Here is a 121,896-nt window from a genome sequence, read left to right on the forward strand (position 1 = left end):
ATGAATTGGACTCTGGCCCGCCTATCTATAAAATGCTTCTTTTTTTTTTTTTTGCTCTCTCGTTTTAATTGCTACGTAGTTACCTCTCTCTGAAAATCTTGTTCTAATCTTTATAGCAGGAACAAGGAAACAGCACTGGGATGTGGTCACAAATGTTCTATAAATAGAGAACCTATTATAGTGGGAATTTGTTTTTTTAAGTGCTATAGAGGAGACGAATGTTGGAGAGCTAACAAGAGCTAAAAACCTGACTAATATATATATATATATACTTAATTTTTTGTATTTTTTCGCTTGGAAGTCTTTTTATCTTTCATGCTAGATTCCCATGAAGGATCTGGATCTTGGCGAGCTGCCCTCCTTCTGCTTCCTATCCCACTGAAAATTAACTGGGATGATTTTGTGGTTGTACTGTAAAATGCATCCCCTGACCAAGTGTGTAAGGTATATTAATAAAATGAATTAATAACAAATAAGTAGGTAAATACAGACAAGCTGGAAAATGTGCCAAATTTCACTTTTCCCGGCTGCTCGCGATGACCAGTCCGTGACTGCCTTATATTTAGCACATTTATTATATTAATAATAAAAACTATGGCACTTCCGGTGAAAAAGGTCGTCCTCTATGTTCAGTCTTTTTACAGTCCACGGCCACACCCCCGTGCTACAGCCCACGTCACAAATAACAAGACCAAAACTGGACAAATAGAAAATCGGTTTGATTTCCTGGCTTTCTGAAGTCACAATTTAGCAAAGTATCTACTGATGAAGTAGCTACACAAAAAAAAAACAAAAAAAAAAGGAAGAAAAAAAAATGACCGTCTGGTTTAAATTTTTCATTTTTGTATTTGCCTTTTTGGTATAAAAAAACTGAAGCGACACGGACCAATCTTACAGTATTTCTGATCTATATATCATTTCGGCTAAAACATTGGTGGAAGATTTCCATCCATTTGAGTCAAGTCTTATGGGGGGTCCCCAAGTTTTTTTGGGGTTGGTTAGTCTCGCAATATACACTTTATACAAAATATACAATATATTTGATCATAGTATGCATAAATATATATTATTTATTTAAAACGTTTGATAAAGAATTATATATATATAAATATATATATATATATATATATATATATATATATATATATATATATATATATATATATATATATATATATATATATATATATATATATATAATTCTTCTTTTAAATTACTTACTAAAGTAATATGGATTTAGAGGGTGACAAATCAGCAGACCCAAAAGGGCAACTATGGCAAATATACCAGGGCCCTACATATAAGGCACTTGAAGACCCGTAAAAGCAAGTGACTTCAAAATACATTGAAATGTCTCAAATTCAGTAGAAAATAATCAGATGGCTTCCAGACTCACTGGATGGTATCACTGTCAGATTCAACAGTGGCACAGGAATAATTATTTCATAATGTCTCCAAAAGCAGTGATAAAAGAGCAGTCAGTAACTTCAAAAGGATATCTATCTTCACAACTTTTTTATTACTTAAACAGCAGCAAAAGAATGGAAAAATACTATCAGGCTGTAATAGGTATGAACCCAGGTGCGGGAGCTTTACTCAAAGAGTGCAGGACAACTGGGCAAGATACAGTCTTTGGAATAGTTTATAAGTTTAGCATGTCCAGGATATTCTCAAAAGTCAACTCAGCATTCATCCATAACAGACATCAAAGTTATTTCAGGAACCAGTGGGTGAAGACATAAACCAAAACTCAGGACAGGTAAGTACTGGTAAGCATCAAATTTCTTCAGAAACAGGGATAACGAAAATCTCAAATGAGAAATGACCTCTCAAACAGAAATGCATACTTAGTATATATATATAAACTCAGTCTCTTTTCCCACAACTGAAATGGAGAACTGAACATAGCTATATATAATGTGTTACATAGAAACGTAGAAAACACGTATCTGCCCAGATAGCAACATTGTTTCGCCCCAGATCCGGCCCACATCTGGCACTTGTGGAATGCGGATCTGGCCCACATGCAGCGTGGAATGATGGCACTTGGGCGGCTCACTCCTGTTTGCCAGATCTGGGCCACAAGCAGGCCATAGCAATGCCACATGTCAGCCAAGAGCAAAGAAATAAACCAGAACTGGACCTTATCTGAGCCACAAAGTCTGTGTATATTAAATATGGAGTCATTTCAGCCTTAATAAGCCTGTTAACAAGCAGAATCGTTGAAGGAAAGAAGAGAACAGAAAAAGAGACGAGCAGACACACAAGAACTGACTTCAGCCACAGTCTAAGATGAAATCAACTGAAGAGAAAAGGAGACATTAAATGTGTGAAGAACTCAGCAGAGGAGGATTAAACGACCCCACAAACAGCATTACCAGCTTCACTTATTACTAACCAGACTGGCTTTATTTCTGTCAGACGTCTACAAAAGTTTTTATTGAGAATTAACAGAGGTTTAACTCTATGTGTTTCATTTGAAGTCACCATAACAGTGAGTAGTGTTTCCATTAGTTGGGCTCTTAACTCTTATTATATCTTTTGTCTTTTTTTTGCCGCTGTGACAGTGTGTTTGTCAAACACATTTGCATCAGCAAAAAAAGCTAAAGTGAAATGAGATCAGGTGATGATGGTGAACTGTTGATGGTTTTATAATCATCATGAGATAACCTGTTTCACTGATGTCTTTGGAATCTAACAATTGTGTTGTTCCATTAATATTTTCACATCACAAACCCTGTGTTACTGCAGCATGACATCTGCGCTCTTTAGATGTGGGGCGGGGCGTTTACATTTTAAAGAGACATGGCAACTAGCCTATAAACAAACTTAAAATAAATGATTGTAAATAATGAATTCACGAAATTTACTGTATCCATTGCATGCATTTAATCAGATTTGTCATTATTATTTTTACTAAAATAAAAATATCTGAGGGACCCCCCTAATTCTATTTTTTACTTCTAATGGGGGGTCCCTAATACCTTATGGGGGTCCCGGATCCCCCCAGCCCCCCCTCAATTCGAGCACTATACATAAAATATCCATTGTGATGTGGAACAGAATCTGTGGCCCAACAGATCGGGACGAGATGAGGTGTATCAAGACTGCACAGTCATTCCCCATATAGTGTGGCATAGTTCTGCTTGAGGGGTGTTTCCTTCCTGTTTATCTTTCTAATGTTATATCCCCATTATTTGTACTGTTCATGTGTTGTCATTTTTTTTCCTGTTCCGCAGTGACATTATACTGTAATTTGTTGACAGACCAACTATAAAAGAGTAAATGTGAATCCTGTCCAATCTCTTGCAATCAATAACCCAGATACAGATGTGTAACTTTGTACTGTTGAAATTGACATACGCCATACAGATAAAATGCAGCCTTTGTCATGATTTGATAAATGTACCAAAGCGACTGAGAAAATGTTTTAATAATGCAAAATCTTACCTTCAATGATTGCATCCTGACCAACTACTTGGACCATTTTCTCTCTTCTCCTTCTTTGTCTTACACAATCAGTCTTTTGTACTTCTTATCTGAGTGTTGTTTAGTCTCACCTGAAACAAATTTAAGTTCACTTATGACTATCACTTGATTGTTTGATTTTAGCACATTTACAACAATATTTGTCAACTTAGAGATATTTTAAATAGTTAAATCTAATATTAAATGTTACACCTAAATGTTAAATGTTAAATCTAAATGCTAAATCTAAATGTTAAATCTAAATGTTAAATCTAAATCTAAATCTAAATGTTAAATCTAAATCGAAATCGAAATGTTAAATCTAAATATTAAATCTAAATATTAAATCTAAATCTAAATGTTAAATCTAAATTTAAATCTAAATGTTAAATCTAAATTTAAAGTTTGGCATGCTATTTGGAGAAAACGTGCAAATCTTCTTTTGGAAAGTAATCTTGTATGAGCGATGCCGACAGCAACTTGTAAACAGAGCGTGCACGAGGAGAACCTCGCACGCACGCAGGTGTTTAACCGGCGTTCCCTCTCGGGAGCAGGGAGAGTGTTGCGCAATGCGCATGTGCATTTTTTCAAAAAGTGGAGAGGGCGGTTCTTATATAAAATCCGGAAAGATCCTCCGCTATACCTTTAATGAACCGTTATGTTTGTATTAACTTAGAATGAGTAATTTATATCTACATAACAACGGCCACCCCTTTTGTGACGTCATGTTTCTACCGTAGCCGACAGCGAACAAACAGTATGGAAAGCCAAAAGGGCCAAAACGTGTGAAACTGTCGTGTAAACACGTAATTACGTGTTAACACGCAAATTACGCGTAAACACGCAATTTACGTGTTAACACGTCATTACGTGTTAACGCGTAAATAACGTGTTAACACGTAAATTGCGTGTTAACACGTAAATTATTAGACATTAGCACCACCTACTGGTTTGGTGCTCTTGCTCAAACACACAGAACCTAATTAGATTAAGGTTGTAAAAAGCCGTTTTTAATGTGAAAATACATGTTGAACATTGCATTTTCAGAATATAGGATACAACTACATATAATAATTATTTTAAATGGGCCTATTTAGACCGTTAAGTTAACTATAACTAATCAAGCCCTGAAAGGCATGACCATTTTCACAATCACAATAGAAATTGTGTAAGGATAATTACACATTTCTCCAAACAGTATTTTCATGTACACTTATACCATATTTCTAAAGCATCTTTTTTATAATTTAACCTCTATGCATTTGTTAGAGAGCCCCTTCTGATAACACCATTAAGCCTTATGAATCTGAGATAGTGCATTGTTTTGCAGTGTTTTTCGAAGTTAATATATATATATAACAAAGTTATTTATATTACAACACACACACTACACTTTGCACATTATATTACATTACACACACAAACACATATATTTTACAAAGTTATTTATATTACAACACGCACACTACACTTTACAAATTATACTACATCACACCCCCCCCCCCCCCCCCCCCCTTATTTATATTATTTATATTATACACACATGCGTATGTCATAATAATAATCTAAGACGAGAGTGGCTTGAATTATTAATAATTGAAATGAGACAGAATTCCTGCCATAAAATTACATTTTACAATGGATATTCAAATGTGAAATCTGTGAATATAAGACCAACAATTATTAAAATAAACTGTAATATTACTACACAGAACAAGAGATTATGCTATATTCTCGCCAATGTTTGGATAGATTTGGAGATTACACTCGTGATCTATCTATTCAGTTTCCTGCAAGTTATACCCTTCCGTCGTTGGCTGATGATGGCTGATGAGGTATGCTCAGCGTTGTGCTTGCGTCACTCTATCATGAATAATTCAAATAAAATAAAGGTGTTGTGTCACGTTGACACTGCCTGTCGTAACTGTTTGTAATCATTCTCATGACTATTAATGTGATGATGCACACCTTCGTTGTATTGTATTTATTCATGAGATTGTGAACGAGCTCTTACCTAATGGATACGTTGAGCCTACGTCACCTGGCATCTTCAGTTTGGTGCACGCCCGTGATGCGCATCGTATAGTAAATACAGAGACGTGAAAACAAACAGCACAAAACATAGCTACTTTCGGTTTTAATAAACACTGTTAAACATATTACGGTGGGTTGTATACGTTGAAAATAGTTATTTTTTTACTTTATTTAAGTTTGTCATGAGTTGCTTAGCGATTAGCGCGACAGTCTGCCATTATATGCAATCAAAATACCGTTGCATTTGGAATCAATACGATTTGATGTTGTTTCAGAGTTATGAATTATTTATCTTCGACTTCGAATTATCCCCCCATGTCTATTAAGAGTTGGCTAAGTGAATGTCCGTAGCCTAACCCATTTCTCTTTTTTTTTTCCTCAGAGATGACATTTGGTAGCATAAATAATCGATATCAATTATGTAAAAAAATAATTTAAGTCCTTAAAATAAAAATATGAGCACAACTGGCACAACTAATCAAATGACAAAATTTAGAAATTGGATGCAGTTATTATAAACGTCATTATAAACTGAATAATAAATAAGTAAAGATAGATAGATGACAGACAGACCCTTACGAATATAGGCTAACAGTTTTACTATAGAAAAATAATAATAAATTGGTCTTCTGTGGTGGTCGACAGTGCGGTGAGAGTGAGAGTGCGCGCGCCGGGCTCTCTCTCTCTCTCTCTCTCTCTCTCTCTCTCTCTCTCTCTCTCTCTCTCTCTCTCTCTCTCTCTCCTCTCTCCCTCCCTCTCTCTCTCTCTCTCTCTCTCTCTCTCTCTCTCTCTCTCTCTCTCTCTCTCTCTCGGAGGTGTGGAGAATGTTGTCAAGGCTGGATCTGGATTTTCCCTTTGCCTGCAGAGATTAGGCCTATTGTCTGTGATGTGGACAAAGTCCTCCGGCTGGACCTGACATGAAGACTTGATACAGAAGCAGAAACAATCTCTCTCACTGACCTTGATTATGCAGTTGCGCAAATTTACAGGATTTGTTTGTTATTTGTGCTTGTGCAAGATAGCCATGCCAGCCAGTAAAGTTCCATGGTTTCCAATGTGCCAGCACGCAAATCACGTGTGTGGTGTGTGTAATGTAGTATAATTTGTAAAGTGTAGTGTGCGTGTTGTAATATAAATAACTTTGTAATATATGTGTTTGTGTGTGTAATGTAATACAATGCGTAAAGTGTAGTGTGTGTGTTGTAATATAAATAACTTTGTTATTTGTTATATATATATGTATATATATATTAACTTCGAAAAACACAGCAAAACAATGCACTATCTCAGATTCATAAGGCTTAATGGTGTTATCAGAAGGGGCTCTCTAACAAATGCATAGAGGTTAAATTATAAAAAGATGCTTTAGAAATATGGTATAAGTGTACATGAAAATACTGTTTGGAGAAATGTGTAATTATCCTTACACAATTTCTATTGTGATTGTGAAAATGGTCATGCCTTTCAGGGCTTGATTAGTTATAGTTAACTTAACTGTCTAAATAGGCCCATTTAAAATAATTATTATATGTAGTTGTATCCTATATTCTGAAAATACATTGTTCAACATGTATTTTCACATTAAAAACGGCTTTTTACAACCTTAATCTAATTAGGTTCTGTGTGTTTGAGCAAGAGCACCAAACCAGTAGGTGGTGCTAATGTCTAATAATTTATGGAACGCCGTTGGGGACAATACCTATTATATGCAACGCGTGAAATTTGGACGCATTAACACGCACAGTTTGTACGCGTCTTTTTGGTCCGTGTAAACGCGAACGTTTTGTACGTCTAAACGCGAAGTTTTTTGTCATGTTATTTAAAGACACGATCGTTTGTATCGCCTTAACGCAACATTTATGGCCGTGTATTTTTTTACGTGTTTCTAGACGAACGTTTTCGTCGTGTAAACATGACATTTTTGAACGTGTAATATTTCTGAGTCTTATTTGATGTGCGACATGGATGGGAGACGCCTGAAAAAAGTTTTTATTTTTTACTTCAAATATTAGGCATAAAAAATATTGAGTTGTGTTGTACTGACTCTTGCATTTCCCACAATATATGTGATGTTTAAATGTTGAATAAATATTTGTAAATTGTCATAGGATACTGGTGCTTTGTATTCTGAAGTTGAATGATTTATGGCATTTATTGGCACTATTATGTATAATTATTGACACCCCACCGTGGTCCTCACTAATTATTAAACCCTGGCTATGGCCGTATCCAGTGTTGTATGTTGTATATGTTAACATATGTTATACATATAGCCTGTTATAAGAGGATGCCAACTGAACGCAGTCTGTAAAAGTTCTTTGACAGTTTAATCAAAAATTCTAAGAGCCATCGTAGAGAGTCAAGTCAAGTCAAGTATATTTATATAGCGCTTTTCACAATACAGATTGCGTCAAAGCAGCTTCACAGCATAAACCAAAATAACACAACAAGGTTTTATTGATTGATAAAATTAAATTAAATATTCCCAAAATATCCCCAACTGAGCAAGCCAAAGGCAACAGTGGCAAGGAACCGAAAACTCCATCAGCAATCCACTTTTCCACGTTACCGGAGACAAAAAACCTGCATGAGTACAAACGGGATGAGATGCCACAGCATGACACAGCACTGACATCACAACCAACGTATAAATGCATCATTGACTCTAAAGTTTTACGCTTGCCTATGTACATGCCAACGTAAAATTACGATCTCATTCACGAACAAATGTTACGTGTGACGTTTGCATAGGTATTTGCTTACCTAACAGCACATCATCCCTCACGGAAAGAAATGTCGTCTGATGTTTATATATGTATACAGCAACGTGCCATCGCATCACAAATGCAAATGAAATCCTAAATAGAGCAACACTATTGGCTGTTGTGCGGTCTGACGCGACACCCGAACATATACTTCGTATTTACGCGTACAAACTGTGCGTGTTAATGCGTCCAAATTTCACGCGTTGCATATAATAAGTATTGTCCCCAACGGCGTTCCATAATAATTTACGTGTTAACACGCAATTTACGTGTTAACACGTTATTTACGCGTTAACACGTAATGACGTGTTAACACGTAAATTGCGTGTTTACGCGTAATTTGCGTGTTAACACGTAATTACGTGTTTACACGACAGTTTCACACGTTTTGGCCCTTTTGGCCTTCCATACAAACAGCGCTACAGAGCGCGTTTCGTCACTAACTCGATTGACAAACAGCAGGAAAAGACGCAGCAGCAGAGTTTCGTGAAAATGAATGTGACTGACCACAGTTATTCTATCGGACAAGAGCCGAAGGAGGGTAAATCTGATTCGAAAAAGAGAAAATATGACGAAGCAAGAAAAAGAAGGGAGAAAAAGAAGCAAAAATCACGGGTAAACATCGGTTTGGCTTTTCAGCGATGGAGGAGTCTTAAAAGCGAAAAAGGCTTTCAAAGCGACGCCAACAGGTTTTATCGTAGTTTTTGTCCAACTCCATTGACTTGTTTTGGATGTGCTGTGAGGTACGGTATTACTCCGCCACCAACTGGGCTGGAGTGTCTATTATTCAAGCTCTCAACGGAAGAATGTACAGGTGTGAGGCGTTTGGGAAAATAGGTCCACAGTTTTACAACGAATGGTAAAACACCTGTTGGAAAACATCTTTTGCAGCGATTTTTGTGTGAGCATATCAGTGAACACCCCTGACCACTCGGTGAGTTTCACGTCTTTGTAAACGAAAGTGTAATGCGTTTTTTGGAAGGATTGTTCCAGTGCACATATGCAGCCATTCTGGAAAGCGAAAGAAACCTAAAATTCTCGGGACAGCAGCATGGGTCCAAATTTTAATCTTAACCGTTCTATTTCATCAGAAACGATCTGTAAACAGGGCTTTAAGTGTAAAATACCGAACTTGTCCCTTAACATTTAGATTTAGATTTAGATTTAACATTTAGATTTAGATTTAGATTTAACATTTAGATTTAACATTTAAATTTAGATTTTACATTTAACATTTAGGTGTAACATAATATTTAGATTTAACTATTTAAAATATCTCTAAGTTGACAAATATTGTTGTAAATGTGCTAAAAAGTTACCAAAAATTCATACCAGTTTTTTAAACATTGTTTGAAGCTAAATGTGACAAAATGTTGTTATTTTCAGCGATAGCAATAAGTACTACTTTGGGTGTCTTGTTCATCATATTTATTTTCATATAAGCAGAACATCATGGTCATTAGCAACACAGCGCATGAGTGTGAATTACATGATATCCGCCTTTGATCTTATAGATGTCAAAGTGTCCTATATGCACTTTAAAATCTCATTCACAAATAACCGTAAAGTTCCAGTGGGATAAAAAAAAATGCATAAATAAGGCATAATGAAGGACATAGCCCACAGCTACTTACTGTTCTTCTTCTTCAGAGGCTGCAAGTGCTGCGTGAGGTCTGAGCGCTGAATCCTGAGTCATTGAGCAACACTTTCGTTTTTAGTTGATTCAAGCTTAATGTTCTTTCAGTTTCGTTTTGACTCTAATGCTCAAATAAACGTCTAAAAATCAGTTACAGCACAATAGGCTGCATATGCGTCTGTTTTATAAGGCTACTGCTAACATAATAATCGGTAGCAGAAAATACTAGACGCTGTGTGCATCCGTCCATGTTGTGCATGTCAAATATCAGTCATAATCAATAAACGTAATTTCTTATGTTTTTTTGTATCAATATTTATTTATTGATCCTTATTCATTTCATTTCAAATACAGTTTCTGAATGTTATTTACATATAAAAACACTTATGCTATTCATGATCAAGTAGCCTATCATATTTAATGGAAACTTATTTTTACCGTTAGTAACGTGAGGCAAAAGAATGAAGGATAAACTGAAATTCACAGCATTTCAACACAGCATCTGCTCACGTAGTTGAAGCAAGGCTGCTATTGGATCATCGAGGCTAAACGTCATATTATGCGACTATGTTGTAACTTCAGGAACCCAACTTCAGGAAGATAACATGTTCCTTCCTTATATACTTCATTGTGTAACTTAAAACATTGAACTTTAACTTATTAAATTAGCTTATTAAATCATAAAAGTTACATGTTTTAAGTTATATTTAGTAGCATGCTATAATCAGTTAGCCAACTGACTAAAAATGTCAGTTTTGTTAGCCAAAATGATACTGCTCTGTGAAAAATCATCCATGTGAGAGTTCAATGGTTATAGGCTACTTTTCTCAAGAGAATGCACTTGTAGCCTATACTTTTTTAGCAGATCTTTAGCAGTTTAATTCTTATGTTATTTAAATATAATGTAGTAGCGTATTTATAAATATAGCTGCGAGCAGCGATTACGGGCCCAAGCCGGTGGCACCGCAACCCCGGTGCCTTTAGTTACCTAAAGGCACCGGGGTGGCGGTACCGCCGGCTTTGGCCCTCCATCGCTGCTCGCAGCTATATTTATATATATATATATATATATATATATATATATATATATATATATATATTATACAAACATATATATATATATATATATATATATATATATATATATATATATATATATATATATATGTATATGTATTTATATATGTGTATATATATATATATATATATATATATATATATATATATATATATACCGTTCAAAAGTTTGGGGTCAGGAAGATTTTTAATGTTTTTAGGAGAAGTCTCTTCTGCTCACCAAGGCTGCATTTATTTGATTAAAAATACAAACAAAAACAGTAATATTGTGAAATATTATTCCAATTTAAAACAGCTGTTTTCTATTTTAAAATATTTTACACTGTAATTAATTTATGTGATCAAAGCTGAGTTTTCAGCATCATTACTCCCATCTTCAGTGTCACATGATCCTTCAGAAATCATTCTAATATGATGATTGATGGTCAATAAATATTAATTATTATTTTCAATGTTGAAAACAGTTGTGTACAGATTTTTTTTCAAAATGCGTTGATGAATGTAATGTTCAAAAGAACAGCATTTATTTCAAATATAATTTTTTTTTACATTTTAAATGTCTGTACTGTAACTTTTGATCAGTTTAACTCATTCTCGATTAATAAAAGTATTGATTTATTTTATTTCTTTCCCCCAAAAATAAAATTAAAATTATTACTGACCCCAAACTTTTAAAATAATAATGAATGTTTCTTGAGCATCAATCATCATATTAGAATAATTTCTGAAGGATCATGTGACAGTGACGACTGGAGTAATGATGCTGAAAACTCAGCTTTGATCACAGGAATAAATAACAGTTTAAAATATATTAAAATAGAAAGCAGCTGTTTTAAATTGGAATACTATTTTACAATATTACTGTTTTTGTTTGTATTTTTAATCAAATAAATGCAGCCTTGGTGAGCAGAAGAAACCTCGCTTAAAAATCTTACTGACCCCAAATTTTTGAACAGTAGTGTATATATATTATATAAAAATGTAATGGATAAGACACAGATAGTTTTACTTGCCTGACCTGATTAGAACAATGAAAAAACTTAAATGAAAAAATAACTTGGGAATCTCTAAAACGAGGGCGCGATTAAACAGTGGACACATAAAAACATACTCTGTCATTTTGTTCAGAACATCATTCAAACTGCAAAGTGTTAACTTATATTTTTGTACAGTAGCAATAAAACACAACATTGTGCTTTTTTTAAATACATTCAAGCAATCCTCCCCGAAAATGAAACTAAAATGCTCACGGCTGCACAGGCATTCATAATGGTGCGCATCCTCAGCGAGGAACGAGCAGAACAGAGTCAACGTTTTTTAGGTCATTCCTCCTTCCATAGGAATTTATTGAAAATGCTCGCTCTGCTCCGCACCATTATCAATGTCCGTGCGGACGAACATATTTTACTTTCGTTTTTAAGTTAGAGATTAAAAAGCCCCCAGCGGTGTCACACGTCAGTTAACCAGTGGTAAAATATTCTTACCGTCACATACCTAGTATATTTTTATATAGATATAATAGGCCTACCTGATTTTGAACACAAGAGGGCAGTATAGCACTATGTTTGACTTTATTTATTTATTGTTTAGACTAAACAACCATTCTGGCAGTTTTTAAACTTAAACTTCATTCTTAAATTGAAAAAAAAAGAATAAAATGAGTTAAGTTCTGGTATTTGTATACTTTTATATAGTAATAAATGGTTTATAATTAAATTTTTAGAATATATGAACCTTTTAGTGTTTCCTTTTTAGACAATACTTTAATCCCTCGCCATAGCAAAACCGTTTGAGATATTTATTATCCGTTCACAATTTAGCATCATTAATATATTTTTATCATGTTGAAAAAGTTTGGTGGGAATAAAATAAACCACTTAGTTAAAGGTGGCTAAAAATTCAGAGGCTGATTTTGCAAAAAAAATCCACATTCAGATCAAAATATCTGACTTTCTGATGGTCAGAGCTAATGACTTTAAATTAGAAAGTTGTCCGGGTCGATGAGATCAATATATGAACTGAGTTTTTTTTACTGTAGTTAAAACTAACCCCCCCACTTTTGTCAAAAGCATGTTGAAAGTGACACACTTCCTGCTGCTAGTTGGTGGCGCTATAACTTTGAATCACAATAGCTACATCCATCTGATCGGCCTCTTACCACGAACACACTGCTGAAGTTTCATCAAGATCAGTTAATGTATGCAGAAGTTATTCCACTTCGTGTTTCTCTTTTCTCGCCATAAATTCGATTCCTCGCCACGGCCAAACCGTTCGAGATATCAAAAATCCGTCTGCAATTTAGCATCCTCAAAGTCTTGACTACATGCACACCGAGTTTGGAGGGGACACAGTGAATTTTCTAGGAGGAGTATTTCACATTCCACAGCAAGCGTTTTCCAAACAACCCATAATAGCCGACTTCCTGTTGGGCTGGCGTAAAACTTGACGGGGGAAAAGTTGTTTGGCACAATGAGATCTATATGTGTACCGAGTTTCATAGTAATTCATGCAAGCGTGTTTGATCTATGGACCAAGTTTTCAGACCCAGTTCAAGGGGGCGCTGTTGAGCCCCCCTGCCACGCCCGGGTACCAGCTTCAGCCCGGCCCTGATGCCAGGGGGTTCTGACCTGTGTGCAAAGTTTCAAGAGTTTTTGAGCACGTTAAGGACCCCAAAAGCCCCTGAAACCTTGATTAACAATATAAAAGCAATAGTCAGATCCCCCCTCCCCTCACACACACAGAGACACAGAGAGAGGGAGAGAAAATTCTCCAGAAAATCCACATTCAAACCAAAATATCTCTCTTCCTCTTGGTCCGAGCTAGTTACTGTAAATTAGAAAGTTGTCCGTCTTGATGAGAACAATACACATACCAAGTTTTGTTGCTGTTGATAAAACTAACCCCCCCACTTTTGACTAAAGGTGGCGCTACTGAGCCATTCCACCACGCCCGTTTCTGAAACTTTGCACATGTCTACTGTATAATAAATGTGATGTGTCTGTCGAGTTTCATGCATTTTCAAGCATGTGAAGAGTCTCAAAAGAATCCGAAAAGAATATTAAAGTTTGATGCGTTGCCACGGCAACAGTATCTAAGATATCAATAATCCTTCCACAGGTCTACATCTGCCGGGTGTCTACATTATACACATAAAGTTTTAAGCAAATCGGGTAAAAATAAGAAAGTGATTTCAAAGCATTTTGAAAGTGACACACTTCCTGTTGCCAGTTGGTGGCGCTATAACTTTGACTCATAAAGGTCACATCCATGTGATCGGCCTCTTACAACGAATACACTGCTGAAGTTTCAGCAAGATCAGATAATGTATGCAGAAGTTATAACACACTTCCTGTGTCCCATTATTCGCCATAAATTTGTTTCCTCGCCACGGCCAAACCGTTCGAGATATCAAAAATCTGTTCGCAAGAATTCATCCTCAATGTCTTGACTTCATTCACACCGAGTTTGGCGGCGATCGGATGAATTCCCTAGGAGGAGTATTTCACATTCCATTGTATGCGTTTTCCAAACAACGTATAATAACCGACTTCCTGTTGGGCTTTTGTAAAACTCAGAGCACGAAAGTTGTGCGGCCCGATGAGATCTATATGTGTACTGAGTTTCATATTATTACATGCAAGCGTGTTTGATATGTGGACCAAGATTTCGGACCCCATTCCAGGGGGCGCTGTCGAGCCCCCCTGCCACGCCCAGGTACCAGCTTCAGTCCGGCCCTGATGGCCGCGGGTTCTGACCTGTGTGCAAAGTTTCAAGAGTTTTTGAGCATGTTAAGGGCCCCAAAAGTGGCAAAAAGGCACAAAAAAAAATAATGAAGAAAAAAAAAAAAAAAAAAAAAAAAAATCCTTACGAAAACAATAGGGCCTCCGCCCTTTCAGGGCTTGGGCCCTAATAAATGTCAGACAGCCCCTGCAAGTCTACTGGGGCCATCTAGTGGGCCCCTGCGAATAAGTCAAGAACCACTGTTTTAGCCGAACCATCATGGCTCTCCAGTTCGCTAGATATCAGTAGTGCACACACTCAGATTTAGAACCACCACAAATCAACACAAGAAAAAGAGTGGTTTGAGGAAAAATGGCACTCCTCAAGGAAGTGTCATTAGCCCAATACTATTTTCTATTATGATAGATGATGTATTTCAGAATGTGGGTAATGAGTTTGGTAAGGTATTATTTGCGGATTATGGAGCAATGTGGAAGAAAGGAAAAAATATTCAATATGTGCAAAAGAAAATGCAGGAAGCAATTAAAATAGTGGAAAACTGGTCATATGAATGGGGTTTCAAATTTTCAGTGGAAAAAACTAAAAGTATGGTGTTTACAAAAAGCAAGAAAGTAATGGAGAACTTAACATTATATGGAAAAGAGTTGGAGCAAGTAAATAATTTTAAATATTTAGGAGTTATATTTGATAAAAAGTTAGTATGGAAAGATAATATAAATAAAATAGAGGAAAGATGTAAAAAAGTAATAAATATAATGAGATGTGTGAGAGGATATGAATGGGGGGCTAGTACCCAGGCGTTGAAATACATGTACAGTGCAATGATAAGATCAGTGATAGATTATGGGAGTATAGTTTATAGTTCAGCATCTAAAACATTAATGAAAAGGATTGAAATCATACAAAGCCAAGCGTTAAGAGTGTGTTGTGGAGCAATAAAAACTACTCCTATTGTAGCAATACAGGTAGAAATGGGGGACATGCCAATACAGCTTAGAATAAAACAGTTAGCTTTAAATTATTGGGCAAGTATACAAGGGTGTGAAGACAATGAACATATAGCAAAAAGGGCACTGAGCCCATGTTGGGAAATTGAGAAAATAAAGAAGGAATATGGTAGTTGGAAAGTGCAAGAATGGGCAAAAGAGAGTAAAATCCAAGATAAAGTACAAATTAAAAAGTTTTTATATACAGTTAATCCAAAATGGATATTTTCAGAAGTGTGTGTTGATTATAGTATTTATGATAAAATAAGAGGTAGTGGAGGAAAAGGAAACTGGGATAAAATATAGATTAAAAATATATGAGTCGTTTTTGCATATATTCACAGATGGATCAAAGGACATAAAAGGGGGGAAAACGGGTTTTGCATTTGTAATACCACAAATAGGATTAGTATTTAGGGAAAGAACTCCAGATCATTTATCCGTTTATACAGTGGAGATGCTAGCCATATCATTTAGTCTTCAATGGATGGAACAAAATAGAATTAAAAAAGGAATTATATGTACGGATTCATTATCGGTATTAGTGTCAGTTAAATTAATGTCCACCAAAAGTCGAATAGATATATTATATGAAATTTATGAGACCATATTTAGATTAAGGAAATTGGGAACAGAAGTTAAATTTTGATGGGTACCAGCACATAGAGGAGTAGAAGGAAACGAAATGGCAGATTATTATGCAAAAAAGGCAATAAGAGAGGAAACAATAATAAATATTGCATATAGTGTTGCTGAAATGAAATCTATTATTAAAGCACATATAATGGAAGAGTGGCAAAGCATGTGGGAAAAAGAAGAGAAAGGAAGACATTTATTTCAAATACAAGGGAAAGTAGGAAAATGGAAAAATGTAAGAATGAATAGTAAAGAGCAAAGAATAATATCACGAATAAGAATGGGTCATACTAGGCTAAATAGTACTATGCATCTGATAGGGAAGCATCCCACAGGCTTGTGTGTATGTGGGGTAGAGAGAGAAACAGTGGAACATGTTTTTTTTATGTAATTGTATAAAATATGAGGAAAATAGAAGAAAACTCAGGGAGAAATTAAAAAACATAGGAGGGGGAGGGATAAATGTAAAGAATTTGTTAGATGGTGAAGAAAGGAAATATAAGTTGGTGATTGAGTATTTAAAACAAAGTGATTTATTGAATCGAATTTAGTTTTTTTTTTTTTTTTTTGTATTATGATCTTACTCCGACTCACACTCCAGCATAGTAGGTGGCGGAAATGCACCTAGACGTTAGATGCCACCCGCCAATAAACAGAAAGAAGAAGAAGAAGAAGTGGTTTGAGGACGGAGGTAGTCGGTGAGTGTTTCCGGTGCGCGGACGTCCAGTCGTAGTGATCTTTTTTTACAGTCTATGGTCTAGTGAACCATCCGCATTGTTGTTGGTTGTGAAATTGAGTATACGAGTTGAAGTAGCGAATATTTTGTTTTTCTAGTCACAGAATTGGGTGTTGTAGGGGCCTGTGCAGGGGCCTGTTCTTCGTACGTTGCTTAAAACATCCGAGATCAAATAAGATGATATCATCGTGCTAATCATGATCCGGCTAATTAGGTTCTTCGAACACAGCTGCCGTATATGATTAGTATAGCTGGATTGAGTTATCTGAGATAATTGCGCGTTCATGCGCTGGTTTAAAAGGGGATATGTATCGATGCGATGGTAGAAACATTGATCAGCAACGCTGCTATTGGCTGCTCAGCGTGGCCAAAGAGCGCGCTCAGTTTTTCTCCTCAGCAGAGCAAGAACTAATAGTCGAACTTTATTCGGAATTTTAATGTTTAATCAAAACGCCACGGAACACCTCAAAGTCTGCAAAAGCCAGGAGAGAGGGCTGGCAAAAAGTAGCAGACAATTTAAATCCGTTAGAAGTGGCCGTGTTAGATGTTTTTTATCATTTATTAGCCTATATTTTTGTGTTTTAATAATTGCATAATTACTTGTGCATTGTAATGTCAGTCACCATACTAGAACATGGGAACAAATAAAAGTGAAGTACAAAAATATTCTACATAATGGTAATTTTTAGTTATATTATAGTCTCTTTTATAAAAGGCACTGATAAATAAATGGTTGTGTTTATAAAAGCAACCAAGAAAAAGGCTGAGAAAAAAAAAAAGATCTTAGTAGCCTACACTGTAAAATAATTTTTGCTGCTTTAAATTAAGGCTGTATAGTCATTTCAACTGTTAAATCTTGAGTAATGATGAATTGCTTTGACTTGTGAAAGTGAAAACTGATAAACTTATGTTAATGTAAAAATATTTTGCCATGAGTTATTGATCACATTTTTCCCGAGTGTAGTTCATTGTAATGACATTGTGTTTTCCTCTTTTGTGCACTTTTACATAATACACACTTGTATCTGTTCCCAAGAAAGTGGTGGCTGAAATATGTGCAGTAAGTGGACATTTTCTAACTTTCCAAAGGAAAGAAAGTATAAGACTTTGTAATGTCCATTTGTTTCCATTGCACTGGACAGTGAATAAACCCTCTCAGATAACTGTCATATGGAGGAACTAGCCTACCTGAAAGTGCATAAATAACTTTACTTAATTTATACTTGTATGCTTTATGGCTGCAATATAAGTTGCAGGATTCCACATCTACAGAAAGGCCTACAGAAGAGTCTGCACAGACAGAGAGACATAGGCCTACAGGTGGGCAGTGAATAGCCAACTTTTCCTTTTTATTTGTTGCATGAGGCATGTGTCTAATATCTCTTGTTGCAGGCACTTGACCACTGGCTTTTCTTTACAAAGAACAATTGAAATAAAACTCAAGGAACTAAGCATATTTGTCTTTTATTAAACATTTAATGAAAAGGTTTTTTTTTTTTTTTTTTTTGTGTGTGGCAATGTTGTGTAATATGGCACATGCAACAATGTCACAGGCCCTGTCAGGTGTGCAACCCTCAGACTTTTCAGACACTGAAATCTTCCCTTTAGTTAGCCAAAGTTCATTTCATTGTGTGCCCTTGTCCTGGCTAGAGCTGCACTGTAACTGGTTTGGGTCAGGGAATGGGGTCATAAAACACCTGTCTGCAGGAACATGTCATAATCACCTATGAAAAAATGCAGTTCTGTTAGGATCAGCATAAGTGTATGTAATACAGTGAGCTTGATATTTAATTGTGGAACTTTCCTTACCACTTTCAAATAATGTGCATAAATGTGAATCTCTGAAAATTCTTAAGTCATGCACAGATCCTGGCCATTTTGCTTTCACATTTGTGATATGGGAGATTTTTAGTCAACTGCCTTTTTTTATTTGATATAATATTACTAATCTGGAATATTAAGAATCACAATAGTAACTGGGCTGCACATTTACATTGTGAATCCCCTTTCTGTTCACATAATCCCCTTCATTGAGGCCTTGATGGCAGTCTATGGTCTAGCCTATAGTCTATGTTACCAATCACGTTAGTGAAGCCTGAGTGACATACTGTAATCGGCATGATCCTCATAAAAAATGATGATAGCCTAAAAAATAAAAAATAAACTGCTTTTAAAAAAAACTGCTTTACAACATTGGGTCTTAAGTGGCTTGGAAATGCCACAAAAAAACCTAAAACTGTTTTTTTTTTTAAACCTAAAAGCGCCAGGTAAACTCCGAATGACACGACAGACAGCACTTTCCATCAAGTTCTCCGCATCTCCAATAGTGTAAAGGAAAGAGCCACTCGCAAATAATCTTAGGGCAATGCAAACAGTTTGTGCTGTAGTTAAAGCCCGACTCCGACAAGTCGAAAATAAATGTGCGTTTCCAACAAATTAATAATGTAAACGACAATCTCGTCACGAGTCACGAGAAAAAATATATATCTCAGAAAGTGCACTATCGCGCTGCACTGGAATTCCCGTATCAGCTCCGCTTATGAAGCCGCAGTCTAATCCTGTTAACATGAAATAAGCCTGCTCCCGAGCACGTTTAAGCTTGCACACCTGTTGCTATGACAGCAAGTCCAGGATGAGCGTCGAAGAACCAAACAATCCAAGATCATGCCAAATCGCCAACAATCAAATCCAGCTAACTGAGTTAGCGACGTACGAAGAACAGACCCCAGGACTATAAACCGACGGCCTGTATAGGTCCGGAACAGTAGTTCTGCGGGGTTCCTTACAAACTCAAACAGAATGGCAGGGAGGGAGACAGATGATAATAACAGTATGGAGTATAGTGGGGAAGAGGGAAATTACGTAGATGAGGGGGGAGGAAAAGGATGGAAAGAGGTGGTAAGACAGAGAGAGAACAGGGAAGCAAGTAGGTGTAAGAGAAAGAAAAATACAACTAGTTTAAGCGAAGCAGAAAGCGAGGGAGGAGAAAGTGAGCAGAAGAATTCAAGGGCAGGAATACTTAATGTAGTGTTAAGATTTGAGGGGGAGGGGGGAGTAAAGAAAATTGATCCATTGAAGTTAACAAAAATTATTCGAGGGCAAATTATGTAAATTATGCAAAAGTATTAGGAGATGGAAACTTGCTAATAGGGTGTAGTAGTGAAGAACAGGTGGTAAAAGCAAAGAACATGACTATCATTGGAAAAATCAAAGTGACTAAGGTTGTAAGAGTTGGAGAACAAAGAATCAATGGTAGTAAAGGGGTGATATCTGGAGTTCCTCTTAAAGGGGTGGTTGAGTATGATTTCACTTTTCTAACTTTAGTTAGTGTGTAATGTTGCTGTTTGAGTATAAACAACATCTGCAAAGTTTCAATACTCAAAGTTCAAAGCAAAGGAAGATATTTGATTTTAAAGAAAAGGACTACAGCTGGTAGGGACTACACGACATTTCTCCCGGGTTAGTGACATCACTAACCCTAGAATTTACATAAACCTCGCCCCCGGGAACACACAGTCCATGTTGAGAAGAGGAAAAGTTGTTGTATAAGAGTACATTTGTGAGTCAGCTCAAACTTTAGCATCCATCTTTTCACATGCAATAGAAAGTCACTCTGTGTGCATCTCACAACAGTTCCTATACGAGCGATTTATAGATTTATCATGACAGAATATCCTAATTGAAGATAGTTAACTTCACATCAGCAACATAAATTCATCAACTAACCATTCAGAGACGTCCTGTTGCATTCTACATGTTGTCACTTCTTCTTGAGTCTCTCCATCCTTATCTGACTCCGTTTAACATTAAAGGCAGAACAGTTTCTGTCATTTTAGTGTGTCTGTGTGAGGTAATAGCAGCAGCTCATTTGCATTTAAAGGGCCAGGCACAAAACGGTGCGTTTTTGCAAACCCTCAAAAAGTGACAACTTTAACTTGCTATATAAAAATATCTGTGGGGTATTTTGCGCTAAAACTTCACACACACTCTGGGGACATCATAGATATATTTTACATCTTGTGAAAAGGGCATTTTACCACCACTTTAATGTCAGTATGAGGGAGCTAATGGAGAACCTGAAAGTGAGGGAAGGATCAGTTAAGAGTGTGAAAAGAATGACAAGAGGAATAGAGAAAATTGAGACTGAAACTGTTTTGGTAGAGTTTGGAAAAAAGGAGATTCCAAAGGAGTTTTACTGTGGTTTTGTAAGGTATAGTGTAAGGGAATACATATCAAAACCTATGCAATGTTTCAACTGCCAGGAGTTTGGACATATAGCCAAAGTATGCAAAGGAAAGGGGAAATGTGCTAGATGTGGTGGGGATCATGAATATGGAAAATGTGGAGGGGGAGTGAATCCCAAATGTAGTAACTGTGGAGGTAATCACAGTGTGGCATATTGGGGATGTGAGGTGTTGAAGCAAGAGGTGGAGGTGCAACAAATTCGAGTAAAGGAAAAAGTATCATATGCTGAGGCAGTTAAGATGGCAGGAGAGAATAAGAAACGTAAGGAGGGAGGATGTAGCAAAGAGCAAGTGGTGAGGGAATGGAGTTATCCAGTTCTGGTTGAGGGAAATGAGACAGCAGTAACAAATAGGGAAAAAGCAGAGTTAATGGCAAAAACTTTTGTTACGGTACATAGCTCAAATAATTTGCAGGAAGAAAGTAGAAGAGGTAGAGAGAAAACAAAATCTGAAAATATGGAGGCTTTAGGTAGGAAAATTAGTATGGAGGATGGACAGAATGTTCCCTTTAGAATAGGAGAGTTAATAAGAGCACTAGACAAAGCAGGACAGACGGCGCCATGGGAAAGATGAAATATGTTATTGTATGATAAAACATTTAAGTGTAGAAAGTATGGAGAAATTATTGATGCTGTACAACAGAGTGTGGGTAGATGGAATAATACCAGGGAGTTGGAAGGAGGCTATAATAATTCCAATAAGGAAACCCGGAAAAGATAGCAGTAGACCTGGAAGCTATAGACCAATTGCCTTGACATCTCATACCTGTAAGATAATGGAACGTATGGTGAATGAGAGGTTAACATACTTCTTGGAGGAAAGAGAAATGGTGGCTTCATATCAAAGCGGTTTCAGGAAAGGAAGGAGTAGGCCTACTATAGATCCAGTGTTGGGGCTAGAAGATAAAATAAGGAAAGCTCAAGTAAATAAGGAGACAATGGTTGCAGTATTTTTCGACGTGGAAAAGGCATATCTTAATGGGTATTGGAGGAAGAATATTTAATTGTATTATGGACTTTTTGAATGAAAGAACTATTCAGGTGAAGATAGGAGCAGAGTTATCTAGTCAATATACTGTAGAGAACGGGACACCACAGGGGAGTGTAATAAGTCCAACTTTATTTTCCATTATGGTAAATGATATATTTGTAAACATTCCAAATGATATGGGGAGATCATTGTGTGCAGATGATGGAGCACTGTGGAAAAGAGGGAGAAATGTGGAATATGTAGTTAAGAAAATGCAAGATGGACTTAATCAAGTCGAAAAGTGGGGAACAAAATGGGGATTTAAGTTTTCAGTGGAAAAAACAAAAGTTATGTTCTTTACAAGAAAGAAAGTCAGAGAATGGTATTTGAAATTGTACGGAAATAATTTAGAGAGAGTTGAAAGGTTTCGTTTTTTGGGAGTGTATTTTGATGGGAGATTAACATGGAGGGAGCATATTAGATATGTAGTTGATAAGTGTAAAAAAGTTATAAATGTCATGAGGTGTATTGCAGGATTGGGGTGGGGGAGCGGAGGTAGCATCGATGAAATGCATATATATAGCCTTAATAAGATCAAGGTTAGACTACGGAAGTATTGTATATGGTTCAGCAGCTAAATCTGTGTTAGCAGACTTGGATGTAATACAAGCTCGGGCTTTAAGAGTGTGCGTAGGAGCGGTTAGAACCTCCCCAGTATGTGCTCTCCAAGTTGAAGCAGGTGAAATGCCATTGTGGTTGAGAAGGAAGCAGCTGGGGGCTAATTATAGGGTCAATTTAAGAGGAAATGGAGATAGCCATCCAGCAAAAAGGGTGCTTCAGACATGCTGGGAGAAGAAGACAACACAAAAAACAGGTTTTGGGTGGACAGGGGATCAAATGGCAAACCCCTGTTTATGATAAAGAGTTTGGCACAAATGTGGTGTGGCCCATTAGACCTGTCTGGGAATTAGAACCATGTGGAATTACTTAAGATTAAACGCAATAATAAGAATGATGATTTAACTGGTATATATAGGGAAAGTAAGTATAAGGAAAGTATTCAGATTTTCACAGATGGGTCAAAGGACATGCAAACAGATGCAACAGGATCTGCAGTTGTTGTTCCTAGATATCAGGTGGAATTTAGTAAAAGAACAACTGATTGTCTGAGTGTGTTTGCAGTTGAACTGTTTGCCATATTGATGGCGTTGGAATGGACAGAACATATTAGTGACAAGGAAATCTTAATATGTAGTGACTCTGTGGCAGCTCTTATAAGCATGAAGACAGGTAGAACTAGAAGTCATCTAGACCTGTTGTATGAAGTGTTATTGATGAACTCAAGAATAGTTAGGCAGGGGAAAAATGTCATATTTCTGTGGGTCCCTGCACACTCTGGAATTCAGGGAAATGAGAAAGCGGATAAGGTGGCAAAAGAAGCAGTTAAAAAGGAGATGTTGAAGTCAACATTAAATGATCAAAATCAGAGGGGAAAGGCATAGTGTGGAGAAGTATAAATCAACAATGGCAACAGAGCTGGGATAATGCAACAAAAGGGAGACATTTACATACAAATCAAAGCAAAGTAGGCCTATGTATATCAAGAAGTAGGGGAACAAAGAGGAAAGAGCAGGCGATAATAAGCAGGCTGAGAATTGGGCATAGCAATCTTAATAGCACACTTTTAAATACAGGAAAACATCCTACAGGAATGTGTGAACATTGTCAGGAAGCTGAAACAGAACATATTCTTACAACATGCAGGAAATTTACTCAGGAAAGACAAGAAATGATAACCCAGTTAAAAAAAATAGGACGGGTAGATAATACAGTTAAAAGTTTATTGGAGTATGGAGAGAGTGCGGAGGGTAGGAAATGGATATTTGATTTTTTGAGGATGACTGGATTAGATAGGCGGATTTAGTATGAATGAAAGCAAAGGATAAATAAAACCGAAAGGTGGCAGTAATGCAACTCAAAGGATGGCAGCTGCCGTAAAAATCCAAAGAAGAAGAAGAAGAAGAAAAGAGTGGTTCTCTTACTAAACTTCCGGGCATGGCGGAGAAGAAAATAGCCGGTATGTTTGCCTTCCTGTGTATCAGTTGTCTGATAATAGTGCATGGTAAAAAAAAAAAATTAATAGGCCTAAATAAATATAACGCAATACTTGTAAATCTCTTCCCAGCCCCGTGTTTTATTATTTGCAGCAGAACATGTAAACAGCCTAGCTATGCATCATCACACTATCAGCCCTATTCTGTAATCATGTAAATCCAGCTGTAGTGCACATTCAGATGATTTGTCCTCCTCAGTCCGATCGCAGGATCCCGGCCAGCGGCGCGTGCTGGACAGCGCCACGCGCCAGCGCCGTTTGACCCGCCAGCTCGAGGCGCTCGAGAAAGACAACTTCCAGGACGACCCTCACGCGAGCCTCCCGCAGCTCGTCAAGCGGCTGCCGCAGTTCGACGAGAGCAACGAATCGAGTCGGTGTTTTGCATCGTTCAATCCCCATCCATTTGCACGTATTAAATATATCGAGCTCTATCCGACTCGGTAACGTTGACGGTTGTGTTGTCTTTATTTTGATTTCAAGGCAAGCGGAGGAAGAAGACAAGGGGTGATCATTTCAAACAGAGGTTCCGCAAAAACTTCCAGACGCTTCTGGAGGAGGAGGTAAAGCAATCGCGTATTTCACTCATTAGCACTGCGTGCTGAGAAACTCAAAACACACCCCTCACTTCTTAATGTTGAATGTTACGGAACCCCAAAAGAAACCGCAAAAATTTTTTTAAAGACATTAACCTATTTGTAAGACCATTAAAGGGATGGTTCAATCCACAATTAAAACGTTATCATCATTTACTCACCCTCACGTCTTTCCAAACCAGTATGAATTTCTTTCATTGAACAAAAAATAAGATATTTTGAAGAATGTTGGTAACCAGACAGTTGATGGTTGTCAATGACTTCCAAAGTATTTTTTTCCTACAATGGAAGTGATTGGGTACTGGTTACCAACATTATTCAAAGTCTCTTATTTTGTGTTCAACAGAAGAAAGAAACTCCTACAGGTTTGAAACAACTTGAGGGTGAGTAATGATAATTTTCATTTTTGAGTGTACTATCCCTTTAAAATTGTAAATTACTCTTAAATCATGGTAGCATTTGAATAAAAGTTACTGTTATGACAGTACTGTAACAGGATGTAAAAATAAATCTTCAAAAGTGAAATTCCAGGGCATAATATAACAATGTCACAATGTAAACTTATGATTAATTCTAAATCTAGGCTGCTGCTACTTTTCTTTTCTTTTTGGAGTCCTGAAAATATTTCCGTGCCATTCACCCTCTTACACTTTTTTTTCTTCCAGGACTTGAGTGTTAGTGAGGGTCCAAACTATCTGACTGCATGTGCTGAGCCCTCTAAGTTTCCTCAGCGTCATTTCTGTGCAGTGTGCGGCTTCCCTTCAAACTACACCTGTGTGTCGTGTGGATCTCGCTACTGCTGTGTCCGATGTTTAGGAACACACCACGAGACCAGGTAACACACTCGCTCATGCATGTGTGGCTGGAAGGCAACACACTTCCTCAAAAGTGATACCAGATAATAGTAACACAACTTACACAAGAAGACAACTCAATTTTGTTACTGCAGACAGACACCAAAAGGAAAGATGACACAGACATATTAATAGTCATTTCACCCTTAACCCTCATGTGGTGTTCATGTCATTTTTGACTGGAGAAGATTTTCTTTTTCCTGAAAATACTAGTTAATGTTATCGCATTGAACTGAAACTTAGTGACTTTGTTCACAGAGACTATAACAACTTGTCCAATTTTTTTTTTTTTTTTTTTACTTTTTTTGTGTTGTTTTTTTCACCTTGTTACACCTATGGTGTTCCCGGTCAAAAATGACGAGCCTACACAAAATAGCTTATAAATCCCTCGTTATGCTATATTATCCCCAAAAATTGGATTCAATCTTTTTATCAACTTGTTTTCTTTCAATTAGGACTGGTTTTGTATTCAATTTTCAAACAGTTTAATTGTAGGAGTCATTTATCCGAGCTTATGCACCTCAGTTTTTGAGTGAAAAAAGCATTATTTGTTAATAATTTTGGCAATATTGAGAAAAATATGAAAATAAATTGCATTGTTGATCACACTAGTCTACTTTAATGTTTAACCAGGAAATTTCTTTTGAAATGCTTTTATTTTGTACAAAATGACACAGAGTCACACTTGTGGTGTTCCTAGTCAAAAATGACCAGCCTACACAAAATAGCTTATAAATCACTTGTTGTGCTATATTATCACCAAAAATTGGATTCAATCTTTTTATCAACTTGTTTTCTTTCAATTAGGACTGGTTTTGTATTTCATTTTCAAACGGTTTAATTGTAGGAGTCATTTATCCGAGCTCCTGGTCATTGAAAGTGAATGGGGGAGACTGAAAATTAGAGAAAAATTTAGTTGTCAGGAGCATGTTTATCATGTTCACATATGTATATGTGTGCTTGCAGACATAGAGCCATTGGACATGTGCATGCATGGATACATGTATGCCACACACACACACACACACACACACACACACACACAAACTATTTTCTGAAAGAAACATTCTTTTTCACAGTGATAAAATTTTTTAATCTAATATCCATTCATCAATCTGACATTACCACATTCGAACACACACTCACACAATTGCAAGTTACCTTAAAAATGCTTTTGTTAGTCATTTGCATGAGTTTACACAGAGACCTGGTGTTTGTCGTTTTGGTTAGTTCATAATTTGGAAAACTGAAAGAAGTGTTTGATTTGTGTTCTCTATATGACAGTGTTAATGTGTTCTTTCTTGTATGTCACAACCCAGATAGCAGACGGATGTGGGCCACTTCAGGCAATGATGCGGCACTGCTGGCCTACTTATGGCCCGGACCAAATGTGTCTGAGCCTGAAGTGGCCCACATGTAAAATGGCAAATATGGCCCAAATATGTTAAATCACATGTGGGCCTTTTTAGGCAAAGATGCGGCACTCATGGGAATGTGTAATCTGAATGTGAGCCTAAAGTGGCCCATATGATAAACAATGAATATGGCCCAAATATCACAAACCAAATGTGGGCCACCTATGGCAAAACCGTGGCACAATCGACAATGACTAATCTGGATGTAAACCAAAAATGGCCCACATATGTTTCAGCAAATGTGGCCCAGTTTTCTTAAAACATATCTGGGCCAGTTTTGGCAAAGATATGGCACAGTGGCACTGTCTCATCTGGATGTGAGCCAAAAGTGGCCCACATATAATGCTGCAAATGTGGCCCAGTTATCTTAAAACACATTTGGGCCAGTTTTGGCAAATATATGGCTCAGTGGCACTGTCTCATCTGGATGTGAGCCAAAAGTGGCCCACATATGATGCTTCAAATGTGGCCCAGTTATCTTAAACCATATCTGGGCCAGTTTTGGCAAAGATATGGCTCAGTGGCACTGTCTCATCTGGATGTGAGCCAAAAGTGGCCCACATATGCTGCTGCAAATGTGGCCCAGTTATTTTAAAACACATCTGGGCCAGTTTTGGCAAAGATATGGCTCAATGGCACTGTCTCATCTGGATGTGAGCCAAAAGTGGCCCATATATGATGCTGAAAATGTGGCCCAGTTATCTTAAAACATATCTGGGCCAGTTTTGGCAAAGATATGGCTCAGTGAGCACTGGCTCATCTGGGTGTGAGCCAAAAGTGGCCCACATTTGATGCTCCAAATGTGGCCCAGTTATCTTAAAACACATCTGGGCCAGTTTGGGCAAAGATATGGTTCAGTGAGCACTGGCTCATCTGGGTGTGAGCCAAAAGTGGCCCACATTTGATGCTCCAAATGTGGCCCAGTTATCTTAAAACACATCTGGGCCAGTTTTGGCAATGATATGGCTCAGTGAGCACTGGCTCATTTGGGTGTGAGCCAAAAGTGGCCTACATATGTTTCAGCAAATGTGGCCCAGTTATCTTAAAACACATCTGGGCCAGTTTTGGCAAAGATATGGCTCAGTGGCACTGTCTCATCTGGATGTGAGCCAAAAGTGGCCCACATATAATGCTGCAAATGTGGCCCAGTTATCTTAAAACACATCTGAGCCAGTTTTGGCAAAGATATGGCTCAGTGAGCACTGGCTCATCTGGGTGTGAGCCAAAAGTGGCCCACATATAGTGCTGCAAATGTGGCCCAGTTATCTTAAAACACATCTGGGCCAGTTTGGGCAAAGATATGGCTCAGTGAGCACTTGCTCATCTGGGTGTGAGCCAAAAGTGGCCCACATATAATGCTGCAAATGTGGCCCAGTTATCTTAAAACATATCTGGGCCAGTTTTGGCAAAGATATGGCTCAGTGAACACTGGCTCATCTGGGTGTGAGCCAAAAGTGGCCCACATTTGATCCTCCAAATGTGGCCCAGTTATCTTAAAACACATCTGGGCCAGTTTGGGCAAAGATATGGCTCAGTGAGCACTGGCTCATCTGGGTGTGAGCCAAAAGTGGCCCACATATAATGCTGCAAATGTGGCCCAGTTATCTTAAAACACATCTGGGCCAGTTTTGGCAATGATATGGCTCAGTGAGCACTTGCTCATCTGGGTGTGAGCCAAAAGTGGCCTACATTTGATCCTCCAAATGTGGCCCAGTTATCTTAAAACACATCTGGGCCAGTTTGGGCAATGATATGGTTTAGTGAACACTGGCTCATCTGGGTGTGAGCCAAAAGTGGCCCACATTTGATCCTCCAAATGTGGCCCAGTTATCTTAAAACACATCTGGGCCAGTTTGGGCAAAGATATGGCTCAGTGAGCACTGGCTCATCTGGGTGTGAGCCAAAAGTGGCCCACATATAATGCTGCAAATGTGGCCCAGTGATCTTAAAACACATCTGGGCCAGTTTGGGCAAAGATATGGCTCAGCGAGCACTGGCTCATCTGGGTGTGAGCCAAAAGTGGCCCAGATATAATACTGCAAATGTGGCCCAGTGATCTTAAAACACATCTGGGCCAGTTTTGGCGAAGATATGGCTCAGTGAGCACTTGCTCATCTGGGTGTGAGCCAAAAGTGGCCCACATATGATGATCTAAATGTGGCCCAGTTATCTTAAAACACATCTGGGCCAGTTTTGGCAAAGATATGGCTTAGTGAGCACTGGCTCATCTGGGTGTGAGCCAAAAGTGGCCCACATATGATGATCCAAATGTGGCCCAGTTATCTTAAAACATATCTGGGCCAGTTTGGGCATAGATATGGCTCAGTGAGCACTGGCTCATCTGGATTTGAGCCAAAAGTGGCCCACATATGATGCTCCAAATGTGGCCCAGTTATCTTAAAACACATCTGGGCCAGTTTTGGCAAAGATATGGCTTAGTGAGCACTGGCTCATCTGGGTGTGAGCCAAAAGTGGCCCACATATGATGATCCAAATGTGGCCCAGTTATCTTAAAACATATCTGGGCCAGTTTGGCAAAGATATGGCTCAGTGAGCACTGGCTCATCTGGATTTGAGCCAAAAGTGGCCCACATATGATGCTCCAAATGTGGCCCAGTTATCTTAAAACACATCTGGGCCAGTTTTGGCAAAGATATGGCTTAGTGAGCACTGGCTCATCTGGGTGTGAGCCAAAAGTGGCCCACATATGATGATCCAAATGTGGCCCAGTTATCTTAAAACATATCTGGGCCAGTTTGGCAAAGATATGGCTCAGTGAGCACTGGCTCATCTGGATTTGAGCCAAAAGTGGCCCACATATGATGCTCCAAATGTGGCCCAGTTATCTTAAAACATATCTGGGCCAGTTTGGGCTAAGATATGGTTCAGTAGCACTGGCTCATATGGATGTGAGCCAAAAGTGGCCCATATGATAAATAATGAATGTGGCCCATATATCACAAGCCAAATGTGGGCCACCTATGGCAAAAACGTGGCACAATCGACAATGACTGATCTGGATGTAAACCAAAAATGGCCCACATATGTTTCAGCAAATGTGGCCCAGTTTTCTTAAAACATATCTGGGCCAGATTTGGCAAAGATATGGCTCTGTGAGCACTAGCTCATCTGGGTGTGAGCCAAAAGTGGCCCACATATAATGCTGCAAATGTGACCCATTTATCTTAAAACATATCTGGTTCAGTTTTGGCAAAGATATGGCTCAGTGAGCACTATCTCATCTGGATGTGAGGCAAAAGTGGCCCACATATGACATGGCAAATATTGCCCAAATAATTAATTACATTTTGGGCCACGTTTGGGAAATATATACGGCATATCAACGTGGCAAATATTCTTTGTGTTTCCCAAAAATTAAAACCTACTTGGTAAGTCCATTTCTGGATTGGATGCAACACTTCTGAAAATGGCTAATTTAGCTTAAAAGGGACAAAGTTTGAAACTGTAATGGCCTGAACATTTTTTTTTTTAATTTAACAACATTTAACAATACTTTTTTGGTATGGATGGAGCAGACACTTATGCCCCGTCCACACTACTGCATTTTCGTTTAAAAACGGAGAATTAAAACGAATACGATCTCCGTCCACACCAGCGTTTTAGCTGCGTATTTTAGAATTGGTCTCCGTCCACATTAAAACGACTGAAAACGCGGATCACGTGACCATTCACCAACACTGGGCATGCGCGTGCCGGTGTAAACACAACTTCATTGATAAAATGATCCCACCATGCGCTGGTTCTTCCCGGGTTAACCCAAAACCGACGCTCCATGTACGGTCGATGCCGCCTCTGCACAAGGGAATTGTCACAGATCGCTCGAATAATAGCTTGCCTCCGGCGCATGTAGGCAGTTATATCATTGTAAAATGCAGGATTTACTTGGACAACAGCTGCTAGCAAAGATATACGCCATGACTGACGACACCCAATCATAGAGCCGAGCATGAGCATCTACTACGTCATCGTTTCTAAAGTCCTCCGTTTTGACCCGTCCACACTAAAACACACTCCGGAGATTCAAAACGAAAAACGGGTCGGCAGCGTTTCTAAACTTCTCCGTTTTGGGTCTCCGTTTTTGCCGTTTTAGTGTGGACGGGAGGTGCAAACGGAGCAAAAGGTCTCCGTTTTTAAACGAAAACGCAGTAGTGTGGACGGGGCCTTAGGCTGGATGTGAGGCTACATGTACTTACATCTATGACATATATGCTATTGCTAACATATGTATTGTAGGTAGAGTGTCTAGAAAAGTTCAAGTGTCTAGGTTCAAAGTTATGAAGACTTTTTATGGTTTTGGGATGTGCAAGAAGATACTTTAGTTGCTGTTTGTGCAAAGCTTGGGGCACAATGATTTTGCCAAGTACATGCTCCTGTATCAATATATTTTGTTGTAACATACATGTAACATGTAACATTTTGTAGCAATAACATTCCTGTCCATAAAAATTGTCCTAACCCTAACCCTAAACCTACAATCAGAGGGAAATGATAATAACATTGATCTAAAAGCATGGTTGTAAGCCTAAACTTGACATAACTGCAAACTTCAAATCTAATTGGTCGAATGCTGTTCCAGGATCAACAAAGATGTTGAGCCAGGAACATGTTGTAGCCTACTCGGTGTAACCTTGCTTATCTTGCTAGCAGTGTCATCTAACTTCTAGAGCAGACCTGGACAAACTTCCACTGGGGCCTCAAGATGACTTAAAATTATGACAAAACTATTATTTGGCTATTTTTATAACAAATGTACAGGATTTGTTGTGGAGAATATAAGGGGACATTGAGGTTGTGATTCACTGTTCCTAGGTGTGTCAAAGTGACCCCACAAAGGGTAATATTTTAAACTCCCTTAAAATACTTAAATATGTAAAATATTTTATATATATCTTCATCTTCATTTAATTGTATTTCATTTTATATATATATATATATATATATATATATATATATATATATATATATATATATAATATATATATCTTCATTTAATTGTATTTCATCACTTATAGTGTCAATTAGTATTATAATTTTTTAATATATATATATATATATATATATATATATATATATATATATATATATATATATATATATATAATATTTTATTCTAAATAAACCTTACATTTTTCTTACATTTCTGGCTAAATATAATTTACATTTATACAACTGTCATCTTTAGGCTATAAACAATCTTTATTAAATATTAAAAAATGATAATACTAATTGACACTATAAGTGATGAAATACAATTAAATGAAGATGACAAATCAGCAGAACCTGCTATGAGAAAATATTATTTTGATATTTTTTCTTGAATACTTTTTCAAAGCCCTGTATTCATGACAAAATGTTCCCACTTTTTTGCTGATTAGAGATCTATTATGTTTAAATATAATATTTACTGCATTTGCAGTTGTCTGTGAAGAAAAAAAATCTAACGGACGATGTTCCAGTTCACGGCCCTTTAAATTTAAACGATGCCGGAAAGCGCGAAAAAGGCGCTCAAAACCAAAACGTCAGAGGATTGTCAGGAGGACGGAGGACGGATACCGGTACTGCAAAAAGTCAAGGTAAGACATAATAGATAAATGTTTCTTTTTGTTAGCGATTGCTTCGTTATATCAAGTTGGAGTCTGCATGTTGTGTTATATAGAGTCGATGGAATCATTTCTATTCGAAGTTACATTATTTTGGCAGTTCAACTCTAAGCTAGATCGGTTGTCACGAATGCGAAATGAACAAGTATCGATTGCTCGGCGCGCCATTAACGTTACATTTAGATTTGCTCATGTTGCTCCCTATCACTCTCCCAACCTTTAGTCAGTTCTGCACGGTTAAAGTATTATCTCGTGTCTTATTTTGGCACAACAATGACAAGATAAATAAATATTATAGTGTAATTTGACATTCATGTTTATATACATTGGACATAATACTGCACTAGTTGTATTACTTTGTGACAGCAATGTTTCATTAACCCTAGGAATAATGCACAAATAAAAAAAAAACTACATGCTTTTTCTTACAATAAAAGCTTTTATGAGATGATTACAAAGTAACAATAATAGATGTTTTGGGTTCAGGTAGACTATTTAAAAGTTGGTTCAGGTATTAGGCTATTCCTCTATGTATTTCACATTTTTATTATACCCTAGTAGACTAATTATAAAATTAACGTTAGGTGGCTGCTTTATGTTTTTTTTTTTTTTTTTTTTTTTTTTTTGTCATTTACTGTTTTGAGTCAGGATGTTTTCACCTTAATAACATGTGTCAATGTGATTTGCTACAGAAAACTGCTGGTGGGAATAAAATAGCCTACAGTTTAAAACACATCTAGTGCATTTGCTGCCAAAAAGCCCCTTTTTTTGTTTCATCTGACCATAGAATACGGTCCCTTTTGAAGTTCCAGTCATGTCTGACAACTGAATATGCTGGAGTTTAATTTTAGCGGAGCGAGGAGGATTTTTCTTGAAACCCTCCCAAACAACATGTGGGATGTAGGGGTTGTTTAATTTTTTTTTTTTAGGCTTTCTGACCCCAAGACTCAACTAATCTCTGCAATTCTCCATCTGTGATCCTTGAAGAGTCTTTGGCCACTCAAACTCTCCTCCTCACCGTCCATTAAGACAATATAGACACACGTCCTCTTCCAGGCAGATTCGTAACATCATTAGTTGATTATAACTTCTTAATTATTGCCCTGATGGTCAAAATGGGGATTTTCAATTCTTTAGCTATTTTCTTAGAGGCACTTCTAGTCACCCTGGTGTGCTAAAAAAGATCAATATTAATGGGAATATACTTCTGAGATATTTTACTCGTAAACAAAATCTAGAGGTGCCAATAATTGTGGCCAATGTGTTTTGGAGATAAACATTTATTTCATAATGTGATTTCCATTTTTTGACGCAGTCCGATCTTCCTAGCAGGCATCAAACTTGTTCCTTTTGGACATCTGGAAGCAAAGAGTGTCCTTGGCCATGGCCAAAATGTTCTTTACATTGGCGCTGGCTAACTATGCATTAACTATGCGCTAATGCTTGTGTTACCTAATTGGTCCTAAGATTTTAAAAGTTGTGTAGTCCATCCTTGCATTTACAATGTTATATTTTTTTAGGAACTGTCAGAAACAACAGACTGACAGCTGCGGCCACCGATCAAGAGATCGAATCATTTATTAAAAAATGGCTTCATCTTGCAAGTGACCGAGACGGAGGGAGAAGAGAAAGAAAAACGGAGGAGGGTCCAAGACACCAGTAAGTCAGTTACATTGTGTTTTTGCTATTGTGTATAATACCATGGTCTGTCTGAATACTTTATTCTGATTGGCTGCAAGGTGTAGCCATTTGTAACACTTTACAAGTTAACATTAGTTAACTACTTTAGTTAACATGTGGCATGAACAATTCTTGTTCTATTTATTAGGGGTGGAACGGTACATGTATTCGTATTGAACCGAAACGGTACGGGCGTCATGGTTCGGTGCATGAATATACACGGAAAATACACGGTATTAAAAAAAAAAAAACTTGCGTGCAAATTAATTAATGTAATGCGGAACTACTGTTAGATACGCGGGTTCTTTAGGGACACCTAATCTGTAGCTCCGCCTTAGCTCTGAAGCTCTGTGTCTATAATGAACAGGCTGCGATGTCAAGATTGCAATGCTGGAATATGTTGTGTGCGTGCGTGTGTGAGAGAGAGATCGAGGTGTGGGCGCGATCGAACAGTGGAAACATAAAAACATACTCCATCATTTTGTTCATACAGGACATCATTCAAACTGCAAAGTGTTTACTTATATTTGTGTACACTCGCAATAAAACACAACATTGTGCTTTTGTCAAACTGTAAACTCTTGTCAAACTGTAACCTACAACTGTCACCCAACCAAAATCTCTCTCTCTCTCTCTCTCTCTCTCTCTCTCTCTCTCTCTCTCTCTCTCTCTCTCTCTCTCTCACACGCACACACACACTGTTTAAAAGCAAAAAATATTTATCCAACCCCATTTAAAAACAGTCTGTGGGTGCCATCTTTTGGACATTCATCATATTGCATTGGTTTTCATTTCTTGTCCTAAAAATAAACAGAGCAGTAATCTGTTTATTTTTAAGTTACACATTCTACATTGATTAAAAAAAGAAAATCAAATGTGTTTTTAATGGTAGTATTATTTTATACAGAAATAAATTATGTATAATTAACATGAGAATAAAGTTAGTGTTCATTAAAATTTTAAGGAAAACAAATATATTGATCTGAAATGTAGCAAATTTATTTTAAATTCATTCAGGTACAATTACAAAACACATCTCAAGTTCTTTTTGTCTTTTTATTAATTTAATTAATAAACTAATTATATAAAACTATTGTCAATGCACTACAAATAAACTGGTTCTATGCCTTTACTTTATTAATAAAACATTTTTAAAAAAATACAAGGCTTAAAGGAGAACTCCGGTAAATTTTAACATTGAGCTTTTTTTGTAAATTTGGAGTGCTGTCAGTACAGAGAACAACGACAAAAATCGGTGTTGCCTTCACCGTGTTATCCTCTTTAAAATTTGCACCCTGTTGACTTCAATGGGGCAAGTATTAAACCTGCTTTTAGCCTCTTAACATCCTTGATGTGTCATTACAAGTGCACAGAAAATGTGAGTGATTCCTTCAGAGTGAACGCGGTGAATCTGACTGCAGTAGATGAGAAAGATATGAATAAAAGTGATGTTAATTCAGCCAGAGCACATACCTGTATTTACATCCTGTTTTCGGTCGAAGTCCACAGTAGTCGATTGTCGAGTTCACACGCGTGATCATAGGTAACTAATAGGGCTGTCACTTTTGTGAAAAAATCCTGTTCGATTTTTGAGACATATGTGTTCATTGAATCGATTGTAAAATCGATTTTCCATGTCTAAAGTCATTTCCATTTTAAACGCCAAATATGGGCAAATCCACAGACAACTAACAGGCATTAGGACGAACGTAAAGAGGGCGCTTGAGACGCACACAAGTCAGCAATATTCCTGTTGATTTATTGGCGTGAAGTTTCGTGCACAATGACAAACAGGAGTGCTACATTCTCGAAAAGCAATAAGCACAGTGGACTGCCATAACATCAATGAAAAACATTACTGTCTTCAACATGGCTGTGTTTACGGTTAGAAAAGTCAAACAAATGTTGCCTACGTGGCGATTGTTGACCGTAGCCTGAATCTGTATCTGTATGCATGAGACTGTCTGAATACCGGCAGAATTCACATTTTTGTAGTAAAAATAGAAACATTATGCAGAAGTATAATGTGTGTTTGTCAGAGTTGCTGTGTGACGCGCGTTCGCTGCGGGCGTATCGTGACGAGCTGGACGCGTTCCGAGAAAAGACCGTTAAAATCGATTCCCTATTCGTTTTCGAAACTTGTGTTGGTTGGTCCGATCGATTGTGCAATCGATTTTCGAACGTAAAGTGACAGCCCTAGTAACTAAGCAACAGTGGAGAATAAATTCACTCTGAATAAAATCACTCACATGGCTGGTGCACTTGTAATGACACATCAAGGATGTTAAGAGGCTAAAAGCAGGTTTAAAACTTGCCCCATTGAAGTCAACAGGGTGCAAATTTTAAAGAGGATAACACGGTGTAGGCAACACCGATTTTTGTCGTTGTTCTCTGTACTGACAGCACTCCAAATTTACAAAAAAATGAGCTCAATGTTAAAATTGACCGGAGTTCTCCTTTAAGACACTTATTTTCCTTTGGTGGTACAGCCTACAGACATGCACAAGAAAAAAAAATTGCTCTCTACATTTTTGTTTTGCTTTTCCCTCCATTGTACAGAACTCGTACCGAACCGTGATGTCCGAACCGAGGTATGAACCGAACCATGACTTCTGTGTACCGTTCCACCCCTAGTATTTATTAATCGTAATTAATGCTAATTGTGATGCTTACTAATGCATTACTAAAATCAAAAGTTGTATTTGTTAACATTAGTTAATGCACTGTGAACTAACATGATCAAACAATGATTGACTGTAACTTTAAGAAAGCTTAATACATAATGTAGCCTAGTTAATGTTAGTTAATACTAGTTAATACATTAACTAATGTTAACAAATAAGACCTTACAGTGTTACCAAACCGTTTAATGCACTGGTAGTTCCAGTCCATTTATTCACCATTCAATATTAATGTGCTGCTTTGATTAAAGCACAGAGACAGACGTTTTTAAAGTTTTTAAAACTTGCAGCTTCACTATTAGTAAATAGACGGTGTATAGATGCAGGTAATTCCTGAACGCATCTCTCACTACAGTGCCTGCTTTTTTTGTTTTGTATTTATTTATTTTATTTTTTAATTATATTTTGTTTAGGGCTTTTTTATTTAATTTGGCTTCTAAGTAGTTGTGTGTGTGTTTGTTTTGTACTTCAACACTATTGTATTATCAGCGTTCTGTTACTGATTCAACAGTTTTTGTTTTTTTTCATTTGTGTATCCAATAAAGGCTTGCAAGATTGCCATGATGCAGATGGGCCCAGTCAAGGAGGTCAAATTCTATAATTTTGGATGGATCAATTTGCTAAATTTTTGTAGTGTGTTAACTTGTGTTGTCTGTTTTTTTTTTTTTTTTTTTTTTTGGATGACCAAGGCTACTGGAAACATGTTTTGTTTTTATTTAGTTTTTACTATGCTTTCTATGCATATATTGTGTTTATTTATTGTTGGTGTTTTTTTTGTTTAGATTGCTTTCCAGTTTTGAAAATGTGGGTTGGGTTGTTCTTTGGCAATATTAATAAATGATGCAAATGTTTTCAGAAATGTGTTTGAATCATCTGTTGTAACTTATCTTAACATAAAGAGGGACCATTTTTACATTTCTCTTTTCTGTATGTTGGATATTGTTGATGCAGAGTTCACTTAGTGTCAGTGATATTCAGTCACTGAGTTTCCCAAAGTTTTAATGGCACAGCATGCACACACAAAAACACACATTTAAGGCTTATTTAGTTAATTCTTGGCTAATATGTGGCTGAACAAATGGCCTGCTTGTGGCCCAGATCTGTTAAACAGGAGTGGACCACCCAAGTGCTATCATTTCAGGTATACATACAAGGTGTCGAATCTGGGCCCGAATTAAAATGAACTGTGGCTCAGATTTGTGCCAGTTCTGCTTCATTTGTTTTGTTTATGGCTGACATGTGGCATTGCTATGGCTTAATTGTGGCTCAAATCTGGCAAACAGGAGCGGACCGCCCAAGTGCCATCATTTTCATCTGGCCCACATACCGCGTGGAATGATGGTACATGGGTGGTCCGCTCTTGTTTGCCAGATTTGGGCCACAATTAAGCCATAGCAATGCCACATGTCAGCCATAAACAAAACAAATGAAGCAGAACTGGCCCATATCTGGCCCAGACACCAAAGTTGCTGTGGCCCAGATCCGGCCCACACTTGACACTTTCATCTGGCCCACATACCGCGTGGAATGATGGCACTTGGGCGGTCCGCTCCTGTTTGCCAGATGTGGGCCACAATTAAGCCAAAGCAATGCCGCATGTCAGCCGTAAACAAAACAAATGAAGCAGAACTGGCCCATATCTGGCCCAGACACCAAAGTTGCTGTGGCCCAGATCCGGCCCACACTTGACACTTTCATCTGGCCCACATACCGCGTGGAATGATGGCACTTGGGCGGTCCGCTCCTGTTTGCCAGATGTGGGCCACAATTAAGCCATAGCAATGCCGCATGTCAGCCGTAAACAAAACAAATGAAGCAGAACTGGCCCATATCTGGCCCAGATACCAAAGTTGCTGTGGCCCAGATCCGGCCCACACTTGACACTTTCATCTGGCCCACATACCGCGTGGAATGATGGCACTTGGGCGGTCCGCTCCTGTTTGCCAGATGTGGGCCACAATTAAGCCATAGCAATGCCGCATGTCAGCCGTAAACAAAACAAATGAAGCAGAACTGGCCCATATCTGGCCCAGACACCAAAGTTGCTGTGGCCCAGATCCGGCCCACACTTGACACTTTCATCTGGCCCACATACCGCGTGGAATGATGGCACTTGGGCGGTCCGCTCCTGTTTGCCAGATGTGGGCCACAATTAAGCCATAGCAATGCCGCATGTCAGCCGTAAACAAAACAAATGAAGCAGAACTGGCCCATATCTGGCCCAGACACCAAAGTTGCTGTGGCCCAGATCCGGCCCACACTTGACACTTTCATCTGGCCCACATACCGCGTGGAATGATGGCACTTGGGCGGTCCGCTCCTGTTTGCCAGATGTGGGCCACAATTAAGCCATAGCAATGCCGCATGTCAGCCGTAAACAAAACATATGAAGCAGAACTGGCCCATATCTGGCCCAGACACCAAAGTTGCTGTGGCCCAGATCTGGCCCACACTTGACACTTTCATCTGGCCCACATACCGCGTGGAATGATGGCACTTGGGCGGTCCGCTCCTGTTTGCCGGATCTGGGCCACAGCAACTTTGGTGTCTGGGCCAGATGTGGGCCAATTTGGCTTCATTTATTTTGTTTATGGCTGACATGCGGCATTGCTATGGCTTAATTGTGGCCCACATCTGGCAAACAGGAGCGGACCGCCCAAGTGCCATCATTCCACGCGGTATGTGGGCCAGATGAAAGTGTCAAGTGTGGGCCGGATCTGGGCCAGAGCAACTGTAGTGTCTGGGCCAGATATGGGCCAGTTCTGCTTCATTTGTTTTGTTTATGGCTGACATGCGGCATTGTTATGGCTTAATTGTGGCCCAAATTTGGCAAACAGGAGCGGACCGCCCAAGTGCCATCATTCCACGCGGTATGTGGGCCAGATGAAAGTGTCAAGTGTGGGCCGGATCTGGGCCACACCAATTTTGCTATCTGGGAATGGTTAGATTTGTCAAGGAACAGCACAAGTGTTACTGTGCACCCCTTTTCTCTGTGTTTTGTGATCTTCTACATGAACTTTTTAATGGCCGGTCATTTTTGACCAGGAACACCACAAGTGTGACACTGTGCCATTTTATACAAAATAAAATAATTTCAAAAGAAACTTCCTGGTTAAACATTAAAGTAGACTAGTGTGATCAACAGTGCAGTTTTTTAAAATATTTTTCTCAATATTGCCAAAATTATTAACAAATAATGCTTTTTTCACTCAAAAATTGAGGTGCATAAGCTCGGATAAATGACTCCTACAATTAAACTGTTTGAAAATTAAATATAAAACCAGTCCTAAATGAAAGAAAACAAGTTGATACAAAGATTGAATCCAAGATTGGGTGAAAATGTGGTTAAATGAGTGATTTATAAGCAATTTTTTAATAGGCCTGTCATTTTTGACCGGGAACACCACAAGTGTGACTATGCCATTTTTTACAAAATAAAAGTTTTTAAGTAGTAAGTGAGTAAGTAATGACAGGTCAAGATGAAACATAATGAAAGGTCAAGATGAAACACCAATATGGTAAACTGATAGGACTAGGCAAGATTAAATGTGTTGAATTGTGCTCTTGTCTTTTCAGGTGTCTAAAGTGGACGGTATGATTGGTTCATCTGTCCTGAACTCCTATCAAAAGCAAAGCAAGCTTATGGGTCATACTGCACTCTTACAAGCTTATGTTCCTCAAAAGCATCACAGCTATTTACCTGCACAATAAACATATTGAGGCATATATTACTAGCAGTCCTGGGTCTGGATGCTAAAATAACTGTACAACAAATAGGCTGTACTTCAATTGAAAGTCCATTTAATCAGATGAAATGCATAGAACATTTGCCAAACACACACACACAAAAAACAGCTGTTGAAGTTTTGTAACCAGAGTTAATTCTGTGGCAAGTAAGCTTTGGCTTGTTCTTAAATATATAAAGAATGACAGTGGAAACTGCAATTTAAGTGTTTTTGGAATACATCTCCCCAATTGGCAGAAAGAAAAGACATTATGGCTACAAAAGCTAAAACATGTTCTATGAAAAACAACATGCTTATTCAGGGATTTCTTTTATCATAATTAAAGTAACCTACAGCAGGTACAATGGTATTTGTATATGAAGTTTTGTAATTCAACGCAAAGTATTCTTCAAGCTTTTGTATGTAAATATATGTACATAACTGTTTATCTTATTGTTATAAAATGTTGTTGTCTGAAACAAATAAATGACTAGAAGTGGTAAAAATGTGCTGGTTTTATGATCCGTTTGGCATAAATTGATAGGTACTTTTAAGACTTTGTGATTATAAATGCCACTGACGAATTTAAGGTAAAAGCATCAAAATACATTTCAAAATCCTCCATGCATCCGATATTAAAATAATTCTTAACTGTAATAATTCCATACTATAACCGCCCCCAAATTCTCTTCATACATACAGTACTGTGCAAAAGTCTTAGGCATGTTAATATCCCCCCAATATTTTATATATGTTAATATGAAAGATATTTATATCTTTTGCTGTAGTGTTATATTAACATGCCTAAGATTTTTTTGCACGGTACTGTATATCTATGATGAGCACAAACATTAAACTAATATTACATTTCTAGTGTTTCAGCAGGAATAACTTCAAAACTATGCAAGTACTGTGATGAAGGTGAGCAATCATTTGATTTCTTTTCTGTGTGTTCTGTTAAGGCACATATACGGTTCAATATGAATAGAGCATTATTGTGATTTAGAGCCCAAATTGCATTAATTCACTTTGTGCTTGGAGCATAATTTTGGAGAAGTTCTAAAAAGCTAAAACATTCACATGGCATCTGTACAAAAACAAGTACATGTTCCTCTTTTTGTATCTGTCCCACATTATTTTCCAGACAGTTGTTTCATTAACTTTGTGTTTTCCATAATTTCTATATGTAGCGCAGCTCGTGTGTTTCTGCCAGTCCGCAGCTGGTCTTATGTCTGTGGAAAAGTTCAGACAGAGCCTTCATGTATAGACTGTGGTAATGATCCACCTGTTCCTGAGATGGACTGTCAACCTGTGGCACTGTAATGGGATGGCCCACTGGAAGACAAAAAGGAACATTGCAATCATACAACAGTTCACCGTTTCAGCAGCAGACAGATCGGTTAGTGTCGCAACCAGAAAAATAATTTGAGAAATCTTTCGAACTGACCCACGGTTGTGACAGGACGTCTGAATGGCAGAAGCAGCCAGCGCCCCCCAGTGAAGAGACAAGGAGCAAACCCCATAATCTGCTTAAAAAGAGCCTGCAGCCGTCGACCCACACTGCCCTCAGACAGAACCACCTGCGGGAACAGCTCGTTCTCACCAAAGGAGTACACAGGAACCAGGTCAGCCCTGAGTACACAGCAAAAAAATGATTGTGCAGTCAAGTCAAACGTGAAAGTGAAAAGTATGTATTAAGTTGGCAGTTGCTGCTTATAATATGTGTACATTTTATTTCACCTTTCAAGTTGCTATTGCTGAAATTTCCAGGGTTCCCACACTTTTTTTTTTACCAATTGATTTCCATGATTTCTCCATTACTGTTTCAATCAAATTCTATCTCCTGTCTTTCTAGTTAAAATGATTGCCATCCTCTGTTTAGAGCAGTGTTTCTCAACCTGGGGCAGGACCGACTAAGGGGAGTCAGCAAACTTTCAAAGCTTAAAATGAATAAAATAAGACTAATCAATAATAAGACTAATGTATGCAAATATATACTCAGCTAAATGTATGCTGTCATTGTACTTATTTTAGTTTGTTCCTTCAATAACTGTCATTTTTATTTAAGAAACAAGGTTCTTATGGTCTTGAGGGAAATTCACAAATATGATTTATAGACCTGGAAAAGTCATGGAATTTTTTATAATGAATAGAAATTTGTCTAGTTATGTCAAGCTCTAGAATATTTTATAGGGTATAAATTAGAATAGTTGAGTAGAGTAGATTAGTTGCTATTTAGACAAAATAAATACATTTTAAAAATGCAATTGCAAATTACCAAAGAGTCATATAAATTAATTGGTTATAAAACATATAATAAATATATAAAATTAAAGATTCTGAAATTATGTAATGCAATTATAATAATTTTAATACAACTGCCTCTCATAGTTTCTGTAAATAAAAAAGTTTGAAAATGAGCAGCTTTGTTATTACAGCAGAAGCACCAGACATCTTGGTGGTCTTTTATATCATATTTGACTATGGGCGGCCTTGAAGTCACACATTTTAGGAGCTATTGGAATCAGAAAGGTAACCACTGATTTAGAGAATTTGGGAGAGGGGTCAGAAATTAGATAATAGTTAAACGAAACTAGTTTTTCCCAAGGCCCTGGTTGAGAACCACTGGTTTAAACTAGGGCTTTTTATTTCAATAAACTGGTGCTCAATCTTCTTCTCTTTCTCACCCATGCTTAAGGGCCAGTCGTACAAAGCCTTTCCTGTGTTTCATGACTACAGTGTTTACTCCTGGAGACGAGGTAAGTGATTCCTCTGCCCCACCAATGATGATGACCACAGCGTTACCCACACCAGTACGGCTCAGCAAGTAATCCAAACTCTCCTTACTGACAGGCAACAGACCTGAAAATGAGAAATAGTTGGAGAAACTCTTTGCTTTCTTGTCTCTCTCATTGAGTTCTGCTGTAGCTATTTTTTTTTACTGACCTGCACACAAAACATATTCTCTGAAGAGAGGAAGGCGGAAAAGTCCAGCCAGGATTGCAAGCGTGGAGCGTATTCCAGGAAAGGTTTCCGCAAATCCGTTACGGTCTGTGCTGAAGCATGAGAATGCTCCCACACACATGATGCCATGAGGGTGACAACCCAAAACATAGTTCTTACTGGGATTTAATTCAGCAGTCTTTACCAGCTGAAGGAATAGCGAGTCAAAGAGGGAGAGAGAGAGAACAGCAAGGGTAGGAGACAAAGAAGATTCAAGAGGTGAGGCTGAAGAACAACTGATGTCTTTTTTCAGTAACTGGGTATAATGATTGTGTTATTTACCTTCACTGGAAAATAGTCTCGGAAGTGTCTCCATACTTCCCAGTTTCTCACAAACTTTGTTCTTCTGCCACCTAGTGGACATATAAATCATTAGCATTTTTTTTTTTCAATTCTATCAGACAATGAAGCTCTTTTATATTTAAAATTGAATTGATCTTAGGTCAACCTGTGAACTTAGTTGGAAAATTATAGGTCTGCAACAACTAATCGATAAAAATCGATAATGAAAATCATCAACAACGAATGTCATTATCGATTAGTCGCGTCTTTTTATGGACATAATGTGTCCAAAAATAGTGGAGGGAATGGAGTGAGCTGCTGCTGGAAAGGTATGTGATCCAAGCAGCCCAGAACATGAGAATTCTTGATTTTAGGCTTCTAGCTGATGCATTAGCGTAATGTTTAACTATGTTGGCCTGGTACAATATGAAATGTTTTTAAGGGCCCCTATTATGGATTTTTGAAAATGACCTTTCATGTAGTGTGTAACATAGCTCTAAGTGAATGAAAACATCCTGCAAAGTTTTAAATCTGAAAGTGCTCCATTATAAAGTTATTGTCTTTTAGTTATTGTCTCAGAGTCGACTCTGAGTCAATTAAATTTTCAAACGAGTCATAAGCCATTTCGTTGTGACATCAAGACGAAACATTAGAATATCGCCCGCCCACTTATTGCGCGCGCAGACACCAGGGAAAACTTAAACCTCAAACCGGCAGCTGATTCCTGTGGATACTGGAGAGCATCATGTCGAGAAGACGCTGTGCTCTACAATGTGAAGGTAAAGCCAGTTTTTAACATCTCATAATGTACCTCAAACTGAGTTAGTGTTCATCACTGAGAAATGTTGTGCTCGAGCTGTGCTTGCGATGGAGGTTCGGGTTGAATAACTAGTTCTACCAATGTTTCATCATCGGACTAGCGCTTGCATTGATATGGTAAAATCGACGTCATTGTTCGTTACTGTGTTTAGTTTTCGGTGTAGCCTTAGGACAGCTGACGTTGTTATGGCAATTGGCGGTTTTGTTTTCGACGCGCTGTACACGGTAGGCCAATCACAACAGACTAAGCTGTCTGGCCAATCAGAGCAGAGTAGCTCGCGGAAAGGAGGGATTTAGAGAGACTGATTCATTTGACGAGTCGTTTGAGAGTCATTGAAAATGTGATGATGTGCAAATGTATATTATGAGGAAATTAAACAGGTTTTTTTTGCCTTTGATGCATGTAAACATGTTTTAGGAGACTCCCCAACAACATTAGGAAACTTTAAAATAGCATAATAGGGGCACTTTAATCAGACAACAGATGAGCATCATAGCATAAGATAAAGAAAATATATAGAAAGAAAAAAGAAAAATTCAAGTAAATAATAAAGAAATAAAAGACTAGCAGGTTTCTCAGCAAGTTTAAGATCCTCTATCAAAGTACATAAGATCAAGGCATTCTTTTCCTTAATTTCCATTAATTTGAACAATAAGAAGTAATGACACATTTCCTCATGAAAAATGTAAAAGTTTGGAGTTTTCAGGAATCCCAAGAATAATAAATGTTAACTGCCAAGTCATGCGTTTCATCTTTCATCAGCGCAAAACTTTCATTTTACGGTTATATCCTTATCTGTAAGTATTACAAATTCTTTACTCTTTAAATTCTTTATTCTTTAGTCTTAAATTTCAAAGACTTTAATGAATCAGTGCGCGTCAAACAGAGGATTAGGTTTAAAAGTCAACATGTAATTCAAGTATTTTATGAGAGTGGTAACTGTAATGGGATAACAGCATGTAATTGAATATTTTCAGACTTTTCTTTACATTTACAGGATAAAGAAATCAAAGAAATAATCGTCCAACTAAGCGATTATCAAAATAATCGTTAGTTGCTGCCTATGAAAATTCTGTGATCATTTGCTCACCCTCATGTTGTTCCAAATCTGTCTGACTTTCTTTCTTCTGTGGAACTAAAGAATGTTGGTAACCAGACAGGTTTGGTGACCATTGACTTGGGGAAAAAAACATTAAGACATTTCCCAGAATGTCTTCTTTTGTTTTCCTCAGAAGAAAGTCATACAGGTTTTTAGGGCTGCACAATTAATCGCAATAAAACTGCACGCGATTTGGCAAAGGCTGCGATTATTTTATGTGCAGCTTGTTAGTGCAGCACGGCTGATCGGTAGTAAATGTTGCTCCATCTGAACGCCAGAGGGCGCTCTCACGCAGACACTCCAAATAAGCCCCGCAATAGCACACATCATTCCAGTAAATCCCTATCGCTGTAGCTGAATAAACAGAAGATTGAAACGCTTTGATTAAACATGACTAATAAACACACGACTGCCTTATTCTGTGTAAGAAGCTACATCATCTCATAGAAGGATGAGCTCAACTGTCATTATGAAGTGAGTTTGGAGTAAAAGCATGTTATTAAATGTTGTCTTTTGTTGGACAAGAGGTTCACAAATGCTTCTCATGTTTGGAAAGATTTTTCAAATGCACGTTATAAGTGACTCAAACTCACAGTGCTTTCAGATGGAGCAGCGTTTACAGAGCCATACATTCACGACAAGCTGCGCATAAAAAATTATCGCAGTAAGCCAAATTGGTTTAAGTGCGATTTCATGTAAATTGCGATTAATCGTGCAGCCCTATTTTGAACGACATGAGGGTAAGTAAATGATGACATAATTTTCATTTTTGGGTGACCTATCCCTTTAACAATCCACGTGTGTTTGTGTGTTGTAGTCATAGGTTGACCTCTCTCAGGTGTTTGCCAATCATAGATCTGCCAGGAGATGTAGAGAATGGGGATGAGCCACAGAGAGGTGAACATCAAGTAGATCATCAACAGGACACAGGACACTCCTGCATATACACACACATACAGCATTGGTAGTAATCTTACAATGTCAACACACAAGGCAATGAGAAGCATCATGGAAATCTCCATATAGCACCCAAAAGTAACTTGTTTTCTTAGTCTTTTGTCTGTGTGTGTGTGTGTACGTGCAACAGGTCTCACCTAAAAACAGAAATGAAATCACCAGTTGTAAAACACTGATATCCTCGATAAACTCCTTCCATTGAGACTTCGCCTCCTTCCCCTTTAAATCTGAAACTGACAAAGAAGGGATAAAACAGAGAGGAGAAAGAGGAAACATTATGAAATGTCTCACATTAAGGTTGTTCAGTGTTTTAACTGCTGAATCACATGTCTACTCCAGTTGAACTGTGTCATTTGAGCAGGATATTCACCAAAGCAAGTGGTAAAAACATTTTGTCAAATTTTAATACATTTGAGTTTAGGAAAATCTGTGTAACCGCAGGCGCTAGTACAGTATTTGAACCATTGACCTGAACCTGTGCAGGCAGCAAAGACCTCAGCCGTCAGATTCACTCACTGTAAATCTGTCACACAATGTGAAATACCTTCATTGGGCAATCTGGCAGTCACAGTTCAGTAGGCAGCAAGATCAGAAATGAACCTTAACTTAGCATTGAAATGCCACATATTTTAAATGTGGAGACACAAAAATGGCCTGTGAATGTCTTTGTTTAATTTCTGTTATCTAACATTTGATGCATTTCATTATATTCTATTACAGGCCTTTTGTAGTTATGGGTTTAGTGTCTCGGTAGACGCTAGTGGCATGTCGCTGTGACCTGTATCTGTAGTCGGATATTTGTCTTGGTTTCAAAGGTGAGTGATTTTGAATGTGTAGTTAATGAGAGTTTATTTAATGAACACTGAACTTCTACACTGAACATGAAGAAAATATTCACACTGAATCCAAAAACTGAAACCATGATTACATGAATAGTAGTAGGCTGTATAATCTAATAGAAGGACAGTTTAGTTCTTTCAAATGGATTCTAGCAGCTCTTTTGTTACACAGATCTTGATAATTATTCACAGCTACTAACTTGATGTTGATTTGAGTTTACAGCTAATAGCCATAATTGTTCAGATTGAAACATCCCCCCCCGTTCAGGTTTCTGAACAAGCCCTAGGCAGCAACATCATTGCAACTTTCAAGGCCCAGAAAGGTAGTAAAGATATCGTTAAAATAGTCCATGTGACTACAGTGGCGTAACCTTAATGTTACAAAGTGATGAGAATACTTTTATTGCAAAAAACAAACAAAAATAACAACTTTGTTTAACAATCTCTTCTCTTCCGTGTCAGTCTCCTGATACTACCTTTCTGGGCCTTGAAAGTTGCAATGACGTTGCTGCCTGTGGCTAGTTCAGAAATATCTCGGCTTTCATCAAAAATATCTTAATTTGTGTTCCAAAGATGAACAAAGGTCTTATGGGTTTGGAACGACTTGAGGGTGAGGAATTGATTAAATAAATTTCAATTTCATTTAACTATCCCTTTAATAATTCATTTCTGACAACAATTGGTAAGTGCAACTTGAAGTTCAGCAGTGAGCCGGGACCTTTTGTTGCACCTGGGATGTGTGCAAGAGCACAAAATTCGTTACTCATTCGAGAAGAAGACCCCATCACTTCGTTTTCTGACAACTGAGGTGAAGGTCCTAAATATTTGTTATCTAACATATCTAAAAATATGTTTTATTTGCAAAACCAAGATGTTTGTGAATCATTGTGGCATCATGTTGTTCCTAAATCAGCATATCACACAAATCTTGAGTTCTACATTTAAATTTAACATTTAGATTTAGACATTTACCTATAGGTGTTATCTTTATATTCAAGATGCAGACTTTGGATGTAGCCTACATGATAAACAATAGCCTATTTGTACAGGAAAAGAATGGAACAATATTACTTCAGAACTTGGTTAACTGTAAGTTGCCTTACCAGACACAGTGAAAAATTATTTTTAAAGAATAAATTAAAATGTACTGTTAAATTAAGTATGAATTATCATTATAAATTATAATATATAAATACTTGATGCATTTTAATAGTAAAAATTTCCAGAAATTCTTGTGATTCATTACATCTACTTGTGCACTTTGATTTTTTGATTCTGTCTTAATCAGTTATATACATTATAATGTTTTGTGACATTTTATGTTTAGTTTATGTCTGTATTAAGTTTGTGTTTGTACTGTTACCCTGATGGTATTTTGTGGGTAATGTACTATGCTGCCTATACAGTTAATTACATTGCCTATACAGTTAATTAGATAATTAAAAATAAAAATGCCAATCCTGATGGACTTTAATTCATCATGTGGCTTTCTATTTTGCAACCTGTCTTTATGGTGCTTATCAGCATCACAAAGCAGATTGTACAGATTGTCAACATATTGTTAATGTATATAGTTATCTCAAAATTCCTTTCATTAATGATTAAATAGTTGTATTTAATGAAAACGTGGCATTTGAAAACTTGTTTCAGTGTAATATGACAATAAGCACATATTTTTTAATTTGGACAATCTGACATTCTGACCCCGCATTATTACCTTTCAGCAATTCAAATCCGCGGTTGGATTTATTTTAAATTGGAAAATATATGGAGGCTGCTAGGTAAGTTAACGTTACTTACTTGCAACATTTAGTGTTATGACAGACTAACAAATTGATAATATTTAAACATTTGGGCCTAATGTTTAACCAGATTTACATAACGTATAAACTTTGCGGTTAAAGCTGCATTTTAAATAATTTTCAAATGTTATATCATTCTCCCGTCAAATCATTTTACAGTACTGACATTTGCGTGAGCCTACCGTTATCTGTGCCCATTAAGTGGTCAATTTTAGTGATCCCTGTAGCAAACGATTCCTCTTCCTCACCTTCTCTGACTGAAGCCTCGCGTTTCTCTTGTTCGCACTTTGATCGGTTCAATTGGTCAAACAGATAACTAGCGATACGCTTTCTAATCGCGTCATTGTAAATGTATGTGGGCAGTATCCGGACTAGCTATCTAAGTTAGTGTTTATCTCCTCCAGCCACATATGAATCCGCGTCCGCATGACTGAATGCCGTTTAAATCACCATTTGCTTTAACATGAATCGATCTTAAACAGTGAAGAAAGCATTTTGATTATTTGCTGTCACACCTAGGCAACGAAAACGCCACAAGCGCCTACTCTTATGCCCGAATAATAGCCTACATGGGGTCGTAAGATTTCTCACGACCCGGTACGGCCAGCGTCGCGATTTGGTTGAACGAACGAACTATCCCCGCGCGCGTGGCCGCGTCAGACAGCTGTAGGAGGAGCGACTCGACTGTGTGTGTGCGCGCGCTCTACCGCTGCATTTGATGTTGCTTAGTTCCTTAGTATTGCTTAGTGCTTGCGACTTGTTGCTTCATGAAGAGCTCATAGGAAATGTATTGTAATCTCTCTTTTGTAACGAGTCCAACCCTGTTTTTCTCTCTCTTTATATTACTATTAATATTTAATTACCTTATAGATCAATATTTTTGCTATGTAGCTATCAATATCTTTCATCAGTATCTTTCATTTATTTAATATCTTTCATTTATCTAGTGTCATGTTCCATTCAGGGGTGAAAAAAAGAATAGCCTAATTAAATACAATAACTCATATTTTTTTTTTCCTGGCTTTAGAGACAGATTGAGACTGATGAGATTTTCCCAAAGTAACTGAATTAAAATTTGTGAAGCAACCTGTCCAATCCCAATTGTATTAATGTACATGTGTGAAACATTAAGAACCCAGTCTCTCTAGCTACTTACTTGTGTGCTTAACGAGATACTAGGAAATAGCTATTCATAAAGCACTTAAAATGTAAAATCATGACAATTTTCTTGTGGTTGCAGAGTGATCATCAGGCTGTAGCTGGTTCAAAAGTTGTCATCTGTGCCCATGAAGCAAAGATTTGCAGCATCGGGTCGCGTATACTTCTGGGTTTGTATGGACAAGCCAAGCATCTGTCTTTGACAATAGTTGAAGTGCTCAATTCTTTTAACTATATTCACCCCTCTGGTTGGTGTCAATCAAAGGTTGGCAATGTTATTATAACCTTTATTTTACCAGGAAAGAAGCACATTGAGATTAAGAATCTCTTTTACAAGAGCGTCCTGGCCAAGACTGACAGACACAGCACGTTTGAGTTTAACAAACATCCAACAATACATACACATATACACACACAAGCAAATCCAATCAAATTTCAATATCACTACATAGCTAGCTAAAACATCTACAGCCCGATGTTTCCTTCTCCAAATCATTTAAAAATACTTTAAAAGTGTCCAACGAAACCAGTTTCTTCAGTTTCAATGTATATTTAGGCCTGAATTTAGGATATAGATAATTGGATTAGACATAATTTGTATCTTTCCATTGAACATTTAAATATAAACCAACATTTAGATTACATCTGAACATTGATATAGGTTACATTTAATATCTGACTCAGTCTGTCTTGATAACAAATTGTTTAGACCAATTTTGTGCATGCCAGTTTAACTGATTCGGCAAAAAGATCTGACTCAAAAGTTGTTCACTAATTAGTTATTGCTGCTATAGATTTGCCTTTTAACATTGTGGCAAGGGGGGCATGGTTCAGCAAAGTCTGTAACGGGAGAGAGAGAAAGGAGACGAGCAGTGCATAAGTAGGTCAAGTGCAAATGACGAACACCTGTGGCATGGAGAGACCGGATATAAGCCACTCTGGAAAGAGAACGGGAGAGAGAGAAGGACTGAGGACTCGAACAAGATCGCTGGGCAAAGAGTATTGTGAAATTACCTGCTGGAAAGAGGGACAGAGCCTGTTTGTGAACTACTGTCAGTGCTGTAGCGAGTCTACGATGAATGCGCTGTGGGCGCGGCTTTTGTTTGTTGTTATTTTGAAGTTATCCTAATAAAAACGTACGAGTCACAGTCACGCCGACCCCGTCTTCTTCCTTCCAACCTTGAACCTCATCACACTGGTGCCGAAACCCAGGAAGGAAGAAGATCGCCGCAGCCATCATGCAGTCTCTGTCGGGATCGCCATTTGCGGATGTCATCTAATCACTCGCGAGTCTGCATCAGGAACACCATCAAGCCCTGCTGGACTATGAAGATCTGAAATGCACCATCCTGCAGCGGGTTGGCCGGAGCCCAGAACAACATCGGCAGAGGTTCAGATCGCTGGACCTCGGAGAAACCGGCCGACCCTTCATGATGGCGCAACAGCTCCGGGACTCCTGCTGCAGATGGCTGAGTGGGCCGGTGGCAGAGCCTACAGCTGGTCCCAGAGCATCGCCCAGGGGGGTGGGGCTGACAACCAGCAACACCGCTGCAACTCCCATTCCTCCGCTCTCTCCACGGTAATTTCTTGACCCGCTTCCCGCCACTAGGGCGGCGGGGAGGCCTGGGCCGGCCTGTTGGCGTTGCGGGGACCCGGGTCATTTTATCGATCGGTGTCCAGTGATGGAGGTGGGTACACTGATCCGGGTCCCGGACGCTCCGCAGGCCGCCCCCGATCAAGCTGGCCTGTACCAGATACCTGTGAGTATTAAGGGAGGGTATTCAGGATGTAACCAAAGCTCCATTCATCAAAACCTGATTCAACCAGAGGCATTGGATAAGAGCAGCATGGTTAAAGGATGGTGCGTGCATGGGGAGGTGGTGAACTACCCCTTAATGTCGGTGGCTATTCAATTTCGGGGTCAAAAGCATAATATAGACGTTGCGGTTAACCCGCACCTCCGACATCCGCTAATTTTAGGAACAAATTGGCCAGATTTTAGTGTATTATTGGAGTATTTATATGCGGATTTCTCTTTGAAGAAGGGGGAGCGGGGAAGGGGGGCGGTCGCTCAGCTAGGAGAAGCTGAGCCGGGACCAATGGGAGATGAGCGAGGGGAACGGAGCGCTCTTGAAAGGAGAATCCTTACAGAGCGCGATGATTTTCCCCTGGAACAGTCCCAGGACGAAACGCTCAAAAATGCTTTTGAACAGGTCCGTACTATCGAGAAGTTGTATCGAGTGATCCAAGACACTCAGTCAGAACAAGATACAACTCAATTGTTGATAACAAAAAGCTGTCGGGAAATGCTTTTTCAGGCGGCTCATTGTAATCCGATGGCCGAGCATTTGGGACAATCAGCAACACTTAATCATCTAATGACCTGATTTTTCTGGCCGGGTATTCACAAGAACGTGCGCAGGTGGTGCACGTCTTGTCGGGAACGTCAGCTGGTGAATCCACCGGCCAATCCAAAAGCACCATTGTGCCCACTTCCTCTCATGCAGATCCCCTTTGAACGAATTGGCATGGACCTCATCGGCCCATTAGAACTATCTGCATGGGGGCATTGCTTTGCATTAGTCCTGGTGGATTATGCAACGTGATACCCAGAGGCAGTGCCACTACGCAATATTTCCGCAGAAAGCAGAGCGGGCGCGCTGTTTCAGTTAATCTCCCGGGTGGGAATCCCGAAAGAGATTCTCACTGATCAAGGCACGGCGTTCATGTCACAGACTTTTCGCAAACTTTACAAATAATTGTGTATTAAATCTATTCGCACCAGCGTTTATCACCCACAAACAGACAGTCTGGTGGAAAGATTTAATCGCACATTAAAAACCATGATTCGGAAGTTCGTTCAGAAAGACGCCAAAAATTGGGGTTGCCAAAAAGTGGCTGGAACCCCTCTTGTTCGCTGTGCGCGAGGTCCCCCAAGCCTCCACAGGGCTTTCCCCTTTCGAGCTTCTCTATGGGCGTCAACCCCGCGGGGTGTTAGATGTCCTTAGAGAGACTTGGGAGGAGGGAACTTCGAACAGTAAGAACGAAATTCAATATGTACTGGACCTGAGAACAAAACTCCACACTTTGGGGCAGCTCTCTATGGAGAATTTGTTACAGGCTCAGGACAAACAGAGCCGGCTATACAACAAGGGAACTAGACTACTTGAATTTGCACCGGGAGATAAAGTGCTTGTATTGCTCCCAACTTCTAGCTCTAAATTACTCGCGAAGTGGCAAGGACCCTTTGAGGTCACACGGTGAGTCGGGGATCTCAATGATGAGGTAATACGAACAGACAGGAACGGGGCAAATCAGATTTACCATCTCAACCTCCTTAAACAGTGGAGGGAGGCGGAGTCAGTGATGCTGGTAACGGTGGTGAGCGGAGAGGAGGATCTCTGGCCAGAAGCGAACACAAAAAGGCAATCTCTCACGCTGACCCCAGGAGGAGATCACCTCTCACCCTCCCAGCTCACTGATGTGGCCAATTTACAAGCAGAATTTGCCGATGTGTTCTTGTTCCTGCCTGGTCGAATGGACCTTATCCAGCACCACATTAAGACTGAGCCGGGCGTGGTAGTACGCAGCCGGCCATAACGCTTGCCTGAACACAAAAAAAGGTCGTTCAGAGCGAATTAGAGCTAGACATGGGAGTAATAGAGGAATCCAGCAGTGATTGGGCGAGCCCAACAGCTCGGTTCGGTTCTGCGTGGATTATCGCAAGGTGAACGATGTATCAACATTCGATGCATATCCAATGCCGCGCGGGATGACGAATTGTTTGATCGGCTGGGTACTGCTCAATTTTATTCGATGCTGGATTTAAAGAAAGGGTATTGGCAGATCCCCTTGTCTCCTATATCCAAAGAAAAGACAGCTTTCACAATGCCTTTTGGATTACACCAATCTGTTACACTTCCTTTTGGGTTGTTCAAGACTCTGGCCACCTTTCAGCGTCTCATGGACAAAATTCTCCGACCGTATGCTGCATATGCCGCTGCCTATCTGGATGACATTATCATCTATAGCAATGACTGCCAGCGTCATATACGGCACATGCGGGCTATCCTGAGTTCGCTGAGAGGGGCTGGACTAACAGCCAACCCGAAAAAGTGTGCGGTTGGGCTTGTGGAAGTTAGGTATCTGGGCTTTCACTTGGGTCACGGACTGGTGCGTCCCCAAATTGATAAGACGGCAGCAGTTGCAACCTGTCCGAGACCAAGACCAAAAAGGAGGTGAGGCAGTTCCTGGGGCTGGCGGGATATTATAGAAGGTTTGTACCTAATTATTTGGACCTCACCAGCCCGCTGACTGACCTCACTAAAAAGGAAGCACCAGGTCCGGTCCAGTGGACGGAGCAGTACCAGCAGGCTTTCACCCAGATAAAGGCTGCAGGCCGGATGGCTCCCTGACCTGAGTTGGGCGGTGGGGGTATGTGGCAAGGGGGGCGTGGTTCAGCAAAGTCTGTAACAGGAGAGAGAGAAAGGAGACAAGTAAGTATAGGTCAAGTGCAAATGATGAACACCTGTGTCTTGTTGCAGTAATTGGCATCGAGAGACCGGATATGAGCCCTCTTCTTCCTTCCAACCTTGAACCTCATCACAAACATATCATGAAATAAAAATTGAAAAGTCACCACAAAATCAAAATGGACAATCCTTGATTTTTATGGAATATTGCAGTATTTATTATAAAGTATTTATCCAATGCACATCATAATTTTTGTTTAAAATTCATGTGCCTTGTAATCTTTGATCTCAATATGTTTCCCCTTCCTCTTGCAGAAACATCTCTTCTATTTTCTGATGATGTGTTTACTGGCATGAGGGAGGGATCAACCTGTCACTCACATGACATCACAGCTGTAGCCAGTCACAACCATCAAATCAATTCCCAATGGTCAAAATCAAGTTTTGCCCTACTTTTTTCATGTTCAAGAAGCCATTTCACTTGGATGTGCGTCACAACAGGGAAGAAAAGACTTATCACAACTTCCGTTTCATGCTGCCTTTAAATTGAGCAGTCATCTGAGGTATGACCCATTACATATCCACTACAAAAATATTTCCAACCAAGTGAATTTACAAGTGTACTGTTGTCTTGTCTGTTGTCCTATTGTCTATATCCATCTTATCATATTCATATATACACATCAGGTATATTTCTAGTTATTTATTGACTATACTGTATATCATACTTTTTCATGATTTACACCTGTGTTTTCACAACTCACCATCTGTTCAGTCAGTGAGCTGCAGGGCCTCACCAGATTAGGACCGAGTGTAACCCCTCCGGTACTTACACCGCTCCGAGCTGGAGTGAGGTTTTCCCGGACAGCTGTACTTGCTGGCCTCCGTTACTCAAGAAAATTTCTAGTCTTTTTGTTTGAACCCAGTCATAGATTATGAGAAACAATCTAGATTACCAAACATGACACCAATAGTGTTCACAAAGCTTTACTCATTACTCAGCAGCACATGCTTTTTTCAGTGCAAGTTCTTATGTGCAAAAGCAAAGTGTGATTCATTACTGATCAATGGTTAGGCCTATATTGCTATCCGACTATTCCTGTGATGCAGTCTCATGCCGTTTGCGCATGAGCTGCGCTAATTAAATGTGTGATGACACGATGACTGTCTGCCATCCTGAAGTGTGAGTACTTCACTGTTATTTTTATCTTTTGTTTTCATGTCTTCAAGTCCTACTTTTCACATTTCTCCTTCATCGCTTATCTCTTGCTCAAATCACAATGTTTTCTCACTAGCCATGGATATAGCACACAAAGGAGAGGTGCATCTAATAATAAAGTGATGGAAGTGTGGGGATGGAGTGAGAGAAAAAAGAATGCCTATGGAAAATTTATGGAAAAATAGGACTGTCATCAATAATGAGTTGTTCTTGCTGTTGATGGATGGTCTGATGGCTAGGTGATTCTGTGGATGAGTGCTGTAACGTACCTGAACATGTTCAGGTGAATTAGGTGATTGCCCAGCTAACAAATTTATGTTCTAAAAACGTTGTGGGAACAATGATTTGCAATTTTTCTAAAATGTTACAATGTCATTGTCCGGTTTTCTTGTTGTATTTAAAATGATACGATAATGTTACAACATTATCCTGACCTTATTTTTTTTACTTTTAACATTCTTAAAACATTTAGCCTATTTGTAATAGTCCAAAAAGGATAACATTACAAACAAATACAAATTACATTATAAGGATGTTCAGAAAATGTTGTTTCAGAATGTTTTCTCTTAACGTTATGAGAACGTCCATCAAGTAAACATAATTATAAAAACGTTCCGAAATACGTTGGTCAGAACGTTTCTTACAACATCATGAGAACGCATGTTATAGCCTAATGTAAGAACGTTCTATAAATGGTATTTAAATAACGTTTTATATTAGGCTAACATTTACATTTAACCTTTGCAAAACATTAGTGAAAGTTGAAACGTTCCCTGTTACCTGGATTTTATGATCTGACAGTATCTGCGATAGGCTATACCAAAATGCTTAGGTGCTAAATTCATATAGGATAAACACAAGTGTATAGTGAAAAGAAAGATATCTTTCTTTTCACTATACACTTGTGTTTATCCTATATGAATTTAGCACCTAAGAATTTTGTATAAACAATAATGAAATATTAAGCAATTACTTAAATGTTGTCGCGCTGACAGACTATACGTCTGCACACAGCGAACGTGGACACAATTGTAAATACGTTCGTCGAATCAGCTGTCAGAAAGGTGGAGGCAAGGGCAGGCATAAACGTAACAACGGCATAACAACAGTCGGTGGAATTTATATTTATTATGGTGAGGGCAGAAAATGTCGACCCTTCGCAAAAACAGCAGCATGATACAACGTCATTTTTGGAGAACGAGGCGCGCATCAGAACGGAGTCAGTAGCTCGGCATCTGCTTCTCCGTTGACCGACGAGCACTAAAACAGGATTATTAATATCAGCGCGAAGTGCGCCGCCACCGCCGACATATCTGTTTATCTGTGTATGGACTCTGCATTCATTAACGTGAAGTCGTCTCGGGGTTATAGTGAGGCACTACCAGACTGTATTTGTGAATGGTTCTATGGGCCTGCTTTGAACGGATGTTTTGTTTTTTCTCTCTAACGTCGCAGTGAACTGCACCATGGATAGCGAAGCGCTTTCTCATCGTGCTCCGCGCGGAGGGTGAATGGGGATGAGGATGTTGTTTACAAAAAGCAGCCAGCCGTCAGCGCACTGATGGTCGGACTCCCCGAATATATACATTTTTTTTCATCTAATCTTTTATGACACGTCTGGAAATTACTGTCACCTCCGTCTTTCCTCTATAAAGAGGGCAATGTCATCGTCAGCAGACCGGCGTGGATTTGTTGTTGTCTGATTTTACTACTTGTCCTCTGCAATTCGACTTCACGCCATTTATGTAAGTCAGTCTATTTTGCACCATTTTTTCTCTGTACATTGAAAGCGGATGTTTAAATCATACACATTTTGACGAAATTCGACCTCAATTGGTATTGACTTGTGTGTGGAAATATAATTACAAACATGTAGGAAAGGCTAGCATGCGATCTCCCACAGAGGAATTGACCAACCACCTATTAGGCTACCGTGTTTGTCAATATAGCCTATAAATATTTTTTTCGTTGACTACCTAATCCATGCGTTGTAGTATTTCTCAAGACAAAAAGCTTGTCCATGAAAACAGTTGTCAGTAAAATCAGCCGTGTATTTTGTTCGCTATTGCGACTGTTCGTAATTTTTAAAACGAAAAATATGTCATGGTTGACTTGTGCTTGCACCGTCGATATTTCCTTCACAAAACCCGACAGAGTCCCTAAACAGTGTAAAAAGAGTAAGGTGTAAAGGTAGCGGGTTTGTGATCATTTGAGCGTATAAAAGTGACGCGTCTGGAGGAGCGTCTTCAGGTAGAGTCAGAGTGCGCGCGAGAGTTTTAGAGTTCGCTACGTAGGGAACGAACCGTTAACGGATGATTTATGAGATATTATACCAATTCTGTCATTATTTAAAAGCATACACGATGCATTTGTCTTTTTTTCTTTTTCTTTTTTCTATTTTTGTCATTCATAGACTTTGGTGACGAGTCGTGTAACCTGGTCTGTTGTACCGGCGAGTGTCTCTAGAAATATTCGCCTCACGTAACGTCTGCATAAACCGCGCGTGAAGGTGGCATCGGAATGCCAATGGCACGTGCGACAAACTACAACTGCAGCCAATTTTATTACAGTCGTGACTCGTGATGTGATAGTAGATGGGAGGCGTGGCTGCGCGTGAGCGTGTATGTCTGTGGCTTGAACCTGGTCGTCTCCGCATCTTGTGTATTCCTGGTAAAGATTAATAGCACTAAGTTAGAATGACCAGCGGAGACATTATTCGCGCATTAAAAGCAAGAGAGGTGGGGTGAGCGAGGGGAAAGCCAGTTAGGCGAGGAGGTGTAGACTGGAGTACACTGCAGACATGAGGAGACCAGCCCCACCTTGTCTGGGGGTTGTGGAAACGCTCACACAGAGCTTTTTTCGGGGGCCATTATCATATTATGAGACATTTTTACAATACAGGATAAAAATAATTAGATTATTTGACCTTCAACCAATCCTCCTCAATTAATCAAATAGTTGTAGCAATGTGTATTTCCCTTTTGGGAGTGATGCATCTAAATTAGTGATGGGTGTGTTCTCAAATTGGAGTTGGATATCAGTGTGTACATATATATATATATATATATATATATATATATATATATATATATATATATATATATAGCCTATATATATATATATATATATATATAGAGAGAGAGAGAGAGAGAGAGAGAGGTAGGTGTCTACAACCTGTTTCAGATCAAACTCCCTTTGTTGGAATAGAAATACACTCAGTGTATAAAATTAAGTGTTGCATTATAATATAATTACATATTTTATCAATGTATCTACATTCTTTATGACGCTTACATTGCATAGCTATTAGTCATATATATGCAGAAACATTTGCTTGCACGTGCATTTTAATTGAATACATTTCAATGTGGGAGGGGCAATGAAACATTTAGCTGAATTAACTATTAGAAAATTAACTTAATATTACAATAAACAAATAGCCTACATTTTATTATAATTGTATTATATTAAATGTAAAATATTACATTCATCTATTAATTGTAATAATATATTTCTCAAAAATTAGCCCCTTTGCAGTACCACCACATATCCTCTGGACTAAAATCTAGCAACTTAATTCAAATTCACAGCACAATAAGAGTGACTTCTAGTGGCTGGTAAGAGAATACCAACTGTCTCTCTATCTTTGCACTGACTCCATCTCTCAGCTCCCATTAATTTGTTTTTGAAACTTGATGAAACAGCATATGACAACAGCATGTGGGATAGAGAGAGAGACATGAGAAAAGAGCAGAAAGGGTGAATAAGCATAATAAGATAATGAGCAGATAGTTTAAAAGACTGTAATTTGAAAATAAGAGAATGGTAGTGCAATTGTGAACAAGGTAGAGAGAACATGAAATGATCTTAAGAGACTTGAGGATTTATCAGGATAGAAACCAAGGAGAATACATGTGAGTGTGTTGGACAGAAGGAGAGACTGTACAGTATGTTTGTGTGGCTCTGATTAGACTTTGACAGATGTTCCCCATGTAAAGCTCATTTTTCGGGTTGGGCTTTAGTCCTGTCTGTCTTTCTTTCTGGATGATCCAGGCTCAGGCTTTACGCTGTAGATATCCTGAAAGGACCGAATTGAATTTTAATGGCATGTTTGCATCTGAGCACCAGCATGATGTCTGTTTTAGGCTTAAATCAAATGAGATATTGGAAGGGTGGGTGAAGAAGTAGTGATGAATAAAGATGAATGTTCGCTAATGTGAAGCAAGACAGAATTATTAAGGGAAAGCTGGGTTTGGTGTACATTAAAATGAACCCTTCAGGCACTGAGGCTTACTGTATGCTTGGCAGAGTAGCAATCCATGTATTTCACAGTAATGTTCTGTTAGTGAAGTGCTGTAGCATACTAATGTAAAATATAACTTGGTTAGGAAAGCGTAACACTTTAATGTAGCATTGTAAAGTAGTGCTCTCAGACAGAATGGTAGTTTTAAGGATTTTTTCTGACAGCAACTATATGTGGATTTTCATATGTACGCACTATACACATCCAGCTACTATTAGGGGCCATTCACACTGAACATGTTTTTCCATTCAACTGCGCTACTTTTCCATTGTTTTTCAATGTAAACAAATGCTAGATGGACATCTTTAACTGTAGCACTCGCGTCTTTTGCAGCGCCTCGCGGATGACATGGCATTTGTAAATGTGCCACTAAAGAAGTTCAGCTTTTTTTCATTTATCTGACCTGCGTCTTGCGTTTTTAACAGCAAAAACGCATTCTATGTGAACCGGCCCTTAGTCTGTCTTTGAAAGTATTGTAGATAAAAAGAGGAGCACTGGATCTGGTGACTGCAGAACATGTTTTGCTCAGGACTCCAGGCAGAAAATAAAAAAGAATGGAAGAGAAAGAACATGGAGGAGAGGCCAGCGTCATTGGGGACCCTCACAAGCAACATCAATGTTTCAGATTCAATAGAGCATAGCTTGTATACAGACTGAGGGAACAAGAGGGGGCATTAAATTTTCATGGTTTTAGTTAGATTTGTGGACCTGGTTTCTACTGAAGGAATTTAAAAGCAACAGAAGAATTACCACCACACAAGTTGTGTGTTCTAGGTACAAAATAGCTACTGCTACTTAAAAAGTCACATATTTCACACTGTCTTCCACTTGGTTGCACAATATGTCATATCTGTTGCAGTGTAACACAGAAACACTTTCAGGTCAGAGAGTCCAATGCTTTTAGCAAGGAAGACAGAGGTTTTTGGAATAGTTGTGTATGTATGCATTAATGTGTTCTGCACTAAATAATTGGGGGATTTGCTTTACTGGAGGAGTATCATGTGGCTGGATCTGGCATCTGTCAGAAGTAGTGTTGCTGTGAACCGGGGGAGTCCGACACAACTGGGGCAGAGCAGGTTACCACTTTGCTTTATTTATGGTAGTGATTCCTATTCAGGGGTGCATGTAACTCAGGGGTACTTAAAAATTATGGTTTTGCCTTGTTAAACCTATATCAGAAAAAAAAAATTGTATATTAATCTATAATTTAAGTGTTTCAGAAAAATAATAGCATGTGTAATGTGTGCAAGATCTAAACATTTGTGTGTAAGATATACTTTGAATATTTGTTCCTAAATATTAAAATATTTGTTGCTTAAAAATGTAAAAAGTTAATATGTATTTTGCACTTTGTATACACACATATATACACTTACTGGCCATTTTATTAGGTACACCTTGCTAGTATTGGGTTGGACCCCCTTTTGCCTGAATTCTTCATGGCATAGATTCAACAAGGTGCTGGAAACTTTCCTCAGAGATTCTGGTCCATATTGATAGCAGCACACAGTCGCTGCAGGTTTGTCGGCTGCACATCCATGATTAGAATATTCTGTTCCACCGCATCACAAATTTGCTCTATTTGATTGAGATCTAGTGACTGTGGAGGCCATTTGAGTATAGTGAACTCATTGTCATGTTCAAGAAACTAATTTGAGATTTGAGCTTTGTGACATGGCGCATTATCCTGCTGGAAGTTGCCATCAGACGATGGGTACAGTGTGGTCATAAAGGGATAGACATGCATGGTCAGCAACAATACTCAGGTAGGCTGTGGCATTTAAGCAATTGGTACTAAGGGGCCTGAAGTGTGCCATGAAAATACCCCCCACACCATTACACCACCACTTGCCTGAACCATTGATACAAGGCAGGATGGATCCATGCTTTCATGATGTTTATGCCAAATTCTGACCCAACCATCTGAATGTCGCAGCATAAAACAAGACTCATCAGGCCAGGCAGCATTTTTCCAATCTTCTATTGTCCAATTTTGGTGAGCCTAGCAGTAAAAATATTGTTGCTTCTCTCATCACAGCACCCACGTCCTTGTCCTCATCTTACCTCTGTACACACATGCACACACAGACGAGCAGTCTTTTGTTCACTTATATACTCAGCACATGAAACAGATGTGTAAGAATACACATGCACTTACACCATATATAAAGCAATACTCAAAACAAAGTCTTCCCTAGGGATGAGCATGTGAAGGGGTTCATTACTCCACCGTCTGCCCCTACTTTAGCATGTGTGAGTGTTACTGTGTGTTTTTGTACACACACACACACACACACACACACACACACACACACACACACACACACACACACACACACACACACACACACACACACACACACACACACACACACACACACACGCTCCTTCCCAAAACACATCAATCACACACATTAATCGTTGTTTAAAAGCCAAATCTTTCTTTTTGTGTAGAAAGCCCCATTAATGTGATATTTAAGGTTTTCTGGTATGGTACACGCAAACACACACAGATGTTACTATGTAAGATTGTTTCCTTTTTCCATTGTCTTGTCTTCACAATTCGGCTTTTGCAGGATGTGTGAGTGTGTTTGCTTCACGTGTTTGCATAAGTGCGTTTGCATATGTATCAACATGCATGTGTATGTAGCGTGTCACCTTGATTGCTGCAGATTACAGTGAGAATCATGAAGCCAAGGGCAAACTAGGAGAAAAAGAGAGAGAACAAGGGAAAGAGTGAAGCGAGGAGGAGGGGGAGAGGAGGTCAGTGAGTGCTTCCGTGAATAAAGTGAGAGTGAGTGAAAATTGGATGCAGAAAACAGGAGAAGAACAGAGTGAAACAGCAGTTGAAGGGAGGAGTGAATCGGGACAAGGAAATATATTTAGTCAGCTTGCAGAATAAGGCAAATACTGGTAGTCCCTGGTGATGGTGCACTTTGTTTCGACAAAACACACTTGGACACGTTCAGATGAGTGCTGCGTGTAAGGAAGCGGTTGCTCCTCCACAGTTCCTCACTAATTGGCAATCTGCTGCAGTGCTCAGTGTGTGTTTGCTTGTGTGTATGGGTGTTTTCCAGACGGTGCAATCAGACACAGCTACCCTCTCTATGGAGCGTTACTCTGCTGGACAGACGGACTGCATTTTGTGTGCCATGGTATTTGGTTTTAGCCTCCTGGAGATGCAGAATAGTTCCTTGCGTTTTATGTGTGAGATAGCAATTTGGATAGAGAGATGGAGAGAAAACAGGATATTTTTAGTCCAGACTCCATTAAATATTCATCGGAGTATGTTGTTGGTCTTTGGGGAGGGTACTGTATGTGTATTTGTGTGCGGGTCAAGTTGTGCCTAAATTGTGGGGATCAAATGTCCCCACAATTATAGTAAAAAGTGAAGTCACTTGCGTTGTGGAGAGCTGCCAACATTTCCCATGAGGACAATGGCTTAATAAACATAAATGTATGACTTATTGAAAATCTAATAATACACAAATCTAAGGTGTTGCATTAACTGACATACTAGGGCTGCATTTAAGTCCACTTTTTTATGCCCTTCCTTCGCTAACTTCCCTCTGTTTTGTTCACTCGAATGTCTGCACGAGTGCCCATGGAACCCTTGCAATGGGTTTAAATGGAACACCCTAAGCCCTTGATCACTGAATCTGCTATGAAGCCATGCTGTTTAATCTCAGTATAACTCTTCTAAACTGCATGATTGACCTAACTTAACTTACAGGTGTAAACTACTTTTCCCTCCATCGTTTGAATCGTGTAAGGTTTGTAGGTAAATTAAGTTGTTGTGACGTCACAGTCATGTTGCATTGTGGTCTATGGATCTGCCTGAAGTGTACATTCGAGTAGACTTGCTACCTCTGTCAAAATTGAGGGGTCAAGGGGCTAAACAAGTAAACTTTCCTCGTCCACTTTACAAAGTTGAAGGCAGTTCAAAATGGTGGTGGGGATTCCCCCAAGGGGAAGTGCTTAGGGAAGTTTGTGAGTGCATGTCTAAAAGTGGAGTTAAATCCAGCCTAGAGCAGGGTTTCCCATGTGGGGATAAGCGAACTCCTGAGGGTTCATGAAGGATCTGCCACAGGTTTCAGGGTGAAGCATCCTAGGATAGAATTCAGGGCGTATCCCATAATGCCTCTCATAAACAAAATCCAAATGTCAGTGTATGGAGATATAGGGGGCAAGAAGAGAAAGGGAGGGGAGAGATGATTTATTAGCATAGCATGTTAGCATTATACACAAGGACATGATCAAAGCAGGTTAGTGTGTCACCATGAACAAACAGAGCGTACACATGCACAGAAGGCCACAGCACCAAGCCAATGACTGAGAAGGGTCTGTTTACAGTACTATAAGCAATGCCCCTACGAGTTACACCTATTACTACTAGTTACGCCTTATGCACAGAAAAACACATGGATGTCATTTACGGAGGCTGAATTATATTGATTTCAGATATTACGAAGAATGAAATAATAGCTATTAGTGAAAAATGCAATCAATTATACAATCAAATGCATATTATGTGGTAATTAGTTACAAAACCTAAACCTGACCCTATTCGTACCCCTTTAATAAAATTTAAAATTACTATACCAAGTATAAATGTTTGACTTTTACAGAAAAATACAGTACAATGCTATAGTAAAAAAATGTTAATTGGTTAACTGTTAGTGACTTTACTATATACAGTGAAAAACTGTAAATAGTTTTTTCAGTAAAAATTACATGTAATGTGATGTAAACGTCAAATTTATGGGTTTTGCAAGTAAAAACTATGATTTACCATATAACTTATGGGTCCTGCGGTAGGCTAAATTATTTACGACAGTGGTAATGGACAATTCCGCTTCCAACCTGTAGGGGGAACGAAGAGGAATAGTGCTTTAAGTTAGTATGTGGTGTTGTAGTGTTGAGCACTGTTTATCTCGATTATACTATCTGAATAGGGTTTATCTGTAGTCCCACAAAACACACACTAATGCACACAGGTGCTGCGCTGTATATGTACCACCTGATTTCCCTGTGGGTGACACTCCCAGCATGTGTGTGTCCTTGCTTGCATCTATCATTTATCTTGCTTTTGACTCCATCCCATGACAGTTATGTCTGGTTGAGTTGCTGAGTGTGTTTTAATAACAGGTTGAGTGTGTTTGATAAAGCGATGCGAGCATGCACACACGCAGACTGGAGTCCTACAGTGTGAGCATTGAGATGGAGACAGACAGAGAGGGATGTGGACGGCAGTAGACAGTGTTGCTAGGAGACCGCACACAGTGACTGGTGTGAGAGACATGGTTTCACATCCCTCCCCCATCCCTACAACACACTTCCTTTTCTCTCTGCCTGTTTTTTCATTTTTTCATTCTCGTTTCTTGTGTTCATTGTCTCCATGTTCCCCTCCATTCATCTTTCCGCACTTGTCCTCCTGTCTGTCTGCTCTGATCTATCTATCTATCTGTTCATATCTGTCTTGCTTCTCTCTCTCTCTCTCTTTCTCTTTCTCTCTCTCTCGAGGTTCCTTTCGTCTTTCTAAACACTTCCTGCCAGACTCTTTAACCTTCCCCAACCTCTCAAATGTGGTCTCCTCCCTCCTTCCTCTTTTTCTCCACCTTTCTATCTACTCCCCTCGTTTCTCTCTATATATCGAATTCATCTCTGTCTGTGTCTTTCATTCACACTGTCGCACGAGAGCGCTCTGATCTTCTGAAGTGACAGGAGAGCAGTCGCCAAAGCGACAGCTGGCCGGTCACCATGACAACAGCCAGGTGCAGTGTATAGGGACAGCACAATAAATGAGGGATGGGTTATGTGACTTCAGTTCACACACACATGCACGCAAAGATTTTGGGAAGATCTGCAAAATCTGCCGTTCAAATAAAAGATTAAATTACACACATACACATTTGTCTGTTTTTTGTATTACTTTGTGTATTGTCATGTGGTTGGTTGTTTATGCAGTGGATGTATTGCTGTGTGTGTGTGTGTGTGTGTGTGTGTGTGTGTAAATGCCATCTGCTCCTGAGGTTTAATGATCTGTATTACTGACCTTATGACCCACACATCTATATAAACGCGTGTGTATGTCTTAACTGGATGTTGCACCTGTAATGAGCTGATTGAAACAATGTTATGTGCTTAAGTATGTGTGTGTACAACATTTATATACAGTGCATATAAATATATCACTCATTTAAGTAAATTTGTAACATTGATCATATAGCAGACACATCATGTGGCAGACACATGTCATGACACAATATTTTTCTTCCATTTAAGCCCAAGATGCTCTATGGATCATTCTCAAATCATGATGGAGAACATGATCATCAGCTTTTACACAAACTGCTTGAGTGCTGCTGTCATAAAAAAAAAGAAATGATGATTTTTCAATCTTATCTTATCATTTCAATCTTTATCTGTTTAACTTATTATTAAATTGTTATGCTGATTGGAGAAGCCGGCATATGTCATGAGAGTGAAGTCTGTAATTTCACCTGAATATCAAGTTAGGACATTTAAATATTTTTGACAAGGTAAAAAAAAAGCATGCATGGATGAATAACATAAATCGATAACATACATTAAAAAATATATAAATAGATATAGATACTGTAGGGTGAATTTTAATTTCATGCAGACTAAAAATATATGTAAATAAAAATACCAAATGGAAGGATTTTCATTAGTGTTCATTTGATGCTTGATGTATATACTAAAGTTAAATTTTTTTAAAGTTATAAAATATAAATGAATACATGCAGATGGGATTGGCCTCTATAACATGTCTAACTAATTATGTTGTCATAACATAAAATATGCTTTCATAAATCAGTAAATGTGTCTTAAGTGATGCTCAATTCAGTATTTATACTGAAGCCCACCTTTGTGATCAGTATGTTTTATCAGTTACAGTATTAGACTCGCTTTCTGTGCACTTTCAAAATTGTATCTGAGTATTTGTAAGTCTCTGTTTTTGGTAAAGTAACAGTATCTGTGATTTCTCAGGCTCTGTGTGATTTATAGTGTTATATTATATGTTGTGGAGATTGTATTTACCTCTGATTATTGTAGCATCAGTTCTGTTGTTGGATTTGGAGGGAAAAACTTTGAGGGGAGCATGTTCGTGTAATCCTGCCAGGAAAAACAATATCCACACTTCCTCAACTCTTCTGATATCTGTCTGTCTTACCATAGTTATAGCCTAGGGGAGCCTTCATTGATTCCCATTTTCAAGTGTCTCTATTAGACAGCAGAACAAACCTGCCTAACTCCCTCCACAGCTCTCATGTGTGTTACACGAACATGCATACTAATCAATACGTGATATGATTATGTATGACAGTTCCTGTGTTGGGTACACTGCCAGAAGCTGGTTTCTGGTTATACATCTCGTTTGCAGCAGGTCATAACAGCAAAAGTGTGTTCTACTAAGTATTAAAGATGCTAGCCTTGAAGGGGTTGAATAATTTTGAGACTGCAGAAGTCTCAAAAGTTGCATTTTCAGTTGAATTTGAGGAACCACTTGAAACATTTGTTGTGTTAGGCTATTTTACTTACTTTTGTAATTTTGTTCATTGCAAACAGCTGAAAGTCTGTATATTTTGTCATTAAACCTGATTTGCAATGGGGGTTGAATAATTTCGATTACAACTGTATGTTGTTAGTCGATGATTTCTACCTAAAGGGACACATTAATAAAGCACAGAAATCATGTTAACAAGTACGGGCAGATGGGAATATATTATGCCTCCTGAAATGGATGGATTGATTTTCTTCAGAATGGTCTAGACTGAGCTTAAGGTTCTGAGGTTACAGATGCAGATGAGATGTGGACCATAATATAAAGAATTGAGTCATCAGCATAGCAGTGAGTAGAAAAACTGTCTATTGAGCAATCTGGTTTAGAAGCAGAAAAGGAGTCAAAACGTTAATCTCTGTGTTATTCAGGTTGTGAGCATGTAGATTGAACCGAGTGAGCCTCTCCAGCTGACTTGGTAGTTAATGTTATTCAGGTAAAACCTAAAACAGTGGTAAGAAATATCAGTCTGGTGATCATAAGTGTGTTATTCACAGTTTTAAAATCTCCATAAGAATTAGAATATGCTCTCATCTGAGACAGTCATCATCAGCGGGGTGGATGACTGGACCATGCAGTGGGTAGTGTCAGTGTTGGTGGAGTTGCAAATGATGACCACTTTCAAAATGTTTCACTCTGCCTCTGTGTTTGTTTCAGCAGTGAATGTGGAGGCATTAGGACGCGGAGGAGGATGGAGAAAGATGAGAAGGTGGAAAACGGGCATACGTTAGAGACTAAACTGTACATTCATGTGTTTGCTGATTTGTGGTGACAGAATTTTTTGGGGGAGGAATATGGTGATAGGTGTGCTATGTATACTGAGGTCTTCTGAGGAAATTATTCAGGGGTTGACACATGTTATACATAAACAACATCATTTGAAAAAGCTAGATGCCCTTTTTCACAGTGCCTTTCATTTTATTACCAGTTGTGGCTATCAAACACAGCATTACACTTTATATGCACTACCTTCTGACTTTTTTGGCATACAGTGCTATGCATAAGTTTAGACACCCATGCTAAAGTTTACTAAAAAGAGGAATAAAAAATCATCTTATGGAAATTGAACTTAATGCCTTAATTAAAAAAAATTAGGACAAATCCAACCTTTAAGGACACCAATTTTCTTTGTGACTGAATAATGTATCGTAAATAAATAAATGTTCTTCCTTAAAATACAGGGTGCATAAGTCTGGACACCCCTGTGTTAAATTCCCATAGAGGCAGGCAGATTTTTATTTTTAAAGGTTACTTTATGGATCCAGGATACTATGCATCCTGATAAAGTTCCCTTGGCCTCTGGAATTAAAATAGCCCCACATCATCACATAGCCTTCACCATACCTAGAGATTGGCATGGAGTACTTTCCATAAGATCATCTCTCAATGCAAATCAAACCAGCTATTAGGCTAACTGAAATAAAACCATGCCAATCTCTAGGTATGGTGAAGGCTATGTGATGATGTGGGGCTATTTTAATTCCAAAGGCCAAGGGAACTTTATCAGGATGCATAGTATCCTGGATCCATGAAGTAACTGGTCTTTAAAAATAAAAATCTGCCTGCCTCTATGGGAATTTAACACAGGGGTGTCCAAACTTATGCACCCTGTATTTTAAGGAAGAACATTTATTTATTTACGATACATTATTCATTCACAAAGAAAATTGGTGTCCTTAAAGGTTGGATTTTTCCTAATTTTTTTAATTAAGGCATTAAGTTCAATTTCCAAAAGATGATTTTTTATTCCTCTTTTTAGTCAACTTTAGCATGGGTGTCTAAACTTATGCATTGCACTGTATTTGGACAGAAGTAGGAAATAAAGACTTAAAGGTACAATATGTAAGATATTTGCATTAAAATATCCACACACACACACAAAAAACACTAGAACAATGTTGTATATTTGGTGACCTGTATACTAACATTATTCCAAATGTTTACAACAATGTGTAAATCTGTAAAGCTGTATCTTTATTTTTTTTTGAATAAGCGACCTCTAGCAGTGAAACTTACATGCTGTGCCTTACATTTTCTATTTGTGTAATTGTAGATCTATATTTTGTTGTTTTGAACCAGGTCAAATATGTTACTACCAGGGCCACAGTAAGCAATTATTGGGCCTGGTAAAAAAAACTTCGCTTTCCACCCCCCTCCGCAATCCAGTCTAGGCGATGGATGGATGGATGGATGGATGGATGGATGGGGGCCTTAAGCACATTTTCGCGCAAATTCATCTAAAAGCGCCAAATTTGGCACAGATGTAGCTCAGGTCATACCGAAATGATATAGGGTGCCGGAGCCAGCGACCCTCGGGGTCAAGATGGCGGCCAAATCCAATATGGCCGCTGCCCGAAAAGGGTTCTGGCTTTAACTTTTGAACCACATGAGTTACAAATACAAACTTGATATGCTTTTCAGCTTAATTGATCATGAGAAACACATAGGAATGTTTATATTTATGACCCAGTATATCTGGATCCCTTGATCCTCCAATTCCAATATGGCCGCTGTCCAAAAAAGCAGTTTGGGCTGTAGTATGGGGCCTTACACCCCATTGTTCGCGCAAATTCATCTACAAGCACCAAATTTGGCACAGATGTAGCTGAGGGGATATTGAAATGATTTAGCCAGGGCGCCCGAGCCAATGGTCCCTGAGACCAAGATGGCGGCCAAATCCAATATGGCCACCGCCTGAAAGGGATTCGACTATAGCTTTTGAGCCAGATGAGATACAAATACAAACTTGATATCTATTTTACCTTCTTTGACCATGGGAAACCCATAGGAATACTTACATTTATGATTGGGTATATCAGGACCCCCCAAATTCCCTAAATTCAATATGGCCGCTGTCCGAAAAACGGTTTTGGCTACAAATTTTGAACTAAATGAAAACTTAATGTCTATTTAATTTTTTTACCATGACAAACACACGGGAATACTTACATTTCTGATTGCCTATGTTTATACCCCATATCATATTATATGTGAGGGGAAGGATACAGATTACCTTCACAAGGCAGTAACAGATCATGTTGCTTCTAATCTGAAGTCCTGGGCAGAAACCGGTAAAAACTTTAAGCTTCTTGGAAGACTGCTTACCCAAGCATCCGATGTGCACGCAGCAGACGTTTACTATCACACCAAATGCTATGTTAAATTGCATGATACAGCAAGGCGGCAATCTCAGGACACTTTCAGGGTGTCAGAGGGGGAAGCATCTTCCAATGAGTGGGGGACAAAGTTTGACCATCTAACCATTGCACAAATAGTTGCCCTACTTGAGCATTCAAATAATCCTTTTACAATTTCCTATTTACGACAACTCTACAGGGACCTTATGGAAGACCGTGGGCATTCATGTCTTTATTATGAGCCCCACACAACACGGTTTAAGAAATACCTCCTCAGCCATCTCCCTGACTGGACAGAGTACCGGAAAGGCAAGGAAACATATATCGCAAGCAAGGAGCAAGTGTCTGAGAGAGTAGTTACCGCTCACGATTCCATCCAGATAAACAAAGATGAAGCATTGCTGTTAATGAGGGGTGCCTTGATCTTACACAAATATTGCTTACAGCCAGGCTACATATTTGATGGCTCTTTCCCATCCAACTGTCTAACAACGTCTGTTGCTGAACCCTTACGAGTGTTCAATGACATCATACTTAAGGGACCAGCGCTCCTCAAACCCAGTGCAGCAAATATAGAGGATGCCAAGCTGAAACGGAGAACGAAAATAGCATGCCTCATCACCCAATGTCAGAAGTACAATGCATATATCGGCAATAGACACCTCTCCAAGACTGATGCAATTCGCCATAGCAAGGACCGAGAGATGCCATTTCCACTTAATTGTGGCCTCAAATTGCATAGAAGTGGACGCCGGAAAGGGGACATCGATGAAGCACATGCACAAGGGCTCTCGCTGTCATATAAACGAATCATGGAAATGAAACAGTCACTGGCACATGCAGTATGTAAACGACACAATGAAGACAGCATTGTTCTTCCTACTAATCTTCGTCAGCATGTCTTTACCACTTAGAGTCCTGGCGTTTTAAGCCAAAATGGGGGTCAACTGTGAACAAATTGCATCAGAATCATACTCAACTGATTTTGTATCCTCAATATGTCCTGAGTAAGGAAAAAAAAGCCCTGAAGAATCCCATTAGGGGAAAGTTCCGAAAAAGACCCAAATATATCCTATTCATACGCCTATTCATTCTTTTTTTCACATGAATAGGGTAAATATTTTAACCTTTAGATATCACCATGAAAATTACTGAGTTGATTACTTACATCAAGACAAACAAAAAATGTATTACAAGTTTTTTTATATTGCTTGTTAACATGGACAAACGGTGCATAATCTAATTACAGATGTGCTAATTTGCATAAATACCACAACAGATCTAAACATTAGGTATAGCCAGGTGAAAATGTCTTGTTGAATCTTGTTGACATATAACAGTAAAATACTTAATATTAAGGTCTGAATGGAACCCATTTAGACTACCCATGAACATTAATACATAGAGGCAGGAAGAAGTACTTTAGAAACCAGCCTTTATTAATTATTATTGCAGAGATGGGGTTTGGGGCTGGGTCTGTGGGACTGTTTCTGGGGATTCACTTTTTATTTTGCCTACCTTTTGTCTTCTGCATTCTCCTTACCATTGTCTCCTGTTCTTCCCTCAGACTCGTCCCCCAGAAACAGTCCCACGGACCCAGCCCCTTAAAAATTAATAAAGGCTGGTTTCTAAAGTACTTCTTCCTGCCTCTATGTATTAATGCTCATGGGTAGCCTAAATGGGTTCCATTCAGACCTTAATATTAAGTATTTTACTGTTATATGTCAACAAGATTCAACAAGACATTTTCACCTGGCTATACCCAATGTTTAGATCTGTTGTGGTATTTATGCAAATTAGCTCATCTGTAATTAGATTATGCACCGTTTGTCCATGTTAACAAACAATTTAAAAAAACTTGTAATACATTTTTTGTTTGTTTGTCTTGATGCAAGTAATCAACTCAGTAATTTTCATGGTGATATCTAAAGGTTAAAAATTTTACCCTATTCATGTGAGAAAAATAATGAATAGGCGTATGAATAGGATATATTTGGGTCTTTTTCTGAACTTTCCACTAATGGGATTCTTCTGGGCTTTTTTTTCCTTACTCAGGACATATGGAGGATACAAAATCAGTTGAGTTTGATTCTGTTGCAATTTGTTCACCCTTTTTTCCTAAAACGCCTGGACTATTATGATGTTGACAACCTTGATGGCCAGAGCAAAGGAAACTTCTCACAGGACGAGTTCCATGGAACTGCACTGAGTGCTACAAATCACCTCTCTCGTGATAATCTGGGAATTAAATACACTCAAACTTCCAGACTCATATACACTTGTGAAGCCAGCAGAACTCAATAAAGGAAAAGTGTAGTTGTGCTTGATGGTGCTGTAATGGTCCAAATGGTCCGGCCAACTACTGAAAAAACATTCCATGACTACGTTAACACCAATACTGCTGGGTTTGTGAGGTCACACATGAGCTATGAATCTGTCACGTGATTGGATATTGTGTTTGATACATATCCAGAGGAGAACCTCAAAACACAAACTCACCAACGCAGAGGAACCGGATCAAGAACTAAAGTAGATGGGAGAACTCCAATTCCAAAACCTAACTGGAACAGTGACATCCTGAAAAATGCTGTACTAAAGAAAGATGCTGTACTCTCCAACAGACCAGGGTATGACATGTCTGCCCTTCAGCCTTGTAATCATCCAGAAGCAGATACACGAATAATCCTGCATCTTGCACATGCTGGGGCCAATGGCCATAAAAAGGCATTTGTCCGGACTGTCGACAGCGATGTTGTCATCCTTGCCATCCGCTTCTTCAACACACTCGGCCTCACAGAGCTCTGGATCGGCTTTGCAGGTGGAAAAAACTATAGGGACATTCCTGCTCATGAAATCAGCAAGGATCTTGGTCCCCAGAAGTCACTAGCCTTACCACTCTTCCACGCTTTAACAGACTGTGACACAACCTCAGCCTTCCTGGGCCATGGGAAAAAGAGTGCATGGGCAGCTTGGGAGGCAACACCAGATCTCACAGAATCCCTGGTTACCCTCACCTTGGAGCCTGAACAGATCAACAATGACGTCCTTATTTATCAACAATGATAATAATTTTGTCTTGTTCTTTCTTATATGATTACACTTTGAAATGTATTCACCTTTGGTACACTGAAAACCATTTCACTTTTATAAGGAAATTAGTCAACATTGAGAATAACCTTCAAAGTTGTGGTAAAAAAAAGGATTTTCAACCACAGTCTTGAAAAGAATACAGGTTCCAGACTTACACAAGCATAAATATAAATATAAACTTCCTGTGGTCAATAAACATAAAATAGACACCACATCCTCATTTGTAGCGCATTTGGTTCAAAATTTGTAGTTTTTCGGACAGCGGCCATATTGAATTTAGGGAATTTTGGGGGGTCCTGATATACCCAATCATAAATGTAAGTATTCCTATGGGTTTCCCATGGTCAAAGAAGGTAAAATAGATATCAAGTTTGTATTTGTATCTCATTTGGCTCAAAAGCTATAGCCGAATCCCTTTCAGGCGGTGCCCATATTGGATTTGGCCGCCATCTTGGTTTCAGGGACCATTGGCTCGGGCGCCCTGGCTAAATCATTTCAGTATCCCCTCAGCTACATCTGTGCCAAATTTGGTGCTTGTAGATGAATTTGCGCGAACAATGGGGTGTAAGGCCCCATAATACAGCCCAAACTGCTTTTTTGGACAGCGGCCATATTGGAATTGGAGGATCAAGGGATCCATATATATTGGGTCATAAATATAAACATTCCTATGTGTTTCTCATGATCAATTAAGCTGAAAAACATATCAAGTTTGTATTTGTAACTCATGTGGTTCAAAAGTTAAAGCCAGAACCCTTTTCGGCCGCCATCTTGACCCCGAGGGTCGCTGGCTCTGGCGCCCTAGCTAAATCATTTCGGTATGACCTGAGCTACATCTGTGCCAAATTTGGCGCTTTTAGATGAATTTGCACGAAATTACCTATTTATGTGCTTAAGGCCCCCAACTATAAAGGAAGATGAGAACTTCTGGTGCCTGCTAAAAAAATTAAATAAAAATAATGGATGGATAGATAATTGATCCATGTGTTGTTCAGTTGGTGAGCATTTAGACTGAACAGAGTGAGCCTCTCCAGCTGACTTGTAATAGTTCCCATTATTCAGGTAGAACATTAAAAAAACAATGTTCCGGAATCAAGACAAAAGGTCCAGTTTTATCGCCTTTTCAACAGCCCTGGTTACTACTACTAGTACTTGCTTCTCTTAAATTTTCTTCTCTGATGCATGTTGTGGTCTTCTGTTGAGTCCTATAAAGATCCATGAAGTGGTTTTGAGAGCAGCAGAACAATGCTTACATGGAGCAGAGAGCATTAAGTGTTTATTAAAAGGTGGAGTTCGGGTTAGGTGAGGACTTATTTTAGAGGAAGTCCATGAAGGTGAGCACTTTCCAAACTTGCATCCATTCTTTGCTTCCTTAACAGATTTATGCAGATAATTTTCTTGTCTTTTACTTGAGTCCCACAGATTTAGTCTCTATTTTTGTACAGTTCTTTGTGTTTGTAGAGAACACAATAAAGTAGACATCTGAAACAGCTGAAAGGTAACTGAAAAAAAGAGATCTGTCCTTGTATTCTTTTTATTCAATTGAAGCATCACCATACTGATGTGGCTGAACTGTTAAAGCCACATATAGAAATATAAAACCCAGGGGACTCATGTATAAAACTTTCCACAGATTACATCCTAAAAGTGTACGTATACACAAAAGCTAGATTTTGCATATGCACAGAAGTTTTCAGATTTATAAATCCATGCATACACCAGAACCTGCACAAAATTCCCTTTATAAAACTCAAACTCAAAATCAGCTGAAGATATATTTATATATATATATATATATATATATATATATATATGGAGCTTATATCACCTAGTTTTACTATGCATGACGTCATCTGCATATGTAATTCCATATGCATATTCCTATCCACGTGATACCATGTTTTACGGTACAAGACATTAAGAAAATATGAAATTTGGACTATAAATGACATTTTCACCTTACATTGCTAAACATCATTCGGTACTCTTGTCTTGTTTATTCAAACTTTTTTATGGAAAGCATGTCATTGACAAAACATTTTAAAAAGAAAACGTGCAGTCTTACCGTTTCCTTCAAATTATATCCTTCAAATGCACTTCAGAATCTGGTCTAACATATTCGGATGCAAGGAAGGTCTTTAGGATTGCTAGAAACTTCCAGGAGCAGGATTGGACATCCCTGTTAATGAAACCAGAAGCTTGCCTCACTCTTAATACAGCTAAATTGTTGGCATAGGAATGATGAAATCAGCTGTTTATCTAACATTTTTAATGGCAGGATTGTATGAAAATGTACCGAATATGTAGCCTGGCTCCGCCCTCCTATGCGCTTCCGCTCAATTTTCATTTTCCTTCAGTACTCCGTCTGGGTTTGCGGTATATTCTTGGGTTTTCTTTGGCCAAATTTTTACCGGTCCAATTAGCAAACAGAGGGACTGGCTGAGAACGATGATGTTGAGGTCGTGCGCTAGTTTGAGTTGTAGGGTTACGTCACGACCAAACGTTAGCGATTGGTTACGGCAGATCCAGAGTGGCTCTGGGCAGATCCAATAGTTTTAAACTTCAACAGAGTACCCGCCTTCAAAGAAGTTAATGCTGGTCAATGGAGAGTGGCCAGACTCTCTGTACAAATGAAATGTACGAGAGTCTGGTAGGACAAGGCTACCGAATATGTACATGCATGGTATGAATATGTCAGGATCTCCATCCATCGGTCCATTTCTCAGTCAAGTGTCAGTAAATGTGTCTCAGTTGATGCAGATAAACTGCCATGTATAAAAGTTTGAGTCAGTATAAGCTGTATTCATCTATGACACTGTATTGCTCCATATTCGTCTCTAGCTCCCCTCTACTGTAAGATCTGACCCAGTTTACTATGAAGTTTAACTTGCAGGCATGGGTTTAATGAGTAATTATATAAATTCATTTATTTTTCATTCATAGCTTCCTTGAGTTAGGCAAAGACTGGAAATAAAACTGCCTTTGTGATCCAAATAAATTACATCTGCTTGCGTGATTGCATGTGTGTTTGGTCATGTTTGACTTTATGAACTGGTTAGTGATGCATGACTGCATAAGTGGGTGCCTGGATGCTCATGAGTCATGAACTATTATTGTGTATGTGTGTGTATTAAGTGTGTTTGTTGTCTTTAGGACACTAAAACTGTGTGAAAACATTGGAGTCCAGCTATATTCCTGTTACATAGCAATACTGCTGATGCGCTGGACGTACACGTATCTGCACATTCAGCAACATACTCAGCTAACCCACTCACCTTCTTCTCGTCATTGCTCTCTATCTCTTTCTCAGTCCCTATCTCTCCTCCTCTCCCGCGCTTTCCCTTTTTCACTGTCCTGGAAAAACACTGGAAAAGCACAGCAGTTGACAGCTGTATTCTTTTTAGCCAATCAGAGCTCTCTCTCGTACTACCCGGCACTCAAACTCAGAGCACTCTGTACAATATCTGCCCCACAACAAGCAGCTCGAACACACTCATTCTCTCTCTCTTCTTCTCAAGCTAGCTTGCTCTCTCTACTGCCAGAATGCCTGTGTACTACATGTGACAGGCTGCATTACAGACCACAGATTTACACAGGCACAGCCGGGGCAGCCCTGGGGCCTGCAGCCAACTGAGCCTCTCATTCTTACTCAGATCATCTTCCTCTGATCTTACTCAGATCATCTTCCTCTAAAGGCCCCACATGCCCTTTACAGTCCGCTGTGATAAAGATGAAGATGAAAGTTCAGTGGTGATGACAAAGAAGTGGTGACAAAAACACTATTTGTGTGGTCATCAACACAGGGGTTTTTCAGATTTTCAGTCGTGCCATTCTCTCTGTATTTAGAATCCTTACAACGCGCTGGATGCTTCACTGGAAATCGAAAAGTAACTCACTCCCGCTAAATGTTTACTCTTTGAATTCTTGCACCCGGGAACAATACAAGTCGACACCATTACGACTAAAATTTTTCTAAGAAGTATTTCCTACTAAAGCAAGGTGGTATTTGACTCTTGTCAAGCGTATCCATAGCGAACTGGTGGGTATGGCCTTGGATGGCAACATGCGCAGTGCATTATGGGTGTTGAAGTTTTCCTACCGATTTAGCAAAAGGGATGACAAGTCTTTTCTTCTCTGTTTTCTCTAGTCAGGTAGCACGGATTTCAAAATTGCTTCACAATTCTACTGTATAGGCAGCCATGTTTTATTGAAAGCCCATTTTGCCAGAGGTACCCCTTTAACCAAGTGTCTGCATTTCCCTCTTTTACAGGTAACTGGGACGGGGGAAAGCTTTAAAATACCTTCCCCTGCTCCTGATTGGTTCTCTATACCATGAGCTCTGGCTCCGCCCAGGATGTGGCGGTGGAGAATTTCCTGCGTGACATAGAGAGGCGGGGCCAGTGGCTGCACTGCGCTGTTATTGGCTGTGAGGAGGAGCATCCACGTGGCAACATGAACCTGTTGTACCGCAAAAGTCGACTGGACTGGAGACATAGAGATCAGGAGGGCAAGAAAAGGTAAAAGTGAGAGACAATAATCAGAAAGAAAGAAATCTGTGAGCCTGCTGTAGGAGAATAAAGGAATATGTGAGGAGAGAGAAAGATAGAGGGAGTTACAGAGATTCTTTGCAGTGCTTAAATGAAAGGTAAAGAAGGGGGTGAGAGGAAGATTAGTAAAATGCTTACTTGATAAAGAAGGTGAGAAAAAGGTGAAATGGAAGGAGCGTATAGAATGAAAAAGATTATCAAGGAGAAGAGAGAGAGAGAACGAAATGGAGGAATATGACACGATTAAGAGAAGTCTTAACTCTGAAATAGAGACATTTGTCTTTCATATTTTATGCAAAGTATCCAAATCTTCATTTCGTCTGAGAGACAGGATGGAGAGAGCAGGATATATTCAACACAATCTGCCCCTCTGGTGTCTCAGTGGATCAGCAGCTGGAAATTTTGAAAACAGACTTTTTGTTTAATTATCTTACAAATAAATATAATTAACCGTATCAATTTATTCAGAATTTTTTTTTTTTTTTTTTTTTTTTTTTTTGGCTTTTAACTAGTTAACTTTAAATTATAAAAAGTTGTTTTTGTGTGTTTTTTTATTATTATTATTATTATTAATAGTTTATATGTATCAAAAGGTGAATCATGCACTGATATTACAATTCTGGCCAATAATTATTTTTATCTTACGGATAATAACCAAGAAATTGTTGGTATTAAATATCTGTATTTTATCTAAATAAATTAAAATAAAAGACTAAAAAATAAAATCACTTGTAAATGTGACAAGTGAATTTAGGCATCACAACATAATGCATGAAAAATGGATGTTCATTTTGAGATTTATACACAAGATTACATTTAACAGCATTATTAAATGTATTAGTGTTTGTAAAGATTAACTTTAAGTTAGCATTAGATGATCACAAAGATAAACAATAAAATATACAATATATACGACCGAGACTGATAACCTAAAACTGATATTAACTGGTAGTAATATCATGCATCCCACAAAATAAAAACACTCCTTTTTGTTTTGTAAATGTGTGTACCTACTTAACCATATTTTGGGGACAAATTTGTACCCAGAAGTGAGTTAAATCAGACAAAATCTCCTTTTGGGGGCAAAAAAAGAAAAGAAAAGAAAAAAACTGAAAACTTTGTAAATAAAGTTTATTGTAAAAAGTCATAAAGGAAAAATTGTTAGGTTTTAGTAAGTTTAACTATTTAAATACTAGTAGTGAACTAATCAGAAAAGAAGTCTATGGAATATTGCCAATCAGTAAACGTGTGTGTGTGTGTGTCGTGTCAGCTGTGATTTCCTGTCCTAAATCCACATTTCTTCTTTAAGACACATTCAGTTTCATATGTAAGTCTGTATATTACCATATTCTGCAATGCTTTGTTTACATCTTCAACTGTGTTCTTTTGAGTGCTTTGTTCCATCTTTAATTCCTTTTAGCTGGGCCGGATTGATTGCAGCCTTAGCGCCTCTTTGAGTTCCTCTCTCTCCATCTCTGTGTTTCTGGATGAAGAGGAGAATGCATTTAGATGATTGTCTCTGACACCTGTGCAAATGGACATCAAAGCGCTTTTCATCCGCTCTGTGTTCTACATTCATGACACACGCAGAACCCACAACACATCCTGAGCTTAGACAAACACGCCTGCTTTTATTATAAACTGCTCACACATGCAGACAGACATGTGCTGTCACATCAAACATGCTTTGATACATGCACAGTATCTTCAAGTAGTGATCTCGATCTTCTTCCAGCTCTTTCTCTCCCCTTTACAGACGTAAAGAGATACACAAGAGGTCACCCACGCATGCTCGCTTTCTGTCTGGAGGATCTGTCCACTTCCTCTCTCGTCCTCCCACTCAATCCCTCCATCCTCCTCCTCTCTGCTGCTGAATGCAGATGATTCTCATTCATTTATCCATCTCTTCCTGTTCCCCCTCTGCTTTTCTCGCATCTTGCTGTCAGTCTTTGCATTTGAGGGGCAGCAAATGAATGAATGAATCAAGTGAATCATTTAGGATGTTAGTAAACTGATTCTGCACTCTAATGCAAAGAGAAAGCCATGTAAGAGCCACATGTTGTGCAGCCTTAAGCAAAACAACAGAAATAGAGCAGACATAAATCGCTTCAGTTCCCCGTACCTTTGAGCTTTCACTCTGCCATGTGAAGCATCGCGTCGAATAAAAGCGAACAACCCACAATCCTCAGCTATGAGAGAAAACCTCATGTGACTGTCAGTCTGTTCGCTCTCATATCAGATTTTAACGTTCCGATTTCTTTGGCACAAATGTGTTACGAACCATAGCATTTACTTTGTACAGTGATTATCATAAAACTTTAGTATACACTACCGTTCAAAAGTTTGTGGTCAGTAATTTTGAAAAAAATCATTTAATACTTTTATTCAGCAAAGACGCATTCAATTGAAAAAAGTGACAGTAACGTTGTTACAAAAGATTTCAAATAAATGCTGTTCTTTTGAACTTTCTATTCCTCAAAGAATCCTGAAAGCCAAATCAGCATTTTAAAATGATTTCTGAAGGATCATGTGACACTGAAGACTGGAGTAATGATGTTGAAAATTCTGCTTTGCCGTCACAGGAATAAATTACATTTTTAAATATATTCAAATAGAAAATGGTTATAAATTGTAGTAATATTTCACAGTATAACTGTTTTTAATGTATTTTTGATCAAATAAATGCAGCCTTGGTGAGCATAAGAGATCTCTTTCGAAAACATTTTTAAAATCTTACCGACCCCAAACTTTTGAACGGTAGTGTACAATATTTTGTTTCAGTCACCAATTTGTTGTGGTCAAGCGACATTCCTGGAGTGCTGATATTTAGCACTGGGACGTTTCACTCATTGTATCACCAACCAGAACTGACACATATGTAGTTGATACACCGATCAAGTGTGGAATACTGGCTTTTTGAGTTTGAGTTTGGAAAACATCCAAAATTAAACATCACACAATGAGAGAAAATAATTCAGTCCAGTGGTTTGTTCTGAATATATTGCTGTGGTGTGTGCAGCTGAAACTGTGTGTCTTTCATGGATTTTATGATGGGATGATTAAACCCATTCTGGTCTTTTTGTCCAGATTATACCTGGAAGTCTCCATTGCCAACTCATATGCCGTGTCCCCTGCCTGCACATCATATCCTGTGGTGCTGTTCTTTTCTGTTCGTGTGTGTCACACTCTACTAGCTCAGCATCTTCTCTGCCTTCTGCCTGACAACAGAGACTCACACACACATGAACACACACACACACACACACACACTGCAGAACAGTGTATTGATGAGTCGCTTCCATCTGGACTTTGTGCACATCAACCTTCATAAAGGTCAGAGCAGGGGGACACGGTGGACTCTGGACAATGTTTACACATCTTAAAAGTTGACAGGAGGAAGTACATGAATTTCTAATATAACAGTTGAGCATAGGAAGAAAAAATATGATCACAAAAGAGATTTCTTTAATAGCTGTAATTATTTGAGATTACTTTCCTTGTTTAGGTTTTTTTTTTTTTTTTTTTTTTCATCATTTCAATATGAAATCAAACATTTCTCATCAAATGCTTGAAAAGACCAAATTGTCTACAGTATGTTTTAATTCTATCCACATTATTTATATTGCTCTATATTTTTGCTGTAAGAATTGTCTAATTTCTGTTCTCATGTTTCATTCAAAGAACATCTAGAAAACACTTGATACTTAGCTTAAACTCCATTAAGTCTTGAGATATAAAAAGAGCAATATCAGTTTCCTCTGGGTGGTTCTGTTACAAGGAAAAACATCTCTATCTCTAAATATCTCCAAATAGTCTAACTCACCCCATCACCAGAAAACAGCATTAGTGATTCATTTCTCTTTAAGTGTGTGTGTGTGTGTGTGTGTGTGTGTGTGTGTGTGTGTATACATGCATGCACATATGCCACTGTGTGCTCTGTGTTTGTGTGTTTAGAGAAAAAAAATCAGCAAACAATAAACAAATGACCGGCTAGTTGCCTTGGAAACAGGGAGAGCATACTAGTAGATTCAGGAGAATAAGAGAAGATGCAGAGAGAGGGATGAAAGGAAAGACAGGGCCCGTGGACAAAGTCTTTTTTGTGTTGGGGAAGAGAGCAAAAGATCAGCTGATTAAACAATGCTTGCAAACATGTCAGGAGGAAATATTAAAGGAATAGGGCAACCATTTTTATATGAACTATCCCTAAGAAATCAGGATATAAAATCGCAATGAAACAGAGTCCTGCATACAGTACACGTCACCAGAGAGAAGTGTGTTGTTAAACCGGAAGGTCCTGTTGAGACTTCTTTTTTTAAAAATAAATAGATAAAATAATCATATACATGGATAGATTGTTCACATCTATAACATGAATTTAGAAAATAAATAGGGTGATTTTAAGCTGACTTTAAGAGAATTGAAGAGAGAGAAGATGAAGCAAAACAATGAAAGAATAAGAAAGACAGAAGGGGACCTGAGGACAATGAAGGAGAAGAGAAGGATGGGAGGGTAAAGGAGGCTGTCACAGGTCTCTCTGGGTGTCTCACAGGCTGGCATGAACTGTTTCCTCTCTCATCATTCATCCTGAGCGTGTGTGTGTGTGGACCAAGTGTCCTCACAAGGATAGTAAAACCTGAAATTGCCTACATTGTGGGAACCACAAAAAATGCATAATGAACATATTAAATATTATTTTAATGAAAATCTAAACATATGTCTGTGAGGGTTTAGTTTAGGTTTACAATACAGAAATCATTAAGTCAATTGAAAATTTCTGTTATGACACAGAGTGTACATATTATTTGTATTGGTCTGTTTGACTGTGCAGTAGTAAGGGGGATGTATTAACTCCGGAAATGAGGAAAGGATGAGAGTGAATAACGGGGGCTGTAGAGACAAAAATGAAATTGACTGTGAGCTATTAATAGAGCCTTTATCAGTTGAAATGAGGAGAGAGGGAGATAAAAGAGGAGAAAGTGGGATGCCTACAGCACAATGAGAAACAAATTTATTATTCTTATCTCATAAAGAATCTCTCCACAAAGAAACTATTCCTTTTTTCTCTCATTCCCTGATCTTTCTTTCTCTATTCCCGTCTCCCATAGCTCCAACTATAAAGATGCCTCCTCTGCAACAGTCGGGAAGGTTCGGGATCTGGCGTCATTTCGGCGTCATTTCCGAATGGGATTTATGACGATGCCAGCGTCCCAGGACCTGTCGCCTCACTCTTGTGCTGCTGCCATGGCACCACGCTCTCAGTCCTGTCATGCTGTGGGCACCGGTGAGGGAGAGGAGTTTGAGAATGGATATTATCCAGACTCAGACCCTCAAAACCAGTCGAATTCATCCCGCTGCCCCCCAACCAAGCCTAAACGCCACCCCAATACTCGTCTCAGCTCTACGGGCCAGCAGGAGCACCCTTCCCGTGGGGTCCACGCACCACCTGACACTCCACCACCTCCACCTCCCAATCACCCACCCAAACACCCAGAGAAGCGGAATGGTAAGTGAGCAAATCAATAGTATATTCATGCTAAAATTAGGGATGTGATTCGATTAAAAAAATATATATAATCTTGACCAGCGATGATTCTTGAGTAGAGGAAGTTCTCATAAATTGCTGTAACTCTGATGATTCGGATATCAATAAGGAGCCGTCTGACATGTAACATAACCTTGCATCTAAATTTGTGAATTATTTGAAAATATTTGTTGCCGGGAATCTTGAACTGGGAAACTCCCATGTCTAGTTCTTAATTATAAATGCTAATGACTCATGACTATTAAACCATCCATTGTTTCCTGACAGTATATTGTTAGTCATTCATATATATTTTCGATTGAACTATTATGGAATTGATTTGAATCAAAGATAACTTAAATTATTATCTGTACAGAAATGTGGGCCTTTGTTCGGCTTTCTAATTTTCTCGATTAGAATACTTAAAAAATGATGATAATGAGTGTTATTTTTCTGGCTCAAGAAATTATTTTATTCATAAGATAAAATCTATGAAAGCAGCTTCTTTTGTATTTCAGTATCATTTTGATTCATTGTTAGAAAAAGAAAAGATGCAATTTTAATTAGTATAAAATCATGTACAATAAGACCAGGAACATGTATTAATAAATGTAAAATGAGTCACAAATTTGATTTAATGAAACCAGAAAGCTGTACCCACCTGGCATGTGGTCTCTGTAAAAATGTCCTCTCTCTCTTACCCTTTGTGTCACTCTTTTTTCCCCCTTTTTTCTCTGCTTTTCTCTGTTAAACAGCAATGAAAAAATCGGATTCAGGTGAAATGTCAGGACGAAAGGTCCCTCCGTTGAAGCCCAAACGGAGTCCAAGCACACAGCTCTCCTTTGACCCCCCGCCCCCTCGGGTCCCTCCCCCAACCACACCCCTTCCCTTCCAGAGCTCTGAGCCCTCTCCACGGGGCGAGGGTGGAGATGATGAGCCGGTTTACATTGAGATGGTGGGCCAGGTCTTCACCCGAGAGACTCACAACGCCCCGACTCCTCACCCACTCACGCCCTCCGCCACCACGCCTGATTCTGACTCAGACCAAGGAGAGGCCATTTACGAAGAGATGAAGTATCCCTTACCAGACGACAAAACTCGAGAAGCCCACCGCCGCTTGCCACTCAAACATGAGCGTATGAAGTCCTCTAAAGCATACCACTCCTCCATCATCTCGTCCTCCACCTCTTCCTCGCTTCCACGCCCCTCTTCCTCTTCTCCAGCCTGCACCTCTTCCAAGCCTAAAGCTACCGTCTCAATCTCTCACTCCTCTCCTCTGCCTTCGTCCTGCTCCTCTGCATCCTCTACTCCCGTACCTCAAGCCCTCTCCTCATCACCACACCCTCCCCGTGCTCCCACACCCTTCTTGCTGCCAGGGTCCAAGCCTGAACATGAGCCCAGCTCCAGTAAGATCCCAGCACCCTTCCCTAACTTGCTTCAACACAAGCCTCCTCTCCTAGCTTTTCCCCAGCCGGCCGCTGCCTCCAGTGGGATAGGGGCTCAACATAAGACCAGCTCGGCCAAGATCAGCGTGCAATCAGCCTCCAGCCTGCCAGCATCTACCAGCACCTCCTCCAGCACAAGCTTCACCAGCACTTCCAAAGATTCCACTGGAGTTGAGAAAGAACGAGAGAAGGAGAGGAGGGAAGGACAGCTGGGACCCACACCGGGACTCAGAGCCCGCAGTCATTCCACTCCTCTTCCTCCTTCATCAAAGTCCTCCTCTCCATATTCCCACCATCATCATCATCACCACCCTCACCACAGGCCTTCCCACTATCACCATTACCGCAAGCCTGAGAAAGAGATGTCGTTAGTGGGCAAGGGGTCAGGACAGTCCTCCACCCAGACGCAAACGCAGCCTAAGGAGGGAAAGTCTGTCAGCTTCCTGCTCAAGTCCGAAAAATCTGAGAGGGAAAGGGACCGAGAGAGGGATCGTGATCGAGAGAGAGATCGAGAGAGAGATCGTGATCGAGAGAGAGACCTGAGCAGCACACCATCTTCCAGTCATTCTGAGACCCCCTCCTCAAACACATACACACACACTTCTCAAACAGGCACTAACACCACGCCAACGCCGAGTCAACCGTCATCGTCCACAGCAGCCACGCCACCTTCCTCCTCTTCTTCCTCCGCTCAGCGCCCTCCATCTCGCTCTCACATGCACCGGTCACACACCCCGCACTTGTCCCATGGCCTTCCTGCTTACAAACCTCCCCCCTCTGACAGCCCCCTGCTCTGGACCTACCCCTCGGTTGGCTTCCGCCGACCGCCTGCCTATGATAGCTTGCGCGGGGGCTTGCAGTTGCCATCCTTGCACACAGACCCCACTAAAACTGGATCTGCAGCCCAGGCATTGCAGGCCAAGGCCGGGTTCATTCCCTGGGAGAGTGCAGCTGCCTTGGGGCTCACAGAAGAACAGGCTTACTGGCCCATGCAACGAAAATTATCATTCAGTCATGGGAGCCGAGACACTGAGAGTGAGTAATGGTTGTAGGGAGGGTGGAATGAGTATGAGGGATGATTATTGAGGGGGTTCTCTTTCTATTGTACTATTGTAGATGTTTAATTGTGTTTTTCTCTCTAATGTTCTGTAGAGGAAGATGGAGGTGTGTGGAATGGCAGTGCAGATGCTCTATTGAGGAGAGAGAGGGATGACCTAGCAGCCATGCGGTGTGGCGGACACTCTGGAATACCTGTGCGGGCAACAGGGAGACACAGCGAGAGCTTGGCTGGGGCGGATGGACCACCAGGGTTGAGAGGACTGATACGAGCGGGCCTGCCCTTACCCTGCCAAACCTTCCCAGCATGCCGCAATGGAGGTGAGATCCAATTGAAATGACATTAGCACAGGCTTTCTGCCATGACCTCAGTAGTTAAACTCTGGATATAGATCAAGCATGTTTAGGTTAGAGATAAAACATTTGTCGACTTAGCTCATAAACAACTGATTGAAAAGTTTTAGTTGCTTTATAAGATGTAATTTGATGTTAACTCATATGGCTGCTAGGATCAGTGTGCATTGATTTGTTTGAAAAGCATCAGATTTCATTAAAGAATAATAAGATAATGTCATTGAAAATAAAGTTTTAAACCATAATGAAAAAATCCGAAAAATCCTGTTACACAATTAGCTAAGCAGAACAAATATTCCTAGCTAACTAGCTACAGTACCTGTTACAGTTATTGGATATTATTGGATATTTAAGAATTGATAACTGTATGCCACCAGTGGCTTAGCGGACGGGCACGCACTGCAGGGGGCTATGTATTGACAATAGCCAGAGATATTGTCAAAATCATCAGCTATCGGCCTTATCAAGAGGATTTGGCATTTCCACTTACTGTATTAAATTATTATTATTATTACTACTACTACTTTTATTATTAAATTAATATTACAATTAATTTGCCCCACAATTATTTTATAGTGCATCACCCTATAACCAACGCGCCGTGAGGAAAATAAAAGCTTAGCAAGATTAGCTTACTCCTCATTTCAAAAACAACTTGTTTGATATAAATACTTCTCTTCTCATTTTTTCACTACTTATGGGCCACAAGAGAAATATTAAGAAAATAAATTAAGACCATTATATACCATTATCAACATGTTGAAGTAGATTCAGCTCTCATCTCGTCATTATTAAATAAATGAGTAATTAAACAAGTACACTAAATCACCCTCCCCCCCCACCCCCTCGGACCTTGGACTTGTGCCGTGAATTTACCACAAATGCTGCGCCACTGTTTTCCATGATACATTCCTGAGTGAATTGACTAAACACTTGAGTCATGCAGTATTCATGTGCATTGCACATTATACATTTAATTCACAGTCTAACTTAGCCAAGCAATACATGCATTACACTGTGCAATGCACTTTTAAATTAAGTCAGTGTCATTTTTACAATGCAAACACACCTGCTTTCAATGCAAATGAGGTTCATTTGGAATGCAACGCATTTACAGACGTCAGCGCCATTTGCTTGCTGCAATTAATGTTGTGCTATTAGTGGAAAGTAGTGTGGAAAGCAGGCTGAATTTCATTATTATCTGTAGAAACAGTTTGTGTACTGCTTCTATTCATCAAGGCAGCAATAATTCATCAAATTATGATAACGAAGGATAAGAGTGTTATAAACGAGCACATATCCAGATGGAACTTTTAAAGAATGATTTAGGTGGCTGGATTGCAGTGGTGGTGTGTTGCTGTACAGTCCCAGCATGCACGACAAGCATGCCAGATCATGGTGTACTGCATCCCATCCTCCACAACCTTATGGAACTGCAACATGCAAATTTCATCAGCCTTAATTTTTCTCAACGTTAGCTCTATTGCGTTATTTGCATAATTCCTTTATATGAACAATGCTATCAGCGAGCATAATTCCCCCTCCATGCTCTTGAATGCTGTCATGTACATTTTAAACATATTAATTCTGCTTTCTAAAAGATGGCAATAGGAACTGATTCATGTAAGGTTAAAACTATGCGACTATTTCCATTATTAATAGTGCAAGTTAAGAATCAAGGATATGTAAACTTTTGAAGGGGGTTATTTTTATAAATTCAGCTTTTTTTGTCTTGTGGACTATTTGCAAGTCTTTTATGTAAAATGTCTTATTCAGGACAGTACTAAATAGAAAAATAACATGAATTTTGTATAATCAGATTCTGCAAGGTGTTTGTAAACTTTTGAGCACGACAGTATTTTAGATTCGACTTCTTGAGACTTAACCTTGCAAAACAATAACTTGACTGTGTCTGATCTTTTATAGAGTTGGGTCGCCTTGGCAGGTCTTCCTCCACTTCAGGAGTGAGACAAGCAGGGGGTGACGTTCAAAGGCAGAGCAGCCTGCCGGCCAGAGAAGCACTCAACCAGGTGACACACGCCAGCACTATTAAAGCTGTCACTAACTCCACATAAACACACACTCAGAGAGTTATTATATACCTGCAGTGTTATAGTTTTCTTCAGCCCTGTTTAAACACACTCATCTGGGTAAAACTGCGATCACATTAGGTTTTGAGTATGAAACTTTGGACCTGCAGCCATTTGTTCTGCACAACTTCAAAGAAGGTATTTTGAAGAATGTTTTAAGTGGTTTTGTTCATACAATGAAAATCAGTGGGGTCCAGAACAACACTTTTGTGTTCCACAGAATAAAGAAACAACTATGTTTACATGCACAACTTTTGTTTCAATCGGACTGAATTCATTCCGATTGATGAATCTAAATGTAGTGTTTACATGAACGCTAAACATGTAATTGGGTTGATGTGTGCGTTTATGCACGAATATAGAGTTTCCCGCTGTTTGCGTATAATAACCATTCTCCTACATTGGTTCTTTATTTGTTTTCAACAGCAGACTTAATATTTATCCATTTCTGGTCATAATTTGGAGTAAATGAGCATATGAACTGTTGTGCTGTGCTGCTTATAATTATTACGTGCACAAAACCAGTCGTCTGTGGATGAGAATCCGAAACATGGACTGGTGGGACGTTGTCCTGCTCCACTTCACAGACGCAGTAAAAGGAGAATTTTAGAATGACGGGACACTCCTTTATATGACACTTTATTCAACAGGAAGAACAGCTCGTTCGGCGCGCCATACGTCATTACGCTATTTCAACGTCATTGCACATGCGCAGTCCTTTCAGTTTTGGTTTTCAATCCCATCAAGTGTTTACATGTCCTCCCGATCGTATTAGAAAAGGAATAAACCACTGTTTACCAATGAGTAAACAATGACAGAATTTTAATTTAGGGGTGAACTATTCCTTTAACTAATGTTAGTTTACATATCTTGAAATGCTAAATATTTATTTGTATTTGTATATTAATATGTAGAAATAAACATAAGCCAAAATAAAAAAATGAAGTTGTGATCATGTCATCAGAGAAGAGATGATGTTGCCAGGGGGAGGGGAAATTCATCTTTTTGATCAAAGATTAAGAGGCCACATGACCTGCCAACAAATAAATATATGCACTGATGAAACAATATTCCATAAAAAAAGAGTTGTCAGTTTTGATTTCATAGTGACCTTAATAAATGCTGTAAAATAAAAGAATCGTAGAATGTAGCAACAGTGTAAAGTACAAGAAGATTTACCATATTTAACTCCACAGCGGTTCTCCCAAAAATTGGAAAAAAAGTTTGCATATTCTGTCTGGGCCTGATTATAGTACTGTAGATGCTGTTGCAATGACCTTTAGTTCACCTCGTACACCAACCCGACACTCCGAGAAAGAGCTTATTTGCATATTGTGTTTTTCAGTGCAGGGTCTTCAGGAAATTCTTTGAATTCACACCGGCTTGTTCAGCCTCAGTCGGTGTAGATACTGCAGTAATTAATTAAATTCAGTTCAACTGGTTAACATGCTTAAGTGTAATTGAAACCAAGCTTGACAGTTACGGCAGGTGATCTGAAACTAATTTCATTCCATTTTGTGCCCCTGTGGCTGCTATTCCAGACAGTCATTAGGTAAATCGCGGAGCCCATTGAGTCACCAGCATCCCCACCCAAACATGTCTGTATCTGCACTGCACTCCGCTGCAGGGTCAATGAGTGCAGAGAAAAAGGGGGATGAATACAGAGCGGGAGCGAGGCAGAGAAATGCAGCAGAGGGAAAGACAGACAGAGGGAAAGGGGGAGAAAAATGCAGCATAGAATAGAAAAACGTGGCGACAGAATGAAAGAGAGGGGACAGACACAGCACACGGGTGGAGAAAACAGGTGCAGCAGTAAGAAAGACTGTTTTTTATCAGTCTGTGACAGGCAGACAAACACTCTGTGAATGATCAAACTCAAACCTAGTCCCGCTGCCGGTGTCTCTCCGTGTCGGTCGGTGACAGGCTTTGATTCTGCCGTCTGACTGTCTCTGTCAGCGGTTTGTTAAAGAGCCATTTTTGGAGTTTAGCATGTTGAACGTGTGAAAAGTTACAAGGAGAATCCAGGGAGACTGCGCACATGCAAAGCAGCTTATGTTTTTTATGTGTTAACAAACAGGGATATCCCAAGTCCTATAGTTCTAGCGGTGTGTGTGTGTGTGTGTTGTATTATAGACAGACTGGTGTGCAACACATGCAGGAAAGAATCTTTCATTTTCAATCTTGTTGAATGTTAGCGGCTGTACAGAAGCCTCTTCTTTTCCCCTGGTGTGCTGTTGTCTCTTGGCAAAAGTTCACATGCTGACACAGTCATAGTGTGTGTGTGTACACCACAGAGATTGACTCGGTGAGCTGATATGACCTTCCCACTCAGAGAAGGGGGATGGGACGGATGCTGTGAGTTGGCGCTATGCCGCTATCTGGTGGCGTTCTTTGATATAGCACAAAGCACACACCCAGAGTCCACAAAATACACATGTTAAGTGGAAAATGTGAATAAAACTAGCCAGTTAGGTTAAGGTTGAATCGTAATATCTATAGTCTGACGTGAGCGATTCCTGATGTGACTGCCATCATAACCATTTTAATCTTAAAAAAAAGTACTATAACAATTTATTTTCTCCAGGAAATCCACAAATATATATATATATATATAAATATATATATATAAATTAGGGCTGTCAAACGATTAATCGCATCCAAAATAAAAGTTTGTGTTTACATAATATATGTGTGTGTATGGAGTATAATTATTTTCTATATATAAATACACACACATGCATATATATTTAAGAAAAATGTGTTATTTATATATAAAATATTTATATATAATATAAATTATATATAATATAAATATATATACACAGTATATACATGCAAATATTTCTTAAATATATACATGCATGTGTGTGTATTTATATATAGAAAATAATTATACTCCATACACACACATATATTATGTAAACACAAGCTTTTATTTTGGATGCGATTAATCGCGATTAATCGTTTGACAGCCCTAATATAAATACAATTTACAATACCAAATCTCTTTCAAGGCAAGTATTAATATCTGTGGCCTCCCCTCAAATCATCTGTCACTGACAGGTGTACTTGCACTACCAACTGTTTTTCTCCCCTTTATTCCTCAACCTTGGCCAAAAATTCATAATGAAAATGCATCAAGCAGCAAAACAGAAACTTTTCACTGTTGTATGATATATTTGATGATGATATAACAAAAAGAGAGAAGCATTGTGATAAATACATATTTGTACCCTATAAAACATATTATAAAATAATAAAAAGCTGGAAATGGTGAAATATCTACTATAGTATAATCAAATATTTGCAATTTATTTGTTGTTTGTGAAACGATTTATTCAATCTAAATATATGACTAAATTTTAATCACCCCTCAATGTTGTTATCATTAGCTAAAACTATTTTCGGTTGTAATAAACTTCATATTGAAAAAGCTGAAATAAAATATATTATAACTATCAGATGAAAACAAAAATTAGAAAAAGTTGAAGTCAAAGTACTAAAATTATTGAACTACAACAGAAATAAAAAATAAGTAAATAGTAAAAAATTATGAAATAATTGAAATGAAATAATTAAAGCTCATTTAAAATATTAATAAATGCTATAATAGTTTATAAAAACTGATCACCCTCAATGCACCTCTCGCTTTTGGCAGCCAGATGGTGTAGTTATGGCGTCTACCACTTGACATGCAAACCAGCCAAACCTTTATATCTTTATATCATAGCTACATTTCATCTGCTCTGAACTATGCAAACTAAATTCATTTCAACAATGTTTCTCTCCCTTTCACCTCTCAACCATCTGTACCGTCTGCAGCTCCACTCTCTCTCGCAGGTTCAGTGTCAGGCTCCCTGCAGTCCGTCTGTGAGCCGGCAGCAGCAGTACCAGCAGCAGGTCCAGCTCCAGTTCCAGCAGCTGGCACAGCTCGCCGCGCAGGCCCAGGCTCACATCGGCACCTCCGCGGCCCCGGCCCAGCGAGACGGCAAGCTCCTGGAGGTGATCGAGAGAAAGCGCTGCCTGTGTAAGGAGATTAAGGCTCATCGCCGGCCGGATAAGAGCTTATGTAAGCAGGACAGTATGCCTATTTTACCCAGCTGGAGGAGAACGCCGGAGCCCCGCAAGACTGGAACGCCGCCCTGCCAGAGGACGCAGGCTGTGGTGTGGGACACGGCTATCTGACCAAGGTAGAGAGAGGAGAAAGGGTAGGGAATATGAAAGTCATGACTGATAGAGACAGGGGAAGTGGAAATCCTTTCTTTCTTTTTTTTTCTTTTTGGTGTAAAAAGACAAAATGGGAATTTCGCGAGAAATGAGAGAAGTGGCCTTTGAGTGAAGAGATTAAAATAAAAGTGGAAAAACAAAGTGAGAGCATTTTGCCAAGAGAGAATAGCATGATTTAGATTAAATCTCTCTGTAGAAGCAGGAGAAAACGTGTTCACACAGTGTTTATGTGCCATATAGATGCAGCAGCCAACACACACACACATTGGAGTCTGAACTCTCTCTGAGCTGCTGCAAATATAACCTGTGCTGCTGAGTTTACAACCCTTTTTGAAACGCACTGGAAACCTTTGGAGCATCGCAACGTTCGTACTCAATATATAATCCATCAGCGAGGAGAATAGACATGCTTTTTCCTCCAAGGATCGAAGAAATTATCAAAACTTGATGCGTTAAGAGTGAAGAGACGCTGAAAGATAATAGTGGGGCTTTTCCTCATATCATAAACTCTCTGTGACTTTGGACTTGTGTGTTTTTACTGACCAGATGTACTCGGATATGCTGCTGTTTCCTGGGCATCCACTAGACTGATGTTTTTTTACATTCCAGAAGAGTGTGAGAGAGTGTGTGTGTGTGTGTGTGTGTGTGTGTGTGTGTGTGTGTGTGTGTGTGTGTGTGTGTGTGTGTGTGTGTGTGTGTGTGTGTGTGTGTGTGTGTGTGTGTGTGTGTGTGTGTGTGTGTGTGTGTGTGTGTCATGTTGAACTTTGTAGATGTATCTTTGCATCAGAGGTGTGTGAGGTTGGATGTAGAACAGAGACGAGAGGAAATTCAGACACACAGAGAACAAAATTTAAAAGAATACAGGGAAACGTCAATAAAACAAAATTCGACATACTGACAGAAAAAAGTCAAACTCTTGCTTACACATTCAGACACGATGATGGAAGTGATGATGAAGGTCTGTGTGGTACCGTCGTAGATTGTAGAAGAGATCCATTTTAAGTCTACTGCCTATTGATTGAGTGCCAATTTGCTGAGTGCAGTGATACGCGTGTCTCTGAATCTTGAGAGAATAAGAAAAGCTGGTCAGCAGAAGTTACGTGACTTTTGTAGCAATATTTGTTAAAGCAGGAAACTGATCATTTGCCCCAGTCCAATACAAAATCATGATGGAGAAAAAAAAGATAACCAATAACACTTAGGTCAGATCCGCATTGCATTATTTTGCAAGGGCAAATCAACTGTTGAAATTCACTTGATGAAACTAGCGACCAGTAAGATCACCGGATGAGCTTCATTACAAAAACCATCATAGGAAAGAGAGTGAGGACCAATGCACAGGCTGCTTTAACACAAGGTGTCATTGTATTCACCTAAAAACTACCATATTTATGCATCTGTTTACATTTAATCTGTATCTGAGCATATGCAGAGCTAACATCCAACTGTATTTTTCAGTCCCTTTGGCAGAATAGTCTCATGTGTCAATCAACTGGGGTTTGATAAGATAGAGTGACATATATAAAAGGTCTTTGTCAGTTGTATCTTAAGTACAGTAAGATTGAGCAATCCAGTCACCCTGTCTCTTAGAGAATAAAACAACAAAAACACAACTTTCCACACTGTCCAGTGCTCATGCACACATGCATATACACACGAACGCACACACTCGCAGCGCCTTATTGGGAAAAATGAACGTGCAGGGGCGCTCCTCAGACCGACGTTGGAACTTTCCGCACAAAACAAAGCGACCCACATGATATCGAGATTAAACAAGAAAAAAATACACAAGTGTTAAAATCTGTAAAATAAACATGTACAACTGTATTGATTATGTAGCAATTATTTCCACTTTCATACTTGTAATCAATAAATATATTGTAGCATATAATGTATAAAAGTACAAGGTGTTTAATTGTTTTATAAAGAAATTTAGTAGTTTTATCTGTGGCTACCTGTCTACACTGTACTGAATGGAGCGCTGAAAGGCGAACCCTCTCTACTATAAAGGCACAGTCTCAGACACTCACACACACACACCAATGTTTTTACAGCTAGTGTCATGCAAGTCCCTTTAAGCAACTTAAGTCTGATCTCATTCATACCCCACCCGGCTCGTTGGAATATCAGTTGGATATTTTTAAAGTACTTCTGCTGCTATATTGAATTTCTACTTTTGCTTACATATCCCTCACTGCTGTTGTTTCATTTCTCTTGTTCGTTCTTTTGAGTGCTCTATGATTTTTGTTTTGTTTTGGTTTTGTTTTTTGGGGGAGAACATGCAATGGAGTTTTGGGGAGGTGGATCCTTTTGTAACTGTTGGCAATTGAACGTTTCTCAGTTGTTGTTGTTGTGGTTGTATTTAAAAGTTGTTGTTATTTTTTTGAATAGTTAACAGCACCAACCTGTACAGTTCTCACCCTGGCAACACTACTGTAAATGTGATGGCAATGTTGCAGTGATGTTGCCAAGGGTTTGACATGCTGTCACCACGACACCGGGGTTTCACTGCACCATGTCTTTATCAAACAGTACGGAGGACCACAGTAGAGGAGGGCTGGTGCAATGCATGCTGGGAATTCTTGACAGATTCCCTTAAAGATTCAGTTCAAGGTTGGGCTGCGTCCCAGTCTTTATAAATTGTGCCCAGTTTGTACTTCAGATATACTAAATAATCACCTAGTGGCAATTTATTAAGATGAAAAGGGTAACTTAAGTATTATTGGGTAAACTAGTTTACAGAAACTGTCGGCTTTGCGTGTCTACATAAACGGTGGCCATATTATGAGTGCCATAATATATTGGTATGGTAAGATACGGTGTACCTTGGAAATCACTGTAGTGCTATATTTGCATTGATATCGTCATGAAATAAATTTTATATGATGAACATAGCATCACGTGTGCGAGTAACAGTGTGTGTGTGTGTGTGTGTGTGTGTGTGTGTGTGTGTGTGTGTGTGTGTGAGTGAGAGAGAGAGAGAGAGAGAGAGTAAAAGAAACTGTTGAAACCCACATGGCTTTAATGTCTTCTTGTCGTGTAGTCTACTCATGATACGATCAATTGGATATCTGCTATCACAGTCTGATGTGCTAATGTTTTTATTCATTCATTCACTCTCTCTTCATCCTGACCTTCTAGGCTTGTTGTTTCAGCATCCAGTTTCACTGTGGCCAGTTGTTCCTTACTCAAGTGTCAGCATCATGAATACAAGGTGCTGTACCAACAACAGTCTGTTGCAGAAATGTGTGGACTTGCTGTTCACTGATGCCCTGTATCAAAGATGCAGCTCTCATACAACGGTCTCCTGTATAAGATATTGTTGGCCCTGATCTGTCATCTGTCTCCTGAACTTCATTACATACGTTGTTTGACTTTTTTTGATATAACAGATGTATCAAGAGTGCAAGATTTAGACTTCTGAAGCTGGATTTCTGAAGTATTGGATTTATACGTAATGATTTGCTGTCCAAAGCATCGGAAATATTAAGTAGCCAATATACTTAGATAAAAAGAATGCTTGGCCACTTCCCAGTACTTTTTTTGTTTCCCTGCATTAGGAAAAATGGTACTGCTTAATTCTGCACTGTAAAATTGGGATGTTTGTAGAACTAAAAAAAAAAAAAAAAAATGAAACCAAGAGTTTGAATGTTTGGTCACACTTTAGATTAGGGTTCAATTCTCACTATTAACTATGACTTTTGTCTTAATAAACTCCTAATAACTGCTTATTAATAGTTAGTAAGGTAGTTGTTAAGTTTAGGTATTGGGTAATGCTAATAAGCAACTAGTTATTAGTGAGAATTGGACCCTAATTTTTAATTACATATTATTAATTCTTTATATAATTCATTATTTTAAAATAAATCTCTTACTGAACATAAAATGTCAAATTGCCATTAATCTGCTATCATTTTAAAAATGAATTCTTGACATCAAGACAAGGTTTTGAACATGATGAAATCAATGGCAATGTAAATAAAACTTGCAAGTAGCCAAGCAATGTAACCCTTGCTGAATTCGGAACCGCATGCTAATATACCACTCTTACTACTTTTACAATATCTTTCTATGACAGAAATAGTTGGGGTAGTATGCGTTTCCGAATTCACACATAGGCTATTTAAGTATTAATGCCCCAGTGCATGCTGGGAATATGGCAAATAAGATTTAAACAAAAAATATTTTTTTTAATGTAGCGCTGTCTGAACTAAAAGAATTAATTAATCCAGTTGTATCTATCTGTAATGCCAATTGACAGTCAGAGTAGTATCTACGTTAATCAAATAAATCTTTAGTTATTTATTTTCAGTACCATTTACTTAATCTAAGATTATGTTTTTACAGTGCATCTGATAATCTGAGGCCTTTGGGAGTCTTTGCACATCCTGAGAGGAGTTTTTCCTGACTTCACCTGAGACTTCCCATTGCAGGGCACACGACGAGTGTCTCCTTGGCAATGGCCACATGAGATACGGACAGCTGAAAGATGCCCCCACAAGTCTCTGCCATCACAGCCTTTACAATTTGTCACTTTGTTGAGGGGGCGGGGCTAAGTGCGCCGCATAGCGTTGCTATTGGCCAAGACGTGACTTGAGTTTTGCCCAGGGATGGCAATTTTTCTTTTTTTTTTCCTTCTTCTTTTTTCAGGCAGAGCTTGTCCTACTGCAGTATAGGCACATTAGTGCTGCACTGCTCTCTCTCTCTCTCTCTCTCTCTCTCTCTCTCTCTCTCTCTCTCTCTCTCTCGCTCTCTCTCTCTCTGCGGAATGCGCACTGCACTTTTGGGTGGGCAGAACACCGGGCGTCACAGAGGGAGCGAGATCTACTCACACTCAGTTCTCGCTTGAGTGCTCAGGTTTCGGCAGAGTGCCTTGAGAATCGCTTGTACCCTGTTTTTCAAATAAAAACGCTTTCCATTGAGACCTAAAAGCTCGTTTTAACCATTTCTCTACACTATTCAAGGGTTGAATAGCTCTTTATTACTCTCAAAGAGAGTGTTAGCCTCGAGGCGTTGACTCTGTGAGTGCACATATATTTCGGCAAGGAAAATGGCAAAAGATGATAAGGAGAGCGGGTGGAAAGAGTTCTTCTGGAACCCGAGGACGCGCGAGTTCTGCGGGAGGACCGCGAGCAGTTGGGGTAAGTCTTACACAGCATTGACAGGATTACACTCATGCATGTATGATAATTAGTTCCACATAATTTTGCATTATAATATGTAACTGAGCTGCAAACTTTAGCTCAGTGAGTCTCACTGTTTGTGTGGAGAAGTTCACTGAACAGACACGTCGCTGTCCGAGGTGCTGAAACTCCAGTTGCTTTGCCGGGCTGTAATGCGTCACATGCGTTTCCTCTCCTCGGCGTGTTTATGCAGTTGCAAAACGTAATACGTTAGAATTGGTGTGTGTTTATGCTTGCCAAATTAACGAAATTTGTATGTACGGAACGGATAGATGTTACTGTACTCAATGATTATTGTCTTATTCTGGACTTTGCGGTCAGAAGTGTTGAATGCGCGGCATCAGCCAATGAACAGCGCGGAGAAATGTGATGCGTCGAGTTACTGCAAAACTCCACAATGCGCTTCTGGCAGAATGTCTAAAGCTGGGATGGGCTACTTCGGTCCTGGAGGTCTACTGTCCTGCAGAGTTTAGCTTCAGCCCTAATCAAACACACCTGAACAAGCTAATCAAGGTCTTCGGGATTACTAGAAAGCTACAGACAGATGTGTTTTTATCAGGGTTGGAGCTAAACTCTGCAGGACACTGGCCCTCCAGGACCGAAGTTGCCCATCCCTGCTCTAAAGGCTTGCACACATCAGTATTTCCTGAACCACATTCTGTAAAGAATGGTCATTTTAACTGCAGAAGAATGTCAAAATTCTGCAGTAGTTAAATACCTTACTATGTGCCGTTGTTTACAGAAGTACAAAGTATTATTTATTGTAAAATGTTTTGTGAAAGATTACAACCTACTTAACGAGGCAGTTCAAATATAGTGAAAATACTGTATAAGTGATGTTTTTGTTAAAATTATGAATCACTTTAATTGGAAAAGGGGCATTTCCTGCTCAAACAGAAGGTTAGTTTCTTTCTTTGTAGCAGTCATGTAGATTGGAGGGCTTTATGTTGTATTTTATCATGTTTATTGCATTATTTTACTGTTTTACCAAACAGTTGTTAGAGAGGCCAGTTTTGATTAATTTTAGCCCTTAGTGTGCAACCTTTATCAATATGTGTTGATCATAAGGCTGGTATAAACCTAATTTAATGACAGTTAGGAACTGTAACATATACAGTCACCAAATGCCAACCCTTCATTTTGATAACATCATCAGCCAGTATTTTTTTTTTTTTTTTTTTTTTTTTGGTGGTTAGGCAGTTTTACAATGTTCATTCTGCCATCTGGTTTAAACCTGGTTAAACTTTCCAAACATATCCAAATCTAAATAGAAGTGAACCATAAAACACCTTTAGCCCACTGCATGCTGCTGCAAATTGTCTTTTGCAGTGACATTGGGATGATTTAATCTAGCCAAGGGCCATCTTGAGTGTGTGCGTGGGGGTTTGTGAATTAGTGTAAGATGTAATCCTTTACTAATAGGCTCATTGGTTGCCTTGGTGAGGCTATCATGTGGAGACGCAGCCTATTCAAGGGCCGTAGATTAATTCTGGAACTGAATGTATCTTTTAATCAGGATGTGATGGCATTAATTGCCATCCAAAATTGCCCGCCGGGAATCTATAACTCAGCTGTCAATGCTGTGGGATTGTGTGTGTGTGTGTGTGTGTGTGTGAGAGAGAGAGAGAGAGAGAGAGAGAGAGAGAGAGAGAGAGAGAGAGAGAGAGAGAGAGAGAGAGAGAGAGTGCACTTGAGTTGGAGAAATGCTAGATCACTGCCCTCAAGACTTCCATGTATGCCAGCAGATTTTGCTCTAGGGAGCTGAGTGTGTAACACTTCACCGAGTGTGTGTTTGAGTGTGTGTGTGTGTGTGTGATGCTCTGAGGACTAACTGCCCAGTTAAGCCAGTGTGCTCTCTAAGACTCCTTAATTAGTCTATTTTTGTCTGTGCCCAAACCAGAGTGAACCTGGGTATGCTTAGATTCTTTAACAAAGTACATCCTCATTACTGGAGCTTAATCATGACCTATGGAGGACGGTGGAAGCTGCAGCTACATTCATACAGCTGTGTCTTCTATTGAAACATATCCAAAGTTTCTTTCAGGATTCATGGGGCACAGAGGGGTCAATACATCCGATAAAAGCACTTAAACCTGATCTTACTGCAGCCCTCTGGAGGGTCATAAACAGCCTGTGCCCCATCTTGTTGTAAAACATCACTCTTGCAAAGGCTGTAAGTGAATCTCTAAACCACTGCACTGTCTGATATTCTAGATCAGGGGTTCCCAAAAAAAATTATCAGCCAAACCCCTTTGACATAAAATGTTTACTTGAAGTAAATCATTTAGACTTTAAGTTAATATTTCAATAATTAACAATACATTTGTATGAGTATGGCTCTCTGATGACGGTTAACAGTAAGTAAAAAATAAAAAATCATATTTTTTAGTAAGTATTTAATTTTGATTGAGATGAAATTATGTAATTTTACCTGCATATTATCCTTAATTGCATGGTGAACACATATGAGGTCTTCTGAAAGTAGCGCCAGTTTCAGTTTAGTTTCCGAAGAAGTACAGTACAGTACAGCGTTGCTGTGGATGACTGCAATGTTCAAATCAAGTATTCCAGAGAGCTATGTAATAAGCTATTTGCTGCAGTTACCCTGAGGAGCTTTTTTCTTTTCTTTTTTTTAACCTGATCTAACCCTTATCTTTGTTTGTGTAACTTAATTGATTCTGTGATTTATAAGTATTTTTGCCTTAAATAAAATCTGTTAATTTAGTTACAATGTGAAGCACATTGTAATGTTATCATTTAGTTACTATATTAACTATTTGCAATTAATCGCATCCAAAATAAAAGTTTGTGTTTACATAATATATGTGTGTGTACTGTGTATAATTATTTTGTATATATAAATACACACACATGCATGTATATATTTAAGAAATATTTGCATACATATACTGTATATATATTTATATAGTTTATATTATATATAAATCTAATTTTTTATATATATAAATAACACATTTTTCTTAAATATATACATGCATGTGTGTGTATTTATATATACAAATTTAATTATACACAGTACACACACATATATTATTAAAAACAAACTTTTATTTTGGATGCGATTAATCGCGATTAATCTTTTGACAGCCCTAATAGTAATGCCTCCATTACAAAGTTCTTGTTGCCAGAACAGGAAATTGATATTCACTTGATATTCCCTTTGTCTACATCACAGCTGTGTGTTCCTCTGAAGCTGTGTTTGATAGTATGGTGGCCTGGTAGGTTTGATGAATCAGAAAGGATGTGTGCATAGATCTAAAGAGACTGTTTGTATGGGTTTGTGTCTGTATTAATGAACAGATCACAGCGGCACATTTTGCTCCTGTCTTTCAGGTTGCATTCAAATTAGAGGGTTGAAATAGGGAGGGTGACTTTCATCATGATGAGAGACAGATAAAGAAACAGAAGAGCACCGATAGTGTATCACTCTCACCCGGTGCAGAATTCGCCACACACACACACACACACACACACACACACACAGATCGTGAGGAGGGCCAGCAGAGCTAATGAGGATGTACCACATTTTAACCCTATAACCAAGTTCAGCAGGTAATGTTTGATAATGCAGGTACTTGGTGTCCTGATAGAGCTGTTATTTTAAGGCTCTCCTGCTGTGAGATTAAGTAGTGCTTAATGATTCGATCATTTGGGCATTGTAAGTCTCTCTGCATTAGGCAACGTTCTCACCTTATCTTTGCTCGCTTTTTCTCTTACGCATCCATTGCGTCCTTTTTCACTCTCTCCAGGCATATTAACACACAACTCCTGTGTAATCCTAGCCTGAAGAGTAACCTCACATTGCACTGCTGTTATTGATCAGTGAAAGCCTGTCTGTGCGGGGAGCTCCTGGATGCAGAGGAGCGGGGGGGGGCAGAGATCCGGTATCCCTCCTCCCTCGGCCCGGGGCAACCTGATCGACGGTCCCCAGGGGCCTCGCTGCCTGAAGCTCAGGTGTCCCGTAGCTTAATGAGCTCTCCTCAGGCGTACACACTCCTGCAAACATCCCTCATATCCCCTCTATGGAATGATAGAGCCTGATCTGTTCAAAATAGCAACCATAAATTATGTAATGTGAATATGTTTTGAAGTACATTCTTAGTACAGAGGCAAATGGAGGAGCTACTTTTTATCAGAGTATTCAGGTAATTAACATAAAATGTTAGGCAGTCCAAATGTCCTACAAGATATACTACATGTACACTGCTGTTCAGAAGTTTGGGATTAGTACATTTTTAAAAATGAAATAATACTTTTATTTACCAAGGATGCAATTGAGCAAAACATTTCCAGTTCAAATAAATGTTGTTCTTTTGAACATTCTATTAATAATAATAATAATAATAAAGTCAGTTTCCGCAAAAATTCAGCAGCACAGCTGATGTTTCTTGAGCAGCAAATCAGCATATTATTTTACAATGTATTTTATTCCTGTGATGTCAAAGCTGAATTTCCAGCATCATTACTCCAGTCTTCAGTGTCACATGATCCTTCAGAAATCATTCTAAACTAAAATAGAAAACTGTTATTTTTAATTGTAATGATATTTCACAATATTACTGTTTTAATGTATTTTATTGCAGTCTTGGTGAGTAGAAAATACTTGCGAGTAGAATGGTAGTGTATATAATTATTACTATAATTATTACTACTATTATTACAAGTCTATTGCAAAAAGGTGTTTAAAATAGTGAACATCATACATGTTCCCATACACATAACAGCATACAGTATATATGCATTTTAAACTTTTGACATTAACTGTCAGCTATGTCAATTACCCTTATGATAAATATTACCGTTATATCATGGCTCATAAACAATACTTATTTATGCAAAATGGCTCCGTCTGTCATTAACATCAGCAAAAACTCCTGGCTCTTTTATAACCATATATGGTGCCAGATTATTTTACAAAATTACAGTACAGAGTACAGACATTAAATTCCTCATGAATAAACAACCATTGGCATCATTTAGCCATTCATCTAAGTGGTACTGCCAAATATCAACCCATAATGCCAGTGGTGCAGTCTGTAAAGATACCTATTTAGCGCAGTTGTGTGGACAATCATCTTTATGATTAAGAGTGCTTGCATGACTGTCTGTAGAGACATAGGCTACTCTGGAGTTCTTAAACCATACAGTATATTCCCTGAAAATCCCCCTTGTGATTTAATCTGCCCTCTTCTCCTCCTTCTGTCACCATCCCTCCCCTTTTCACCCCTCTTAACACACATCTGCCCTGCAGTAATTCAAGTTTGTCAGAGGCATTGACCAGAAAGGATTACAAGAATTCCTGTATGGGACGTTTGTGTGTAAAAGTATGAATGTGTGTGAGACAGAACTGCTGTGAATGTGTATTAATGTACTGTATAAATATATGAATGAGGAGAGGAGATCGGGATGCTCTGGTGAGAAGTTAAGAGGATTAGGCCTACTAGTCTTATTTCTTTTCTCAGTTACATCAGCAGAAGGAGGGAGAGGAAGCAAGAAAAAGTGCAAAAGATGGTTATGGTCATATAATATTCTGTATATCTTATAACAAACACTCTGTTCACAAATATGTTTTTATAAAAGAGTGTAGAGTGTATGAGAAGTTACAATAAGGGAAAACAAGTTTTATCCTATAACATTTCATTGAGTCTTTGGGTCAAGACACAGTAAATGTATAGCTCTGATGTAATTTCTGTCAAGAATAAATAGGGATTGTTTGCAAAACATACTTTTGCAAACTACTCCTAGACTGATGGCCCAATCTGAAAAAATCTTTGGAGTCCCTATGCAAATATTAGTTAATTAAAGGCTTAGTTCAACTAAAAAAATTAAATTATCCCATAATTTACTCATCAAGCCATCCTTTGCATATATGACTTTCTTCCTCAAGCCAAAAACAATCTGAGTTAAATTAAAAATATCCTGGCTCTTCCAAGCTTTATAATGGGAGTGAATGGTAACTGCGATTGCCGGACGAAGCCAGTGATTATAGTTTATAAATGTATAAATATTGATATTTTTCTTATAAAAACGCATCGCTTCACTTCAGAAGGCCTTTCGTAACACCCTGGAGCTGTAGGGATTACTTTTATGATGTATGGATGCGCTTTTTTTGGGCTTTAAAATCTGTTACCATTCACTCCCATTACAAAGCTCGGAAGAGCCAGGATATTTTTAATATAACTCTGATTGTGTTTGGCTGAAAGAAGAAAGTCATATACGCATAGGATGGCTTGAGGGTGAGTAAATTATGGGTTCATTTTCATTTTTGGGTGAACTAACCATTTAACAGTAACATTTATCACTCATTAATATTAACCTTTCATCCAGCATGGCTGCCACATACTGTACCAAAATAAATGTATTGGCTTTGGCCACTTTTACTGTAAATGCTGTAACTCTTAAAAGAACGAGATATGTAAACAAACTTTGGTATATTAATATAAGAGCTCAAATTAAGGACGCATGGCAAATTTGGAGGGACTTGGCCACTTGGCAGCACTATCACAGTGAAAACCTTAAAAATGGCTCTCACTATACAGGACTGTTGTTCAATCTATATTTTGTATGTAGTATACTTGTTCCATCAGTGAGGACAGTCATATATAAAAATAGCCGCCATCAGCTAATCAGTATCGCCTGCAGCTATAGACAGGTTAAAATGATCTGCTCAAAACACATATAAAGTGGGAGACATGTAAAATTGGCTTGTGCTGATTGGACAGTAGGTGGCATCAAAAATGCCTTCTCCATATGGCTCCTTGAAATGTATGGGGCATTTACATTGTCATTGTGCTATCTGTCTGTCAAAAATGCTTAATGCCATGCAAAATATGGGTTCATGGTGCCTAAACTCCAATAAGTCCTGTATGCAGCTGTATTTATTTGTCAATTTAAATGAATCAGCATTATTTATTATTATTATTATTTGTAGTAGTAGTAATTATTATTAATAATTAATATTCTTAATGTTATTCACCCATAAGTTTGACCAGTGACACATATTTTGCATGTACTGTATGGGGAATTTCCAAGAACTTGAGTGCAGGATGTGTTCGTTTTGAGTTTGTATTTGAATGTGTGTGTCCATATAGGTCTGATCCTGCTGTTTTATCTGGCATTCTACATTTTCCTGGCTGGATTATTTACTCTCACCATGTACGCAATGCTGCAGACACTCGATGACCACAAACCAACGTACCAAGATAGACTTTCAACTCCAGGTGATACACACAGACTTGTTCCTATACATGTGGAAACCTTTTATAATATGTTTTTAAATTAAGCAAATTATAACCACTGCACACGAATGTTACCATTAAGTGGTCTATTCATTAGCCTTTTTTATGTATAATAAATGCAAAATAAATGCAAACATATTTCGGTCACAGTGATTGTGTTCGTGACATGTTCGTGGATCAACATATTTTTTGATCCTGGAACAACATTTCTGTCTGAAAATGTAGCTATTATATCGTTACCCCTAACTTAACCCTACCCATAAGTTATCCCTAAAATCAGAGGGAAATGATAGGTAAATAACACTGATGTAGAAGCACCTATAGTTGTAAGCCTAAACTTGACATAAACTGTAAACTTGTCCCTCAAATCTGTCTGGTTGATTGGAATGTTGTTCCAGGATCAACAAAGATGTTGATCCAGAAACATGTTGTACTTGGTGAAATCACGGTGACCCAAACATACACACACTCATAGACTACATCTGTGAACATCGCCTCTTATTGGTTCTCTGTTGTTTTGTAGGGATGATGATCAGACCTAGAGGAGAGCAGTTGGAGATCGATTACACAGTGGAGTACACAGAGACCTGGGAAAGATATGTCCAGGCCCTCAATAACTTCCTCTCTCGTGAGTACAGTGAGGTGTTCGAACAATAATATATGTGGGCCTATTACAGAGAAACTGCTGCAGTTATTTTACTAATATAATTACGCATGTAATTTAGCAAGACATTCACAGAAGGTCATGTCCTTTTGCTTCTTTTATGCAGCCTACAATGACTCAGTCCAGGCCCAGAAGAATTACGAGTGTAAACCAGATCAGTACTTCATCCAGGAGGACAGCGGCAGTTTGAAAAACTTCCCCAAGCGTTCCTGCCAGTTCAACCGCTCCATATTGGAGGATTGCTCTGGAATCACAGATCGCTATTATGGTTACAACGAGGGCAAGCCCTGCGTCATCATCAAGCTCAACCGTGTAAGACGTCGAGCTTGGAATGGAATGGAGTGAAATCTTTGTGTCAGAAACATTTACAATAATATCCAAAAAGTTGTACCAGTAATGGACAATGGTCAAATTACAGTTTATGGTAACACTTTAGTTTAGGGTCCAATTCTCACTATTAACTACACTTTTAAGAAAAATGGTTCTAAACAGTACCAAATTAGGGTTCTTCGGGTTATAACAATAGCAGAACCCTTTTTGGTGCTAAATAGAATGGTGCTTTTTATAAGGTTCCATAAAGAACATGCTTTTAAAGTGCTATATAGGACCTTAATGGTGGTATAAATAATTCATTAATATTAGTATATTAGTATCTTCATATTATTAATATTACTATTATTTTTTATAAATTATTTATTAATATTGTTTTTGAAGTCCTCTATCTGCTTGGTCTTATATCTTGTTGCCTCTTTTTAGGTTTTACATAAAAAACAGCATGTTGTGTCAATTAGGTAGCTACTTTTATTTTTTATTGACATGGCAGGTTGTAGCAAAAATGACAGTGCTCTAACAACAGTTGATAGCTGAATACATTAATAAATAACAATTGACATTGAACACGATATAGATGTAGACCAAGTTACAGTGAAATATCCTCAAAATCCTTATGATGTCTTTACGTCCTTCATTATGTGTGTGTATTCTGAGTGGCAGTTTCTCTCTGCAGATGATGAGGTTTGATTTGGACAGCATCTGAAATACACAATTGAGTTTAGAGTTATGTCTCTTCCATTTGATTATGTAAAAATAATTATGTTCATGAAGGCCAAAATTAGCAAAAATGGATAGTATGAGCCCTTTACCATGTTAAAAGGAAAAAGTGATTTAAAGTCATGGGATGGCTTTAATGTGTGACTGGGTATGTTTAGGCATAAAGTCATAATAATAAAATAAAAAAACAATTTGGATCATAAATTCCATATCTCTGTTACTTTGTGGAGAAGAGAAGATGAGTAACATTATCCTTAACTGAACAGAGCTGCTAACACTTACATGTTCTGTTAAACTAAAAAGAGACAAAGACATGATTGTTAGGAAATGATTGTTACCATTTATAATTTATAGACATTTTAAGAAAGAAATCATTTACCTGTTGAGAGTATGTTGACAGTCTGTGTAGTTGTATAGCTGAGCTCCAGAAAATCAGTATGAGGAGGCTTTGACAGTTACAAATTTGAAAAACAAAAAGGCGGGAATAAAGAACCCTAAACTCTAACATAAAGAACCATTTCAACATATAAAGACAACATCTTCAGGATGATACGGTTCTAAATAGAACTGTTACTATGTGTAAAGAACCTTTAAAGAACCATATTTTTTTTAGAGTGTAGTTGCTTATTAGCATGCATATTACTAGGATATTTGCTGTTTATTAGTACTTATAAAGCACATATTAATGCCTTATTCTGCATGATCATATTCTACATTCCTTAATCTTACCCAATACCTAAACTTAACAACTACCTTAATAACTATTAATAAGCAGTAATTAGGAGTTTACTGAGGCAAACATTATAGTTAATAGTTAGTTAGTGAGAATTGGGCCCTAATCTAAAGTGTTACCCAGTTGCAAACATATTGTACCGCTCAATCCTTCAATTGGCAAATCAGAGACAAGTATTCCTTCAGACTCTCCCACCTGACTGTTTATAATAGTTCATCAGAGTTATTTTAGATTCGTAACGAGGCCCAATTTGACCTTTTGGTTCTTATCAGTGAGTCACTTTCTTTTTCTCTCTCATTTCAATCTTTTTTGCAGGTGATCAATATGTTACCTTCTCAAAGCAAGATTCCTCCTTACGTCACATGTAATGCTAAGGTAAGAGCGCTCTGTCTCAGTCTCCCACTCTCTTCTTATCCTTCAGTCTATTAGAAAGGGATTGATTTCAGATTAAAGTTACATGAGCCATTCAACAAGGCCACCAGATTAAATTAGCCAGTAATCAGAACTGCGGCCAGCTTCGGAGAAAAGCTGCCACGACAGACTATGTGCTGCTTTCTCACATGCAAATAAACGAGAAGATACAAACTGAAATGAGAGCAAGTTAAGAAACATTGGTGTGTTTCCCATTCATTGTAAGTCAGAATGCATTCAGCATTTATTAGTTGGTGCAAGATTCAGTCTCTTTGCACTGTTTTCAAATTCCATGAAACTGAGAGGTGGGCGTGTTTAAGCCATTACCTCATTTGCATAATTACTTTAGATGTTTAGTTTTAGAAAATGAAATAGTTTGAGTTAACAACACCGTTGCTTGTTTGTATTCACATACTGTAGGTTAGTTTAAGTTGTTGTTACCCCACTGTAATGCCACACATTATCAGGTAGCAAACTTTGATCTGTATTGCATTAGAGCAGATGTTTATCATGCTCTTTCCCGGAGCTTTCTCAATAGTGTGTGCCATTGGAATCCGAATCAATTATGTTTGTGTTGGTTCTGGCTGTCGACCAGTGGTTTAATCTAATGGTGCCATTCAGGCTCATGCAGATATGTTCCTTTTTTCATTTTAACACATCTTGCCCTTTTGTCATCATGGACACATCATTCCTCCTCCTGTGTTCTGTATTGTTGTCATTTAATTGTTGCTTTCATTGTTTGTTCAATGAGTGTTGTTTTACACCATTGCTCATCATCTTCGTTTATGTTTCATGTGGATGATTTGTTTTGTTTTTTCTGTCTCATCTGTTCTCCCCATCCATTCTTGTCAGAAATACAAACTTGGGAAAGACGAGTGGGTAAGAATAATAGACAGAATAAAGAATAATCATTTTAACAGAGTATTTTACTAGCTGTATTTTACAGCTTCGATATTCTGCAAGGAGAGAAAAATTGGAAGCCAGACTTTATATTTTTCTCAAACTGACCAATCTTTATTTAAGTTTAAAATCTATGTTTTAGCAGCAAAAGATAAAATGATTATTCATACAGTCAGATCATATGCTAGATAATTCCAGCATAAGATCATATCAAGGGGTAATTAGTTTTTCTGTTCATTTGTTTAATCTAGTAATAGTAGTTTTGGAATTAGAACAGGATCATACCCTCAGATCAAATGCTGAGCTGAGATGAACTGAATGTATCCCTCCCTCTGTAGACGGATGACTCAGACAAAATTGGTGAACTGAAGTACTTTCCCCCCAATGGCACCTTGAATCTTATGTACTTTCCATACTATGGCAAGAAATCCCAGGTACAATGCACACACACACACACACACTTGGAGAATACACCTGTAAGCACACAGACACACATCTTGCATGTACTTAAAGTCAGCATGAACTTAAAATTCACCCTATCTGTTTTGATATATGTATGTTTCATTATTATTATTATTATTAATATTATTATTATTATTGACCATTTTAAATCAAAATGCAAAAACTGAAATTTCCGGTGAAATGTCATACATCTCTCGTATGCTGGAATTCTCCAATCAATTAGTCCACTTAAACCCCGCCCCTTTCTTACAATCAATCTAGAGATCGCATTCAGATCTTCCTCCGTCCAATAATCAGTTGATGGAAAGAATTGTCCCCATCCTACATGTTTTTTTTTTCTCGATAACCCGTTTACTCAGATGTACATGATTAAATGGAAGAAAAGACTCAGGCTGCATCTGAAATCGCATACTTCTCTACTATATAGCGAAAAACAGTATGTGACAAAAGAAGTATGTCTGAATTCATAGCACTCATAAAAGAGTAGGCAAAAAGTAGCCGTAGGAACCCATAGGAATGACCTACTTCTTCTGGCGAGATTCTGAAGTGTGCATACGATGTACACTTTACTATCCCATGAAGCCACAGGAGAGGATTTATGAATGGCAATGAAGCAACGCAACTCACACCGGAAGGTCACATGATAATGACAACATGGCGAATGTAGTATGTCCAAATTCATACTACACACATTCATACTATATATAACATACTTTTTAGTGGTTGTGAAGTAATTATTCAAAATAAGTACCTACTCAGGAGAGTATGCGCTTTCGGACGCAGCCTTCAAGTGCAATCAGTGGCTGAATCAGAAATCGCCCCCTATACCCTCAAATAGGGCGTTATTTGAGGGGACAGCCAGTTGTAGTGGTGTCCGAAACCATAGTGGATGTTATTGAGTGCACTTATTCAATCCCACATTGCACTGCAATAACGAGTGTTCAACCGATGTACGCTCAACGTTTGTCCGAATTCGCTCACTCCTTTTCATTCAAGTGAACAGTGTTAGTGGACTAATGTAAGAAATAGTGAATGAGGGTTTAGGGGGCGATTTCGGATTCAGCCAGTATTTTATGTTGTGCTGACATGGTATTCATCTGATACTGACACCTAGTGATGTGGATGTAGCATCACAGGAAGAAAAGTTGATTTCATTTGAGAAATGTGCTATGCACAGCAAATGAAAGTGTCCAATAACAGGAGGCAACTGAGATAAAGCGAGTTGTATTCAGCTGGTCATGTGATCTCAACATCTCAATACAGCTTTTATTAGGCCACCTTTAATAAATCAGCCACATCTCACTCTTCTTCTGCTGCAGGTAAACTACTCTCAGCCTCTGGTGGCCATTAAGTTCCTCAACATCACCATGAATGAGGATGTCAACGTGGAGTGCAGAATCAACGCTGACGGCATTGGTGTGGGCAGTGAGCGAGACAAGTTTGCTGGGCGCATTTCCTTCAAACTGAGGATCAACTCCAGATTTTAAATAGATGAAATTATGTTCCTTTATTTTACACACACACACACACACACACACACACACACACACACACACACACACACACACACACACACAGAGAAGGCACAATATGCACAGAAGGCACAGCTAGACATAAGCCAGGCACAGCAATCCTCTGCACAGACAGATCAGAGAATAATACTTCAACATTTCAAAGAAATATATATTTTTTTCATTTGAGACTGTAGTGAGGTTGTAGAGAGTTATCAAGGTTGTGGTTTTGTGTGTATTAATGTGTGTACATCTGTGTGTGCGTGTGTTTGCATGTGTGAGTTGAGATATTACAGTATTTATTTTCTGAAACAAAAGTTAAACCGCATGCTCAGCTATGAGAGCTATTTATTAAATAATATATTATTCTATAAAACAATAGTAAGAATAAAGGGACATCATTTTTTAAAAGGAGAAAAAGTCAGAACTTAAAAAAATGCTGTTTTTCTTCCATTATTAGCTGTAATAATTTAGCAGAAAATAATTATGATTTCAAAGCAGTTGTCTATGACTTAATGTGAGAGATCTCATGTTTGGATCTCATGCTCTTGAGTGCTAGCAAAGAAAGGTTTTTTTTTTTTTTTTTTTTTTTTTGCATGCATGCATGCATGTATCAGTTGTAAAAATTGGTACTGAAACCTCTCCTCTGTCTGATTTGTGGATATTTTATACCAACATGTAGATAACACTGATCAAAGTCAGCTCTACATTCATCTTCAACACACATGAAAAATCTGATACATTCTGATTCATACAAACATTTCTGGTTTCGGCACTGACTGTCATGCGTCACGTTTCATTTATTATGAGGCGTGTCTATTTAAGTTTGTTTATATGTATAAATAGATCTTTTGCAGTATTTTCCTTTTTTTTTTGTTTGCATGTGTAATCCTATTTGTCTCACATGGTGAGGGAATATGATGTTTTGTATTGATTTGCAGCGGCTCAGAGGATGACAACAGGCCTGGGTTCAGTTCAAAATCTGAAAAATAGGTAGAAAAAGTTTAATATGTGTGTGTGAGAATACGTATGGATTTCTGCATGTGTGTGTGTGTTTTATTTGATTTGATTTCATTTCTTTTATGTTAATCTTTGTGCACAATTTACTTTCTGAATATATTTGGATTTTGTTGTAAGTGATTCCATAGAGACAGATAGAGAGGCTCTAAGAGCAGGAACAGCAGGCTTATGTCTCTGCTGATAAGGGAGACAGAAGTGAATCCAACCCAGTCCTTACCCTGCATGAGTCAATAAAACAAACAAACAAAAAACCAAGGTCACCCACCTCATTTCTCATCATTTTTAAAATCTCATTTCTTTCTTTCTTTTATGTTTTTAAACTAAAAAAACTCCCCTTTTGAGCACATACACATGCTCATGCTCCATGCTGTGAGTGTCTTGTGTTTCATGTTTAGGCTACTGTCATACAGAGAAGAGAACAGATCACCCATAAGAATATACACACATGCTTCTCTGTGCCGTAGTCGCTCTGACAAGAGTATGTGTGTACACTTCCTCTAATGCCCTAATCCTTTAATCTCACTAGATAATCCTAAATAGGTATGGTCCTCTACAACCAACATTTCTCCAAAAGTCTGTCTATCTATCCATCTATCAGACATAAGTTAAGTGTCTTCATTTATTGAAGAATATTCAATTGAGTGACAAAATGCTTCATTACATTTGATCACATTCACGTGTTGCTCTGTGATGTCTGTATTGCATATCTTTTGTTTGTGCAAGGTAAGGATGTTATCTGACCCAGCAGAGAAAGCTTCAAATCAACAAAATGAAATATTCATTTACCTCAGGTCCCAGCTCACATATCATTAACTTGATCCTGTTCAATGGTCCTGTACACTCTGGAGTGAAAGATCAACATAATTCTAATTGTGCAGTATAATTCCAATATTGTTCTCATTTTTTTTTTTTTTTGAGAATGCTGTTCATTTTCAATACCATGCATAAAAAGGCAAAAGAGAACAGCTGTAAGTGCAGACAGATTTTGCAAACAGCGCCCCCGCCGTTTCTACGGGTGAACTACACATTTAATAGTACCTATTAGCATGTGTTTATTAAAGGTATAGTTCACCCAAAATTCTGTTATCATTTACTCACCCTCAGGTTGTTACAAACCTGTATGAGTTTCTTTCCTCTGTTGTTCCAAAAGAAGACCCATTGACTTCCATGGTTCCATTCCATTTGTTTTTCCTACTATGGAAGTCAATGGCTACCACCAACTGTCTGGTTACAAACATTCTTCAAAATACCTTATTTTATGTTCATCAGAAGAAAGAAACTCGTACAGGTTTGGAACAACTTGAGGGGGAGTAAGTGTAGACAGAATTTCATGTTTGGGCGAACTATCCCTTTAATATGAAAAGCAATATATTTATTTTGTGTCCATTTCGTGTATAAAGAAAAGTTACATAATATATGTTTATTTACCTTTGGAATGGCTGATCATGAAGATAATTATGTATTAGTAGCATATATTTAAATAAATATATAGATGAGAATGGCTAGATGTGTTTTAAAATCACATGCAATACAGAAAAGATAGTATATTTTCAAAGAACCTATATTTTTATTTTTGTTGAGCATTTTATGAAAAAAGCATGTACCAGCTGGGAAATGTACGATATATTAAGCTCTGCAGTGTTTATTATAAAGGAGGTCACAAGGCTTACTTAGCCTGAGAATGTAATAATTCATGGTCACTGGTCTGGATCTCACCGTAGCCTTTGAAATACCAAAATATATGCAACTTTTATGTTTCATAACACTACAAATGTCACAGTGATAAAACAGATCATGCCAAATATGATGATCTGTTAGAACAAATGAAATGTCTCCTGTGAACATATTAACCACATGAACTGAACAGCTTTTGAAAACAAGATGACAAGTCATCCATCTAATGTATATGAAGCATATGAAAAGGGATATATAATAAATGCTGTGGTTTGGATGTATTTGAACAGATAAAGTGGGTTGTGTAAACAGGCCCGGCAACATCACAGAACAAAACTGCAGTTCATTCGATATGGCTCAATGTTCAGTGGTTCACACAGAACTGGACCTTGCGCAAAGTGTGCTGAAATGTTTGATGAACAATAAGAGGGTGAAATTATATTACCTAGTCAGTTAAATTAATTATATAAACGCCTTATACTGTATATGTTCAGAAGCTTAATCTAATGTATTGAAATAACAAACTTAATAAAATGAACAAAAATACACTGTCTGCTCTTCATCAATAAAATCTGCATTAGAAATTCTGGAGGTAAAAAGGGTTAAAACCAAGGTTTCTTGAGTTTACATTAGTGATATCTGTTCAACTAAAACAGACTAAAGAGTAGAGCTGGCATACCCACACAATTGCATGCTCAGTATTTCCATTGTCCACATGAGAATATGAATGCCATATGTATTTGTGTAAGTTTGCCCTTATAAATCATTTTCATGCATGTTAGCAGTGGTCACTATGCGAAACTTTATGAAAAACAGCCTCAGCTAAATCCGAATTATGGCCAATTTAAGAGTTTTTATTTGAGAACCTTTCTTTATTTGCATGAGCTTTGGTTTCCTGAAATAATATGTGACTCAATGCAAGGTTAAATATCCATTTTTATGTCTAAAAATGTGATTTCATAAATATTATCATTATCATATAATCTCAAATATTTTGAAAGAATGTTTTAAACAATATATTTCAGTACATTTTCAAGTTTACTGTTCAAAATGATTGTAAAATAATATAATTTAGCACACTTTCCGTTCCAAACCCCTCTGTGCTCTTCATTTAGAGCCAATTTTAGCACCTTAAGTGGTTTCTGTAAACCAACCGCTTAAAGAAAACAAGTGAAAGAAAATAGTTGCATTGCTATAGTTGCTATCTCATGTCATCATGCCAGAATAGATGTAGGCATGCGTGTGTGAGAGTTGAATATCGCCTGGACAATCATTAGGTATCAGTTGCACAGTTATAAAACTGAATTTGATAAGCATATGGATTGTAAAATGTTTTTCTGCTGAAACTTGAACTTACATAACAAAGTCTGTCACTTTTTCTGTGCCTGCATTTCTGGATCTTTCATAATCAACTACTATTATGGTGCAAACCTATTGAAAACTGCTAATATCTCCACAAAAATCAATGCATGTTTTTTTTTCTCCAATATCAGGAAAACAGATGACAAACACTGAGCACAGCATGTTGACCAGTTGCCTATTTCTATAAAAAGTTATCTTAACAATATTAATTATTGATTTATATTCTGTATTTATGTAAATTGTAAGTTGTTTTAACAACAAAAAACTATTACATGTTTAAGGTGTCAAGTCATGAATTTTGTCATTAATAATCCTTTAAGAAAGCTGACCTTTCTTTGAGTATTTCTTCTTGTATTTCTCCCATTTATCTAGCTGTGTCTTCATTATCTTCTTATAAAGGTTCAAAGTTCTAGTCTTGTATTTTAGTGTCCTGTTCTTTAGGTTGGTTCCATTCTTATTTCCCTTTCTCTTTCTACACTCAGGGTAGATCCAGCATGCCGTGTTCCTTTAGAGCAACTTCATTTCTCTTGTACACTTCTCCTATCGCTCTCACAACCCTGTTCAGTACCACAGTGGCTTCTGCCTGCGTTCCCACACACACCAGCTTGTAGAAATAAGGTCGTTCAGGCATAGCAAGAAAGGCCAGCTCTGCTCCTTTTCTCACAAACCAGGTGTGATGGTGGGCCAGTGTGCGCTGGTAAGTCTCTTTGCAGAGGTCAGAAGGGCTACGTAGACGCTCTCCTTCAGTTGCATCCTTCCCTAGTTCCAGCAGGAAGCTTTGCAGCCAGAGCAGAGCGCGGTGTAAGCGCAGAAGAGTCCTGCAGCCTGAGTTCGTCTGCTGGTGAAAATCCACCAAACCATTCTCCAACTCCCATTTAATCATAGACCGAACAGATGTGTATCCAAATGAGAGGCTGTGGTTCATTTCAGAGTAGCTAGAAGATCTGTTATGAGATGACACTGTGTCTCCTTGCTGAGTCGTTCTTTTTCTGTCTTTCATTTTCTTCTCTGCCTCTTTTTCCGCTTTTTGTGCCAGGTCACGGATGATGGTGGTTTTTGACTCAATTTCTTGTGAAATTAAACCCACCATTGGCCCCAAGGCTTCCAAAAACCTTAAATGCACAGAAAAGAGAGATATTTTGAACATGCATGTTTCTAATTTATTTATGATATTATTATCACAGAGTTGCAGTTCTCGGATTTGATTGGCCAGTTGGTGTTGTGAAAAGAGTTGTATGTCCGAATTCATATGGTGCGTCCCGATTCATGTACTTGTGCACTATTTTATACTTTCGTTTTGTAGTATAAATAGTGTGAGTAGTGTGTTTACAGTGGAAATTCCACAAAAGAAAAAGCACTTAATACCCAGATGATACACTTAATTGACCACAAAAGTTAAGAGTGAATTAAGTGTGCAATTTTGGACACTTCATGCACTGTGGCAGCTTTCCTTACAGCTATCAGACACCGATGCTGGATGACAAAATAACCGTATCAATTCATACAATAGATGGATGCATGTAGTGCATAGTATAAGTGAATGGTGTATAGTGCAGGAGTTCTCAGCTCTGACCCTCAAGGATCACTTTCATGCAGAGTTTTGCTCCAACCTAATCACCTGAACACAGTAATCAAGGACTTAGGGATTACTAGAAAGTTGCAGGTAGGTGAGTTTAATCAAGGTTGGAGCTAAACTCTGCAGGAAAGTGAACCTCTCAACCAAAGTTGAGAAGCCTTGGTTTAGTGACATTTGGGACACAACTAGGCCAATAGTTGCCTATTCATAAAACATTAGGTGAAAAGTACCGGTATGACCTACTAAGTCTGGCGAGATTCTGAGGCTTGCATCTGATGGACACTTTACTATTCCATGAGGCCATGGGAGAGCAGTTGTGAATGGCAGTGAAACGACACAACTGACGCAGGCGCATTGTCACATTACATTGAGACACCGAATTATACTCATACTAGCTTTATAATACATACTTTTTAAATGGTATAGACTTCAATTAAGTTCTTCAAATGTAGTACCTACTTTTGCTTTTTAGACACAGCTAGTAACTCTTTCTGCAAGTTACATTGGTAGTCCAGTTGGTGGCTGGATTTATTTTACCAATTTGTTCTACAACATTGTTTCATTTTGGAACGAAATATCTCTAATGTGTGTTGCTCGGAGACACGCAACGGTTTATTCTTGCTTTGCTACTTGTTGGTAAAAAAAAAAAAAAAAATGCACAAAATAATGTGTCTAAAATATAAATGATTCAGTAGTAACTTGTTTATTGAAGTTTGTGTTCTTCATCTTGCTGCTCATATGTTATAGCTTTGGAATATTTAGGTTAGCATAGCCTGCTATATGATGAGATTATGTCCGTTAACCTACCTGATAAGCTCATCCCAGCTTGCTAGGTATGGCTTTAGCAGCACATCATTGGCCGAGACTGGTGCTGCCTGCAGGTGAGCCAGCAAATTGGCAATTTGAAACCTCTGACCAGGACACACCCTCAGTGGAGCCTCACCTTTATCTGAACTATTAACTAAAGCCAAAGACGGAGGCTGAGAAAAGACAAGAGGTGGAAACGTGAGGTAAGAGGGACAGATTTCTAAGGAGAGTGGTGCAATAAAATGAGTGACAATAAATGGGCAAAGTTCCTGTTACCAGCACAAGCTGGAAATAACTGACAGCTTTGTATTATATCGTGTTCTCTTTTATATTTTTACCATTCTTACCTTGTTTTTTAGGCTATAAGCTAACGAACAAGTATCCCAGTGCTGCTCCAGGTTCCCATCTACAATGAAAGGCAGAGGATGGGAGAATAAATATTTGTAAACAGGAAGAGAAGATAAAAAAGTAATACAGTCACATAGTTTCACAGAGTGTAAGTTAATTAGACTCCCACAGAAACACATCCAGGAGTAATGGGCAAGAGTACTTGAGTACTCGTACGTGACTGCGATGATCAGTCATGAAAACGTGGATTGCCCTGACTTTAAAAAATATATTTCTCTTTTTTTTTCTGATTGGTTATTGCAGAATTTGTGGTGGTTCCTGCAGTCTGATTTGTTAGCGTTAGACATTACGCCTTCCAGACCGGCGAAATAAAGTGAAACTGGATTTTTGGAAAGTGAAACTTTTATGATGTCTATATCTGAATAATCTCAAATATTAGATGCGTTTGACTGAGTTTAATAACCAGCTAGCAAAAAGCTGCAGTTTACCGACCGGTGTTCATTCTCTCTTCAGTTTCAGCTCAAATGCAATGTCTGACATTATTGACTATGATTGGGTTATTTTGTTCTCATCATTTAAAGTTGTTTCTCTTTATGGTGCAAAAACGCGCAGTGATGACTGTAATCACTTTCTATCATGAAAAATAAAATTAAGTGCAATATGTGCAGCACAAATCTGTGCTTTGCCCGTGTATCTGCGTACTGTGAGGGAAGAGTGCATCCAGAGTTTCCCTTTCAAACCATAGATAGACTGTAAAAAACTAGTTCACATGTGCATTTGCTTCCTTTTGTGCAGATGCAAGTTGTGTTACGTTTATGTTATGTATCTAGGATATCTGATTATTAATCTCATAGGATGTGTCATAGAACAGGCTTCAGCTTACTGGAGATCATTTAATCTTCATTACCTCAAGCAGCTATTCCTTTTAGATGTTTCTTTTCCAATAACATTGATGCATCATTATCTAGCATTATCTAACGTTCATGTTTTAATCGATGCATGTTTTCATGTCATTTTTTTATTTGTCAACATTCATTTTCGTTAATAGTCTTAAAATATTTTAATTTTCATGACGGACACGCCTGCCCTCCGAGTAGTACTCGAGCAGGCCTACTTGTTTTTTGAGACCTGTCATTGATAGAAATGAGAAAATGTTGACAAAAATGCCCATCCCTATCCTAGAGGTCTATAAACTGTATCACTGACTTGCATGAGTAAATATTTATCTGAATATTAAAGGAGTAGTTAGTTACCTCCAAAATAATAATAAAAAACCTGTCATCTTTTACTCATCCTTATGCCATTTTAAACATAATGACTTAAATGTTTTTTTCCTGAAGAGAAAAAAACGTCAACTATACAAATGTGAAAATAATGCGTAACTGCGTTCCTAAATGCACGCTAAATCCAGCACATGCACAGATAGAGTTCACTGCATTCATTCACTTTGAACTGAGACAAGGACCTGATCGCGGAGTGAAGTGCACACTTCTCCTTGTGCAGTGCAGTCAGACAGTCTTTTGATAAGGACACATAGCCTTATCACGCTTTGATTTTAGCTTGTTTGACAGCAATGGTGCAAAACACGACATTAAAGACTTTTTATGTTTTTATGGGAAGTTTAAATATACTTTCTGGCTGCCACAGTCTAGTTAATGAATAGGAAGCACTGAAATTGATTTGTGGCTGTCAATGTTGATATTGTGTTGAGCCACCACAGATAAATCAGTATGGGAAACACTCCAGCTACTTTCATGAACTGTACACAAGAGACAAAATAAGATCAAATATATTTTCAGCGTCTGTTCATTGATGAGTGCACTGTAAAAAAAATATATATTCATGATGAAGACATGACAACATATGTTTTTACATTAACATTAAAATTATTTTAGCAATTTCAACTTGTTAAACAAGATTCAACTCAATTTAAGTTGAAATTACTTGATTATACTCAAAAATTGAAGGCAGCAGCTGAACTTGAGTTTTTCAGTTGAAAGGTGGAAATCCCTTAAAGTGCGATGGTCAATCAGCTCTGCTGTAACAGCCATACAGAGGGACAAGAAAATCTGGCCTATGAACCAATTGTACATAATATGCTATATCGAGTCTGTCGAAGAACAAATTAAAAAAAATATGGAAAAACTTACGTAGCCACATGGAGCCAAGCAAAAGGAGGATGAAGACTACAGCAACACAAGCCCTGAATTTGACTCCCATAATGATCTGCTGTCCTCCTCTCCGCTGCGTCTCCTCGGGTGGCCTCTCTTTCCTTCTCAGTCTATTCACTCACGCTCTCTCCTCAGCATCGCTACACCACCACCACCTTTCTTCTCTTACACAGTGTTTTTTTGATTGGGTTTCAATCTTCGCTCAAACTCAAATTGCCTGGCGAATCCTTACTCTCATGTTTTTATGTAATTTCCTGTTTTGTGTTACTCCTCTCTTTCTGCATCTCCAGTTTATTCCACCAGCCTAACTTATGCTAAGTTGATCTTTGCATTATGTTGTTTTTCTTTCTCTCATCTCCTGTCCTGCTCTCTCTGTATTGTCAGTCTCCAATGATCTTGCTCAATCAGAGTCCATAGATTAGTCAGGAACAACAAATCACTCCTTATTAGGCAAGCCCTAAGCAAACTGTAGTAACCTTTACACCAACACGTACAGACGCTACACACTTGTACAACGCGTCACAAATAAATTGTGAAATCCTGAAATCCGCAAGGGAAGGTCCTGGGTTTTATCTGTCCAATATATGCATCTCTCAACGAAAGAGAGATTTCTTTCTTCGACAGAAAATAAGGACTGTTTGAAAGATTCAAATGTCCCATTCAAATGTTGAATTCAAATGCGTCACATTCAAATGTTCTGGTTAGGCAGCTAAATAATGTTGTTGGTTTTTATTCTTTAATTACCTTAAATTCATATATTTGTATTATTTTAGTGAATCTGACAC

The 121,896-nt window shown here is 38.5% G+C and overlaps 6 protein-coding genes across 9 annotated transcripts in view; 3 read left to right on the forward strand and 3 right to left on the reverse strand.

The window, feature by feature from the left end:
* Positions 1-10,411, reverse strand: part of LOC307158651 (uncharacterized protein) — a 17,013-nt gene extending 6,602 nt beyond the window's left edge. The window contains exons 1-2 of the mRNA XM_079871405.1: positions 9,902-10,411; positions 3,451-3,560 (exon numbers count right to left, since the gene is read on the reverse strand). Of these exons, the coding sequence (XP_079727531.1) occupies positions 3,451-3,487 (37 nt within the window). The 5' untranslated portion in view covers positions 3,488-3,560; positions 9,902-10,411. The remainder of the gene's footprint in view (positions 1-3,450; positions 3,561-9,901) is intronic.
* A 10,919-nt stretch (positions 10,412-21,330) lies between these two features.
* On the forward strand, positions 21,331-40,957 carry znhit1 (zinc finger, HIT-type containing 1). The gene is made up of 5 exons (XM_079871602.1): positions 21,331-24,369; positions 24,605-24,775; positions 24,886-24,965; positions 25,664-25,833; positions 40,826-40,957. The coding sequence occupies exons 1-5, from the start codon at positions 24,348-24,350 to the stop codon at positions 40,845-40,847; spliced, it is 465 nt and encodes a 154-aa protein (XP_079727728.1). The 5' UTR covers positions 21,331-24,347; the 3' UTR covers positions 40,848-40,957.
* A 72-nt stretch (positions 40,958-41,029) lies between these two features.
* mogat3b (monoacylglycerol O-acyltransferase 3b) lies at positions 41,030-50,426 on the reverse strand. 3 transcript variants are annotated; one of them, XM_079871600.1, is made up of 8 exons: positions 49,959-50,426; positions 47,273-47,362; positions 47,008-47,115; positions 44,260-44,330; positions 43,921-44,125; positions 43,662-43,836; positions 42,422-42,606; positions 41,030-42,309 (listed from the first exon to the last, which is right to left on the reverse strand). In XM_079871600.1, the coding sequence occupies exons 1-8, from the start codon at positions 49,972-49,974 to the stop codon at positions 42,155-42,157; spliced, it is 1,005 nt and encodes a 334-aa protein (XP_079727726.1). In that variant the 5' UTR covers positions 49,975-50,426; the 3' UTR covers positions 41,030-42,154. The 3 variants fall into 3 exon arrangements, with proteins under 3 accessions (XP_079727726.1, XP_079727725.1, XP_079727727.1); XM_079871599.1 differs by having other exon boundaries at positions 47,273-47,368; positions 49,959-50,423; XM_079871601.1 differs by having other exon boundaries at positions 47,273-47,368; positions 50,025-50,421.
* Positions 50,427-57,638: 7,212 nt separating this feature from the next.
* On the forward strand, positions 57,639-96,907 carry nyap1 (neuronal tyrosine phosphorylated phosphoinositide-3-kinase adaptor 1). The gene is made up of 7 exons (XM_079871603.1): positions 57,639-58,370; positions 79,011-79,257; positions 84,393-84,790; positions 85,564-87,288; positions 87,406-87,630; positions 89,590-89,693; positions 93,576-96,907. The coding sequence occupies exons 2-7, from the start codon at positions 79,073-79,075 to the stop codon at positions 93,936-93,938; spliced, it is 3,000 nt and encodes a 999-aa protein (XP_079727729.1). The 5' UTR covers positions 57,639-58,370; positions 79,011-79,072; the 3' UTR covers positions 93,939-96,907.
* Positions 96,908-98,646: 1,739 nt separating this feature from the next.
* atp1b2b (ATPase Na+/K+ transporting subunit beta 2b) lies at positions 98,647-114,676 on the forward strand. 2 transcript variants are annotated; one of them, XM_079870423.1, is made up of 8 exons: positions 98,647-99,121; positions 106,276-106,404; positions 106,946-107,050; positions 107,193-107,398; positions 109,185-109,244; positions 110,133-110,159; positions 110,519-110,614; positions 111,962-114,676. In XM_079870423.1, exons 1-8 carry the CDS (start codon positions 99,031-99,033, stop codon positions 112,127-112,129), a joined length of 882 nt encoding a protein of 293 aa, XP_079726549.1. In that variant the 5' UTR covers positions 98,647-99,030; the 3' UTR covers positions 112,130-114,676. The 2 variants fall into 2 exon arrangements, with proteins under 2 accessions (XP_079726549.1, XP_079726550.1); XM_079870424.1 differs by lacking the exon at positions 110,133-110,159 and having other exon boundaries at positions 98,774-99,121; positions 111,962-113,848.
* A 45-nt stretch (positions 114,677-114,721) lies between these two features.
* On the reverse strand, positions 114,722-121,503 carry gltpd2b (glycolipid transfer protein domain containing 2b). Its single transcript, XM_079870422.1, has 4 exons — positions 121,091-121,503; positions 118,940-118,998; positions 118,593-118,765; positions 114,722-117,321 (listed from the first exon to the last, which is right to left on the reverse strand). Exons 1-4 carry the CDS (start codon positions 121,158-121,160, stop codon positions 116,688-116,690), a joined length of 936 nt encoding a protein of 311 aa, XP_079726548.1. The 5' UTR covers positions 121,161-121,503; the 3' UTR covers positions 114,722-116,687.
* Between the last annotated feature and the right edge of the window lie 393 nt (positions 121,504-121,896).

Source organism: Squalius cephalus (genome assembly GCF_949319135.1).
Source record: "Squalius cephalus genome assembly, chromosome: 5".
In the NCBI taxonomy this organism is placed as follows: domain Eukaryota; kingdom Metazoa; phylum Chordata; class Actinopteri; order Cypriniformes; family Leuciscidae; genus Squalius; species Squalius cephalus.

Coding starts and splice junctions, on each gene's coding strand:
- znhit1 (XM_079871602.1), top strand. CDS start 24,348: ATGGCGGAGAAGAAAATAGCCG. Junction 24,776..24,885: donor CGACGAGAGCAACGAATCGA/GTCGGTGTTTTG, acceptor TTTGATTTCAAG/GCAAGCGGAGGAAGAAGACA. Junction 25,834..40,825: donor GGAACACACCACGAGACCAG/GTAACACACTCG, acceptor TTGTCTTTTCAG/GTGTCTAAAGTGGACGGTAT.
- nyap1 (XM_079871603.1), top strand. CDS start 79,073: ATGAGCTCTGGCTCCGCCCAGGATGTGGCGGTGGAGAATTTCCTGCGT. Junction 79,258..84,392: donor GATCAGGAGGGCAAGAAAAG/GTAAAAGTGAGA, acceptor CGTCTCCCATAG/CTCCAACTATAAAGATGCCT. Junction 84,791..85,563: donor ACACCCAGAGAAGCGGAATG/GTAAGTGAGCAA, acceptor TCTGTTAAACAG/CAATGAAAAAATCGGATTCA.
- mogat3b (XM_079871599.1), bottom strand. Junction 44,126..44,259: donor GAGACTATTTTCCAGTGAAG/GTAAATAACACA, acceptor CTATTCCTTCAG/CTGGTAAAGACTGCTGAATT. Junction 42,607..43,661: donor CGACTGGCCCTTAAGCATGG/GTGAGAAAGAGA, acceptor CTGTGTACTCAG/GGCTGACCTGGTTCCTGTGT.
- gltpd2b (XM_079870422.1), bottom strand. CDS start 121,160: ATGGGAGTCAAATTCAGGGCTTGTGTTGCTGTAGTCTTCATCCTCCTT. Junction 118,766..118,939: donor CTTATAGCCTAAAAAACAAG/GTAAGAATGGTA, acceptor GTCTTTTCTCAG/CCTCCGTCTTTGGCTTTAGT. Junction 117,322..118,592: donor AGCTGGGATGAGCTTATCAG/GTAGGTTAACGG, acceptor TGTGCATTTAAG/GTTTTTGGAAGCCTTGGGGC.
- atp1b2b (XM_079870423.1), top strand. CDS start 99,031: ATGGCAAAAGATGATAAGGAGAGCGGGTGGAAAGAGTTCTTCTGGAAC. Junction 106,405..106,945: donor AGATAGACTTTCAACTCCAG/GTGATACACACA, acceptor GTTGTTTTGTAG/GGATGATGATCAGACCTAGA. Junction 107,399..109,184: donor TCATCATCAAGCTCAACCGT/GTAAGACGTCGA, acceptor TCTTTTTTGCAG/GTGATCAATATGTTACCTTC.